The 140,012-nt window shown below is 52.0% G+C and overlaps 4 protein-coding genes, 1 long non-coding RNA gene and 1 pseudogene across 19 annotated transcripts in view; 5 read left to right on the top strand and 1 right to left on the bottom strand.

Annotated features, from left to right (window-relative positions):
* The first annotated feature begins 31,569 nt into the window (after window positions 1-31,569).
* TNRC6C (trinucleotide repeat containing adaptor 6C) lies at window positions 31,570-106,810 on the top strand. Its single transcript, XM_039859867.1, has 22 exons — window positions 31,570-31,646; window positions 32,414-32,435; window positions 48,172-48,498; window positions 65,874-68,465; window positions 77,328-77,540; window positions 79,260-79,426; window positions 82,367-82,447; window positions 83,811-83,868; window positions 85,452-85,594; window positions 87,009-87,158; window positions 88,584-88,721; window positions 90,878-90,997; window positions 93,118-93,201; window positions 93,445-93,893; window positions 94,815-94,821; window positions 96,710-96,977; window positions 97,441-97,584; window positions 100,977-101,120; window positions 102,880-103,074; window positions 103,875-103,945; window positions 104,509-104,648; window positions 105,823-106,810. Exons 1-22 carry the CDS (start codon window positions 31,584-31,586, stop codon window positions 106,181-106,183), a joined length of 5,937 nt encoding a protein of 1,978 aa, XP_039715801.1. The 5' UTR covers window positions 31,570-31,583; the 3' UTR covers window positions 106,184-106,810.
* On the top strand, window positions 42,189-43,910 carry LOC120600273 (uncharacterized). Of its 2 annotated transcripts, none has more exons than XR_005652157.1 (2): window positions 42,189-42,334; window positions 42,580-43,910. It is a non-coding gene; the product is annotated as an uncharacterized LOC120600273 (long non-coding RNA). The 2 variants fall into 2 exon arrangements; XR_005652156.1 differs by having other exon boundaries at window positions 42,334-42,445.
* On the top strand, window positions 96,305-96,423 carry LOC120600503 (uncharacterized; annotated as a pseudogene).
* A 5,769-nt stretch (window positions 106,811-112,579) lies between the features above and the next one.
* On the bottom strand, window positions 112,580-125,840 carry TMC6 (transmembrane channel like 6). Of its 5 annotated transcripts, XM_039859639.1 has the most exons (22): window positions 125,745-125,840; window positions 124,051-124,165; window positions 123,760-123,902; window positions 123,485-123,612; window positions 123,207-123,302; window positions 122,731-122,889; window positions 121,262-121,367; window positions 121,021-121,117; window positions 120,533-120,790; window positions 120,087-120,277; window positions 118,815-118,959; window positions 117,976-118,131; window positions 117,358-117,509; window positions 117,179-117,260; window positions 116,881-116,978; window positions 116,208-116,300; window positions 115,875-115,950; window positions 114,963-115,096; window positions 114,651-114,827; window positions 114,464-114,542; window positions 113,510-113,577; window positions 113,007-113,157 (listed from the first exon to the last, which is right to left on the bottom strand). In XM_039859639.1, the coding sequence occupies exons 3-22, from the start codon at window positions 123,813-123,815 to the stop codon at window positions 113,085-113,087; spliced, it is 2,424 nt and encodes an 807-aa protein (XP_039715573.1). In that variant the 5' UTR covers window positions 123,816-123,902; window positions 124,051-124,165; window positions 125,745-125,840; the 3' UTR covers window positions 113,007-113,084. The 5 variants fall into 5 exon arrangements, with proteins under 5 accessions (XP_039715575.1, XP_039715573.1, XP_039715572.1 ...); XM_039859641.1 differs by lacking the exons at window positions 113,007-113,157; window positions 124,051-124,165 and adding an exon at window positions 112,580-112,806; XM_039859638.1 differs by lacking the exon at window positions 124,051-124,165.
* TMC8 (transmembrane channel like 8) lies at window positions 124,445-136,970 on the top strand. Of its 10 annotated transcripts, none has more exons than XM_039859636.1 (17): window positions 125,228-125,302; window positions 127,953-128,018; window positions 128,563-128,779; window positions 128,932-129,080; window positions 129,482-129,631; window positions 129,897-129,979; window positions 130,482-130,618; window positions 130,954-131,101; window positions 131,481-131,651; window positions 131,901-132,040; window positions 133,128-133,251; window positions 133,588-133,685; window positions 133,866-134,049; window positions 134,207-134,337; window positions 134,427-134,585; window positions 135,019-135,097; window positions 135,599-136,970. In XM_039859636.1, the coding sequence occupies exons 3-17, from the start codon at window positions 128,622-128,624 to the stop codon at window positions 135,797-135,799; spliced, it is 2,112 nt and encodes a 703-aa protein (XP_039715570.1). In that variant the 5' UTR covers window positions 125,228-125,302; window positions 127,953-128,018; window positions 128,563-128,621; the 3' UTR covers window positions 135,800-136,970. The 10 variants fall into 10 exon arrangements, with proteins under 10 accessions (XP_039715571.1, XP_039715565.1, XP_039715566.1 ...); XM_039859634.1 differs by having other exon boundaries at window positions 125,246-125,302; window positions 128,472-128,779; window positions 135,581-136,970; XM_039859628.1 differs by lacking the exon at window positions 128,563-128,779 and having other exon boundaries at window positions 124,464-125,302; window positions 135,581-136,970.
* A 2,940-nt stretch (window positions 136,971-139,910) lies between these two features.
* The window catches only part of CUNH17orf99 (chromosome unknown C17orf99 homolog), a 10,008-nt gene continuing 9,906 nt past the window's right edge, over window positions 139,911-140,012 (top strand). Inside the window, 1 exon segment of the mRNA XM_039859866.1 lies at window positions 139,911-139,947. Coding sequence (XP_039715800.1) covers window positions 139,911-139,947 — 37 coding nt within the window.

Raw genomic sequence — 140,012 nt, 5'->3', positions numbered from 1 at the left:
AGACGAGATGCCGAGGAGCAGGGGAAGGAGGGTGCAGGCAGGGGATGGAGCAGGCTTTGTTCTTCGGGAGGCTGCTGTTGCAGCGAGGTTTTCCTGGGTGGGCAGGGGAGGGGGAGGGGAGAGGGTGGTTGGTGGCTGTGTGGAAGCACGAACGGGAGTCACTGAGGACACCTGACAGTGGCGTCGGGTGGGAGGAGGTAGAAAGCATCCGCCGGGTGGCCAGATCGCCACTTAAGAATAACCTCCAAATAGGTCCAACGAGAATGCGAGCATTTGCTGTGGGACAGTGTCCCAGGGACGTTGAGTGATGCCTTATTGAACCCTCGCGGCGCTGCGGAGATGCTTTCGTTAGGTCCCTTTCACAGGCGGGGAAGGGAAGGCCAGGCAGGAAGCGACTTCTCCCAGGCCGCGCGGCTTCTGGGCGGCGAAGCCGGAATCCGCGGTCGGACAGCCCGCTTCAGGGCCCTCGGAGTCCTAGCTCGGGTTACTGGAATAGCGTTTTGAGTTAGTCTCTGCTCCTCCGGTCCGCGTCCCACCGATCCACGTGCTGAAGTCAGCCAAATGCTTTGGGGACGCTCGTGTGCCTTCCCTGTTTCTCAACAGCTGCTCGGGAGGGAGGCGCCGTTGCGGGTCCTTCTCTAGGCGGGGAAGCCGAGGCGGAGGGCGGTTGAATAATTTGCCCAAAGCAGAACCACACCTCCTGTGTCTGGGTCCTCTGCTGCCGAGGCCACGCTCTGCCACCCCGTGTTGCCTCCCAAAACCCAAGCCCGGTCACTCATTCCTTCCTCTACCCCACAGACACGTGACGCCTTGTGTGGGTAGTAGCCACATCTCCCTGCCCTCTTGGAGGTGTCCTCCTAGTGAGGGACATGGGCACCAAACCAGGGAAAAAACAAAACGACGGCAGCAACAAAAATGAGAGCAGTTAGACAGTGCGAAACGTCCTAACGGAAATCCCCGGTGGCATGTAGCTGGGTGGCCACGTCTCGGCTCCTGAAGATGCCCGGAGGTGGTCAGCAAAAGAAATCCGTTTACGGCGATGAGCCCAGCCTTTCCCCAGCTTACGTGACCAGCAAACGTGACTTTCCCGTCACAGCACCTCCCAGTTCGGGGAAACAGACTTTGGGGACGTGGAGAGGGCGAACCGCCGTGGCTGCGAGGTCGGCGGGCTCGGCTGGCTGGAGGGAGATGCTCCGAGGAGATGGACGGGCACGCCGCGCTTGGCCAACGTTTTGGAAAGTGCCTGACACAGCCACTGGGACTCAGGAAGGGACGCTGAGGTCTGGTGTAAGTGGAGGTTTGGCGTCGGCACTCGGGTTTAGGGGGGCTGCGTGGCTACACGCTCCCCTCTCTGGCTGGTTAAGAACTAGAGATGGTCGTCGGTGGGCATGACGTGACCTCGGTGGTAGATTAGAAACTCTCGTGGAGCCAAGGTACAGCAGATGGTCGGAGGCGAAATCGGAAGCATGAAAACCATGGCTGTCGTCTGAGGTGACGCAGGCTTGGACAGGCGTGATGGTGGGGCCGAGCTGAAGGAAACGTGGAAGGAAGAGCCAGCAGACGAAACGAGGCGGGAAGAGCGGGCGGGCCGCCCGAAGGAATGAGTTCTAAGAGGTGGGGCGCAGAGCACTCTCCCCTCTCCCGGGATGTGCCAGAGAGGCTTCAGGTGAAGAAAAGACTCGACTGTTAAAACATTTGGTTCTGTACATACATTGAGTCCTCTTGTTTATTTATGTGAGCGTTTTCTGTTAATTTACGGAGATCTTCTGGATTCATTCTCTCCTCCCTCAACGCTGCTCCATTATTATTATTGTTTTATGCTTACGTTTTAAGCTCTGTCATGCTTTATTTAATGAGATATATACATTCCGAGGTTACCATACAAGAAAATACTTAAGAAAACGAAGCCAAACTTACATAGACGTTCAGATTGCATAGAGCATCAGACATTTGTCTAAAATGTTTTTACGAGCGTGTTCCAATGCCAGGTCCTTTCAGCAACTTCTGTTACCGCTGTTTACAAATAAAACACTTGTGCTACTTCTAGTATCTCACAGAGAGTCCTTTTAAAATGCTGATGGAGAAAGATGACACATAAGATAGCAGTTTTAGAAGAGCCTATTGTATGAGCTTCTGGGTAGAGAATTGATTCACAGCATAAATCAAAGTATGTAATGAGCCATGTAATAATAGGGTTCTGCTGTTAATTATGGTGAATACTCTCAACGAAATCAAATTTTCTTAGTACCATACCATAAAAAAATCTTAACTCAGACTTTATTTAACAGTCCCAAATATATTGTAAAATTTATGGATATTTCTGGACTATTGAAGAAAAGAGAGAAAACAAATCATCAGTATTTCCAAGAAGTTTAAGGTCAGATTATAACATAAATATATGCCAGCGTTAGTGGTAGCCGTGTTGAAGTTACTGGAACCTTTTAAAGGTTAGATAAATTTAATAGATTCCTTAAACTTAAGTGATAATAGATTCTTTTTTAACAAAGAAATTAAAACAACAAAATGGGCTTTTTTTTTTTTTTTTGACGTTCCTGTAAAGTGGGGCGGGGAAGCTTTCTCATTGTCAGGTGATGAATAAGAACCTTGATCACCATTGTACCTTTGTATATATTATGGTTTTGTATTTAATTGATGAGCATTATTTATTCTCCCATTTTGTTTTAGTCTCTGAACCCCCAGCATAGTCCCTTATGCCTTAGTGCTTTATAAAAAACCTACATTGTCGCGATCATTTCTCTCTTAGATTTCCAGTTACTTGATAATAACATGTCTATCTTTGTATGTGTGTAGTATTCTGTGGATACTAAGATAAAATTTTTCGGTTTTATTTTGGTCATCTTCAGAGATGTTGCTTCCTCCAGTGATAGTGGGGAAAGGGAAGAGGTTGATAAACGCTTTTCCTCTTTTTTTAAAGTCTTTTTGGGATAGTAACTGACCGTAATTTCAACTAGTCTGCGTAGCCTGCGGGGATGTGCCTGCAGATGTGAGGACAGTTGCACGGATGAGTCCATCTGAAGGGCCTCAGGGGGGCGCCTCGCACTGGGTTTTATGTGGGTACCACAAGGAATGGGCAGTTCCCTTTCCCGAGGCCCCTAGGTAAGTGCCACCAACCGAATTGTGAAAAAAAATAGGTGTGACATTTCTTACGGACATTTGAATTGTAGGTGTGATAGATAAAATTATACAGAATAATTCCCGGGTTGCCTTTCGCAGATCTGGTGACTGTCTTCAGATGCTAGCCCACTAGGAAACTGAGTTATAACTAATAGGATCATTCCAGCCGGTCCGGAACGCCTGGTTAGCGTACACTAAACTCACTGTTCAGTTCTCTGGGGGGCTATGGAAATCAGATCACATTTTAAAAGGGTGTCAGAGTTCTTTTTCTTGAAATTAGTTTATGATGACTTATAATTTAAGTACTCCTTTGCAAAATTATTAGATGTGGTTACTTAACAACATATATGCCTATTTAACCTTCGTTGGCCGAATTTTGATTACATAGATCCCATAGCCTAAGAAAATGGCTATTTCTCTTTAATTTGTGATTTTCCAACTAAATCTCAAATTAGTGGACATAGATTTCAGAATTCAACCTTTAGGATCACTCAGAAGATTTTCTAACTTTGTATTTGTATTTCCCATAGCCTCTCTCCCCCGCTTTTTTAAATTTGCTCATTTCATGTTATCTGGGTTTGGGGTTATTGTTTTGTTTTGTTTTGTTTTGTTTTGTTTTGTTTTGTTTTGTTTTGTTTTACCTTTTCTTTCCTGAAACTTTGAACTTCGGAGATGGGAGTGAAGGCTGGGTCGAGGCAGTAGGGTAAACAGTCTTCTTTCTTTTCATTTCGAGGCACGTTCCAAAGCCTGTTTGCTCTGAAGACACAAATTCACAGCTGGAGAAGGGATTCTGAACTTCATAATAGCTATAGTTTTTGAGTTCTTACGTGCCAGGTACAGAGCACTTAGTATGTGATCTCATTCATTCTCATCAATAGGTCAGGAAGCTGAGGCGCCCTGGATCTCTGTCATCACCCGCATTCAGACAGAGGGAGTGGTTTTCGTTATAATAAAGATCGAAGAGATCTTTGGGGCCCCAGATTTCATCTGTGGCATCTGACCTATTTTGATTTAAAGTAGTGATCGAATATTAAGTAATCGGTGTCTAATAGTATCAATTTGGGCTCCAAAAATATATTAAGAGAAAACTAACTTTGATGTGTTTGTAAGAGCTGTTATTTATATTTGAAAAACCTGATGATAAATTATCCTTTCTCTCTGTTTTCTAACTGGTGTCTAGACTGCAGCTTAGGCAGGAGCATGTCTGCGAGATAAACATAGGCTTCACAAGATGTCTTTCCCTGCCACAGCAGCAGGTTTTTCCTGAAGAATTATTCGAAAATTAACGTTAGTGAAAAATTTAAGCCTATTTAAAGGGATTCTAGTTTCGAGCCAAGTTATAAAAAGTGGGACGACATTTCTGTAAAAATCTGTGCCACCTTGAAACTAGAATGCTTTAGTTAATGGGTAACCTAGAAGTAAGCTGCCTTTGATACATAAGAGCAGCATATGAATGGGTGATAACTGTCTTCCGTCTAATTCAGCTACTTCCTATTCAGTCTCAAATCTCAGTTGGAAAGCAATTTCCCTTACTTGACCCATTTTCCTTCTGCATTGTATCATTCATCTGGCTCTTCCACGCAAAAGGGGTGCTCGTGAGCCTTTATAGACTTAGGAGGCGAGGGGATTCACACACCTCCTGGGGAATAAGCATGCTGTCTTTTGTTTCATTATTTGGCTGTCTGGTTGGAGGGTTAACAGTTTTGCCTCTTTACTTAGATATCACAGTTTCTAGAAGATGTATATGTTAAGTGACTGAGATCGGTAAGAGGCGTACGGATAGAGAGAAAAAATAGATGTGTGGTTAAGGATCTTGTTTAGTAACGTGGACAATTTAAGGATATTATAGTTTTAGTAAACATATCTGCAATAAGCCTAACATTAATATGTCCATATTTTTAAATGTCTTTTTCTCTGGACACCTACGTCTCTTGGTGTCATTGTCCGATTATCATTAACACCTCCATTAGTCTCAGCTATGACATTCTACCATGTGATAACATTTATTTCACATCCATGGCTTAACAAGCGCTCGAATTGGCTTCTGTCCTTGCCGGATCAGATTCTCAATGTCCTAACATACCTCACATAATGCCGGTCTGCTTCACGAAGCCCTCTCTGTCATCAGTCGTGTGTTTTCTCCATCGACACTCGTCTTTGGTGACCTTATTCAGTCCCATGGGTTTAAATGCCTCAGATACATCGAAGACTCCTAGGTTTTCCATCCCAGGCTCCGTATTTGCATATCCGCTTGCCTTCTCCAGATGAGGTTAAAGGGCATTTCTGCCTCACCGGCCAGGGCTACAGTCCTGCTCGCACCCACTGCTCTGCCTGCGCCCCTTAGGAGCACCGCCGTCCTCGCCGCTCCGGCCCAAACCTTGGGAGTCCCTCTTGACTCCTTTCTTTCTTTCCGACGTGTAATCGGTAAGAAAGTAAACAAGAGATTTCTAAATAACCCATGGAAAAAGGTCACAAGGGAAAGCTAGAAAATATTTTGACCTGAATAAAAAAAGAAAACACAGCATATCAAAATTCATGTGATGCAGCTAAACTATACCAAGAGGGAAATGTATAGCTTTATGTTTCGATATTAGAAAAGGAGAAAGATCTCAAATCAATAACTTAAGCTTCTACGTATGAATCCAGAAAGTAAAGAACAAATTAAATTCATGGTAGGCAAAAAGAAGAGACTACAGATGAGAGTGGAAATCGATGAAGCAGAAGCAGAAAGCCAGCAGAGAAGATCGATAAAACTGAAGCTGGTTAATTGAAAGGATCGACAAAACTGACAAACTTGTAGCTAGATTTACCAGGAGAAAAACAGAGAAGACAGAAAGTACCAAAATTAAGAATGAAAGAGGGGCATCAGTACTGATCTTAAAGAAATTAAGCCAGTACTATGAATAATAACTTATACCAACAAACTAGGCAGCTTAGATGAAATCGATGAAATCTAGAAATAGACAAATTACCAAAACTGACTCAAGAATTAAATATCTGAATGGTCCCATAACAGGTAAAGAAATTGAATTCGCTCCTAACAATTTTACCACAAAGAAAAGCTCAGCTCATGTTGGCTTTCCTGGTAAAGTCTGTCAAACATGAAGAACTACTACCAAGCCTTCACAAGCATTTCCAGAAAATCAAGGAGGGAACATTTCCCAGCTGGTTCTGTGAAGCCAGTAGTGCCCTGATACCAAAGCCAAATACAGCACAAGAAAATCAAACTACAGCCCAATATCTCTCATGAATATAAACACAGAAATCTTCAAATATTAGGACAGCAAGTCCAGCACCATATAAAAAGGTTGTAACCAAGTGAGATTTATCTCAGGATGTGATCATCTCATGCAGGAAAAGAATCTGACAAAATCTAACACCCAGTTATGATCAAAATTCTTAGGAGATTAGGGGTAGAAAGGGACCTCTTCAGCTTGATAAAGGGTGTATAGGAAAAGCATACAGAACACACGAAGTTAGCGTCATACTCAAGGATGAGTTACTAAATGCTTTCTGCCTAAAACTGGAAACAAAACAAGAATGTGCAAGTGCTTCTATTCAGCATTCTTCTGGAGATTCCAGCCTGTGCAACCAGGTAAAGAAGAAAAAGGCAGCTAGATTGGAAGGAAAGAGGTGAACTGTTCTCACCCACAGATGACGTGGTTCTGTATGTAGAAAACCCTAAGGAATCCACCAGAAACGCTACTAGAGCAAGTAAACAGGTTTGACAACGTTACAGCACACAAGATCCATATACAAAAATCATTTGTATTTCTGTATGCTAGGTGTAAACAATTTGAAAATGAAATAATGAGAACAATTTCATTCACTGTGGCATCAAAAAGAATTACTTGAGAATAAATTTAGGAAAAAAAGTAAAAGTTTTATTCTGAAAACTGCAAAACATTGCTGAGAAAAATTAAAGAAGATCTAAATAATTGGAGAGATGTCGTATGTTCATGGATGGGAAGACACGATATTGTTAATGTAGCAGATCTCTCTAAATTTATAGAGTCAACGCAGTCCCCATCAAAAATCCCAGAGGACGTGTGTGTGTGTGTAAATGAACAAGCTGATTGTAAAATTTGTATGGAAATGCCAAAGTAATTTTGACAAAAAGGTTAAAAGACTTAAAGTTCCCAATTAAAAATATACTGCGAAGCTAACGCAGTTAAGACCGTGTAGCGTGGCATGTGAAGACGTACAAAGCAGTGGAACAGAATCGAGCGTTCAGGAATCTATATTTGTGGTCGAATCGGAGTTTTGACAAAGGCGGCAAGGCAGTTCCATGGGGGAAGGCGTGTCTTCAATAAATGTGCCGACACAATCGAATATCCACATGCCTCCCCCCCAAAAAAGTGATTTAGATTCTTACCTCGCACCAAAATGGATCACAGACTTAAGTGTAAGAACCGAAACTGTACAACTGTTAGGGAAAAAAAGGAGAAAATCCTCGTGACCTTTGATTAGACAAAGAGTTTGTTACAGGTGCAACACCAAAAGAAAAAAACCCTGTAAAAGAAAAATGATAAATGACACCCCATCCAAATCAAAAACTTTATGCTTCCAAAAGAAACCACTAAAAAGCATTAGTAAGGAATCAACAGACTGGAAGAAGTATTTGCAAACCATGTAGCCGATAAAGGACTCGTGTTGGGAGTATGCGAAGAACTCAGAATGCGATAAGACAACAAAGTAGCTGATTAAAAAATGGACAGAGGATGTCAATAGTCATTTCACCAAAGAAGATTTACAAATGGCCAATAAGCACGTAAGATGCTCGGCATTATTAGACATTCAGGAAGTGAAAAGTGAAACCAGGCGATCCCAGTCTGTATCCAGGAGAACGTCTTCAGGTAGAAGGAGGCGGCGAGGAGGGTGGGTGTTGGGGTGTGGGCGCCCCCACGCTGCTGCGGGATTGCCTAGCACAGAGGCTTTGGAGGACAGTTTGGCGGTTTCTTCAAAAGTTAAACATAAGTTTACCGTGTGACTCATCTGTTCCTCATCTGTACCTGCCCAATACAGGTAACAGCGTATCCTCACACACACACGTAAACGTGAGTGTGATTTGTAATGGAAGAGGAAACTGTCCAGATTGGCACGTGGACGAACGAATGCGGAGCCCCCTGCAGTGGACTGTGATCCTGCAATAAAAAGTGACGTTCTGGGGCGCGCGGCAGTGCGACGAGCCGCGGAAACGCCCCTTCAAGCGAAAGTCGCCAGACTTCAGTCATGTGATCCTTCTAGAAAGGCAAATCCCTGCGATCCGAAAGCATGTTAGGGGTCGTGTGGGGCCGAGGGCGAGAATGGGGATTAGTTGCAGATTGGCCTGAGGGAATTTTAAGGGGGTGATGAAAATGTTCAAAATCTAGATTACGGTTATGACTGTACAACTGTAAATTTCCTACAAATCTCCTTTTTTAGAGACAAAAAAGCTATTATATCTTAAGGCTTTGTTGCATGTTAAAATGTATATACTTATTTTCAGACATTTCTATCTCTTATTACACATATGAGGATGGTTTTTTGCATGTTTTCGCTTGGTTTGATTTGGGGTTTATATTACCATTGCTATTTCAAGCTCTTGGTAGTCAGGATGATAATAGAGAAGTTTTCACCATAGAGGCGAAAACTGAGATCCAGAGAGGCCGTGGCCTGCCTGAGATCAGACAGCCGTGGGCTCGAACCCAGACCTTGTGGCATAGGTAAATGAGCAAAGGAAAAAGAAAATTGAATAAAACAGATTAGTAAGCAAACGTATTTTAAAATCGATCTTGCCAGTAATCACAAAAAGGCAAATTAAAGAAACCAGAATTTGGGGGGAACATACTCAGTTGGCAGAGTTTGACTATAATCCTAAGGAGGATGAGAAAAGAAAATCTTTCGCTCGTATGTTCCTAGCGAAGACGTGGCAGCGGAAATGGTAATAACTTATCCAGAGACTCAAATACCTTATTATCCAGGTATGGTTATTTTTTATCATTTTTATTAAGGTTTGCTTCTCTTGTACATATGATAAAGTGCACATATTTAAAGTGCACCATTCCGTAAATTTTGAAATGTGTATATAACTGTGAAATCATCACCACAATCAATATAACGAGCGTTTCCACTGAGGTTGAGCTTTCAGGTGCGTCGGGGTGGGTGGTGGGACAGTGCACTGGAGGAGGAAGAGACGCGGACGACAACCAGAAAGCCGTGCGCGCCCGCTGGAAAGGCGGCGCGGTGGGCCGTCCCGTTATAATTTCGCCTGTCGGGGTGGTACGGCCATTTTTAAAGTCTTCGTCATTCTTGTAGGAAGGGAGGGTAACTGTCCCTTAAATATTATTTAAGAAAGCCGTTCTTTTGGGAGTAAAATCTGTTTGTTTTTGAAAATATAGAAAAGCATTGTGATTAAGACTTTTGGACTAAATACACAAGCAAAGTTTCAACAACAAAAGTGGGAGCCAACATGTGGATGCCATCTTTTAGTCTTGCCACATGAGACATTTGAATACAAACCGCCACCGTCCACTGTCGTCATTACTCAGACATTCCCACGCAGAGAAGAAGAAAGGGCCCCATCGTAAAGGAGGCTGCACATGGAGGGAATGTGACATCAGGAGACTGTGGCATAACTGGTAGCCAGCATTCGAAAAACACTGTGTAAGTGTCCTTGGAATAAGTTGTCAATTCCTGGCAGGATTTCTAGGAATGCCACTCATTAGCTGGATGACTTTGGGTGTATTTTTAAATTTTCCTGCTCTTCTGGAAGAAATAGGTCATAATGCCTGCTGCGGGCCGTCGTAGGGATTCGGTGAGGTAGTGCGTGGATCTGACACAGTGTAGGTGCTCGTTACCTCCCCGCATGCGGCCCCGCAAAGGCTTTTCGTATCACGCATTTGCTCTGTCATTGTCTGTTTCTGTGTATATTACTGTAATTTCAGTGGCGCGATTCACGTCTCGAGAGCGGCCTCTTTTTAACCCTGTCATAGGCGTGACTACCGCGATCGCTTTGGTGTGATTCGGACGATGGGGGAGGGGAGGGCTGCTTCCCCCGGAAACATCCACAAATGCTGGCGTGAAACGTTATCCCCCAGCCACGTGGGATGGAGACTGAATTTGTGTTCTTCGGGACTGTTAGGACTTGTTCTTGCGATGATCATCCTGTCAGTTTAATTTACTGTATTTTACACAGAGAAGCCCCAGTCAGGGTTCCAGAAATGCTTATAAATCTGTCTCCTGTGGCATTTAATTACCATAATGTGGTAAAGTTCTATTCAGTAAAATCAGATACCTAAGAAATCCAGTCACTTAGTCATTTGATACTAAAGCTTGGTTTTTCCCTTCGTTTTAGAGGAAAGTGAAAAAGAGAAAAAATAGAATGTTTAACATGTTGTCGCTTGCGTGCAAATTGTGTGAATTATTATGACAGGTGTTTCCGGTTGGTATCTAGCTTGAGGCACTTAGACTTTCTCCCTTTTATAATGATTATATTTGTAAACATTTTTCTTCCATTAGATTATAAACTCCTTGAAGGCAGGATTCACGTTTAATTGTTTTCGTCTTTTTTAAAACTCAGGTTATTGACTTATCCATAGTAGACACTCGGTAAATAGTGATTGGTTGATCGAATAATGAAGTCTTCAGATGCGGTGGATTCCTGACTTCTGCTGATACCAGCCCACCCCTGTTTGGGGAGATTCCCGGTAACGAGGCAGCAGCGTGAGCAACAGTAGCCCTATTCACTCCTCTGCTCTCCTCCTTAGATCCACGGTCTCCAGCAATTTTAAAGCTTCGGGTGATGAAAAGCAGCTCCCTGACTCAGAAATAGTAGATATTTACGACGTACGCACCAAAAAGGAAACAGCATTTATCGGACTGTGGAGTCCTGCGAGGGCCAGATCTTTTTAAGTCGTCACAGAAACCTGTGACAAACCAGGAGACCTAAATAGGCCAAGGAAGAATTTTAATTATGAAAGAATTTATCTCCAAAAAGTTTTTCCTTTTTAGATAATGTTAATAAATACTAATTCTTTCACTTTTTAAATATTTACTGTGTAAATTGTCTCCGAACTTCAAAAAGAAGGCGAGCTGCTGAGTTTACTCTCCGAAGCTAACATAGTTACGATATCAAAAACATGAAAATGGTGGCAACAAAGCTAACGTTAGATTTCTGTCACATAAATATAATCTGAGAATTTGCCAGAAAGTATGCTCCATCAGTATGAGTATTCTTCCTTTAAAACTTCTTTCTAAAAAGAATATGAGACAAACGCAGCAGCACATTAAATTAGTAGAATAGTAAGACCAAGTAAGGTCTATTTTGGGAATGCAGGGAGCGCCGATAGACCTCTACAGTAGTAGATCAGGTGAGAAAGAAAATTTGTAAGATTATCTTAATTGCTACCTGGAAAGTCGTTTAATAAAATTCAGCATCCCTTGAGACTTCAGCTTCTGGCTGAGGCATACGACCTGTATCAATCAGACCAACCATGCTACCAGAAACTAAAAAAGCTAGGCAGAACAACTCTTTGAAGGCGCTAGAAGCTACGGAGACGTTGAGGACTGTGAGGGACGGTCCAAAGGGGCGCAGTAAACCCGTGATGCCACGTGACCCCTCAGACGCATTCGCTAACTCGAAAGCTATGACTGAGCCAAACAGAAAGCAGGTTGAGAAGCTAAGTAGAGTTCAGCAGATTTATGAGGATGGGGCACAAAAACCAGATTTCAGGGTGACAGAGGAGGAGGGACCCTGCTAAACATCCTCGGCTTTTGGTTGGATCCCCACCCCCAAAAGAGTTTACCCTAGGAGTAATGGCGAACTTAAGGGTGATCCTGAAATCCAGCCCTCGCAAAAAGTAAAACTTCATTTTGAATCAGATGGAATAGGTTAAAGCGATTCACCTCCACTCTTAAGTGCCTGTCAGAAGCAAAAGGAAGCCCTCTCTAGAACAGGATGATATCGTGCAGAGCCTCAGCTTGTACTTCACACACAGTGTCTAACGTTCGCTCAAAAACTAGGCCTACGAAAAGATGGAAAATCAAGAGAAAAGACGGGCCGCAACAACACGGATGGACCTAGGGGTTTTATGCTAAGTGAAATCAGAAAAAGAAAGACTGTATGATTTCACTCGAATGCGGAGTCTAAAGAACAAAATAAATGAGCAAAACAGCAGAAACAGACTGAGGCAGAGAACCGGCTGGCGATTGCCGGATGGGGGGTGTTCGCCCAGGTGAAAAAGGTGAAGGGATTAAGAAGTACAATTTGGTAGTTAAAGAACAGTCACAGGGATGTGCGGTACAGCATAGGGAGTATAGTCAGGTGACAGGTGGGTACTAGACTTACTGGGGGGAGGGGGTCACCTCACAAATTATATACATGTCTAATCACTATGCTCCACACCTGAGACTAATGTAATATTAAAGAAAGATAGGTTTACATTCCAAAAAACAGATTAGAAAAAGACAGTCTTCAAGATACAGTATTTTAAGTCCCTGGGGAGGTTTTCACCGTGCTTAGGAAAAGAGTACATTTTTCAAGTCATAAAGGTTTACGGTACTATTTAGTTTCTGTGCATGTATTTTAAACAAACTGTCCCTGTTGTGTTAGTCATATTTGGAATCAAGATTGTTATCTTATGGCTGGGCCACAAACTTAGACTAGAAGCTGAATGAGATTCAGAAGAAGTTATTTAATCTATGGACCAAAAACAGCAGCAGCACCCTTTCCACACTGAGCATTGAATTTCCTTCTCTTTTCTGCACTAGCAAAGAAGCAAATGGGTATTTTATTTGCTGGTATTAATGTATGATTCAAGAAATATTCAAACCTCTTTCTGTATTATCTCCACATGGTAATAAAAATCTTTAAAAAAGAGAGAGCAGGCAATAAAGACACCCATAGAAGATCCATATATTGGGGTTATCAGACTTGGACTTTAAGATAACCTTGAATAATATGCTCAGAAATTAGATGACAAATAGAGAATTTCAGCAGAAAAGTGGAAACTGGAAATTCTAGAATTGAAAAGTACAATAACAGACAGTGTATAGCAGATTAGTCACAGCTGCACAGAGCATTAGTGAACCGGAAGGTAGATCAGAAGAAAATACTCACACCGAAGCAGAAACAAAAAGACGAAAAGGAAAAAAAAAAAAAAAAAAAAAACAGACAAAAGGGACACTATTAAAAGTCCAACTCAGAGGAGAGGAGAAAGAACAGGTCAGAAAGAATGCTTACGGGAATGGCTGAGAAGCTTCCGAAAGCGATGAAAGCGATCAAGCCACAGATCGAAGAATCACTATGGACGTGTTACCTTCAGAGGATTAAGTAAGTGACAGTTGCCTTTGCAGAAGAAATGGAAATTGGAAGACAGTGAAAGGGTGTCCTCAAAGCATTGTAAGAAAATAACTAACTCCCAACCTAGAAGTTTATCTAAGCTCAGACGAGGGCAGAATGTAGACATTTTCAGGTAGACAGAAACCATTGAGCGTTCAGCAGCAGCAGCTGCTCACTTTTAAAGGAACTGTAAAGTTCTTCAGGCGGATGGGAAAGGCCTGCAGGTGGAAGCGTGCAGATGCAGGAAGGGATGGGGAGCAGTGGAAGAGGCAGACGGTGAATAAGTCTAAAGTAATATTAACCGTATAAAACAAATAATAAATGACAGCAGCACAGAAAGTAGAAAGAGGATAAATATGGTTCAAATATTCTAAGGTGCTTGTAATTTGTATTTAAAAAGACCGGGTGGCCCACAGAGTTCAAAATATTTACTGGCTGGCCCTTGATAGAGAAAGTCATCCAGCTCCTGTGCTAAAGCATCTTTTCTATACAATGAATTAACTTCTTTGCGCCTAGAATGGCACCACGTATGTGTCGTCCTTGGAAGAATCGAAAAAAGTCACTTGTTTTCTATAAGACATAGTTCTCTCGTGGACCTTGAGAAAAGCTGCTCTAAAGTAACCACTAAAAGGATAGAAAGAATTTATAGCTACTAAGCTAACACAGAGGGAGAGGGGAAATGAAATCATAAAAAACGCTTAACTGATCCAAAAGAAGAAAAGAAAGGAGAGAGAAAAAAAAAATGGAACTAAGTGGGACACAAGAGTAATAAGATGGTTAATTTAAGTAATATCAGACGCAATGGGTTTCAAGGCAAGACACAACCCTAGAAATGAAGAAAACTTTCATAATGAAAAGTAGGTCAATCCACCAGAAAATTTGTATGCACGTAATAACATAGCTTCAAAATACAAAAAGCAAAAATCGACAGAATCAGAAAGAATGTAAGATAAACTCATTATTGCTGTTTCCCCTGTTAGACACACATTAGGAAGAGCAGGGTACTTGCTTGATGTATAAATTCTCAGACCAACTTTCCACATCGCTAAGAGCAGGCTAAGAGCGGGCCGTCACTGTCACCATGCCTAATCGCGCACTCTGCGTGTCCACTCTCCGTGTCCACTCCCCGTCCTAGCAGCCCTGGGCTCTGCTGGGGCGCGGCGTCCTTACTCCCCAAGTGGGAACGCTTCCAGCAGAGGGTGCGGAACAGTCCTGCTTGAATCGCAAAGTGAGGCTGCCGCCCATTCGGGGCTCTTGTGCCGACGTGAGTGCTTGACCCTGATCCCTAAGGAGAAACGGGGTGACGCTACACAGCGGGGGCGAGCGAGATTATGTCCGTAACTGGGGATTCTCCAAAGTGTCTCCTAGTGAGTACTTCCTGTGCTCGATGTTAGAGACCGAAAATCTGCAGTACCCCCAACACTGGTATGTTGAGGGGTCAGACCCTGCAGGAAGCTTTGGGCGCCTGTCACGCGAAGAACCCTGACTCGTTGCGGTTCTGATTGAGGGCAAAGGAAATGTGGGATGGACGGTGGAAACAGAAAGTCACGGACACCATTCATGACCTCATCAGCACGTACGGAAATGGGAATGATAGAAATTCAGTATATTTTTTCTTTGCTTGCTATATCTGTATAACTTTTTTTCTTCTTCCTCTAATTTTATATACCAATTGTTGGGAGTTAATTTGACAATTTCGTCTTTAGGGAACAGTGTACTTAGTGGGACTATACTGAATTTAAGGAGTAATTATAATTAATACAGCCGGTGATGGGTACAATGGCCGTTGTGGCTCCACATTTGGGGGAGAAGGCGAGAGCACCTTCATTTTGGGGGAGAGAGCTACCTGCTGTCAGGTGGAAACAGTTGTTTTGATTTCTGTAGTTCACATGTGTGTAGAGGGTGTATATGGAGGCCGAGCAGCCAAAGGGATGGACTATGCTAATTACTAACTTCTCTCTCATCTCCCAATCTGTGTAAATTCAAATCCATCTATGCCTGGCCTTGCGATGCTGGAGCTGGGAGGCGTGTGTACACCAGGGGCCAGGATTGTGCCTACCACAATATGAAATAGAAATAAGAAATAAAAAGGGTAAAAAGATGGGTTTCGTTTATAGATTGTACATCCAGAAAACCCAAGATGATCAGCTAAAAAGTTATTTGATGCGATGTAGGTAAACCAGTCACCTGACTAAACGCCTGCGGTCACTGACCATTTAGGCAGTACATAGGGTATTTGATCCTATACATCACAACAGAAAAATAAAATTACCTGGAAATGAGCTTAGCAAAAGTAGGAAATAATTATGAAGAAAATGGCAATTTCACTGGAAGAGAAGGGAAATGAGAGATTTTCTCAAGTAGGAAAATTAAATCCTACAGAGCCTTCGGTTCAATTAATTTGTAGGTTTAATGCAGTTCTTTTTTTAAAAAACATTTTTCTTTTGAAACATGACAAAATGGTTGTAAATTTCATCTGGAAGAATAAAAACATAGTTAAATAATTTTTTAAAAAGAGTGATGTGGAAAACTAGTAGTAACAGATAACCAAAATTTTATAAAACTGGGATAATGAGAATAGTGTGGTTCTGGCTGCGGTGCACATTATAAATGGAGCGGAGTGGTCTTCGGGCCCATCTGTTATATGTGACTTTGATATATGAAGAGTCGGTGTCACAGATGAGTAGCGAAGGGAAGGCGCGTTTAGGCGGGGTCCTGTGACGCCCAGGCGTGCCGCGAGCGACTCGCGAGCGACTCGCGTGAAAAGTGAAGCACGCCGCGTGTCTGCAGGACCTGCACACGCTCCAGACAGAGCATCGTCTGTGCAAGAAAAGTAAGAAATCGAGGAAATAAAAATAGAAATTTGGGGGAACATCTCTGCACTAAAACTCAAATCTCATCAAAGTTTTTTGCGGGATTTTTTGGGAATTTAAAACTTCTGAATACCAAAAATGATTAAAAGGCAAACTAAAAATGGGAAAGACGTTAGCGCAACATGATAAAAGGGTAATACGTTTAACATATGTAAACTCTTATAAATTGATAAAGAAAAAAACCCACTAAGAACCCAAAAGGCCAGAAGAAATGAACAGTTCACAGAAGACAAAATTTATGTGGGTTAACAGAGGGACATATGTTCGTTACTAATCAAAGAATTGTTAAGACCAATGAGATATTTTTTCTATCTGATTACTCAGGATTAAAAATTGTAGTGCCCAGTGCTCGTGGGGGTGTTTTGAAATAAGCACTCTTGTACTCAGCTAATAAAAAATACAGATTATTATTAATGCTTTTGGATAACAGTTTGGTTTTAAGTATTGAAACCCTTAATTATAGCCCTTTGTTTTAGAAAGCCTGCTTCTGGAAATCTCAAGACAACAGTCGCAGATGCAGAACAAACGACAAGAAAGGATTAGCGATGGAAATAGTTTAAAATGGAAGCACCGAACCAGCAGGGGAATTGTTAATAAAATTGTGATCTGTCTACACGATGAAAATATGCTAACACTAAAAATTATATTTGTGAAGCTTTTTTAGTATGAGAATACCTTGTTAGTAAATTTAAAAAAATATATACAATTTTATGTAGAGAAAGTTAGTTCAACCACATACAGTTTTTTAAGTTTGGAAAATTCCCTGGACTGAACTGAGCGTTAGTGAGTGTAAACCAAGATGGTGGTCAACTGTACACCAGCAGCGCCGTGCTGATGAGCAGTATTTACTCGCTCTTGGTTCTTCATTGCCTCTTCCTCCCAACATCAGGATTTCTTCTCTGCCTCTGCCCATCTGTTCATTTATTCTCACAGGAGATCGCTCCTGTTCTTTAATGATTCCTGCTTCAAAACAGCTCCCCCTCTGCTCTCGTCCGAGCATATTTAGACTCCAAAAGCATTCGGTCATGATGCGCATCCTTTCCACTAGGTGCTGCCGTCTGTGTTTCAGACTGCGAAGGCTTCTTCAATGGGATATGAAACTAAACAGTTGCTTTTTCAGTGCTGGGTGTCATTCACTGGGTGCTGACTGTTTAAATCACTTTCATGGTACATGTGCCTGCAAATGAATAACAGTTAATGAGGGAAATAACAGTAATTTTCAAGGGAACTTTTGGTACTTTTACCTGAGAGAGACAAGGGTGTATAGATTGAAAATGGAAGAGCCACATTCTGGATCATCTTCATCTCAAATAGTTGTGTGTCTACTGCAGTTCTCTGATATGAAAGCTCCGGGAAGGCAGGGGCCAGAGCGTGGTCTGGCACATGGTGCACGCTCAGGAAGAGCCTGTAAGCGTGTAGCACAGGAAAGAGTGAGCCGCCACTCTGTGGACATGTCTACAACTAGAATTTGTGCACTGGATGTCCTTATACCTAAAACAGAGTCTGGCACACTGTGGCCGGGTATTCGTGAATGCCTGATGCATAATTAATGGGTGGATGTTTGAATGACCGTCTCATCCCTCTGAGCTTGACCTTTAAATGCTGATGTTCCTTAAGCCCCTGGCCCCGACCCTCTTTTCTACTTAATGTGCTAAACCCTCCCCTACTCGATGTCCCCTGTGACGTGGCTTTGATTTATATCTCTATATCGACGTGTCAGATTTTCTCCAGCCTGTGTTTCCTCGAAATCCAGAATATCTCTAGCTGCCAGCTCCTTTCCCAATTTAATGCTCACGTGTCTCAAGCTCAGCGTGTCCTCCAGAGTTTGTTTCCCTTGGTGAATGACACCATCTTACACTTAGTCACACTGGTGAGAAAGTCAGGATCGTTCTCGATGCCTCCGTCTCTCTGCCTTATGCTCACATCCAGTTAATCACCAAGTTCTGTTCATTTTATTTCTTAAATATTGTTTAAGCCCTGCTTTCTGTCCCCAAATCCTCTGCTGCTTCCCAAGTCTAAACATCCAAGTCTAAACTCTCTCGACAGCAAGAGCCTACTCGTCTCCTCCTGTCACCTGATACTTCAGTCTCCGCTTTGCGGCCAGAACCATCTCGTAAAAACGCGAATGTGAGTGTTACGCTCTTGCCTTTAGAATTCTTCAGTGGCTTCTCACTGCTCGGAGGTTAAAGACCAAAGCTTGAACGTTCGTCGGCCCCACCAGACTTGCCGCAGCCATTTCTTCATTGCTCCCATGCTTTAGGCCCACTTGTCACCTTGCCGTCCTCAAACGTGCCCCTTTCCTTCCAACCACAGAGCCGCCTTCCGTGTCGCTCCGCCTGCCGCTTCAGCTGGCCAGCCTTCAGAACTTAGCTCGCTTCCCCGGGAAACCTTCCATGCTCCTGACTGGGCCCTCCCCGTCCCGCGGGAAGGAGCCGTCTTGTCTTGTCTTTCCCATAGAATTGAGTTGGGTGTTTTTAATTCACGAAGTGTAGCTACGGCCTCGATATAGTCTTTACACGATCATCATAAAGAATGGCCTAATAGCAACTATAATTCGTCTTCTAAAATTTAATTGAGTTTTATCCAGTAATTTCATAGGGTAGATCAATTTGATTAGTTATTTCAGGAGCATACTGTATTTCATTTGTTCTAAGAAATGCCTTTTTCCCACTTTTAACATCTCTGAAATTGGTATGCATCTTACAGACCAGTGGCCTATTCATGGGGTTATTTGGCAGCATTTTTCTTCCTTAGTGGTACATAAAATAATGGGGTATCTTATATTCGAAGGCATCTCAGGTTAGATAAAATTTGCTATTTTGTAGCAAATTCATTCTGGACGGTTTGCTGAGAACCTGATGATGCTCATTCATTCTATGGAGGCGTCACTAAGACTTTTATCGCCATGTAAAGGTGGGCAGGCCACCCATCGGTTCCACAGGCCGTAATTATCCCTGAAAGCATTCTCCCCTTCTTCCTTTCGGACGAATTTTAGATGGGCACCTCTAGAGGCATTTTCTCCAGCCTTCTTTGTAGCTAGTTATGGGCATGTGATTAAGTTACGGTTAATTGGATGTGAACAGAAATAATATGTCCACTTCCAGGCCATGAACCGAAAAGGAAATTATTTGCTCACTAATTTTCCTTTTCCCTTCTCTAGTGAACGAAAAGAGCGTGGGTCCTTAGACGACCTTATGGAACAAAGATGCCTGGGCAGCCTCCGGGTCGTGGGGGAGAAACATCCTGAGGACATTGTATTTTGGGGTCTCTTTGTGATAGCAGCTTCGCCTGTACTGTGATGAATGTATCACTTAAGACAGCGGTTCCCAACCTTTTTAGCACCAGGGACCAGTGCTCCTGTGAAAATCTAATTCTTGATGATCTGAGGTGGAGCTGAGGCGGTGACGCTAGCTCTGGGGAGCAGCTGCAGATACAAACGAAGCTTCGCTCGCTTACCCGCCGCTCACCTGCTGGGCGGCTCAGTTCCTTACGGGCCATGGACCAGCACTGGTCCACGGCCCGGGGGTGGGGACCCCCGACCTAAGAGATTGTCTTGATTGGGCTCTTCAGTTTCCGAAACATGAGGTCAGCCTTACTATCTTCATTGTGGAGCAGATGGCTCTCAGTCTGGACCACAGTAAGGAGTATGTGCTTTTTAGGGATGCAGTGTGGTGTGATGGATGCGGCATGTACTTGAGATGCAGGCAGACCTCGGCTTGACGGACAGCTCTGCTGCTTACTATCTGTGTCACATTGGGCTGCTCAGTGGGATCTGCTGAGCTTCAGATGCCGCTCCTTTAAGATGCAGGTGATATCCATTGCAACAAGATTTGTTTTGAGGGGTGAATGAGATCATTTATTTAAAAGGCCTTTCGAGCCCAGTGCTTATTAAATGACAGCTCTGGCTATTATTAGTTTTTCCTAGGCCTACAGCCTCAGACTATCTGCTACCCTGGTATTTTTTCAGTTGGACTTGGTATCTGTGGAGGATTGTTTGATATTTTAAGTTTTATCTTTGGAGTAAGCAAAACCATCAGAATCTTTCATACTTGGACCTTAGTTGCCTTAGCTGCCCAGAATTGCTTAGTTTTTGAGAGTTCCTAGAGTTTTCCCATCATGCTCTTGCTATGAGGAGGTTACAGGAGGTGGTTTCATAAAGCCCAGCATTGCACATTCTCCTGGACGTGGGAGAAGCTGTCCGGCACTTGACTGTGTTGTATCTTCTGAAAAACGAATGTTTGGACCTGAATGCTGGGGAAACCTTTTCTTTACAGAACTGGTGTATGTTCTCATTATTAACGAGAAGAAGTGAAGGACGGAGAGAGGAATCGAATCATAAATAGTAACATAATTTGGTAAATTGCTAATTGCTTTCACTGTAGGGCAAATTGTAGGTTAGCTCTGAGTACCTTTATTAATCCATCGTTGGGTGCGATTCCATTAAAATTTTATCAGGAGGTAAACACTAGACTTTTAAAAAAAAAAATCAGAAAGCCAGAATAGTGGCCACCAGCAGTAAGTTGACTTTGTGAGACTAATAGGAAACGTTTGCTTTTTTTAACTGCTTTATGAATATGATATCGGACACACAGTTCATACAAGTTTGGATACTTTGAGTATCAGAGTTGATTTAAGACAGTAATTCACAGAAATAGCTTCAGGTGCAGAGACAACCATCTGTGGCTAGTAAATACTTACCAGTTACCAGGTATGAGACTGAGCAGGTCTAGGCCTCAGACTGGTTCAGTAAACACTGCACCGCTTTGCGTGTGTTGAATGAATAACTGCTGACTAAACCCGGTTGTATAACAGCAGTATAGAATACTTTTTTTCTTAGGTAGTTCCTCCAGGATCCCTGGCCAGGCTTTTTTTGGGGGGACGGGGATTGGGGGCGATATTAACCTGGCATGCGTTTAACAATAAAGTAGAAAACTAATATATTTTTTCTATAATTGATTTTGTAGGTAGATTTTCTTCATTACTGAAATACACGGTTTTACATTTTTAATGTGAAATATTAATAACCCTTTTAGTTCTCCTGGTATTTTTCTGCTCAGATCTAATTGGTCACAGAAGTTTTCCACCTTAGGTTTCATTATAGAAACTGGGAGGCATTTGAGACTTACCAGCTTAGGGCTCCAGCACATGCCCTCGAGACCTTCTTTCCTCCCCCCCTCACACACGCACCCTGGGCTTCACAGATGTTTCCAGATCCACGGGCTAGAGAGTGGTGGGATCGTATCTTTGTATATTTGCCTTCTCCCTGCACAGATCGTCCTGAAGCTATTTCTGCTCAGATCTCGTGCGCTTGCCTGCTCTCCCAAATTAGAATCCAGCTTTGGGCACAGGGTAGTTTAATGGCTCCTGAAACCGGATGCGCAGTTGACAGTCCTCCCAGTTCACAGAATTGCGGGATTTTTTAATAGGAACTTCCCCGGAGATCACCTGCAGTCCACATCTCATTGATAACTGCCCCAGGCGACTGTTTCATCTCTTCAGTGACTGGCCTGCGGTTATATGGTGCTGGGACTTTATCCTTTCTTTTTCATAATCACAAAGGAGAACAGGTTTAAAATTTGCCCGAATGTATCACATGAAAATATTATGGAGTCAAAAAATACTGGGCAAGTGATATTAGCCAAGTTCAGGCAAATAGAGTCCTTTTCTTCATCTATCAGTTTTGATGCTTCAGGTCTATGTGTAATTAAACGTAATTTGTAGTTTTTTGTACTTCGATTTCATTTAGGCACATCTGTGAAGTTTATTTATTTATCGGTGTGACAGTATTAAAAAGTCTCCGGTCTACGGACAGGATTGAAATAGGATTGCAATCGAAATTTGAGGATTCTTCTATCAGTCAGGAGAGAAGCCTGTGCAGTGGTGCGAGCAGGGAACGTTCACTGTAAAGCATCGCTAACTGTAATGGGATCGAAGTAAGCGGGGACCGGCCGCTCACAAGTAAAGAAACCTTTTCAAGAGTGTGGGAATAGCCAGCACAAGGAGTAAACACTGACCCCCAGGCTGAGGGCCAGACCTCACTGGAGAGGGCACAGCTGTGACTCACAAGATGGAAGAAAAGTCACTGAGCAGGGGGTGGCCGGGGGAGTTGCTGGATTGGGGGGGGCGGGGCAGGGCTACCGACTCCTGCCAGGAGCAAAACACTGCTGCCACTGTGTCTCTGTAGCGCCCTCTACTGAAAAAGCTTAACATCGTGCCAGCTGGCAAAGAAAAATGTGAAAGGTCCCAGGGTCCAGTTTCACAGAGTGGGCAAAAAGCTGAGTGTGGAGCCAAGAGGCAATAAATCAATACATTGCTGGCACAGCTCCCCACCCCAACATTCCTTAGTAGTTGGAAGTAGGCACTTTGGGGACGCATGCTTGCCATTGGTTACACAGTACATATTTTTAAATTTTTTAGCAGTGAAATTGTGATTGTTATTAATAACTGCTCCGTAGCTTGCACACCAGGAGCTGCCTGCTGCCTCTGGTTGGAGGTTTGCTTCTGTTATCCTCAGCGTATTTAAGTACACGCATTCAAGTGTCATTATATAAATTGACTCTGAAAATGGAGCGACATTAAAAATTATAGTGTCGTTTTCTGGCTTAATTTGAGGCTACTTTAAACTCGAAATAAAGAAAAGGTTTTCAAAAATGGTACTTACGACTCCTATACTTACAATTGACATGTTAATATAGTAATACTAAAACAATTTTTATGGCGGTTAAAACCATCTGCTGAACTTGATTAGTTTTGAGATAAATCATAATTAGTGCTAAAACCAGTCAGCACTTACTAAGCCTAAATTAAATAAACAGATTGTTGAGAAACTGTTTTTATCAGGATTATTTGGCTACAAACAACAAAAAGTGACTCTGTATAATTGGGTGGGGGGGCTTTTGGAATGGTAAGAGGTGGCTGCGTCCCCGAAGCCAGGCCCAGCAGCCGCAGAAGCCGGGTAGCAAGCGTGAATGGGTAGGTTTGTGGGGCGCAGTCAGCGAGAGAAGTCCATTCCAGCTGCCGAATGCAGGATTAACTGCCACTCAGCTCGGGGGTCTCATTCCGGCGAGTGTCTTGACCGGCCTGGTAGGACCAGGTAAGGGCAAGGCACTGAGGTGCCAGGCCGCAGAGTGACTTGTTCCTGGGCACGAAGGACGTGTGTCACGGAGCCTGAATTCTCACTCCATTTCGCAGCATCTCTGGCATCAGCTTCATTTTCAGGCCCTCTGTGGTTAGGGGGTGCCTCTCGCACCTTCCACTCCTCTGATCTTCTTTATGCAGAGAATTTGGGGGTCTCCTCCAGCTGGTTCCTCTCTGGGATTCCTGCCACTCCGCCCAGCTCCCAGGAGCCCCATTTCCTAGGCCTCTGTTCAGAAAGAAAGGGTTCTCGTGGTTTTAGCCGCGTGAGCCATCACTGCCACGGCACAGGTCTGGGACCGGGGAAAGGGGACACTCGCTCCCAGACAGGTCGCCTCCCCAGGCTTCCGTTGCTCTGCCCGTCCACCCGCTCTCGTTCGCTCTTCGTGGCGTCAGTGGCGGAGGGAGGCTGCGGCGGGCTGACTCCACCTCGGCCGCGCCCAGACGTCTTAAGTCACCGGTCGTATTAGCGTTCGGGGCTGCGTGACAAATAATCACCAACCTCCTGGCTTTCAGCCGTGCACAGGTATCATGCCCCGATTCCCGTGGGTCAGGAAGCCGGGCATGGCTTGGCTGGGTTCTCCTCTGGCGCTCGACCGGGGAAGGTGGGCTCCCGCGCTCGCTCAGGCTGTGGGCAGGAGACATTTCTTTGCAGCCGGAGGAGTCATGGCAGCTGTTTCTTCAAAGGCAGCACCTGAGAGGGAAGCTAAAACCAGTCTGCTAAAAAAGATGGTCTTTTCCAGCGCAGTTAAAGAGGCGGCGCTTCGCCACCTGTCCGGTGTCTGATGGTGAGAAGCAAGGCACCGCCCTCGCGGTCAAGGGAGGGCGTCCTGCACAGGCGGGAACACCAGGGGGCCTGGGTCTCTGTCCGCTGACACCCTCCCACCCTCCGCCTCTGTTCCTCAGAGCCGTGGTTCCCACCCCCAGCCCAGTGTCACGCTGAGCGACTTCGTGGTTCTCCCAGGCAGTCCATCCAAGACTCGGGCCCGCAGTTTCTTGGCCTCCTGCATATACTGGTGACCTTTACTTCAGAACCCTGTCCTGTGACGCGAAGTCCCACCCCCGCCCTCTCTGCTACATCCTTCTGCCAAGTGCTGAGGCTAATTTGAGCCTCGCCTTCGCTTTCCCAGTGGGCCCCCTGCGCCTCGAGGTCTGGGGCTGCCTCACGGTGCGTCTTTCTTGCATCGCCCGCAGAGCTCGAGCGTTTCCTGCACATGCAGGTTTCAGACACATGTTGAAAAACATTTCTGTGACAACCGGACAGGACACCACTTCCTTCCCCTTCCCTTTTTAATTTTGTCCGATAACGTTTTACCAGCCCTCCCTAACCTAAACACAGCCAGGAAATTCTAATTGCATGAGCCAGACTTTCTAAATAGTGGCGTAGAACACACACGTGCACGTGAGCGAGTGACTGTTTTAATGACGTGACCTTCGAGTCTAACCAGTATAATCGCAGAGTACAGGCTGTGGCAGGTCTTGCAGGTGAAGCTAAGTTAGGATGAAAATCATTTGCAATTTACGGTAACTAAACCTCAAAAAGAGGCCACTCTCTTTTACTGAATCCTGTTGTTTTGCAAATACTGGGAGCGATCGACTGAAAAAATGACGGGAAACTTGGAAGATTCTTTTGCCTGAGGTGACCCCATTCCCAGTCTACCTACATAGTTTCGTCATTTAAATCTCTGTTCCTCTCAGAGCACATGTAGTTCAGGAACACTGAGCTGTCACCTTTAGAGGCCCCCTCCACCGATCAGACACCACCTCCTCCCCAGCCCGTCCCCCTAGCTGCCTGCAGAATACGTGTTTCTTTTTCCATCCAGAGCCACCTAATCTGGTGATTGCTAAATTATTCGAGAATAAAAGAAATTTATGTGTCAAAACCCAGATTATGAAAAATATATTCTTTCTAATAAACTCCGCGTAATAGGGACTTATTACGGGATGCCTCGCCCTACGAAGCATAGGTAGTCTATGTCCAGTTTGGCCCTTTGGACTTGGCTGCTGTGGGTGCAGAAGTTGAGCTCCGTGTCGCATGTTCTTCTAACCTGGTTTCCACGACTACTGAAACATTCACCGAAGCCGTGCTGTTTTCCTTAGCAGGAGCTGGATGGGGAAGCTGGAGTTATTTGTAGTGATAATAAACTGGAAACGAAGTGACTGTGTATGAATAGAATGGTTGACTGTGATAACACACTGTGGCGTGTTATGTAGTCGTTAGAAATAATAGATTAGAGCTATCGTTTGGGGGAGCAGATGAGGAGAGAGCCCCACCCCGCCCCCCAACACATGCTGAGTGAGAAAAGCTAGATGCCAAAAAGTTATAACGTAACCCGAGTCTTATAAAACGGCGATCGAATCACATTGTTTGTAAAAACGTTGGTGTGCATGTTTTCCTACTCTGTGAGCGTGGAGGAGACGAGGACGTGAACTTGGTGGGCGGCGTGGGTCATCTAGAAGGCGGGACCTTTGGCGCAGATGTGAAGGGAGGAGACAGAATGGGGAAGGGACGAGAAGTAAACGAGAAACGAGGGAAGCAAAGGTCGTCCTGGAAAAAATACACGTGTATATAAAATAGATATTTCGATGTGATTTTTCTAAAAGTCGAAATTAAAAATTGAATTTAAATTAAAACATAAAATTCTTCCAACCCAGTCATTCCTTTTCTTTGTACTCCTTGCAGCTTGGCTTGTAAACCCACCTCCCAGCTTCCCCGCCTAGAAAAAAGAGTAACTTTCTTACTAGCCCCGAAAGGTAAACAGAAACTTATTAAATATGACTTGATCATTTCAGAAAACAAAGTTTCTCTTGGAAAGAAAGTATACGTACAGAGGATCTCCTCCGGTATAAACGTCAGCCGAGATTGTGGGCCAGAAATCGGTACCAGAAATACCTTGAATGATGACAGACAAGTTTTTCTCGGAGCCACAGAAGCAAAAGACAGGCCTGCCACCAAGGTGCTTACAGCCCAGAGGACAGAGGAAGCAGGCACACGGTGTTCATTAAACCAGGACACACAGTCCCCCTGACGGGAACAGCGGAGGGCAGCCCCTGAGACGGCCATCGTCCACGCTCGTGCGTTCCGTGCACGCTGCTCCTGTAATGGTGATCACTGAACTCATCATTTATACGAATATCCTTGAAAGTATAGGTACTCGGCCTCGTTCACCGCTGAAATCCCAGAGCACTCATAATGCCATTTCCCAGGAAATATTTGTCAAATGAATCAGTCCCTTTTTTGCCCCTGGCACCCACCACAATAAATAGTGCACCAGTTGTGTTGTCCTGAGGGATTGCATTGGTGGGCGTATGAGACGGTCTTAAGGTCTAGGCTTTCCAGGAAAGGACCTGCTGAAAATAGCTTCGAAGAACATGGAAGTCCGGAAATAGGAGGTTTCAGTGGAGGTAAAGACCGGTCCAGTGGAAATAGGAGTGAGGAGAGGAAGTTATGGTCAGAACGCAGGACAGCGACACCGAAAATTTAAGCAGCGGAGCACTTCCGGGTGGCTGTGGCCTAGTAGCTAATATAGATAAAGCATGCTGGCGATCTGGGCCGAAGCTACATGTTTTGGCATTTGAGGCCGCTCTAACAAGATAGCCAGCTCCCTCCCTGATCTCCCTAAGGCACGGGCCACCGTGAAGTCAGTCCAGCCCATGCACGCAAAGCCCATCGGTTTTTCGGTGCCTCACTTTTAAGCCTGAATGGACAGCCAGAGCGTACCAGCCAACTGAGAGAACGCTGTCACACCGAAGAGTCTCAGGGAAGAAGCGTCCAGAAAAGAGAGAGGACAGGAAATTTAGAGGAACTTCAGAAAACCCCTACTTTATAGCCCCAGCTGGAATAGAGATGATTTCACATCCATAAAATGAGAGCAAAGTGGTGTAGAAAAGCAACCGGAGAATAAAGTTATTAAAGATTTTTAAGTCTCATGGAATAAGAAACGCCATAGAAGGATTGGAAGACCAGGCGGAGCCCGGCGCCCAGAAAGCTGAGAACGGTGGTAACAAACACACAGCAGAAAATGTCAAAGATAAGTTATAGATGGTCAGCCCAAGGGGTTCAGTATGTTATTTAGAAAATGGAAAATGGTTTCGAGAAAACGGAGAAGGGGAAGAAACGCCCCTGTGTCGAAAGCATCAGCCAAATGCTAAGCACAGATAATGGGGGAGAAAGACGCCCAGGCACGTGGTCACGAAATTTCAGAATGCGAGGGGTGGAGAAGGGCTTTAGGAAAAGCTCGCCGGAGAGACAACAGCACAGTGACATCAGACTTCTCTTGAGCAGGCACTGGACACTAGAATACGGTGGTGCAGGACCAGCACGGTTGATTTTCAGCCCAGGATTCTGTATTCACCCAGGCCATCCGTGAAACAAAAAGGTGGCCTGAACCATTTTTAAACTTGCACGGTCTCCAGAAATTACCCTCACATACCCTTTCTTGAACAGATACTTGAGGAGGCTTTCCAGCAAATCGAGGGCATAATTCAAGGAAGAAGACAGAGGAGGTCACTGGATGACTGAGCCGATAAGTTCGGATTCGGCATTAATGGACAGGTGATATGTTTTGCGGAGGAGTCTGCACGTGCTCTTCGTTCAGCTGAGTCTGCGAGTTCCTCCTCTTCACGGCGTCAGAAATGGTACGATGACACAAGTTTTATATGAAGCATAACCTAAAGAGGAAGCCTCAAAGACACGGCTGACCGGCAAGCATACGAAAAGATGCTTAACGTCACTAGTCATTAGGGAAGTGCAAATCAAAACCACAGTACGTAATCAAATTATTGAAAACAGAAACTAGAAGGGGGTGGCCAGGGCCCGGGCAGAGGGAGCCGCGGGGGTGGTTTTGTGTAACGGGGACGGTTTCCGTTCTGCGAGGTGAGGGAGCGCTGGACTGTACAAGTAACGTTACTGAACTGTGCACGTAAAAATGATTACGATAATACATTTTATGTCTATTTTACCACACACAAACAATTTTTTAAATTAAGGAGAGGATATTGGAGAACTCTGACAGAGAGTGCTCCCAATACACCGCGAGCTGGACCGAAGGCTCTGGAGAGATTTGGGAAGGCGGTGGGGTGGGGAGCTCGTGTTTTAAACTGGGGGAAGGTGGGGAGTGAAAAAGCCATTTTTGTAAGGAAATTAGTACAGGAAGAAAAAAAATTAGGAACTCTAGAGAAAACAGCAGTACAAAAAGTAAAATGTAATCACAATGTTCACATATTCTTTATAAAGTAAATACCATCTATTGATTTAACTGAACGTGGTGGGGTGGAGGACGGGGCACTGTGAGGACCAAATCCATGTCCGTCATTCTAGGAGTTCAATTACTGACGTCTCAAATTGATAACTCAAGAAATAGCAATCCGGGCACAGCGCTCGGAGAGTGGGGGACTCTCATCCGCGTATACAGTGAGTGGAGTGTGCGATTAATGCAGAGGAGGGTGAACAGTACGCTCCCATTCGCTAGTTTTTAAAAATAGACAAGTGTGTGGTCACAGAGAGAATGTTATTAAAGATACCCGAGAAACTTGATGTGTGATCTCCACGTCGAGGGCCTGTGGGCTCTGGGAGGGGACAGTCTGTCTCGTTACAGATCTTTTATATCGTGTATGTTTTTTTCCATGAGCGTGTATCACTTTATAGAGTAAAAATGTGATTCAGTGTTGATTTTTTAAATTATTACTGAAAAGTGGCAGAAATCGTACACTGGGAGTTAGAAGTCGAAGTCCCTGCTAGTCGGGGGGAATTAGATGCAACTTTTATTAAAGAGCAGCCACTTGGGTTGTGCTCTGCCACGTAAACGTGAGCTCGGGCTGGAGAGTGTGACACCTGGTGGCCGGCTGAGCTCTTCGTTTACGTTTTATTTACTGTTGCAGTAAGACCTTAACTGTGCTGCTGGGGGAATGGCTGACTTTAATTAATTTAATTTTCAGAGTAATAGCGTTAAGCAGAAATCATTTTTATTTCATCTGCTGTTGATACGTTTTAATAACGCAGCTCTACGTGCCTGCTCTCATTCAGCTCAGGACAGGTAACGGGAGGCTTTCATCGTGCCGCCTGTGGATTAAGGGAGTGTGGCAGCGGCTGGGCCGCCGGCCACCTGGTTTTCAGTTCACTTTTCCCCGAGGCGCATGGCAGCAACGTGACAGTTGTCACACCAGCCCGTCATGGGGCTTGCCGGGACCTTCTGAGAACGGCTAAGTGCAGATCTTAGCGCCTCTGCACCTTCTCGCTTGAAAATATTCCTGGAAAGTATCGTCTAAGGTGATGAATGGAACTGTTTTCCAGACTTGACGAATGGGCGGGCCCGCTGTGACAGCGCCCTTTCTCTGCCTTGGCTGAGCCCGCAGTCTCTGGAAGCCTTAAGAGCTGCTGGGGCCTGAGCACCCCGCCCCGAGTTCCCGAGAGGGCTGTGGCCTTGGCGTTGGGCGTCTGTAACGCTTCCCAGGTCACCCTGGTGAGCAGCCAGGACGGAGAAGCACTGTTGGACAGGAAGAATTGTCTCTAAGCAGCGCCCTCGTGTTGATTTAAATCACTTTTATTATGATAGTCTTGAAACAGGTACAAACTGACACGAGGTGCAAATTCCTCATGCATGTAGTTACACACAGAACACATTTACAAATTAAAAACAAACTCCAAAATCAATAAATTCAGAAGCAGCAGTGACAGGTGGGCGGCGACGTTTTGCGGAGACGTGTTTACAGGTCGTCCTTCTCCTTAGTCTGTCAGATCCTCCTTCCCGCCCGCATCAGTCTGGGCCCCGTCGGGAGGTAGAAGCCACATGGTGACACAGAGGGGAAGGTTATTATGAAGAATAATTAAACTTTGGTAAAAGAGCAAGTGCAGAAAACTGTGGTACGGGTGGCCGAGGGTGAGGACCCGAGGGAGGACCGACTGGAAGAGCGCCGCCTCCCCAGGGCTGGGGTCCACACTCCCCAAGGAGGGTGTCGTTGCCACCCGCTGGAAGACAGCAGCCCCGGGTTTGCCCAGGCCAGAGCTGGTCTGCAGTCGCTGGACGCAGGAAACGCTCCCTGGGGTGCAGGCCCAGCCCAGGAAAGCCAGTGGCGTGGGCGCACGGGAGGAAGTGGGCGCCCTGGTGGCAAGCTGCACCTGCACGGCTGGGCCTTCGGGTGTGCAGAGGAAGCGGGGCACACCGTGTGGGACGCCATGTCCCTGGGAGGACCACGAGAGACAAGTGTCGGGGCAGGACAGGCAACAGGAGGCCTGGAGCACAGTGTCCGTGTTGAAAAGGTCACAGGAGGGTGACGCCGGACCACAGCAGAGCTGCAGGGCTACTGAGGGACTGTCCTTTCTCGGCCCTCGGCTAGGGTTACTCTTGGGTCCTCGCAGCCGCATGCTGACCCGCCCCCCGCCTCCCGCAGTGTCCCCCCAGTTCCCTCTACTGACAGAGCTCCCCGTGCCCACGGGAAGGGACCCGCTTACAGGAACTGTCTTGCCGCAGAACGTGTGCGGAGGGTGAGCTCGGAGCTGCAGGCGATGGGTGGATAACGGGCCCGGGGCCCGCCACCGCGCGCCGGCCGAACGCTTCCGTGGCATTCGAGGCCCGACCCGCAGGCTGCCTGGCCCCTGTCAGCTACGGCTCTGTGCCGTGCGCCCGCGTGTCCCTACGGTAGCTCGCCACGCTGTGCAGGAACCTTCGTTTAAAAACACTTGGTTCGTCAAACAGACGTGGAATTTAGCATGCACGGGAATCCCTCCGAAGATTCCGATTTGGTCAGGCTGTTGCGGAACCCAGAACCCTGTATTTTTAACAGGTTCCCCCCATGACTCTGAGGATGGTGGTCCCTGAGGGATACTGGCCCGGGGCTGGGCTGTGGCAGGTGTGTCCTTATCACCTGATGAAAGGTCGGTGTCCGGCCAATGCGGGCTGAATGAATGACCCGTGAGAGAAGTCGGGGGACCTTCCGTGCAGAGATGTACAGTCGTGGGGACCGTCCGTTTCTGACACCTCTTCTCAAAGTGCCCTTTATGCCATATGCGAAACAATGACTTAAATGTTTTCATTTTTCAACTTAAAATGGACATGCTAATACCGCTTTTCTTTGTATTTAATAGGGAGAAAGAACAAGAAACACAAAAAGAGGAACGTTTGATGGAAGAAAAGAAAAAGAAAAAGCAGGAAGAAAAGAAAAAGAAGGAAGGTGCCCAGAAAAAGGTCTGGCTGCCCCGCTGCCCTTGCGCCACGGGCGTGGCGGTGGCGTCACCGCAGCCTGGACGTCGCGGGCGTCGCGCTGCTGCTCTAAAAAGCCAGCGTGCTAAGCGTCATTACGAAATGTAGCCCCGTGCTAGGGAAATGGTGCAGGGTGACAGCCGCAGGGTGCCTGTCTCAGGGCCCCAGAAGTAGCCGAGCTGTGCTGCTAAGACGTTCGATGGCAGTTCTGGTGGGAAATGCTCACCCTGCTCTACCTAAAGCGAACCGTCCGCAGAAGTCCTGGCCAAGAAGTGAGGAAAGGGCCATTCGGCTGATTTCATTAGAAAAGCTAGAAACAACTTTGGCATCTTTGGCAGATGCTCTTTTACAAATCCTGTTAGTAGATGTTAAAAATTAAAAGTCCTAACTCTCATAGTCACGCTTGATTTCTGTGGCATTTAATATGCCAAGTTATGCCATTTGTTTTCGTTCTCGCTTATTAGTTTAATGTGTCTTGTAATTTAAGCTGTAAACCTTTTAGACTGTATTAAATACAGAGCTCCGATGAGCTTCCAGGTAGACTGCTTTGCCATTAGATCAATATTGGCCTATAATTGATTAAGTAACATGTAGACAGTTATACATTTTTCCCAGTAATAAATTTTAATAAATTAAATTGGGCAAAAACTTTTTTAAATTTCCAATGTTAAAGTTTGCTTGTAAACGTTCCTAGTTGTGGCCATCGCACACATTATTATTCCTAAAGAGGTTCTGATTTTTTTTTTTTTCAGGCTGCTGATCAAAAAACCAAAGGTAAGTTTATTTTCTTTGGGGGGGATACATTTTATGGCAGCACCAAACTTTCTGTGATGAAGATGACTTTTTCTTTAATCAGTGGTTAAACACAGACGGTAACCTGCCTTTGACCTACTTTTTACTCTTCTCTGTGCAATTCTTCATTTATCGCTGGTTTGACATCTGCATCTCATCGGCATTTGTTTGATGTCAACACCTAGAGAATATTAGCTCAGCTTTCTTGACAATGCTTTATGATTTTCCCTGGCTTTGACTTCCACCAAACAGGGATTAACCTGATAAATGAATTCAATTTAAATTAAGAACAACCAAAGGATACTGAATTTTTTTTAAAGCTTCCGATTTCTCTTTGCCAACTATTTGTAACGAAAAGAGATGCGATCTTCGTGTAATCCCCCTTCGTTTATTTACTACGTAAGATTTCTTTCTTATTGTCCAAGTCCAGAATTTGCTCATCACCGTCTTAACGGGTCTTGGTAGAAATCCGTAATTCTCGCAGCAACCTTGGCACCTCTGCGATTTGCCGGAGAGTGAGCAAAATGGAAGCGGCACTGCGAGCCTCTCCTTTGATATTTGACGTGGGTGGGGACCGTGCAGTGGGGAAGGGCACGCGCTCGGGCGGAGCATACGCCAGCTCTGGGTAATTGGGGGCCTCGGGTGTGTCATATCTCAGATGAGAAAGGCTTCACACAAACAGTTCCGCCCACAGCCGTGGCAAGGCTGCGTGAGATCCCGCAGGGCAAGGGCCAGTGCCGCGCGCACGCCTAGCTGCAGGTGGCCGTTGGCACTCGTGAGTTTGGGGTTCAGTTGCAGCATCACGCGAACTCAGTTGCGCACACGGACACAGGCACTTAGAGACTCGTGAGTGTCGTCTCCGGCGGTCCCACTGGAATGCCTTACCGTCGTGTGGCATCTCACCGTCTTCGGAGTAAAGTTCGTGTTATCTCATGTGAATTTCGTAACCGAGCAGGGCAGGTGGTGGTTCACGGGGAAGGAGCTGAGGCTGACGGCGTGAGTTAAGTGGCCAGCTCTAGTCCAGCAGTTACTTAAGGAGGGGACCCGAGGGAGCCAGCCCTCCGACCCCGCGCAGCAGGCCTCAGAGCTCCCGCCGCACGGCCACTCAGAGGGCTTTGGTACACTGTGGATGCTAAAGGGTAGCGTCATTTTCAAAAAGAATATGTTTTTCTTCTTCACTCTCAGAAGCACTGTGAATTTACGTAACGCTTTTTACAAGGGTCCAAAGACTTGCGGTGTCGTCGTATTTGAATTTATGATCACGATTAAGAAACAGTGATTTCTTTTAATTGTCGTTTAAAAGTAAAGACTTATTGCTCTGAATCATCCATTTCCTTTTTAAAAACGACGTCTTCCGGCCTGATTCAGTACCAGCTGTATGTCCGTAGTCATCGTGGTCGCCCTCTCTTCAGATAGTAACAAATTGCTTAGGCTGGTACATGTCCATGAATTACATTGTCCTATCACCTTATACAGAGTTATTATTTCTGCTACTATCCTGATGAGCGTTTTCAGTGCTCGCTTCAAACTACTGGTTTTTGCCTTCTTTTGTCTTCTCTAAAATACTGCTCCTCTGGGTGTAGTTTGTCAGCACTGTGCTAACTGTAAGTAGCCTTGGAACAGGTCATAATAATGATTATTAATGTCCTAAACAAAAAATGCTTTCTGAATTATAAACAATCTAACAGTGCTGCTAGGTAATTCATTAATTCACAGTTTTCACAGACTCTCTATTATTACCCGTTCAAATGAAAACGAACTGCCTTCAAGACGGTGGTCTTGCACTTCTAATGGGACTTGTGTGTTAAACAGCAAGGTCTGGGCCTGACTGAACATGAGCTGGGAACAGTACGAGTGCTCAGACAGAACACAGATTTACTCTCCTAGCCGCCTAGCGTTTAAATGTCTTTCCCCTGCTCTAGTCTGTACAGGAAGAAAGGCAGTGGCTACTTTGGCCTTGCTCACCCTTAATCTCCCGGCTCCTAGCACTGTGCATATCAGTAGGCCTGAGATCAGCACGCTTACTTATGGCTCCTTGTCATGCCAGACCCTAATATTTGACCGTGGCACTTATTTCTAATTGTTGATGGTGTTGCCTCCCATGTACATATTGTACATATGAGTGAACTAAAGCTATGAAAGTTTGCCCAACGCCCCCAAGGCTGCCTAGCGAGTAAAGAGCGGGACTGCTATGCCCAGAATCGTCCCGGAGTTAACCCTCCAGGAAGGGCAGACAGCAGACACTTACTAAGCATTTACCGTGCCTCGGTACTTACTGTGCTTCAAAACAGCCCTGCGTCGGAGATGCTCAGAGAGGTGTGGTAGCTTAGACAAGGTCACAGAGCTTGTGAGTTGCAGAACTTGGTTCAGTCCCGCCTCTGACTCCAGAGCCAGCTCATGCTTCCTGGCCAGATGTGACGACCCAATCCAGAGTCACCAGGAGCTGGAGAACCCCGCCTCTACCCCGCCCCTACCGAAAGCCGGCACTCAGAAGTCTCAGGGCCCTGAGTTGCTGGGATGTAGGAATTTGAAAGAGTCCAAGCAAGAGCTGAGTGCTCTTAACAGGAGAGGCTACGATACAGAGTCGGTCGTGTAATGTACTGAATCAGTTAACATAGTCAAAGAAGTTCGAACTGATTTTATTTTCATAGTCAGCTCAAACTAGACCAAATCAATTAGTGATTTCTTTGCAGTGTTACCGCTCAGTATTAGTGAAGCAGTATTATTTGGCATTCATTCGACTTAATTTTCTCAATAACTGAAAGTTAATCCCTTTACATTTGTATTTATTTTAAACATTTTCAGACAACTCTTTAGAATACATTATAGACAAATGTGATATATTTCTGCTTTCTCCTAGAGAATAACTAGCCCAGTCCATTCTTGATAGATCAGTCTTCGTTACAGTGTCAATTATGCTTTAAAAGCGTTTTATATCTACTATAACCATTGAACTTCAACGATGAATCTTTTAAAAGATGAAGACAAAACTAAATCTCACTAGAAATGTATCATGTTTGATTGGGTTAATCTGATAGATAGCATGCTTCCCTTCCCCACCCCCCAGTCTGAAAACTAGGTTTCTAGAAAGTCTGCTCTACAAAGTTACAAATAAAATAAAATTTTATCCCTGACTTTTTAAAAATCCCAACATGTGATCTCTTTGTTGAAGTCATTTTCTTCTCGTTTTAAGATTCAGGCCAACTGAGAAAGTCTGTTTGAAACACTGTGCTGCCAACATCCATGGCCAGCACCCCGCCTGATGTCGGGGGTGCCATGCCTTCATCACAGTGGAAGACACTCTGGTTCAGCTCGGGCTTTGCATCCAAATCATGGGTTCACTCCTGGCCCTCCCCGACCCTCTCCTGCTCTGTACCCCTGAGAATGCAGTCCTGTGGCGGGGCGATACCCTGCACCCCTGAGGAATCCGAGCGCGTCTGCGTGCCTGGACCCTCCTCTTCCCTCGCCTTCTCGTCTTGGGTGGTGATGGTCGCAGTCATTTTTTCCCTGTTTTACCTTCTGTGATGAATAATATGAGTAATGTCATCTCATCAGCGTGAATGACAAGTAGTGACAGTGGTTTTGAAGCATGCCCACTTTCACAATCGGAAATAGATAAAAATAAACAGAAATGAAAACCCACGTTTCTGCACTTCGGTTAGGTGGCACTTCTGTTGAGCTGAGGCAGGTGATCGCTATTTGCTCAGTCTTTCGGGGGTCTCAACACAATAATCAGCAGTTAGTATTTATAAATAGCATCGGACCTGTGTTTTCCTGCGTGACACTGTAATAAAATTGGCCAGATTCCTCGAATTTACATGTATTCGTGTCCATATCCACATAACCAAAGCAAATACTATTTCGAGTATGTGAGTTACTCTTAAAGGCAGGAGCTAAAAGTCTAGTCAGCATTCTCAGCACGATGTATTTTATAAAACATGACATTTTATTTGCCTGTCTACAAAATTAATAAAATCTTGGAGCTTGAAGGATCCTTAGAGATCATCTAATTCCTGCGTTGAGTGGGACATGAGATTCACAGAGGTTAAGTGACTTGTACAAGTTTTGACAGCTCAGTTGGCAGCACTGGAACTAGACCCTTTATCTCTGGGCTGCCAGTTACAGATTTGTTCAGCTATCATATGAAGAAGACATAGGTATTGCATATGCACCATCAGTACAACCATTTTAGGAAGTAATAAGGCCGAAAGAAATTCCAGGAGATTTCTTATATGAGAGATCTTTATGGGATGGTGTCCTATTAGGATTTTAAATATTAGATATGTCTGTCTTTAGCCACGTTGTTCCATGTTTAAAGTAATTACAGTCATGTGCTGCATAGCAATGTTTCAGGCAGTGACGGACCAAATACACATTGGTGGGCCCATAAATTAAAGTGGAGCTGAAAGATTCCTATCACCTGGTGACATCGTAGCTGTCCTAATGTCACAGAGCAGAGCAGTACTCACGTGTTTGCGGCGACACTGGTGTAAACAAACCTGGGCTGCCAGTCCTATAAAAGTACAACACATACGATTATGTACAGTATGTGATACTCGATAGTGATTATAACCAGGTAACCGTTACGTGTTTATGTAATTACTATGCTATTTGTCATTGTTTTAGAGTGTAATCTTTCTACTTAATAAAAAAAGTTTGCTATAAAACAGTAGCCATGTTATGCTGGCAGCAGCCTGTCGACCAAGTGTAAATGAAACAGGACGTGTCAATAGAATTAAACGACAAAGTTTTATTCAAGGGTCTTAAACTGATTACAATCCTGGAAACACTACCAGGCACTACCCACCGTTCCAAAGAAAAAAAGAAAAGGTTGGGAGTTTCTATGGTGAAAAGCACATTCTTGAGGAGAATCAGTCCTGCATTCTTAGCTTCTGGATTGGTCCAAGATGGTGATTTTCCAGATGGTGGTCTGGACACGTGAGCATTCTTTCCTGAGTTCTTCGGAGGGTTGTTTGTAGGGTTTCCAGTTGCACTGATACCCAACTGAGCAGTCCAAGTAAGTCCCAGACCAGTTCAACGAAGGTAAAAGGGCTCGCCCTCGTTTCTGCCCGCTGTGATTCAGGTAGCTTCATCGGCCTGTTCCGACCGCATCGGCCCGTCCCGCTCTCCTCAAGCCTCACGCGTCGCTACGAACCGCATCTCTCGGTTGCATCGTTTTCTCTGTGCTTGATTTAATCTCGTCTTATTTTGTTCCTCGTGGCCCCAACGCGTTTGCACAGGGTCGGAATCTCCTAATGACACTTCTCAGAACGTATCCCCATTGTTAAGCAATGTGTGACTGTGTTTAATTTTACTTTTGAATCCATGGCAGAAGGAAGATAGGATAAATGCATTTATATTTTTTTCCATGGGAACAAAAGAGTTTTAAGATGTGGTATTTTTCCCCTAGTATGTAGGCAATTTAAAAGGCTAAAAAGTTACTTCAGAAAAATTAAGCAGGTACATGCATATGTTTTTGATTAAATTTTGGAAGAAAAGAAGTAAACGTAGTGATAACAGGGGACAGCACGCTACTCTGTCACAGGCCCTTTTAACTGCCTCTTCTCCGAGACACCTCAAACAGGTCTGAGGTAAAGGGACGGTCCGTATCTCTATTTTGTATGCCTTTTCGTTAAACGTTAAACATTAAGGTAATCCCCAAGTTTAGAGAAACTTGGCTTTCTTTAGAACTATAAACTCTGAGAAACGCTTTCTGAGAAATAATTTTATCAGATTACCTTCTGTTTTTTACAATCGGGTTATAATTGACATACGGTAAACTGCACGTATTTGAAGAGAACAGTTTAACACGTTTCGGCACACGCACACCTGTGACCCGTCCCCGCCATCAAGACCGCACCCATCACCCCTGAAATCCCCCCGCCCCCTCCCTCCCCGTCAGTCTGTCGGCAGACACCCTTCCTGTTGCTACAGACGTGGTCTTTTCTAGATGCTGCATAAACGGGGTCGTGCGGCACGCACCCTCGGCTTTGGGACCCGTTGGTAATTACCCACTGCGCGTTGGTAATTCATTCCTGCTCTCTGAGCCGTAGGCCGTTGTTGGGCTAGATCGCCGTTGGTCGTTGCGTTCATCTGTTCGTGGACATTCGAGTCGTTCCCCGTTTTGAGCTATCCTGAGTAAAACTGCCGTGGACTTCCGTGTGCCGGTGTCCTCAGGATGGTAGCTTCCCTTTTCCTTCGGTAAATGTGTAGGAACAGAATGGTTGGATGTTGAAAGAGAGAGAAATATGTGCCAGAGCTGGTCACCCTTCCGGCGGCCCCCTGGGTGGGCTGCGGAAGCAAGGACAAGGAGGGATGCCTTACCCCAGTCACCCCTGACGCACCCTGGAGGCCTCTGGAATGGGGCACCCTTCAGAGGTGTCCTGCCAAAAAACGAGTCGAAACCAGAGAGGTGGGGGCAGGGAGGCAGCCCGTAGGTGGGGCCTGTGTGCCACCTCGAGGACATTAGACATGGTCTTTTAGACCAGAGGGGGCATTGAAGAGCTTTAAGCGGCAGAGTGACATTCATCAGGTTTATATTCGAGAAAGAACATGCCCGACTTAAGAAGAATTAAACCGTTGGAGAGAGGACCGGAGGCGGCAGGTGCAGTTAGGCCACTGCAGCGTCCAGACCCCAGGTGACCAAGCTGACAGGAGAGGGTCATGGCAGCAGACAGAATAGGCCGAGCTTGGAAACTAGCTGGGCTAATCATTTGATCCAGCAGTGTTTATCGAACACCTGCTCTTTGCCTGGCATTGTGCCGTTCACGATGGGGAGAGAAAGATTTGAGAACATAGACTTGCTTCCCACTCCGTGCAGCGTACAGACTTACGGGGAATGGACATAACCACCTGTCACGGTGCTAAGCGTGTCGTGGCTGACTGAGATGGCATCGTTTAGCGAGCGCCTAGCGCAGGAAGCGGGGCTGGGCTGGGGCGTGGGAGGGCGTCCGGAGTGCAGCGCCGTGCGGAGCCGAAGGAGGAAGGGGGTGCAGCTGCACCCGCGAGAGCAGAGAGGGCCCAGCCCTGGCTCAGGCCGCCTGGCTGGCAGGCTGGAGTGTGGCGTTTTGTCCGGGGCCTAGACTACAGCAACGAAAAGCTGGCACGGCAGGTGAATGGGCAGCAAGGGGGGGAGTGGCGTCTGGGAGGCTAGAGGTGGATGGGGACAGCCTGGGCAGGGCATGATGGAAGCGGGAGGTTCCTCTGCCTGGCCGTTTTTCCTCCCCTTCCCCAGCCTTCGACTGAACATCGGAGCCACTTAGCTCGGGCTCCCTCTTCTGGCAGGTTGTTAGATTCTGCACTTTTTGGGGAAAACATCCCAGGATTATTGCAATTTCATAATTAATTTATTAAAGAAAACATACGCAGTCCTACTGCAGAGGGCAATACACATGTCCCGACAGAACGCACGCGAGGCACAATTTCGCTTAAATTTTGTGTTTCACGAGATTTAGGATTTGCTGGTTTTTTGAGCGCTTGTTCAGTCCAGGATGATTCGGCGTGGAGAGGCGAGGTCAGGTTGGCGGCGAGGGAACGGAATCCCTACACCCAGGGACCTTTCTGTACCTCACGTCCGTCCAGTGCGTGGTCTCAGTTGGGAAATATTCCAGTTGACACTGCACATCGAAACCTTTAGAGAAAAGCCAGTGTACGCTAATGCCGTGCTGTTACCGAATTTTTCTGTTTTAATCTTCTAAATCAGCCAGCTGGTGTTTAAAAAAACTTAGGAATATTTGCCCGTATGATTAACAGTACGCTTTTTTAGGGTAGAGAGTCCAAAGACCAAGACAAAGTAACCTAATGAAATGATGCTTAGTGTGAGTAGTCGTCATGAAAATAATTTTACTTGAACATCTATATTACCCAGTCGGATATCTTTAGAGTAGCATTTAATTTAATACCTTGTACAGAGGTAGCTGCGTTAGAAGAGAAAGTACCTCTGAACAGCATTTCTCATTAGCAATAGGCACTGAGTTAATGCAGTTCGTGGTTAATGAGTTTGTGCTCGTTTTGAGTTGGGCTCCCAAAGTTGCCATGGTGACAGATCAGCCAGAAGCTGTCAACAGAACAAACAGAAGGCCACTGCTTGTACCCCACTGGGACGCCGATAAACACAGCAGAAGGACCCTCGTTGCTCGTCGCTGTCTTCTGCCTGCATCTCATCGTTCTAAGGGAACTTCTCGCTACCATGTTTGTTGCTGTATAGGTTGCAGAAGAAATTGTAATAATGAAAATGTTCCTTGGAATCACTGATTATTTTAGCACAGGATAGTTGTCTTTCATAGTTATGTTTTCAAATAGTCAATCATATATTTGGGTAAATTTAAATTTAAAATTTTAAGAATCTCTGAATCTTCATGTATATATTCTGAAATAGCTAGAATTAATCCATGATTTTTGAATATTTTTTCTTTTATTGTCATTGTGTGGTGTCTGTGCACAAGAGAAATTCTCTACTTTATATACAAAACTTAACTTCTGAGATGCCATAAATTACAGGAGATATCATTGATTTAATAATGTTTCATTGATAGAATTTGAGGGTGAACGAGGAAACTATATTAAATTTATGCACCAATGGTAAGATGCATCCACATTTCAGAAATAAGACGTTAACATGTGTGGGTTAAATGTCCCTCTGGGTTAACGTTTACTACAAAGTTACTTTTAAAATATACCTCTGTAATCCATTGCCCGTGTTAGGCTAATGGTGGTCGCCTTTGAGATTCTAGTTCAGGGTGTATGTAGGTAAGTCCAGTACAGTAAATGCCATCAGAAGGAACCCACTGTCGAATACCTAGCTCATGCCATTTACCACGATTTCCAGGTGGATGATTTAGCACTTGCTAAAAAAAAAATCTGCGCTCTTAACCAGAGTTCAGCCGAAGGATGCAGAAACCACTCTAGCTATTATAAGCAGAAATGAGCTGAAGTACAGGGAATGGGGTACTTATAAAATCATTGCCAGGTCGGGGGAGGGGACATGGCCTATGCTGGGCTTCCAGAAAGGACTCCCCAAAGTGTCCTCGGAAGAGCTGCTCCTGGGGGAGAATCAGGAGGCCCCAGTGGCACGGCCGACTTCAACCATACGGTGTCATCGCCGCAGCATTGCTCCAGAAGCTGCCACCAGCGCGGTCTGTCCCCTCCACCGAGGCCGTGATCGGGAACCGGGCCCTGTGCCGAAAATTCCTCGTCTGCAGGGCTGTGCTTCCCCTTGGAACTGCGCTCGCGTGGACAGAGGGGCCAGGTCGCCGCCGGCCCGGTCGCACGCACATGCCCGTGTCATGGGGACCTGCGGGATAGCTCAGGCCGCCTTGCAGCTGTGAACCAGACCCGTCAGTCCTGCTCTGGTGTGCGCATGGGGGGAGAGGGGACACTTTTGACAACTGCTGTGAAACGTTTTTTAAAATGATAGGTGGCCGTTCCTTAACGTTGTATAGTGCTTAACACTTCAGACGGTGGAAATGAGAATCCCAAGTTAAAGGGGGCGGTTTAGGGCCAGAGTAGAGCCCTACCCCTCCAGTCCTGAAAACACTGTCACTGCTCGTCTCCGTGGCAGCTTCGAGCCCTGCCCATCTCCTTCCCTCCTTTATTCTCGTTCATATCTACAGTCCGGTTAATGTGGCTGTTTTTGTTTTCTTAATCAGCCTAAACTACTCCCCATTGCTTCCAAGACGAGGATTATTGTAACGGACAGAGATCCTTTGCTTGACCAAACGTCAGGCTACTGAACCTCCTCGGACAGAGATCCTTTGCTTGACCAAACGTCAGGCTACTGAACCTCCTCGGCCCATCTGCCCATCCTCGTAAAATCCGGTTGTCACAGGAACCAGAACCCCCACCCTCAGCCTGCTCTGCATCCTCGTCCTCCACCGCCCCAGGTGATGTCTGCCCCACCCCTGACCTGCCTTCCGCACGGGTCCTGTTAGGGGGGTCACCCTGGCGCCTCCTCTGAGTGGCCGTCCCTCCCGCGGCCCGCCGGCTCCTTGGCGGTAAGTTCCTGCTCGCCCACGCTGCGTTCCACGTTGAGCCAACCCCGCCACCAGTGTAAGATCCCTTGGCAGCGTCCGCGCCCATCGCGACGAGCTTCCTGTCTTCAACAAGTGTCACTGAACTTTCCCTCTAGCATCCTGTTAATACTTACGGCGCACACGCCGAGTGCCAGACACTGTTCTGAGCGGTGCTCCACACACATTGTCATCCACGCCTCACAGGACCCTCTCAGTAAGGTAATGTTCCCCCACTTCATCCCCCACTTACCCACATGTTACAGATGGCACAGCTGAGGGCCAGAGAGGGTAAGCGATTGACCCAGAGTCACCAGCCTGCAAGTGGCAAAGGTGGGGTTTAACCCCGAGTCTACACGGCATCTCAAGAGAAGACGTGCGTGGTCATCTCCCCAGAGCGCGCATGGCGACCGTCTCTAGGGGGTGGAGCGAGGAGTGTACAATCTGGGCGGGAAGACGGGGGCCCTGGTGGAACAGGCGACACTCCTTCGGCTGGGCGTGGGGTATACGGAGCTCTGTCGATTACTTCGTCTCTGTGCTTCCTGTACATCTTAAGTACTTCCAAATAAACTCTTCAAACACTGCCTGGGCAGCACGACTTGGGGGGTTAAGATGGCAGCGCCTCAGCTCACAGCGGCCCCTGCTCCCCTGTTCTGCCAGGTCCCTGGTGAGGAACGTGAGGTGGAACGTAGTGGGGGCTTCACCTCACCAGCGAGTTCCCGTAGGACAGCAAGGACAGCACTGCCACTGCGGGCCACGGTTACCCGCCGTCTCCCTTAGCTGTGAGGTGCTGTGGGACAGGGCTGCACAGACAGGCTCCCGGTGAGTTTAAACAGCCAGCGATGGCCACAGCAGTTCCGCTCCCTGCCCCCGGAGAACTCGCCCCCGGCTGGAGGCTCCTGTGGCCCGGAAGGGACCCCCGAGGCGCACCCTTCACCAGGCTGCCCCCGACGGCCCTCCAGCTCCCGGCCAGCGATGGACTTCGGGATCCTCACCAAGCCTCTGCTGCCTCTCCAGCCTCGCGCTCAGCAGCTGTCCCCTCAGCCCCGGGCTCCAGCCACGCCAGCCTCATTCAGCCCTGGAACTCGGAGGCCGGGCCCAGCCAGCACCTCCGCGCATGCGCACGCGCCGCGCCCGTTCCCAGGCTCGGCTTGACCGGCACTTCCTCGGCGACCCTGACCTAGATTGGATTCTTCTGTTCCACTGTTAATTTTGTCGTGCATGTCATAACTTGTAAATTTGTAGATCGTTTCAAGATGACATCTAACTCTTAGTAGACTCTAAACTATAAGGACAGGAACCGTATCTCTGTTTTTCTCAGCGCACTCAGTGCCTGGCACGGAGTAGACACTCGTTAAATCTTTCCTAAATAAGGAGAGGATAAATGAGGATGCTGACATATTTTGTGGGGGTGAAAACTATGGCAGGCAGATTAAAACGAGAAACCTGAGTTTGGGCCCTTACTTATCCCGGCCGGCCCTCCTCGTCTGCCCGGCACTCACACCTGCTGGCTGCAGCTTGCTAGGTGCGCCTCGCGTTCCTGGTCCCTCCTCCTCGCCAAGATGTGAGCCTCACGGCGGGCGTCTGCCCGTTTGTTCACGGGTTCATCTCCAGGTTGGGGGAGTGGTGGGGCTGGCAACGGTGACCAGAAGTCTCGGATTGAGCGAGGGGGCTGGGCGCTGTGAGGGTTTCGAAGGGTGTGGGGACAGTTGTAAGCGGTTACGATAAGGGACCTGTGGCAGCGCTGGGGCTCACTGCGGGGGTGGCCGTACGCCTCGTCGCTCGGAGCCTGCGGCTGCAGGCAGCCTGGAAAGCGGGCTGAAGGCCACGATGGCACAGAGTGTGGACAGCACAGCGACGGGAGGGCCGGGAGCACCGGGCGTCCACACGCAGTGCTGAGGCTCCGCCGTGGAAGAGAGACCACGGGACTGCCCAGGGTGGGGGGCAAGTCAGGGAGGCCGGGCCGGCACGCCCAGCCCCGCCGCACTTGGTCTGGAGACGACGGGGTGTCGATCGAGTTCGGAGAAGCTGCTCCGTCCGAGCCCTCCCGGGCCCGGAGGGCGGTCCCGAGAGCGATAGAGGGGTGTATCAGCCACGTGGACCCTGTCGGGACAGTGCCCTCTGAAATTCCTAACTGAAAGCAGAAAGTTGTTTCTGAGAAATGAAATTGTTTGAAAAGGCTGGCTTTCTTGTATAATAATTTAGCCACCACCTTTCACCAGCAGATGTCGCCCTTACTTAAAAGAAAAAAGGGCGTAAAAGCTGATTAGGCAAAGGCGCATCACCCAGGCTTCCAGCTTGCGGGAAGGTTCTTTATTAGCTACATAGTTATTAATTGGTTGCTGTTGTAATTTTTTCTAAATAACACGTGATTCAGGGATGACTCATAAATAAAGTCACGCTCAAACTCCCATTGCCTTACCGTGTTCTGTGGGCACAGTGACGCGCGTGGCCGACCGGCCCGTGAGCCTGTCATTCAGATACGGCCTGAGTCGGGCATTTTGAGAAGAGAAACACTGGGTGTGCTTTGATGCCCTGCTCTCTGTCTTTGGGCAGCCGTGGATCGAGAAATTTGGATCTGAAGGGGGTGGCTAGTCAGAAACTGCCCATTCCATGCATCACTAAAAATAGATCCAAATTTTGAGACACTCCACTCTTCAGTTGAGATTATGTTAATTGGCTGCTAGTTTCAAAGATCTGAGCTATATTGGCTTAAACCAGAAAAGGCTGATCCGTATGTCATGTAAAAGGGACCAGGGACACAGCTGCACAGGGTCAGGCTTCTCAGTTCCCCAGGGAGGCTTCCCTTCCTGTCCCTTTCCCAAGGTCCAGGGTGCCTCCCAAGCGGCAGCCACAGCGCTAACGTCTCAGGCCGCTGCGAGTTTTACGGAAACCACGGGCAGCTGGTAACTGAGAGGACCGTGTTCGCCCCGTACCCCGCTCCGTCTCTCGTTAATGTAAGGAGCACCTCGTGACTCTTCTGTGTGCGTGAGAGAAGGAGCTGGAAGGGGCGATTTCTCACCCGAAGAAGCTCGATCGGCCACAACTGATGGTCCGTTCTGAAATTTTAATTATTTAAATTTAACAGTGTATCTGAGAAATCAGCTCAAACTTTACCTCTCTCCAGAAGGCAGATCAGTGCTAGTCAGAAGGAATATAATTGAAGCCACAAATGTGAGCCACGTAAGTAACCTTAAATATTCTAGTGGCAACAGTTTAAAAAGAAGCAGGTGAGATTACTTTTAATAATGTATTTTTAATTCGGTATGTCCAAAATGTCATTTTTTCAACTTGAAAGCAATATAAAAATTGTTAATAAGATACTTTGTGTTATTTCGAACTACCTCTGAAATCCAGCATGTGCTTACCTGCCTCACATCTCCGTTCAGACATTAAGCGCCCAGTAGACGCATGTGACAGTGGCTGTCACATCGGGCAGCGCAGGGTCATGTTTCCTTTTCAGGTGGCTGACTGTCCGTCGGTACCACGTGCTCTTGTGCCTTGTAATTTGCATTTCCGCAGCCAACTGCTGGTGAGAAACCACGTGCTTCGGTGCCTTCCACAGCAGTCAGCACCGTCCTGGGCTCACACCCGGGGAAGTCTTGCTCGGCCTTTGGATGCGTGCGGTTTGAAGGGTGACAGCTTTCAAACAGCACTGTCCAGTAGCTAACTTAAGAGCGAGGCTGGACTAGGGCCAGGGGCAACGTGGAGGACGATATTTGGGTGTCAGTGTCATAGAGACGATGATCGAAATCATGAAACTAAATGATCTCTCCAGAGTGTCCAGGGCAGACAAACGAGTCCAAAAACTTGAAGTCCATTTGTGGGTAGAGGGCCTGCGGAGCCGAGACGAGTCTGCGGGGCACAGGAGGGGACCGGGCAGTTCATCGTCATGTGTTGTCAGGTCTAACAGTGAATTTCGTTTTGCTCATAACTCAGTGCTATGACACGTTAAAAGCACCTGGGTTTGTAAGAGAATAATCTGGTCTCTTAAACTGATACGTTTCCTTTGTTTTCTTGAGGAATAGCGTCATATCACCCTTTCGTTTAGTACTCATACAGAAAATGATCCTCACAATTGGAGGGGAGACGTGGAACAAGTTAATTATAATTATTTTTGTTTAGTTTTGAAACGAAACAACACCTACGCAAGACTTTGAATGAGTCATTGACCGCAGTGGAACCAGACAGACCCAGGAAGTTGTAGGATGGCGGGACGCACAGAGTATTCTGAGGTTAGGGACCTCGAATTCCACCGGCACTCACCACCAAATGCACGGCTGCGAGTTCTCGAGAGCCTTAGCGGTCTGAGTTGGGATAAAGATGGTGGTGGACAGCGGCTTCGTCTAGGGTTGAGGGTTTGCCGGGCAAGAAAACAGAACAACTGGGCAGAGGCCTTGCAGATACTGACTGCAGACAGTGTAGGGTCACAGGGTTGGAACCCACGTCGGGGGACGAGAAACGCTGTAAAAGGCGAACACTAACAGCTCGAGTTCCATCGTCGACTGGAAATATTTTTATGATGTTACTTGTATGTTATGGGATATACACAGAACTAGGTGTGAATTCATTTTGCGTGCAGCTTTTATTCAACTATAAAACCAGAGGCATTTACAAACTAAGTAGAAAAAACCTTTTTCAAATAACAAGATAAATGTTATGCTTATTGGATGTTAATGTTTCAAGATCAAGGTGAGAACGACTGTAGGCTCAGATTCTTTTGCACTTGACGTGTCTGTGCTCCCTCCCACGTGCAGGGTCACTCCCTAAATCACCTTTTGCGTCTGGCATGCCTGTTAGTGTCACCCCACCAGGTTATCATGCAACGCTCTTCCTTTTTCCCGTTTTAAATCACTCTGAAACCTGTGTTTATACAACACATTCTGATAGCATTTTGGCTTTCACTTAATGGAAATGCATCATGTGCAAATTAACCCAGCTATATATACTCTTTTTCAATAAATCTAATGGGATGTAGTAGTTGTAGATACCATCACCACAAATGCTTAGTTATTCAGATGATCTTGAATGTGCCAACATGTATTTTTTAAACTGTCGTCAGAATTAAAATATATCAATCCATGGGCATCTAGATCCCTTAATTCTGAGAAATACCGACCAAGAGCAGTGGTTCTCAAAGTATGGTCCAGGGACCAACAGCATCTGCATCATCTGGATACTTGGCAGAATGTTTAGTGAGGATGGAAACTAGACTTTTGGTGATGAGCACACAATAGAGTATATAGATACCAAATTATAATGTTGTACACCTGAAATTTATATGTTATTAACCAATGTTGCCTCAATTTAAAAAACTAAAAAATTAAATTTAAAAAAAAAACATACAAATTCAGGCTCCCTTCTCCTCCTCCAACATCCTGAATTACGTTGGCGGGGCCCAGAAATCGGGGCTTTGCTCAGCCCTCGAGTTGAGTCTGACGTGTGAGCCGAGGTGTGAGAAATGCTTCTTCAACGCGCCCTGACCACCATTTGACAGGCGAGGAAACTGATTCGGGAGGCGCAGTCGAGACTCCAGTTAGTTTGTGGAACTGGGTCTCAAACCTGGAACCCTAGACTTTAGTCCAGTTCTGTCCCCAGAGCACTACATTGTCATTTCCTTCTCAATTTGTGGTTTTGTTTCCTTTAGTTTGGCTTGGGTTTCAAGGAGGCGCTACTAAAGTCTTGGGGTCTTTTCCTTTTGTTCCTTGTAGTGCCAGAACCTACTAAGACCTGTTCAAGCCAGCCCCAACCTGCCGGTACCGGTACCAGTCCTTCCGCCAGCACTCTATCCAACAGCAGCAATGGCAGACGCGCATCCGCCAGCGGCCAGCAGCCAGCTGCATCCCGTTACCTGCCTCGTGAGGTGCCTCCACGCTTCCGCCAGCAAGAACAGAAGCAGCTATTAAAGAGAGGTCAGCCCTTGCCTGCGGGGGCTCTGAGCAGTGCGAGCCCGACCCAGGGTGCTGGGCTCGCCGGGGTGAGCCCCCCTCCCCTCCCTGGAGCCGGAGCGCAGCAGCCGCCCAGCAAGCTCCAAGCAGGTAAGACCACGGAACGAGGCGTCCTTCTATCTGAGAACTGCTGAACTGCCTTCAGCTGTGTGCCCAGGACTGAAAGCAGACAGATTTTGGTCCCCAGTCGCTAAACACATGTAATAGAGCTGCCCGAATAGTTAGATGGTACATAGGTAGCTAGCCAGCTAGCTAAATACGTAAGTTCATTTCAGTTGGATTTTAACGCCTAATTCGGTTTTGCCCTACTTGTTTATGTGATTTCTCATAAGTTTTTAGATGGCATTGGCTACTTCGACTAAGTTTGTTGCTCACCAGAAACTAAGGGTCTGTATGTCAGTGCATAGGAATCTGTATGGGCAGGTGCTTTAGAAGCCCGCAGTGAAAACTTGTAAATAAAACGCTTTCCTCTCAGTCTGCTGGGGTAGCTCGTGAGCACACACGCACTTTGCAGGGAGCGGGTGTTTCTAGCTGTAACCTGAAGCACTTTGAGCCGAAACGGCCTGATGTCTCTCCGTGCCCGGCCCTCGTCGTGGCCGGGGCTCGGAGCACCTGCTCCTCGTTGGCGTCTTTGCCGGCAGTTAGACGCCAGCCTGCTCCTGGCTCCCAGGGACGTCAGCCCTTGCTCGCTCGCTTTCCAGCTTCCAGAATGTTGACATCTCACAGCTCCTCGCTCTCCTGTTTCTGTCTTCCTGACCTTAAGGGTTTATTCTTTCAAACGTTTTTTTACTGGAGTTTTAGGTAAGTTTTTGGAAGAGAGCAAAGCATGTGTATTCAGCTGCCATGTTTCTCTGTTATTTTCATAAATCTTTCTCTTCTAAGCACGGGAACCGTGTTCGTTGATGGTAGCGTAATTAGGGCAGGAAAGAGGCTTCTCGCATTAGATCGGAATTTAAAGGAAACGTCAGTCACATCAATATTTGTTTTCTTTCATGTGCCGCCTTTTAACATGGGGGAGATTCCAACATGATACAAAAGTATTTATAGCAATATTTTTCAAAACCATGACTTCGTGGTATATTCAGAATAAATATCTTTAGACAACTTTGCCATGTCTCTTCAAACAGTCTTGACCGTCATCTGCTAAATTCCTAGTAGACGGGATGTAGGGCATTGATTGTCAGCAAAAAGCAAGAAGGAGAAGAAATGAGCAAATATATTTATTGACTAGGAATATAGCCCCCCCTGCTTAGCTGCAAGCAGTTTATAATCAAACATACAGTTACTTCCTACACTGAAATGTGGTCCTCAGAAAAATCTTAACAGAGACAAAGATTGTATGTCACACCTAAGTAGTTCAGTGCATTCATTTAAGATGCTTACTTTGAAAAACTGGAAAAGAAATGTAACAGCCTGCTTTTTCCTGGGCTTATCTCGTTATTATATGATTAGTTGGCAGTACTGCATCTGTGTTCTCATCAAATGTTATTGGTGCAGGATGCTCCTGGTATCTGCCTTCTTAGATAAGTAGAAAATCAGGGAATTGATTCGCTAAAATTTTATATGGAAACAATATTTTTAACAAAATATTTGTCTCTATAAACATACCCTTCTAGAAAGTTATTTCTAGTTCATTGTACTTTAAAAACATATATGTCGACTAAGACTAAATCACCATGTATGTATTAAAAACTTCAGAAAACGGCATCGATCTGCAGAATAGTAACAAAATGAGAAATAATTATTTTTGGCTCCCAAAGTCTCCGTTTTACATCAATTTCACCTCTTTCTCGGCAGTCTCTGGTATCACAGCCAGACGAATCTTGCTCACTCGTCACCTCCCATTGATTCAGAGGTCCCCTCAGAAACCTGTCCTGGTTCCCGGGTTCCGGACACACAGCCTCGGTGTCTCCGCCCGGCCGTCAAGGCCGCCACGGCCCCGTCTGGCCAGCGTGTCTCATGTCCCCCAGGCCTGCTCGCCATTCTGGTTGGGACCGCCTGCTTGCTGTCTCACATGCGTGCCACACTCAGTGCATGCACACGCTTGCACGTCATTGTCACCGCCCCCGTGGCGCCCTTTAAGTGTTTCCATCCTCACTGCTGCTCTGTCTGCAGCATGCAGCTCGACCCTCGTTGTGTGCTGTGTAGCCACTATTGTGTGCCAGCTGAGTGTCCTATAAAGTGTCTGAACTTCCTGCCATGTGACACGAAGTCTGAGCTGTCGGGGAAGACCTGGCCGCTGGCACTGTCTACGCCACGGGCCGGTGCTTCCACGTCTCATCTGGAATGAGAGGTCCGAGCCTCTCGTGACCTGTCCCTTCCCTTTAATCTGCAACTCAAACACCGTTCCAAAGAGCGTGTTTGATGTCGTCACTGGAAGGCGTTGCCAGACGCCCTGCTCGTTCTGGAAGCCCGCAGGGGCATAGGTGAGCGTTGGCGTGCGTGGAGGCAGGATGCGGGGCGTGGTGTGCCTCGCGGCCACGAGACGGCCGGGGGGCTGCGGGCCTCATTCGGTTTCCTGACCCGCCGGCCCTGTGTGGCCTCGACCCAGTCACTTCACTCCGACTCCTCGTGTGTAAAGCGAGGACAGTCCTGCTTTACAGGACTTGAAGAGGAGGTGCTTATTTCACACTCAGCGCGGGGCCGCGTGTAGAAAGTACTCGGTCACGGGTGACGTGAGACTGGGGAGACTAGACACATACAGCAAATACGTGCCCGTCTTTAAAACGCCGTTACAGACCAGCAGTTAAAAAAACGCACAATCTTTAAACGGCTACATTCTGCAACAGCACAGTAAAGCTTTCTCGTCGCTCTGCGACCTGTGTATATTTTGAAATTCAGCTGCTCCTCCTGGAGTGGTCTACAGACTTTTCTCGTTTGCGATGCAGGCTACTTAATGCATTCATGCCAGGGAGACCGGTCCTGTATGCAACAAGTAACCGCATTTTCTGCTGCGCTGGGACGTTCCCAGATACCGCTCGACGTGAAAGCCCTTAGAGCTTCTCAAGTCATAAGCAGGTTTTCACTGTGTTTGTATCTGTGGACGCAGGCCTTCCCTCCCGTTGCCACTCCCGCATTAGAACGAAGAACGTAGATTCATTCATAATTCCATTCCTCTAAGTCTAAGGTTAAATTAAAAAGTCTGAAAACTGGGTCAGCAGAACTAAGTTTGAGTGACTAATCCTTAAGAATTTCAGAGTAAATCCTTTCCAGCGATAAGAAAAGTAAGACAGGAAGTCGGTTCAGCCCGGCACACTAATTTCTGTCAAGATGTGGACTCTTTCCCCCCGCAAGTTTTAGTGCACTTAGCAGGGATCAAAGAAGGAGTTGATGAAGTTTGCATCACCTTTGTCGCAGCTTTGAAGAATCGTGGGGCACAGACTGCTAAGATACGCACGTCCCGGTCCCCTCCCGCCCGGGCCTTTGGCCGTTCACTGCCTCTTCCCACGGAGGACGAGTGTCGCAGTCCTTACCGTGGCGATGGGAAGCTTGACGTGTCCGTTGCAGGAAACAGAAGAGACTTGCAGATAAAACGAAACAGTACAGGTGCGGAGACGGGAAAGTTTTAAAAGAACTAAAACGGAAATGGTCGTTTTCGTTAGCCGTGTAAGCATAGACGAGCGTGACATAGCGTTGTAGTACAGGGCGACTGGCGGGGTGCGGACAGACCCAGCCTGGCGGTTCTTTCCCTAATCGCCCTTTTCCTTCTGCCACGTGCCTCCTAAAGATTGTCAGGAGCTCGGTCTGGCTCTCACGCGGTTTCGCTGTGATTCACCTTGTGGTTTACGTTGCTCCGTCAAGGTTCTTCACCGGTCCGTCATTCCTTAGACAAACCGGTTCGCTAAGCTTCGTACTTTCGCACGGTCTCTGTCCTTATGTGACTCCGTGGGAACGACCAGGCAGCGGGGCCACGCCGACCTTGCACACGGCCGAGAAGGGGAGAGAAGATGCTGACCTTCAGAACTTTGGCTTCTTGGAGCGTGTCTTTATTAATTCGGTGAACAAGGTATTTATTAACGCAGACGAGATAACGCGCTCTGCGGTAGGGACACATGGCTCCCTACCTCTGGCTAAAGTGTGTTGGAACGACCAGGAACTAAGCACGCCATCTACAGGTGCTGTAACAGCGATAACTGTAGAGTGCTGTGCACACACACGGAAAGGGCAGCTAACCCAGACCAGGCGTGGGGGATGGCCCAGGACAGATGGCGGCGACGTGGGCGAGTCTTAGGGCAGCTGTGCAAAGCAGGCGGTGGACTACCTGCACGCACGAAGGCACGGGCCCTCGATCCTAGGGCTTCTGGGTAGCAGGTGCATCGGTGTGGCCAGGGGACACAGTGCAAGGGGCAGCAAGAGAAATCGGGCGAGGAAGGTCGGCCCTTAGTATTATTAAGTAATAGCAATAAACTAGCACAAAAAACCAACCATGGCAGTCGAGTCAGATTAAATTCCTATTCAGAGCTGTTGCGACAAATTGCTTTTGGAATTTGACAGGCCGATTCTAAAGTTCATCCAGAAGAACGAAGGCGCATAAACAGAATCGCCAAGCAAATTTTGAAAAAAGAATAACAGGCTATCAGATGGAGCTATGATCCTCTAGCGACGATGGCAGTGTTACTGGGGCCGGACTGAGCAATAGACGGACGAACTACCACAGAGCGGGGGGCTGGGACGCCCGTGTACGTGTCGGTTTGGGTTAGCACGAATGTGGCATCGCAAATCACTGAGAAAACGGAGGCTCAAGTCGACAGAGGGAGAGAGAGCTGCGTGCAGAGCGCACGTTAGAATGACGGCCGGCGGCACAGGGGCCGGTGTCCCCGTCTTGGGGTGAAGTTTCCTCTTAAGCAAAAAAAATCATGACAAGAAAGGCTGACAAATTTGAAAGTCTGAAAGTTAGAAACGTTTGCCCAAGCCCATAAACGAAACCTGAGAGGAAATACCAGGCATGCCGACAAATCAGCAAGGGAAAAACGGTCCAAAATAGAAAAATGGGCGAAGAATGTGAACGGGGACATGCGAAAGCTCTAGGACAAATGAGTCCTACACGTATTGAAGGTACTGTTTGTGGTCAGGAAAAAACATGAAAACAACAGTGATATATACCAGTTGTCGCTTATCAAATTGCCAGACGTTTAAAACCTCTCATAATCACGGCAGTGTCGTAGATTCGAGTGCTTACCATTCTCCAGACCCAAGTGTTGAGTCTTCACGAGACTCCGGAACCACCACCGCTGCCTGGCAAGAGCGGGAAAGGGCTGGAGGTAGAAACGGGACCAGGGGCGCCCCTAAGCCCCTAGGGAGAGCAGTGGGACAGCACCGATAGACCCGGGTCCTCCTGTCCCCCCACCACCTACCCCAGCCACAGCGGCGCCTCCTGCAGACGCCGGCCTGACGCTCAGCAGTCACTCCGCCCTGCGGCACGAGCTGACGACAGGGCAGTCGAGACTGTCAAGAGGCAGTAGGGACAAAAACGAGCTGACTGTGGCCTCTTTGGATCAGGTGCAGGTGCAGGTGACATCAGCCCTCCGGTGACTGGCGTCGCGCTTCGTCGCGTGGTGGGAAAGAGTCAGCTGCGTTTGAGGGCCAGCTGGGCTCCTGCTAGGCCTCGTCCCCAGAGAACAGCGATGGAAACTTCCTCCCGTTTCCTCCCACGTTTCGGGTTCCGCCGTCCCCTGTCCGTGTCGGCGCACTGCCGTCCCCACGCCGGCCTTGGCTGTTGTGGAGGGACGTCACTGGTTTTGTAACATTATTTAAGTCCACAGTGGTCGCGTTTGTTAAGATGACCGTCCTGGCATCCCACTCGGGCATGCAGAACAGAACACGCCCGGCTCCTCCTGAAGTCCAGTGAGCTGGTGTTGGAATGAAGCTCATTAAGTCTAAAGCAAAAGCAGATTCGGTACAGTGGGCTTCCACTGCCAGGGAAGGACGTCTTCCAGCATCGAGACGACTGTTCCCATGAGTAGTGGGCGCTGTGGCTCCACCTCGGACATCCGGTGGGTTATGCCCCTCATTGAAAACACGGGCTCTGGGGCAGGCGTGCCCTGGGCTGCCCGGGCGAAAAGCCTAGAACCGTTCTGTAAGGGCCGCAGAGGGGCTGGGGGGCCCCGTGGACAGCCGCGGGGGCTGGAGGGCCTGCGGGCATTCTACCCACGGAAGAGCTGGCCCCAGAGCCCAGAGCCACCGACTAGCCAGCTCTGAGGGCAGAGCTAGTGGGGCAAAAGGACCGAGCAGTGGGGCGGGGACAGCCCCGTGGGAGGGTCTCTGTCCCCTCCTCGTCGCTGGCAGCATCCAAAGAGATGAGTCACAGGGGCGAAAGGGCTCCTGTGCCACAGAGAGGCCGGGGTTCCTCCCAACCCTGACTCCACGTTCTCCTTTTAAATAACAACCGTTCGTCCTCAAATACGTTGGCCCTTTAATAAAATAATAACAGGGAAGCTGGGTTTGAACTTCACGTATCGAATCGGAGGGCAGCTCTTTCAGCCAATGGGTGAAAACTTCACCTGGTAAGATAAGTGTTAGCATGGAAATGTAGTGATTCAGGTTCCAGAAAGGTGTCATTTCATCACGTCATTTTCTATTCAGACTCGTATGTTTTTGCAAGTCTGGACCATAACTCTAGCTTGAAAAATCTGAGGGCTTTTATCTTTTAAAAAAAAAAAAAAACCTCTTTTTCGTTGCACTAAAAGCAGAACAATGTATTGTTTTGGTGGCTGCTTTGTGCATTTATAAACAGAGGCTTTGATTAATATGCGGCCGTGTTTGCTCCTTAGATCTTTTTGAGATAGAGGCAGGAAAGTAATTAAGAAGTTGGACACTTGCCAATTTACATATGGGGCTCATTTAGAATAGGAAAGCTCGCGTCGGTATGCCAAATGTTTAGGGGTGTTTAGGAGCAGGAGAAAGAAGAAGAAACGGAAAACAAAGGCAGTATGGAGCGCGGTTTATTTGCATGCCGCCGATAGGCAATATGCTGTTATTCTTTTGGCTGACTTTCAAAAAAAACAGAGGGAAACTGGCTGTGGTGCTCACTGGAACTGGGTCCTGAATAGAAATGTTTGCGACAATTGAAAGCATCGGAAGAGGGAGGAAGATCGGTTTAGTGTCAGCTGCAATTAGATAATCAAAGCTTTCAAATCCCCTCCGTGGGCGCCTCCCCCGGCCGAGGCGGGTGAATCGATGCCTCCTGGCGTGGAAAGGGCACTGCCAGCTCCCGGCCCGCCGGCCGCCTGCAGGTTGCCGGGGCACAGGCCTGCCCGAGACGTTCCTGGCAGCGCGACAGGATGAGGCCGTCGCTGTGCACGGCTGCCATGGTGGAGCTGAGCGCCCAGACGGCCCCAGATGCAGGCGCACAGGCAGCTGGCGCACAAGGTAGTGTCTCCTGCGGGGTGGGAGTCTCTCTGTGCAGCTCCTCCTGCCCCCGTCAGCCCTGGCACGGCAGGAGAAACGAAGCGCACACGGAGCGGGGTGGGTGCTCGTCCCGGGCCGGCGTGGGCCATGCCACCCGAGAGCAGCGGCGGGTCAGGCTGATAAAATGGCGTCTTGGAGGAGCTGCTGGCTCCGGCCCGGCCGCCAAGCAGGGGAGCAGGGCGGCGGGGCACCCCCACCAGCCTGCGTCCGCCTCCTGAGCGCCTGCGGGCCTGGCCTCCCCAAGGAGGAAGCGGCTCGTTTTGCGCCCCCACTTTTATTATTCTAATAGATGCTCCACCTGGAGGAAGCAATCTCCTTTTACTGCTCCTTCGAAGAAAAACCCAGGCCACAAGCTCATTCTCTTAGACACTTTCGTTGTTTGCGGCAACCCTTGTGCTCCGTGCTGCCTTTCACAAGTCCTCGGCGTAGAAGCCGACGGATGAAGAGTCTCGGAGTCTGTCCAGCGATGGGATTCTGAATTCAAAGCGCTTCCTCCCCGCGATTTTTACACACAGTAAATGCGGTCGAGGGGGAGGCGTTTGGGGTTCTCGGAGGCCGAAAGCAGTTGTTGACATTTGTCCTGCCTCTTGGCAACCAAGTGCCAGGAATCCGTGTACCAGCAAGCATTAGGAAACATGTTATTTCCCACTGCGGAAAGCCTTTGGAATTATTTTTTGTAATGCATGGTTTATCGTCGTGTAATTTCAGTTAAAAGGACTGTGGCGATGAAGAATGTGATCACGCCCTGTTTGTCGGACGGGGCTAATTAAGCATTCTGCACACTTCTCAGCAGATCTCGCCCGTTCTCCTGTCTGATTAATTTGACACCTAATTAAAATTGTGCTTACTGTAGCTTTTGGAAGCTCTTTGTCAAATACTTTTTCTTGAAAAATTTTTCTTTATATCTTTAACATTTTAGAATTTAAAAGCAGAAAAGAAAGCTTTTCTCTTTAAACCATGCTGTCATGTAATCCTTTTGATTTTAATCACTTAAGACAGCTATGTTACTTAGACTTTTATAGACACCTATTTTTAGACCGTGTAAACCAGTTAAATGGCAGAAGAAAAGACAATTTAACATTATACACAAACTTCCTTTTTTCTTTTGAACGCTTTTTTTAGGAGAAATTATTCTGATAGTAGGATGTAGTAGTAGAAAATGAGGGTTTTAGCTTAGTCCTTACTGGTTATTAGTTGTAGCACCTTTTCCAAGTTTGACCTCCCTGAGCTTCTACTTCCCCATCTGTGAAGTGGACGTAATTTGTGAGGTTCGGTGAATTCAGTGTGTGTGGGAATACCTGGAACCTCAAAATGCTACGCAGTGCGTGATGTCTCACGGGTATGAAGATGCTTTCCCACAAACGCGCTCAGACTTGCTGCACATCGGGCGCGTGGATTTTCGCCTCCTAAAGCTCCAGGGCCGCACGGAGGGTCCAGAACGCCTGCCGGAGAAGGCGGTCTCAGTTCATTTCGGGAGCTTTCAGTCATTTCAGAATGCCTGTTCCTAGAGCTCAGTCATTTCACAGTTTATTTTTTTCACAGAGTTCTGTCTTTTAGGACACTACCAAAAGATAGATTTGCGAAATGGTAACATAGTCAAGAGATGTTGGTTTATGAAAAGCCCGTTATTCGGATATTATCGAAGTCATAAAGTTCCCGTAAGAAGAATGATGTGCTTCAAACATGAAAGAATAGTTAGTCTTCTTACATTTTCACTTGTGGAATAAATTCCAGTGTCAGGATATGTCATGGTCGTGGTGCTGGGAGTGATAACGAAGATGGTGGTGATGATGGTGGTAGAGATGATGATGCTGGCGATGGAGATGATGGTGGTGATGGTGATGGAGATGGTGGTGGCGGTGATGGAGGGGAGGAGGAGAGACGTTGAGGGATTCCCCAGAAGGGCCGTTCAAGAACCTGTTCACACCGTGCCCCTCAGAGACCCCCAGGGGTCTTTGACGGAGTCTGAGTGGTGCGGGGATGAGTGGACAGAACCTAATTTTTCCAGAGTGGCTTGAAGATTGGCTCTTTCACGCGTTGGGATGCAGGTCCCGCCATTCGCTTTCTGTTGCTTTTTTGGTTTTTACTACACTGAGTGTCGAGTGGTGTCTTCAAATCAATTTGAGTCTATATTCAAAACCCATAAGTAGTGCATTAAAATCATAACTTCTGCTTTCTAGTTTTCAAGACCATTCCGGCTTTTAAATACATTTTATGTACAAACTTTTTTTGAACATTAAAGTACACAGGACACACTTAATTTCCGTTTTAAAACTTCTCGAGAAGGAAAAAAGTGATAAAACAAGACGAAAATGAAAGAAAGGAGCCCAAAGCCAGGTGGAGCCCCCGGAGCACGCTCGAGGCTCCGGAGGTGGCGGTCTGTGCAGCTGTGCGGGCTTGGCTGGTAAGTCCATCGGGGAGGACCGTCGGACGTGTGTGTCCAGCTGGGGTGTGGGTGTCTAAGGGGACTTCCAGTGGAAGACACTGACCGGTCACATGGGACAGGCACAGGATGAGGCCCTGAAGTGTAGGACCGGAGACGCTTGAAAAGACGTCTCCAGGCACCGGGAATGAGTCGGAGCTGGAAACGGAGTGAGGCCGAAAATCAGAATCGCAGGACCACGGCAGAGCGTGATTTTGACAAGTCATCCTTAACTTTTTGTGTTTTACATAATGTTCATTTAGATCCTAATAGAGCCTCCAAGAGTACTTTTCTTGGAAAAATGCTTATATTATTTTGGAGTTTTTAAAGCTTAATCGCAATGAAATGCACCATGATATTTGTCTCTCATTTTTTCTCCTTATCTACTGTTTTCGTTATAGCTAAAAACATGTAAATAGGGCAGTATTTCTAGTGGCTTCCGCAGTAAGTAATAGCGCATAGGCGCGTGTGCTAAATGTATGGCAGACTGACGCTTAGCCCCCTTTCAGTCGCCTCCCGTGAGTTCTGTGTCTGCGCATTGCCAGCCTGCAAGCTGGAGCTCTCAGTGCCCCTTGCGGGATGGACCCACGCGTTTCCGTCCCATCCCTGATGAGAGCTGAGCCTCTCGCGTTTCCTTCAGCAGCCTTAACGCCTCACGACTCACCCAGCAGGAAGGATCATCCCCGGGCCATGGTCACGGCCTCTCGCGCGCGCGTTTTGTGCCAGCGTCAGCTCGTGCGGGCTCAGTTCCGTTTGCCGCGTGGATGACACCGGGCCCTCCTTCTGCCGGTCATCCGGCCTCAGGCCTCGTTCCCCGCACATGCTCATTTACGTGTTTGTTTCTGCTGGAGCAGCGGTTGAAAGTAAATCGCAGCTATCACAGCCCTTAAATATCTCCTGTGTTCACAGGTGATCTCTTATATTGTTACCACAGCACAATAATAAAGTCAGGAAATTTAACATTGATCTAATACCATTTTCTAATATATCTAAATGTACTACCTTTCGGTTTCACCAGTTGTCCCAATAACGTCCTTTATAGCAATCAAATCGCCTCTATTTTTTAATGCCTACCTCCCACAAATAGAAAGTAAGATGATAAGACAGGCTACTTTAAAATTGTTTCAGATAGTAAAATAACAGCTCAGTACTTCCTGTCTTGTTTATTTGTTTTTTGTTCGTTTGTTTGTTTTGCATTCATAACTTTCGGGGAACTACCTAGAACCTGCTCTTAGAGAGTTTTAAATGGTAGCATAAACACAAAAATAATTTTCAGTTACTTCTTACGTACTTTTTGCCTCCATGTACCACCGCTGAAATTTCGGCAAAATTAGTTTTTGGAGACCTAGTTTATTTTGACGTCGAAGGACCGTGAAGTAAGGAACAAAGGAACAGCTAAAAGACGAGAAAGAAGGAAAAGGGAGAGCGGCAAGTCCGGGAACTGCCGGCCGCACATTAAATGTCAACAGCTGCAGCCCGAAACCAGCGGGGGGAGGGGCGCCGGGCGGGGGGAGGGGCGCCGGGCGTCGCTCCCGCCTGCTCCTCTCCTGCCGCAGGAGGTGTGCCTGAGGGACACGCTCACCTTGGGACCCTGAGGAGCCGGGCTGCCCAGGTGCAGGACAAGAGGCGGCACCGCTGTGCAGTGCTGTGCTTCGTTTTGGGTAAAAATCCTCTGGTCCGGTGCCTTCGCTTTGAAGGAAGCTGTGTTTTAGTCGTAGATTTGTAGTGTCAGTGGTCATTTTTTCTAAATTAAAAAGATTTTGAACTGTTACTTCTTTTTCTATGACTTTGTCTGAAAAGATAACCGAGTATTTTTGCAGATAATTTCAACAGTCCCAGCCATCATGGCAACTTAAGCTTAATCTTAACATCGCCTTCAGAATCGACTGAAGATGCAGGCGGCTTCACCTTCTGGTGCCGGCAGGCTGCCTTCAGGCGTTTGTAAGAATGAGTCGCTGATTCACTTGTTCATACAGCAGGTGTTTCTTCCCTGCCTCTTGCGCGGTAGACGCTCTGCCCAGCCTGGGGAAGAACAGGGCAGAGCCAGGCAGCCCTCGCCCTCGTGGCATTCGCGGCCCGGGGAGGGACAGACGGGCTCGCCGATGGCCCACGCTGGGACACGTGCTCCGCAGGGGAAGGAGCTTGTCCGCTGGGTCCCTCACCGTGTCCCACACAGCGTCATCGGAACCCGGGGTGGCAGCCGGGCCTGCAGGCCGGACCCACCCCGCACCTGCTTTGCTGGGACCCAGCCACGCTCATTCCTTCACGTGCTGTGTCTGGTGGCTCTTGCACCACAAGGACAGAACTGAGTAGCGTGACAGAGATCGTGTGTGGCCCACGGAGCCGGAAGTATTTACTCTCTGGCCCTTTACAGAAAACGTTTGCTCATTCCTAAGTGAATTCGAAGGAGAGGAAGACCGTTTGTTGGGACCGTCCGCAAGGGTGCTAGGCGGGGAAGGAAGCTCCCGGGTGACATGGCAGTGGGGCGGAGGAGAGGGGAGGGGGCGCCGAGTGCAGGCAGGGCCGCCGCCTCCGAGGCCCCGCTGCTGGGTCGGTGCGGCGGAGGCAGCCAGTGCGCGGAGGCGTCAGGGCAGGCCTGCTCCTCGGTGTCGCGGAAGGCTGCTGGAGATGGCCAGCGTGTCACCTCGTCCTGCCCCCGGGTCGTCGAAGTGCCTTTGCCTCCTGCGGCGCTGACCCGATCGGTCTGCTGCCCTGCGCCCAGGAGGGCTGAGCGGCGGGCGGCCGTCCCTGTGGCCACTCCCTCAGAAAGCGACGTGCCAGGCTGCACAGGCGCCTCTTGTACTTCACCGTGACGACTGTTTTTGCCCTAATGACCAGCATTTTTCTCGAACCTTGGGATCTTCCTTCCCGCAGGATTCCCTCCTCGGTTCCCGTGTCGGCCTCCGATCCCTGGCTCTGTTGCTCTTGTCAAGGTCTTGGGACAAAGGACAGTCCGTGCAAGGACAGAATCCCTCAGCGTTGCCGATTTGGCGTTTTCCGCCTCATTTTTCTTCTTTCCCATCTGCCCCTTTCAGGTTTAGTTGCTCTGTTAAATCCCCTACTTACCTCAGCCTCTTACTACCTCGTAGGAAAGAGTATAAATTACTTTCCTTGTAGAACCTTGTGGGGTAGAGCTCAGAATGTAAAGACCTGGATGCGTTTGCTTTTCTCATAAGCGACGACATTGCCCTCACATTTTATCAGCTCATAATATCAAAAACCAGTGCTTTAGCTCCTTTTTGTATTCCTACTTATTATTTACAGTTTTCTGTTTCGAGTATAACTATTTGTAGAAAATTCCAAAACAAAAATCATCTGAGTAGGAGGATGACATATGTTGGAATTGTTTTACGACATTTATAGAACACTCACTGGGTTTTATGGATTTTTTTAACCGGCGGTCCCTAACCTATTGGCACCGGGGGCCCGTGCTCCTCTGAGGACCTGACGCCCGATGACCCGAGGTGGAGCTGAGGCGGTGATGCCGGCGCCGGGGAACGAGACTGCTCACTCGCCCGCCGCTCACCTCCTGCTGTGTGGCCCGGTTCCTAACAGGCCACAGACGAGACCCAGGGGACGGGAATTCCTGCTCCAGACAGTGTAGTTTTTTGTCTGTGACTTGGTTCATTTTAAACCGAATCAGTGAGTTAGGTTATAAAAATATCTTTGCTTTCCATGTGAAAAGAAGCTCAACATTACTAATCATCAAGGGAGATACAAATCAAAGCCACAGTGAGACACCACTTCACACTGTCAGGATGGCGACTGTTCTTAAAAACAAAATACCAGGTGCTGGCAAAGATGCGGAGAAATCGGAGCCGTCGCGCGTCGCTGTAGCGACGTCTATCACCGTGCGGGCACTGCTGACCACGGTACACAAGTGCCTCAGAAACAGAAACGCAGATGTGCGCTGTGACCCAGCAGTGCCGCTTCTGGGTATCCACGCGAGATCTGAGAGCCGGGACCGTAACAGGTGTTCATGCACTCATGTTTATAGCAGCATTGTTCACAATAGCCACAAGGTGGGAACAACCCGAATTGTCCATGGATGGATGAATGAATAAGCAAAATGTGGTCTATCCAGACAAGGAAATATTATTCAGCCTTCGAAAAGGAAGGAATTCTGGAATCTGCTGTAACGGGGATCAGCCTCGAGGACATTATGCCAAGTGAAATAAGCCAGTCACAGAAGGACAGGTATTGTGTGATTCCATCTGTAGGAGGCACCTGGAATCGTCAAAGCCATGGCAAAAGCAAATGGAAGAGTGATTACCAGATCTGGGGGCGGGGGAGTGGAGAGTTGTCGTTTAATTGATACAGAGTTTCAGTTTGGGATGATGGATAGTTTGATGGTTACACAATATGAATGCACTTAAAGTCAGTCACAGAATTATAGAGTCAAAAATGGTTAAAGTGGAAAGTTCCTATTTTACCACAATAGAAAAAAATCTTTGCCTTAATAATGCAGTCGAGATTGACTGCTTGGTATTTTTGTGTGTGTGATTCTCGTGGTAATATGTAAGCTCTAGGAATCAAATTTTAGAGCTGAGAACCTTAGGGATTGTAAAGTTAGTTCTTCATCATTTTTTAGAGTTGAGAAATGACTTCAGATCGTTCAGCTAATTGGTGGCTTTAGCTAGAACTCAGATTTGGCTCCATACGTTTATTGTTTGCCAGGAAATATTTATTGGTTGCCTAATATGTGACAAGCATTATGGGTATAAAACTAAGAAGATACCACCCAATGCCTTAAGGCACTCACCTTCAGGAATTAGACTAAATTCCTGATTAGATTTTTTTAAATTACACTGACCTCTTTGTTCTTGTAAAGTCACGTTTTCCCTACGGTAAAGATTTGCTCTGTGATAGCATCCCCAGTACCTACGGCCTGTTGGAATTCCATCTGTCACCTCATTCGATATACTTCAGCATTTTTTAACTTTTTAAAATATTTTTAAATAGAAAAAACAGAAAATAATAAAACTATATTCACAATACAGATTAGACATAATATTTTGCCATATTTCCTTCAGATCTCAATTTAGAAATGTTATAGATGTTGCCCCAATCCCATTTTTGTCTCCCCCAAAAGGAACCACAGTACTCAAGTTTTAGTGTGAAAATGACTTTCCAAAGTGGGAAATGATGTCTCATTGTTCTGAAGCGCATTTCTTGATGAGGGTGATTTTTGTTTCCGATGTTGGTGGCTGTTTGGGTTTCCTCTTTTCTAAATTGTCTGTATCTGTCTTTTTCCATTTTTGTTGGGTTTTTGGTCTTTTTCTTATTGATTTGTAGTTCTTTATTCTGATCATCATTCTTTATCTGTTCTTCTTTCTGTCTGTGGCTTGCTTTTTAATTTCCTTTATGTGATGTCTTTTGTCATACGCACGTTTTTAATATTATAATCAAATCTATCAACTTTTTTTATGTCTCTATAAGAAAAGACAGTATCCAAGGTCATAGAGATAGTCTCCTATATTTCCTCATTAGGCTTTATGAAGTTTTGCTTTTTATATTTATGGCCTTTAAATCTATGTAGAATTTATTTTCGTGTACACTCTGAGGTAGGGATCCACTTCTATTTTTTCCATATGGCTAGCCAGTTATCCAACAGTATCTATTAGCTAGTCTTTCCTTTCTCCACTAGTTTATAATGTATCCTTATCCATCCAGGATAGAGACACATTTTTTAAGCCTGACATAGAACTGAGTGTGAGTCCATCAAATCGGGGGCTGAGCAGTGGTCAAAAGCATTTCACACAAGCCCTCAAAGTAGACCATTGGCAAAGAGCCGACCCTCTGCAGTGTGGGCCTCATGGAGCGGAAGAGGTAATATTATGTACTCCTCAGGCCCTCCGCCTCCACGCCTGGGAAGGAATGCAGCGGTGAGCCAGGCGGGTAACTGCTGGCAGGGTGTGGGTTGCAGTTCTGATGAGGGGGTGGGCGGGGGGCATGGCCTGCCTCAGGAAAACCCTGTCCCTTGGGGAGACAGACAGATGGGCGAGTGTGATCCATTCGCTGGAAACGGGATAATCTGTTTTTCAGTCTGGTCTTATTTTCTGTGTTAAATGATGAGTGGCTCATGTATCTCTTTAATTTAGTTATTATATAAGCTAGTTTTCGTAGTATATGCAAAACCAAGAAGGGAAATTGCCAGAAACCAGGGGTGCAGAGCCAACCCTAATATTTGGCAATAAAAAACTTAGTTGTTTTCTAGTCACTGAGATAATTGGAGTTGTCTGTTGCCTGTCTTCACGGCCCTTCGCAGTGTTTACCTGGAATTACTACCTGCCTTAGAACCGCCCAGAGCATAATTCTGAATTTATCGCATCCCTTTTAAACCAAGCAACAAAAATTGTTTGTGTTTAAGGTTGAAGTTAGCTTTAGTATGTTCTTTCTAGTGATAGTGATAATTCTTCGCATACCTCCTCTTTTTTTTTCCTTTTAGCTCCATCAAACTTTAAAAAGAATTAATTTCCTTTGAGAAACCTAGTTTTACTGTCCATTGAGTAAGATTTTTCTTGTTAAAATAAATTTGAAGAGAAAATGATGAAAAGGTTCTAAAAGAAAACAAATATTTTGTTGCAATTCTGTATATCGTGCTATTTTAAGAAACTCTGTCAAGGATTTCTAAGTTGCGTGTTGTATATACAAGTTCAATTTATTTTTCGATATTTTCTCCATTTTTGAGGACATGTACTGCAAATAAAGTCTAAAAACTTATTGAAATATAATTGATTGCAATGTTAGAAATACTCAAATAATCAGGAAATCATAGGAGATAAAATGCAGATACCAAATACTGGATCCTTTAAAAGGATAATAAGAACGAAACGATATAAATACTATAGGAAGATATATAAAGCTATTCCGGGAATCTCCAAAGAGACTATAATTTAAGGAAATAGAAAGCAATCTATTAGAAAGAATCCTTAGAAATCAAAGAAGATACCAGATGTGGGGCTGAGAATATTTTTGTTAATGTACCAAAAACAATGATAAGCCACAGTTGCTGGTAATGACAGATGAAGTAGCGTAATTGTAACCAAACATTCCGTTAATGCCCTCGATGACATAAGATAGCGTTACCTAGTACCTTTCTCTCTCTGTCCCCTACCCCCAAAACATTGGTTCTGTTACATGATTCTGCAGCGCGTTTGTAATTCCTTTTTACTAAACGAGCCGCGTAGCCTCCGTATGATCCTGTGACTCTTGAAGAACTACGGATTTTTTTAGAGTCCGTGTGAACTTCTAGTCACCTGCGTTTCCGAAGAATCTGGCTATTCATAGGTGCTGCACAGTTGCACGAATTCCCCAACCGCTACGTTGCAGTCAGCAGCCTTCATTCCTACCGGCGCGTTCGGCGACTCACGTGCCAATGCGCACTGTGAATCTCCTCGAGGAAAGTAGTATGGTGTCGTGGTAAGAATTGATGTCATTTTAGAAACATTAACTCTTTTTTAAGTGGGAGCTATTAGGAAGACAGATCACTTTTTTTCGTTAAGTCATTTTTTTTGGCATTTGTTATTCAGAATTGAAAGCGAAATAATGAGCTTCCCCCAAAGGCTAGCTGACAGTCGATTCGTTGACAAATGGGAGGAAAAATCTAATTCTGAATCTGCGTCATCTTTTTCAGATCTCAGTCACAGCGGATTGGCAGATCATTATGAAAGTTCCCACTGGGGACAGCAGCCCACGTACCGCAGCGAAGCCCACCGCAGCTGGGATAAAGTGATCATCGATAGGACTGACAAGGAGGCGTGGCCTTCCATCACGGGGGCGGAGCCCGAGTCTGCCTCAGAATGCACGACAGACACTGACTCCGCGTCCACCTGCGGCTCCGAGAACAGTAGCATGGCTACAGGCAGCGCCCCGGGCAGCTTCACTGGGCACGCCAAGAAGACGAACGGCAATAATGGCGCCAGCGGCGCACTCGTCCAGAGCCCCTCCCATCGGAGTGCCCTCGGGGCGGGGGGAGCAGACGGGAGCGGGAGCGCAGCCAGAGTGTGGGGCGTAGCCACGGGCTCCAGCGCCGGCCTCGCTCACTGCTCGCTCAGCGGTGGGGATGGGAAGATGGACGGCATGATGGGAGACGGGAGAAGTCAGAACTGCTGGGGCGCTTCCAGCTCCAGTGCCGGCATTAATCTTAACCTTAACCCCAACGCCAACCCAGCTGCCTGGCCTGTGCTTGGACATGAAGGACCCGTGGCGACAGGCAACCCTTCCAGTATTTGCAGTCCGGTCAGTGCCATAGGGCAAAACGTGGGCAACCAGAACGGGAACCCAGCAGGCGCCCTCGGCGCCTGGGGAAGCCTGCTGCCGCAGGAGAGCGCAGAGCCACAAACGTCCACTTCTCAGAATGTGTCTTTCAGCGTACAACCTCAGAACCTTAACACTGATGGACCAAATAACACTAACCCCGTGAACTCTTCAAACCCTATCAATGCAATGCAGACAAACGGACTGCCAAACTGGAGCATGGCTGTCGGCATGGGGGCCATCATCCCGCCCCACCTGCAAGGCCTTCCTGGTGCTAACGGATCGTCGGTTTCTCAAGTCAGCGGGGGCGGTGGCGAAGGAATCAGCAGTTCCGTGTGGGGACTGTCCCCAGGTAACCCTGCCACAGGAAACAGCAGTTCTGGGTTCAATCAGGGGAATGGAGACACTGTGAACTCAGCATTAAGTGCTAAACAGAATGGATCCAGCAGCGCTGCGCAGAAGGAAGGAGCCGGCGCGAACGCCTGGGACTCCGGGCCCCCCGCCGGCCCCGGGGTCCTCGCTTGGGGGCGGGGCGGCGGCAGCAACGGCGTTGGTAATGTCCATTCGGGAGCGTGGGGCCACCCCGGCCGAAGCACCTCGAACGGGGTGAACGGGGACTGGGGAAAGCCCCCGAACCAGCATTCCAATAGCGACATCAGTGGCAAAGGATCGACAGGGTGGGACGGTCCCGGCGGGAGCAGCCAGAGCCCCGCCGTGCAGCCCGGCGGTGAACACGCGAACTCCTGGGCCAAAGCTGCACCTTCCGGAGCCGCGGCGAGCGAGGGGAGCAGCGACGGGTCCGGCAGTCACAACGAAGGCGGCGCGGGGAGGGACGGCGCCGACGGCCGCAGGCGCGACCGAGGCGTCCCAGACCAAGGGCACGTCCAGTTGCCAAGGAACGACCTCGACCCAAGGGTTCTGTCTAATACCGGTTGGGGACAGACTCCAGTAAAGCAAAACACTGCCTGGGAATTTGAGGAATCCCCGAGGTCGGAGAGAAAGAACGACAATGGGACCGAGGCCTGGGGTTGCGCAGCTGCTCAGCCTTCAAACTCAGGGGGGAAGAACGATGGGTCCATCATGAACAGTACAAATACCTCTTCAGTATCGGGGTGGGTCAGCTCCCCGCCTGCTGCTGGGCCAGCAAACACAGGTTGGGGAGACAGCAGCAACAAAGCGCCAAATGGCCCAGGGGTTTGGGGGGACTCGATAAGCTCTACTGCTGTTACTAATGCTGCTGCTGCCAAGAGCGGCCACGCTTGGAGTGGGACCGTAAGTCAGGAGGACAAGTCGCCCACCTGGGGTGAGCCTCAAAAGCCCAAATCTCAAAACTGGGGAGATGGACAGAAATCAAATCCAGCCTGGAGTGCCGGAGGGGGCGATTGGGCAGATTCATCTTCTGTCCTCGGACACTTGGGCGATGGGAAAAAAAATGGCTCTGGATGGGATGCCGACGGTAATCGATCAGGGTCTGGTTGGAATGATGCTACAAGGTCTGGGACCAGTGGCTGGGGCAATGGCACAAACGCAAAGGTGAATCCAGGGACAAACTGGGGCGAGTCTTTGAAACCTGGCCCCCAGCAGAACTGGGCGAGCAAACCCCAAGACAACACCATGAGTAACTGGGGAGGAGCCGCTTCCGTTAAACAGACAGGAACGGGGTGGATCGGGGGGCCGGTCCCCGTCAAGCAGAAGGACAGCAGCGAGGCCACGGGCTGGGAAGAGCCTTCTCCACCATCCATCCGACGCAAAATGGAAATCGATGATGGTACCTCAGCTTGGGGCGACCCGAGCACCTACAACAACAGAACTGTAAACATGTGGGACAGGAACAACCCGGGCATCCAGAGCAGCGCCACGGCCAGCTCCACCGCCACCGCCACCACGAGCAGCAGCACGAACGTGGGCGAGACGCCGCCACCGCACCCGGCCAGCACCCAGCTGAGTCGGTCGCCGCTGCTCGGTCCAGGTATGGAAGGTGCTTTGTGTTATCTAAAAGTAAAAAATCACTTTTTCTCATTAGATGCGCACGCGTAGTCGGGCTCGTGTTTCTGTAGCAGACGACATTAAGTGCCCTTCACCTTGAAGTGTTGTGCTTAAGGATTGTCCAAAGACAATACATAAGGCAGGATTCCTTGATAGCTTTCCATCCCAGAAAAAAGAATAAAGCACTTGCAGTGGAAAAGAAAGAAATACATCCTCCTCAGGAAAGATTGGGGGCCGTTACGTTAGTCCGCGTTTATTTTCAACGCCTTCGTTTCTTCATGAGATAAACCGGTGGTTCTCAACCCGGGCTCCTGTTAGAATTACCTGGGAGCAGGGCGGGCTGGAGGATACCGGCCTCAGAGGTGCCTAGTGTCACCGGTCTGGAGGGGAGCCCGTGCGCTGGTGCTTTTAACCCATTTCCCATTTAGAAGAAAAAGTGCAGCTCGCTGCCAGCGTTAATTTAATTTTGCACAAACACGCTCTTAGAAGCCGAAACAGATCTGGTTTTCAATGTGAAAATTAAAATGTAAAAACTGTTCTTGAAGTTATTTCTAAACAGAACTCGTCTCTGATCCTAATGTAACAGAAACGTATACATCAGTCGGATTCATCAGACGAATCTTCGGCTAACGACTGATCGAGAACGATGTTGACGTCACGCGTAGGAACGCTACGTTTTCTAGGATTTGACATTTTCAGTGACCGAGAATTATTATATTTTGTAAACAGAAATGCCACCACTAAAAACCAGATGCTATAAATAGGATGATGTCATTTGTTTCCGAAAACTCTCAATATACTAGAGCGATGTGAAAATAATAATAAAAAAAGAGATTTCGAGGCAGACTTCGGGGGTGAGCTTAGGACTGGGATCCGCGAGCCATCTCGGGGTAAACGCTGCAGCTGCGGGCGCTGCCAGTGAGTATTCTCGGAACAAACAGGAAATGGGTTAAAGCTCCACGGGTGCTTCTGAGGCATAGTTAACAAATAAAACCGTCTTTGTAAAATGTGAATGGCATTGCACAGCACAAGTCATATTTTGATTTCAGTTGAAAGAAGAATCTTAAAGTTAGACTGACGCTTGTGTTTGGAGCTCCTGCCTTGTGCAAGGTGCTCTAGTAGATACTGTGGTGGGAAAGAGGTGATGCCACGCCCCAGACCAGAGCCTGCCCCCAGGGAGCACGGATCATGGCAGAGACAAGTAAACACTCGGCAGGGACCGTGAAGCATCGGGCTTCGTAACTGGAGAGTCGCTGGTAGCCCCACATCGCTAACTAGAATGCTGGTCTGTGCTGGACAGTACCTCTGAGCTCCAGCCGACATTGACTCACAGAGCTCCCGGGCGTGGAAGGGACCAGAAAGACAATACCGTCCGGATCGGGGCATTGTGTTCAAGTCCTTCCCGATCCTGCTCTCCCCCAGCGATCGGAGGCCTCTGCACGCGGGCGCCCGGGCGGTGCCGGAGGCCCCGCCGCCTCCAGCGTGCTTCCTCCTCGGCCACTGTGGCTGTCCCGTCCTTAGACGGAGCCTCACTCAGCCTCCCTGCGGGGTCTAATTGCTCGCGTCGTTCGGGGCGATGCGAAAGCGCGGCCCCGTTTCCCATACTGCAGAATTCCAGACAGTTGCAGGCAGTTCTGTCCCATCAACCCGTGCCCCAGGGACTAGTCCCAGCTCCCGCAGCTAGGCCTCACGGTCACGGCCGTGAATCTTTCTGTCGTCATCAGAAAAGCTACAGCTTGTGAGTGTCCTTGTGCCCAGAACTGAAGTCATTACTATAAGTATGGTTTAACCAGTGCAGACTTAGTTGAGACTGTGACCTCCTTCACTCCTAAAATCATACTCCTAGTAATGCATTCTAAGTTTTATTTGGCCCTTTTGAGCCACGTCACACTATTCTTCTTAAGTTGAGCTGGAAACCTGAAGTCCTTTTCTTTTGCGAAGGCCACCGTGAAGCCCCTTCTGGCTCGGGACTGTTCCTGTCCATTTGGCCGTTTGGTCCCCAGTGTAGAACTTGGTTTCCGGTAAACTTTTGGACTCCGGTCCCCCGGCCTCTTGAGATCTTTTTGAACCCTGATTCTGTAGTCAGCATATTCGTTACTCCTGCCAGTCTCATGCCATAAAGACAAGACTACGGGTGACCTTGCTTTTCTCCGTGGTCACTCACTCAGTCATCTTATATACGGAACTGAATTTGCATCCAAAACCAACCTACAAGGGAGTCTGAAAAGGATAGTTTTGCTTTTTCCTTCAACTTCGAGCCACTGCGATAGAAAGCTTCATAGAAGGCAGTAAAATGCTGAGCGCCTGCTGACTGATGCAGAGACTGGGGTTCAAAAAATTATTCTGCCTGCTGCTTGGTCCAGGTATGTTACTTCGAAGTGGAAAGTTATTTGTTCTCAGTAGACGTGCATGCATCCTCTGGCTAGCGTCTGTACAGCAGGTGACAGGGAGCGGAAGCGGAGAAGCAGTTGTGAATTTGGTTTTACCACTTAACAGTCCGGTGGAAGAGACCAGTAATAAAATTTAGTCGTTTGGTTAGCATTAAAGACACGTGGAAAGTACTCTGAGGAGAGTTGATAGTTAAAAAATAGCTACCGTGTCCTGCCCTCCCAGGACTTCTTCCGGAAGTCCTTGTTCCCGTAGCTGTCCCTCCCGCCGTGGTTTGAGTCCCCTCATGCTTCTGCTCATGGGCTTCTGGTAAAGCTCCAGCTGCAGCGTGCCCTCGTGCCTGGCACTGGCGTCCTGGCGCGCACAGTGCTTGGTGACCACATGTGGCTTGTCCTCATACATCCATTCACGTCATCTTTATTTTACAGATGAGGATGTAAAGTCGTCCGCTGAGGGCACAGGTGGTGAGATAGATCACCTCGCCTGCTACCATTTCTACCCTGTCACGTCCATAACAGCCCACAGAGATGGGGCCACGTGCCACATCTGCGATTGTGCTCCTCTCGAGATGCTACCCTTGGAGTCCATTCTTCGTGGGTTTTAGTAGACAAAATACGAGGCTTCCCCTGCATAAAGGCATTCCTGTTTGCTTAGAGGGACAAAGTCATTCTCTTTTACGTGAAAATACTTATAGATCGGTTTTTTCCAACAATTGCACGTATCACCGAATGCGGTCACCGTTTTCCTTTGCTTCCCGCCAGCCCTGGGCCTCCTGCAGGTGGCCGGTCTTCGCAGTCAGCAATAGCGCAGAAGCAGTTGTGCATTTTGTTTTCACTTAACAGAGACAAAGCGTTAAACACGCGTTGTTTTCCACGTTAGAAGCCCATCCACAGAAACTCTGTCAAGTTTAGCGTATTGCAGTGTGACGGGTCACTCAGTGATGTTTTCATGTATGATAGGAGTCTCTCTCCACCGTGACACAGAGTAGCTGCATTGAGCCATTACCCTGCCCGGCCTTGCCCTGGGTACTCAGGTCTCGGTGCTGAGCTGAGCGTTCCTTTGCAAGGGAACAGAGTTGGTCACCCTCAGGAATCACAGGTGGTCTGCGCCTCTCCATCCTCCCGCCTCTTAGAGCAAACTGTCCTTCGTGCCGTGGACGGGACAGTCACGCTCTCTCACCAGCTCCTTTCACAGCGACGACAGTGTGCCGCTTCCCCTTCGTCCTCGCCGCTGGTCATGACGAATGTCAGCCCTTGGCCCCCCTCGCAGGACATCGTGACCCCCGGGCAGCCCGGGTCGGTGGTGGGCGGCAAACAGCTCAGTGAGGCCGCGGGGTGGCCGGTGGCTTGAACACGCGCCCAGACTGGTTTTCAGAATCGACTGGGACTCTGCACTCCTCACAGAGCCGTACACCTGACGACCATCTGATGAAGTTCTGCTTTTTATAAAGTTGGTCTTTTATAGATATTCTGCCATTTTGCAGTTTGCCTCTACCAATTTTACAAAATTTTTGCTTATCTCAGAGTTTGAATTTCAAATCGTTTTTGAATTGTTGATCATTACCCCTTAAGCGTATTGATCTCTGTCTTACAAAATACGGTTTCTCAATTACATGTTTTCTATGTGCCCAGTTTTATAGAAGTAAACACTACAGGACGGTCATTTTTGTCCCAGTCTTGTTATACTGATCTTAGTTTTCTTATGAGCCTGAGGAAATCTGCTATTAATTTAGGAAGAGCAGGGTACTTCATAAACAGATTATCTGGGCCTTGTTCAAACCCATTCCGGAGCTGGAACACGGTAATAATCTAGAGAAATGCACCTGTGCCTGTCGCACCAGAGACCGTCAGCCACCTGAGAAGGATGCGTGAGGCGACTCACGTAGGCCATCGGGTCATGCAGGCTGGCCTGGCGCAGTCCCTCCCCTGGTCACTGGCCCAGTGACAGTGTGTCTGGGGGCCAGACGCACAGGACCGCGCACTTGTGCCCTGCTGCGGCAGCGAGCTCCTGAGTCCTCGGGGACCAGCCTGCTTTGACAACTGGTGGCGCTGTGGCCGGAAGTGAGGAAGCACAAGCCTAGCGGATCCTTGTGCCTCTAAGGGGGTGAAAGCAGACCCCAGAAGCACCATGCAGCCTGGTCACCTGGCACACTAAGAGCTGAATATTCCAGGGTGCTGGCAAGTGAGTTAGCAGACGTGGGAGACACTGAATATTCATTAATAAAGCTTTTGGTAAATAACAGATCCTCAGTCAGTTCTCAGTCTACCGGTGAAATCTAGGGAGACTACCCGGCGAGGGACCCACTCACTCCTAACCCCATCAAGTCGCACTGGAACGTTTAGGTGATCTGAGGGATTCGGGGGTGGCGTGGTAGAGAGGCGTCTGTACAGTTAATTTGGAATCAGACATGAAGACCATTATGGCTTGAGCCTACTTAAACCAGCGACGCAGTGGCGTGGGGCCATGAACTCTGCCTGAGGTGGCATCTTCCATCCGTGGTTGGAAGTGAAATGTGGTACCACCTTGCCAGTCAGAAAAGCAGAAGTATTCTGCTGATGTTCATCTTACTCCAGAATATTCATTTATCCACTTACTACCTGTTGTCCTCAGCTCCTCAGAAATGTCTCGTTAGTCACTGCCAGGCGTCCGAGCCGGCATGGATGGCACTGTGGTTGTCCCGTGCGTGTTGAAGGCTTCGGCCGCAGGGAAACCGCCTTCACGTTGGAGCGCTTACTCTAACGACATCTCTTTTGCTTTATCGCTTAGTTTCCTGGCACAAATACTATAACCAGCGGCAGAGATCGTGTGAATTAATCACGGGAGAGGCAGATCACCCATTTGCTAAGTTAAAACTTGGAATAAACTGACTTTAGGAATTCTCTACCTGGGCAGGTAAAATGCACGTCATTTCTCTAAGTCTTATTGAGAGCAGAAGCTGGAAAGCGTTGGCCTTCCCGCAGATCGCCTGTCCTGCGCTCTCACCTGCCCTTTGTTCATCCTCTGGTGTAGACGTGATGCCAGAACAGGACCCCAGACGGAGCGAATCAGCACGCTGCTGGGACAGGCCCCCCAGACGGAGCGAATCCGCACGCTGCTGTTGGAGCTCAACCGCTTACGCTGTAACGTCAGAAGTAGATGCTGACCTCTCCCGCCAGAGGGCCTCTATTTTAAGCACCATGCAGCAGTGACTAAGAGAGGAGCAATCATAACGATCTGTTTTGTGTGCCCACGGGGCTTTTCTCGGGTTTGGTTTGGGTAGTATTTTGGGGGGACTTGGTAAGCGGGGCTGGAGTTGCAGGAGGTGGGGCCGGAGCAGGGGACGGAAAATCCGCCTAAACGAGCAGGAGTTGCTGCTGCTCGGGCCCAGCTCTGGGTACCCACTCGCTTCCAAACGAGAAGTTAAGGAGCCGGTCGGCCACCCACATCGCAATAAGACAGATTTAGCACACTCAAAATCTGTATTAATGAGCTAAGATAAAAACCGAGATTTTTTTTTCTCCTGTTTCTAATGCCTACCCTCTGTGCGGATCCAGGAAGGCAGGCAAAAGCAGCTCTCGTAACACGTTGCTGTGCCGCTCAAGGCCACGTGGCCAGCTTTTGGAAAAGACCCTTGTCTGCAAATAGAGTCCCCTGAATTTGGAACAGAAGCGTCAAATAGTATGAAACAAGGCATTTGAAAAGTATACTTTGCCATCTCACGGAGCAGACTCTTCTGCAGAAAGCTTCGCTTTATACTTCTCTCCATTTCAAATATAAAAAAATTAATTGTGCCGTAGCTACTGACTCTACTCTGCCCTCAATAAGCCAGTAGCCAACCAAGCATTCGAATAAATTTACATTACACGGAAAGAGCAGAACCCCATCTCATTCACAGTTAAGTCACTACCTAAAATGCCCGGCACATAGCAGGCACTTGGATGCTTAATCAGCTGAATCTTTAGTCCTTTGTCTTTTTCTTTTCTTCACTTAATTGTAATTGGCCACTTTTTAACTGAACCTTTCTTCCCAAAAAGGGCTGCCTGCCACACTTGTAAAATTATTTAAGTAGCATCCATGGAACAAGCTTGAATTCATTTCTTATTTCACTGAAGAAAGAATGCCAGCTACAAACTTACCTGTCTGTAGTACTTAAGATAAGTCAGGTACAGACTCTTTCCCTTGGTTCTGTTTCCTGGCCTCATTTGCTTTGGTCATTTTTATATCAGTCCGCTGGGTGTATACTCCTTAGCACTTAACTTCCGCCATGGAAAGGTGGAGAATGTATATTTAAAACCGAATGAAACAACGCGTCCTGGCAACATTTCATCCTTATTGTTATTTGATTCTGTATTTGTTCAGTTGAGGAAGGGAGATAATGGTTTCTGAACCCCCCAGTGCAGAAGTATTTTGCCAAAAAACATAATATTTGAAGGAACGTTTTAAAATTTTTAACATCCATGTTTTAAGTGTAAGATAGAAATTCGTTCTGTCTCATTAAGCCCAAATTTTAAAAAATCTCTGTGAAATTAACAAAAAGCACACTGAAGTCACTTCAGCAATACACACTGAACAATGGAGATTGTTTATTTTAGCGGTATGTATTGAAGGTTATTTTCTATCTGCCGAAAAGATCTAGCGTGCCTGTTTTTAACATCTCTTCTAGAACCTTTCGAGTGTCTGGTGGTATGCACATTCTCACATATATGTTAGTTCGGCATCGTAGGTAAATTATATTCTTGCCAGAGATCAATTTAAAATGGAAATACTGGCTTTTTTTTTTTTACTTTGAGCAAGTCATTATTCTTCCATTTGTTTTTAAGATTTTGAAACATGCTGCTTGCAAATCATTTGCCTTGTATATAAAAATGTCCTGTAGAAATCTGTTGCTTTAATAGAATTAAAAACTCTCTGTAACTATCAATTAACTATAATTACCATAGTCTTGATATTTATTCTTACTTTGGGTTTAGTTAAACAATTCGTAGTATTGCCTTTCAAAGAGAATGGCAAACAAATTTTAGGTGAATTCATTATTTAATTACCTATAATAAATCAATATTTTTACGGCCAATTGACCTTTAGGAACACCTAAATTATTTTATCTTTATCCCAAAACATCCATAATTTTTACCAGCTATGTTAATGTTCCTGATTTAATTTTCCCCTTTCAATTTGTAAAATTACTTCTCCCAAAATACATTATTGTTTTCTTTGTAATTATAGGTAATAGTATAGTTAGCAATTGTCAACAATAACTGATTTGGGCTAACTTCCCCATTACTGGTAGTAATTTATGTACTGTATTGCTCAGCATAGAGCTTGTAATTTAAAATGATTTGTAGGTTTCATGTCCTTTTGTCATTAATCAACATTATTGCATTTTATTAGAATAAAGAGCATCAAGGGAACTGATATAATTAATGTTATATAATCGAGATGATAATATCCATGTTGTGACTGTAGAATTTTAAATCTGGCTGCTTGCATTTTATGCCTTCTGTTCTTCAGCTAGTATTTAAAACATTCACATTCTATCTTCGAGAAGCTATATGAAAATTACAAGTGATAGGGAGCTATCAATATGATTATCAATAGTGTCAAGTGAGCTTATGGGCAGAAGCAAAATGATCAGAATTTGCATTGTTTTGGCAAAATCAAGTTTACATATGTAACATAAAATGTAAACAGGGGGAGACCTTACTGCTTGCCTGGTCCCATGATCTCTCCTGTGCTACAGGAGGTAATGCCATAAGCCCTCTGGATCCGCGAGGTACCCTTATCGGGTACCAGACCCTGATCAGGATGCTGTGGCGACTGGACTGGCCAAAGGAACGCAGGAGGAATTCCTAGAAAACCCTGATCCACAGTTCCTCCGCTTAAAATATGTTCCCATATTTTAAGACGAATAGCTCAGGTCTTCCTCGGCCCCTCCCCCACCCCACCCCGCAGTGGTACCCGAGAACTGTCTGCATTCTCTGCTGCTACTATGTCTGTATGTGTTTAATCTGCCATCTCCTCATTTCCCTGGATCTGTGTCTTTGATGGTTGGTCAGAAGATAAGCAAGAAGAATTTTTCAGTATATATTCACAACTTGTAAATTTTTTCTTATCAGAAAATAATGTAACACAAAATTTCTTTTAGGCCATTACATATAATACCAGAAAGTTTTTCAAAAGTGCTTCTTAACCATTAGTTTTAAACTAGTCTTTTAAACCCTATTACGTTGCAAATCTGTGCATCAAATCGTCTTTGACGCTTAAGGGACCTGCAGTTTTAAGTGGATGGGAGTCAGGAGTGAGAAATTCGTAAATGTAAGAAGCTAAACAAATCTGATCAACGTCTCCTTTTCACTTTCTACTAAAAGCCATCCTAAAGGTCCGAGATTATCTCGGAACTATTCAGATTCGAAATGACCGTTTTTACTTTCTGTGTCTCACTTTTACTATTATCTTCTCTTTTCCTTGGTGCCCTTTTCAGTTTCTTCAGGCTGGGGAGAAATGCCTAATGTTCATTCAAAGGCCGAAAATTCTTGGGGAGAACCATCCTCCCCTTCTACCCTGGTGGATAACGGCACAGCAGCATGGGGCAAGCCGCCCAGCAGCGGCAGCGGGTGGGACCAGCCCGCCGAACCCGCCGTGCCGTTTGGGAGAGCCGGCGCGCCCACTTCCGCCCCAGCCCTGTGCAAACCAGGTGAGCCCAGCGTTCTGCCGGCCCGATTCGGCAGTTTCGAAATGGGTCAGAGTATTTTATTTAGAGGAATGCTCTTTATTGAATTTTAAGAATTAATTTTGAGAACACTTTCTTCATTTTATTTACACTCGAACATTAAACTAACGGTGAAGAAATATTTGCCACGTCTGATACGTGAGCACAGGGGAGCTTTAACAGAAGCCCCGCTTGCCTTATGAATGAATGAATGAATCAATCGATCGATCGATCGATCAATCAATACTATAGCATATCTGCTTGATACAGTTCGTAGCATTCACATTTCTTCAGTATTCTCTTTGCTGCCACTCGAAACAGTTTAAACTTGCTATTCTCTGAGCGAGGTGGGTAAGGCAGGCCGTTTGTCCTTTTTGAGATCAGGTTTTGAAGCACATACTGCTGCACGGCAGTCTGACATTTCTTGCCCTGCTTCTGTCTTGGAAACAAAATTACGCTTTGGGTACTCCAGGTTCACGCATTTTCCTCCCATTATCCGAAAGTGTAATGAGCAAACATGTAATACGCATTCTTACAAACGTCCAGATCGCACTCGCCTAGGCGAACTGTCACGTGTGCGTGTTCTGCAATGTGACACTGTCGACATTGGCATGAGTATAAATAAGATTGCTTCTTTAAGTCTGATGTTAAAATTAATTGTTCACGTGGCTGCAGAAGCTTCACATTTTCTTTGAACGTCATCAAGTGTCTTAGATCTTAAAATGAAACTTGATTAGTTTTGTGTTTTGTTCCTTTGCTGACACTGGACGGTAGTATGCTTCATATATCCGCCATCCTGCTGGATTGTTTATTCCATTCGTATTCCTTCTTGTGGAGATCTACAGGATAAGGCAGCTTCTGGGGAGCTAGACTGACATGCCATTTTGAAGCAGTGTGTTTGTTTTTATCATTTGTTTTTGGAGACCCGATTATACACCTGTCTGCCTTGTAAGCATCATATCGTCATTGTCTCACAGTCTCTGGCTAACTGGGCTGTCACCTAATCCTTGGTCTTCTTCATTTGCTCCCAGGAAGTAAAAATTTTAGATAAACTTTGCAACAGAAATCGTTTCGTATTTTAAGAAAGGAGAAAAAATAATATCCTGGAATCAAACCCCAGTGCTCAGCTTGTAGCTCCATCTGCCTGAGGCCTCAGCTGTCTCCCCCCAGCTATTCTGGGAGCTTGTCAGAAACAGACTGGCGGGGCCAGCGCAGACCGGGCGCCTTCCCCGTGATCCCCAGGTGACCCGCGTGGTCGCGCTGGAGGGGTGCTGCCCCACGCAGCCTACTGCCGCAGGTCGAGATCAAGCGATGGTTAAAAACCTCAGGGAGGACGGTGACATTTTCGGGACGCCACATCTTCCCGGCCGTTCGATACCACGTAGAGATTGCCACCTTCTCCGGTAGCGCCCAGGATTTATTTTTAGAACGTTCATGCTTCGAAGTGATCTGTAGTCGGTTAAGGGAATTTGGAACAGCACAAACTCCAAATAGCTGGCATTTGAAGAAAAAAATATATGCATGTACATTATGTATCTAGTAGAGAAATTCAGTCCTTAAGTCCGGGGGAGAGGAGGTAGTGAAAAAGATGGGTGACAGTACACCCCTTTGTCCTGCCCTCCACCCCCCACCACCACGATGTTGCGCATGACGTGGGCTTCAGGAATGGAGAAGTTGAAACGTTCATGTTCACTCTCTTTCCAGCTTCAAAATCTATGCAAGAAGGCTGGGGCAGTGGTGGGGACGACATGAGCCTCGGCCCCAGTCAGTGGGAAGACGAAGAAGGGGGCATGTGGAACAATGCTGCTTCCCAAGAGAGCACCTCCTCCTGCAGCTCCTGGGGGAACGCCCCCAAGAAGGGACTCCAAAAGGTGCGTGACACTAAGACCCCGAATCGGTGCTCCGCGAACACGCGTTCCGTTTAACGGGGCGTCTCCGCTTAGTGACACAGAGAGGGCGCACGTCCCCGAGGCCTGGCGGGGCATCTCTCAGCGTAGGGTGGCGTTTTCAGGCGCTACTCGGAATTGCTGTCACAGCAGAGCAAATGCAGAGACAGTCGTGTGAACGCGGCTGCTGTAGGAAGCCGGTTCCGCCAGGTCGGTGGGCTGCGCAGCGGGCCAGTGCTCCCCCTCACGCCCCCTATGAATTTCCGTTTTAGAAAATATAATGATTTTCCATTACAGATGCTACTTATAGGAACATAATGGGTTTGTTATCGTTGTTTCTTATTTATTTATTTATTTTATTTTTTAGGCGAGGCAGCCCTTGGTTGACCTCACAGATCGTAAGGACCTTGTCACCTTACGATCTCTTATTTTTTATTTTTTATTATCATCATTTTATTTATCTATTTTAACGCCTACAGCACCCGGTCTTCCTAGGTGGTCTCTCACCCGAGTACTAACCAGGCCCGACCTTTGTTATCGTTATTTTTTAAATTAATAAATATTTTCTAAATTTTCTCAGTTTTAATTTCTAATAGAGTAAGTATCGGTAGACACAACCCACGTAGACATAAGTTCTTTAGGGTCCTTAACCTTTGAGAGGGTAGTGGGGTCCCGAGACCCGGAAGTCCGAGGGCTTCAGAGGCGGACGTCACGTTGTCCTGAAACAACGGGCAGCCGTCTGGGGACCTAAGGGAGGTCCTCAACTCCTCTGCGCACCGGGGGCAAGTCCAAGTAGAGCACAAATTTAAATATGAAAAACAAAAATATAGCAATACGAATGATTTTTTAAAAATCTTGGCATGGGAGAGTCCTTCCTTACTATGCTGCAAGTCGAAAGGCCATAAAGTGAAAGACTTAGAAACCGTAGTAGATAAACATAAAAACTGTGCATGACAGAAAATATCCAAGTCGAAAGCCGAATAGGCAGCTGGGAAAAAAGCATTTGTAACTCATACCATGGAGAGAGTTGTCTCCCATATATGTATAAAAAAGGTCCTGGGAACGGATTTGTTTTTAAATCAACCAGTAATCCAGTAGAACAATGAGCAAAGAGTGTGAATAGATGATCCATAGAAAAGGAACACGAATAGCTCTGACGCTTACGGAAGGATGTCAGCCCGACTCGTGAGCAGTTCGGTTTAAAACAACCCTGAGAGATAGATGCGTTCTTAATCTCAGACCAGCACCAATGCGGACGCTTAATTTACATGCCCTGTTTGCAGAGCCGTGAGACAGCCAGCGCTCCCCCGCCTCGCTGGTAAGAAGGGAAATTGGGGTAACCCAACGAAGGACAGTTGGACTGTGTCAGGACCACAAACACACCCACACTCTGGCACAGGGGCGCGTCCGCTGGGCGTGGGTACAGCAGATGGCATTTGTATGCAGTTTACTATTGTAGCTTTCTTGTCGTAAAAAAATGAAAATAAGTGCACATTGATGGAGTAACTAGTTACATCATGCCACAGTCATATTATGGAAAGCCAAACAGGTTTTTTGAAAGGAATTGTATAAACACACGCTGATACGAAAGGTCACCAAAGGGTACTGTTAAATGAAAAGGCGAGGTAAGAAACATGTGCGTAGCACGTCACACGTGCACGTGAGTGCAGCACACACGCTAACGACGGCTGCTACTGCATGGAAAACTCTGGAACGATAAGCTGCTCGAGTGGTTTTCTCTTGCAGAGAACGAGGCCTAAGCAGTGGCGGGAGGGGTGGGGGACGATCATTTTCTGTATACTTTTGTCTGCCTCCAAGTCGTATGAACGTAGTAACTGTTCAAAAACATTAATTTTAAAAAAAGCGTTCAATGAGCGGTAAGCAGAGCCCAGAAACTAAAATCAGGCTCTCTGTGCATAAGGTGCAGATGCATCCGCAGACATCCGAGAGGAGGCTTTTTACATCAGGCCGCAAATAATCCAGTGAATGATAGATAGGGCCAGAGATACCAAATTGGCAAATTAAAATATCGTGTGATCCTGGTGAATCTGGCCGTGGCGGCATGGTAATGATTAAAATAGCCCCCAGATAAGCGGCTCGCAGGAGGAAGAGAACCTGTTGGTTTAATACCCCCTCGTGGGCCCCATTCTGCAGTTAAGGCGGCTCAGATTTGAAAAGCACTGAGAAGAACATTTCTAGAGGAGGACTTTTCATGTTGTATTAATGCATCATGAGCGTCTTTGTAGTTCTAGAGTCAGAGGGAGGTGAGGGAGGAAAGGCTTCCCGTCGCGCTCGCGGGGCCCTGCGGCGCCGTTCGCTCCCCCGTCCCCCGGCCCGCCGCACGTCCTTGCCGTAGCTGGCCCCTCTCTCCTGTCCTCTTCATCCTCTCCCTCGCGGACACGTGCCACTTTGCTTTCTTCTCTACACAGATGAGCAGTTGAATAGTTATTAAAATTAACAGGCTTTTTCGTCCCTCCTTGTTGCCTATGTATCTGTTGGAAAGAACCCTCCGCATTGTGTCGCCTCTTAGAATAAAGCTTAGAAAGGGCAAAACCATGTAATCTTTAGTGCACGTCACATCGTATCAGCCTCGGGCCATGTTCAAGGGGGCAGTGATGACGATTAGTTGGTAATGGAGGTGGCACGTATCTGCGATGCACCCAGTTCGGTCTCTGGAGAAGAGACGTAACTATCTGGGCTTTTTAAGCCCGTGAGTCACACGCGCACGCCGACCTGCATGTGCACCCTGCAGCCTTCCGCAGCGCCAGCCACGAGCCACGGGCAGGGGCTTGGCGGAGTTCAGCACTATCAGCGTTAACACGAAAAGGTCCTGTGACTGTAAAACCCCCGCGAATCGTAGGCAGCCCCCGTTTCTAGAAAGAACGCGTGACTCATGGACTCTCCCTTGCTCGCACTTTGTTCCAGGGCATGAAGACGGCCGGCAAGCAGGACGAGGCCTGGGTCGTGAACCGGCTCGTCAAACAACTCACAGACATGGGCTTCCCGGTGACTGCATTCTCTTGTCTTACTGCTCCCCCGGGCGTCCCTCCGCGTGCGGCCCTGTTGTGCCCCGTCCCCACTTGTGATGTGTGGCAGGGCTGAGGTTGGGGTCATAAGCCAGCTCATAAATTTCCCTTCACCTGGGCACCCGTGTGCAGGGGTCATTGCTCTGAACTAGAGCGCAGAGCCCCGTCGCCTCCAGCAAGAAAAGCGTGAGAGCCTTCTAGAATGAAAGATGCGCTGTGGTTTTTAATTTTCATTGGTTTATACAGTTTTCTCTTTTTTCGTTTACACTTAAAAGTGAGTTTGTATTAGTTTGTGCAGCAGATTGACAAAGGTCACGAGAGAAAACGGTGTACAGTAAAAGCTTCGTGTCCGGGGAGAGAGCTCACCAACTCTATTTGGCCCCTGAGTGTCCGGTCACGTGCAGGGACAGTTCAGAATCGCAGGGTGCTCCTCTGGAAATGTGTCACAGTCTGTTCAGTCCCAAAGGCCAGATGTCAAGGATTCCGGCAGCGGGGAGCCGCCCGCCCCTGCTGTCTGGGCCCTCCGCGTGGCTTCGTTCCAGATCTTTACCCACACCAGTATTTACCTCCTCATTATCACGATGTCGCTGAGGAGCGAGTCCAGCTCGGCCCCAGTCTAGAGGAGGACAGTACCTCCTCCTCGTGGCCTCTGATGCGAGGCGGGGCAGGTGGCCGGGTGGCCCAGCCCAGTCCCGTATGAAATGCTGGGAGGAAGAGTGATGGCTGCTCAGGAGGCCACATTCACCCTGTGGCTCCTGTACCAAGTCTGTTCTAGTCACGGGGTCGTTGTCAGAACGAATCTACCTGTTCTGTTTTTACATTTCTCGGTGAAAAGTCGTTGACAGCAGAGCCCGGAGTTCGTGGATTAGAGAATGAACCTCTGCGCTCTGACTCTCACAGTGACTGTCCCACAGCTGCTGGCATGAGAGGGACACGGAGAGGGGTGGCTCGTGAGCAAGGGGGCCCGTCCTGCCATGGCGTCTGCACGCGTGCACGTCAGTGGCTCCACTGTCCTGGCTGGGATTTCAGCCTTGGGGACCGATGCTGTTCAGTTTCGTTCAGACATGATCACAGGATTCTGCTGGCTTGTGTGTCTTGTCTAAAGTGTTAAAAACAAGTTTTTTACTCCAACACTCAATTCGGTACGTTTTATTACAAGTATTTTTTATTTGGAAGATGCGAATCTCTAGGCTCAACAACAAAGAAAAGTATTTCCAGCTCCAAAACCTGATAATATTAGGTTAATAACACAGTATCACTTCCCTAAGTCGATAGCGATAAACTTTGTACGAGCGTTCCCTTTTTAACATGCAGTTCTAACGAAAACTCCGTTTCCCGTGCAGAGAGAGCCAGCTGAAGAGGCCTTGAAGAGTAATAATATGAATCTTGATCAGGCCATGAGTAAGTAATGTGACACACTTTTTTAAAGGTAAAGTTCGTGGAGTTCGGGTTTCCAGAAGCGTTTCGTTGTAGTCACAGATTAGCAGTTGAATACGTGCTGGGTGGACAGGACCAGGCCGCAGCGAAGGAGTGACCACGTGGTGTACACGAACCGCGTAGCGAGTCTCCTGGGACTGGTGGGCTCTGGGGACGAATGGCCAAATGCCACATTGAGGCATGTTTGCTTTCTAAGTTTTTTTCCAGAGCTTCGACAAATAGATAAATTCGTTTCCCTCTGTTTCGAGGGGAGATGATAATGACCCTCGTGGGAAAGGCACCAGGCCCTTATGCTCCTGCTACAGACACTCCTCACTCCCGGCCCAAGACGGGCTGGCTCAGGCCAGCGGGGGCGCTGCCATGCTGGCCAGGGGCTTCCCTCGTAGAGACTGCCCGCGAGCAGGCACCCCGGTCCTGGAACCACCTTAAAAACAGCGATATTATGTTAAACATTTGCATGTGAAATAGAGCCGGTCCCCATTACTCATGGAGCCTGTGTTCCGTGAGGTCACTGCAGATGCCCGAGTGGCGGGCAGCTGAGCCGCCACTCCCGGGGCGCGGGCTGGGCGCCTGCCGGTCTCTGGCCGCGCGCGGTTGTCAGCCCGTCCGCACGTTACCTCGTCGTGTGTGTTTCTGTTTACACACTTCGTTCAACACGTGTTTCTCTCGAGTAATCACGTGCCGTCTTTCTTTACAATATGACGCGAGCTGAGAAGGGCTTCACATTTTTCTGGGCCTCGGTCACGGGGCCACAGATTTCTTTGGCTTCTAAACTCACGCCAGTGCCGCTGGCTTTGCTCTTTGTTTTAATCATTCATTTCGCGAATCCACGAGTTAGCCACTTCTCCCTCTTTCCCATAGCTTTGTCACACACTGTGGAGGCCACTTTGGCACTTTCTGCACGGCCTTACACACACGCACACACACGGGTGACTTTTCTCTTTTCCTGGATGTGCCGTGTCATCGACTCACTAACACTGAAGCGTCACAGCACTGTCGCTCACGCCTGAGCCACGGTCCCCTAACACTTGTCTCCACGGGGCATCACGGCTTCTGCCTCCAGGAACACAGCACTGCGCTTGGGGCCTTTTTAAATGGCCAAATCGCCAACCAAAAGCTCAAAATGTGAAAAATGTGACACTAAATAGACCACAGAGAAGACACTGGTTTGCCCCCTGAGAGCCAGAGTAAGAAGCAGAGCATCATCCTGTTTGACTCAAGCTAGGCGTGCGTGTCGAGCCAGATCGCCGTCGCCTGTAGATGACCACACATGGAAATGGTTAGCTGGAGCTGGGACACAGGAGCAGTTTAGACTGGATAACCGGGAAAGGCCCCTCAGAGGAAGTGACGGCTGACGCCAGCGTGAAGGACGGGCACGCGTCCCAGGGAGAGGCCAGCGGCACCCCTGAGTGGCAGTGTGGCCGGGTGGAGCGAGGGCCGCCCGTTGCCCCGGGGGCGAGGGTCTTAGGTCGTCTTTCTCTCGGCGTCACAAGCCGTGGTCCTCAGGCGCTTTATCTCAGGGGCTGCTTCTGTTCTGTGTGCTCCAGGCGCTCTGCTGGAAAAGAAGGTGGACATGGACAAGCGTGGACTGGGGGTGACCGACTACAATGGAATGGTCACCAAAGCCCTTGGCTGCCGCCCACCGACCTCCAAAGAGTCTTCCGTGGACCGCCCCACCTTTCTCGACAAGGTATGGATTGAGGGCGTTCTGCCTGCCTGGTATTGTACCTGTGTCCTTAATGGAAGCCAGACTAGACACTCGCTGGGCTGCAATATTTAAGTGACTTTTACCCCCATTTTTTCCAGTATGTGTAAACGTTTAACTCCAGAGAGGTAGTGTTCTATTTCCTACATAACAAGGAATAAAAAATACTGAAATTGAACATTGATTTTCATTTTATTGGGTGAACTCGCCTGAGTTATCTGCTCCAATTTGTGCACTAGACAAGGGGCACCAAATTTCCATGTCACTGTCATATTTTATATGCACAGTTCTTCCAACCAGAAATGATGTGTCGTATGTTGAATCTCAGAAAAAGGGCCTAGAGGTGGCTGGGCACGGGCGCCACGTCTGGCGGGCCCTGGCTTCGACGGGCCACTTCCTAGAGCCCTCTGGTGTCTGTGGGGATCGTCCCCTCGGATGTTTAACAAGTCCAGTCACCAGTTCGGTCCTTTTAGTATCGTCCTGTAGTAATGTCCCCTCTCCAGATGCGCGTGACTTCAAACTGGGGAGACGACATCACATTAAATTCCAACTGTTCAACCTTGGAGATACAGTTGAAGCGGGAAAGGATAAGTTTTTTAAAAAAAGAAAAAAGAAAGGCCCAAGGAGAAGAGATGGGGCTCCATCTCTGTTCCCAGAGACGCTGGGTCCGTCGCCCCACGCTCCACTGCCGGAAGCTGGAGCGAGGCCCACGCCCCGGCCCCGCCTGCACCAAGGCGGCCGGGTTCAGATCCCAGGCGCCCAGTGACGTTGGAATTTAAGTGTGGGAGCCTGACTGTTTCTTCATCTTTAAAATGTGGCATGACACCACGGGCTCGTCACGAAGTTAGACGAAGTAAATTTGCAAAGGGCCTGGCACATCGCATGACCTCAATAGATGCAAAAAAAAGTAATAGGATTCTGTTTCATCACTTACTGATTATTAGGTTAAACCGTCTGAAGTTGCTGGTTCATGGGCCAAAAACAGTTGAACGTCAGCAGCATCCCGCCTCACATATACTTAGAGCCTTGCTGACAGCTCCTCCCGAGGAACCCGTTGATTTGAAAACGGGTGTGAAGTGTTTTCCAGGCAGACTTGCCGAGTCCCTGTCTCTGTCTCCTGACGCCTACCCCGAGGGAGGGTCGGTAGTGGATGAGGATGTTGTTAGGTGACAGATGTGTTTGTAAAGTGATCATTCAGATGAAAACAGCGTCTTAACCCTGTCTCTCTCTTCCTTTCTCCCCTCTTCCTTTCGCTCATGTTCTCCATCCGTTATTATCTACTTTTTTGCCCTTTTAATTCTTTCTCCATCCATATCCCTCCCACGTCCTTGGGAAACTGCTCTGTGCTCTGTCTGCGGATGGACACTGCACACAGCTCACCCTTTCTTTCTCCAATCAGGACGGCGGCCTCGTGGAAGAGCCCACGACTTCACCATTTTTGCCTTCACCAAGCCTGAAGCCCCCCCTTTCAAACAGCGCACTCCCTAGCCAGGCCCTAGGCGGGATGGCCTCAGGGCTGGGCATGCAAAACTTGAATTCTTCTAGACAGGTAAGGCTGTTGGGAGAGGGCCACTGTGGTCTCCGTGTCACCTGCCCTTTCTTTGAAAAGTGTCTGAGACGTGCCCTTGCTCATTTTAATCAGTACTATTCTAAAACGTGACCGAATGTGCAAAGGTAGTCGAAATACGCTTGGGATGTCTTTTCAAAGGATTCGCTGGTGTCAAGAGTTGGTCCAGTTCTTGAGATTTAACCATGATATAGGAAACGCTTCAAAATTACATTCATTTTTTTATGGAACTAAAACATGATTTGAGTTCCTCAGCCTTGGTACCAGCTCACCGCTCGTTTAAATATGTATAGCACAGTGGCCTTCAGTTGCCAAAATCTTAATACACCGGCCGGCAAGAAAATAGCACGTCACGTCTTCTTCCCCGAAATAGAGGCGACATCTCTTTTCAGGTTCTCGGTGACTTTCAGAGAGTCGCACGAGCATTTTTGCCCTGCCTTTGGCACGTTTGGGGAAGTCAGAGTCATCGTCAGACGTCCCTGGAGGGAGCACCTGAGGGTTTTGAATGATTCATTCTCTGAGTCCCTCCCCTCCCCCCAGATCCTCTAGAAAGAAATGATACGCGAGCAAGTCATGCTTTTCCTGTCAGCAGACTCCCTTCTCGCTGATTTTCTCGTGGACGAGGCTGGTGTGCGTGTGCGCACGGGCGCACACTCACACACACACACACACACTCACTCACACACACACACACACCCTCCGAGACTTCTCTTTACACAGATGTGTTGAGGGGGCGAGCAGTCCCGTGTGTGCCTGTTGTCAGCCGCTTCCACTGTCAGCAGCGCCCCAGTCTTTAGGGTCCCGCAGTCTGACGTCGCTAATCCTGGAGGTGGCGTAGTGGGACGTGGGCACGTCACGTGCTCTGCCATCCGGAAGTCCCCCGCCCGCGCAGAGCGAGCCCCAGGAAGTGCAGTATTCCCGTGCAGGCAGTTAACTACCTGAGCCTGGCGGTTCATTCGGCTTCACGTTCTGTCGTTGAAATAGTAGTTACGTTTCGTGTTTGAAAACGTGGCTGTGCTCTCGGGTTAGGAATCCCCACACGTTATTACGCTTTAAGTCGTGACAAATACCCTTTTGGGAACGTGTCTTGTCCAAACAGCTGTGCGTGTTGCTCTCGTTGGTGGCACTGTATTATTACAGATTCTTTTGATGCGAGAGCCTCGTTTTGGGACACTTTAAACCCAGTGCTGAGGTCTGTGATTTCAAAACACAGGCAGCTTCACAGGCTGAGTCTCCATCGTCCGTGACCAGTTGAAACACATAAAAATTCGCTTCGCTACGAGTTGGCGGTGGTAGGAGGTAGAGGCCGCGTTGCGTTTCCGCTTAGGAAAGCAAATCATTTCACCCCGCTCCAGTGTCCTGTCACCCCGACTCTGACGACGCTGTCCCCGTCCCCTCTCCCTGCAGATACCGAGTGGCAATCTGGGTGTGTTTGGCAGTAGCGGAGCAGCACAAGCCAGGACCATGCCGCAGCCGCCCGTGCAGCCTCTGAACTCCTCCCAGCCCAGTCTCCGTGCTCAAGTGCCTCAGTTTCTATCCCCTCAGGTCAGACGCGCGTCAGGGCGTCACCGAGTGAGGCCACACGCACGCGGGCCTCTGTGGTGGCTTGTGCCGCAGTGACGTCACTTTTAAAGTGAGAGCAAATGAACCTGCACCTCAGAGCAGGCCTCGGGGGTTGTTGATCCGGCATCCGATTGTCCCGGGCCCGGGCCGGAGGGACAATTGTTCTCGGAATTGTTCCCAGGAGTGCCCCAGCCCTGCAGCCAGGGCCAGCCCTGACCACTGACACGGGCCCAGCGAGGTGTCCTGGGGCGGTGGCCGAGGAATGCAGCAAGCAGGACCGTTGCGTAGGGCGGGGGAGAAACTGCTCAGAGCACTCGGGGGCGGACCGTGCTCTAGCGAGAAAATGTGTTAACGTAGAACAGTTTGCGTGTTACAGGCTTTCGAGTACGTTTATTCGCGCTAGGTCAATTTTGCCCATAAGTTCTTTTCGAAAAGATCAAAGAGAATTAAAGAAAAGGATATTGTTGTTCATAGCTCTAAAGCGTAACGTCAGTTTTTCATATTAATACTGTTTATTTTTAGAACATTCCATAATCGTAGACTTCAGACTGAGTTTTCAGTTACACTTGACTCTTGAACAACGTGGGTTTGAACCACGCAAGTTCACTCGTACACGGGTCCCATGCAGTTCAAAGCCATGTCGAACGGTGTTTTTGATCCGTGATTGGGACACGAGTACGCAGAGGGCCAGCTTAAGTTACGTGCAAATTTTGGACTGCAGGGTGCTGGGGCCGTCCCTGCCGTGCTGTTCTAGGTCAGCTGTCTGGCGTTAGTCCTTACTCTTTATAAGGAATACGCGGTGACCTAGTCTAATGATATGTTATAAAATTAGCTGGCAGTGATCATTACTGTATAATTGTTTGAACCCAGATTTCTGCACTGAGTTGAGATGGCCGAAACCTGGGTAAAATAATAGTTAAAGTCACTAGTTAGGATGCAGAGTGAACAGCTGCACCAAAGAGACCCCCAGATCCAGGAGCGTAGACGGGACACCGCGTCCTCGCTGGGCCTGGGCGCGGCCCTGCCACTGCCCGCCCAGCAGCAGGGGCAGCGAGAGTCCGGGCGGCTGCCCACCGCTTCCACTCAGACCCAACCCTGGCGGCACGGCCACTCCAGCGTGAGGGGCGGAGGGGACAGATAGGTCCTACGGGATGGTCGGCGTCTTCTCCAAGCTCGGCCAACCAGCGCGTACATCCCAAACGTCAGTCATCTGTGTGCCACCCACGTGACCGCGCTGTTACAAAACGCGCCTTAATTTAGCTCAATTTATTCTTCAAGAAAACGCAACACATCTACCACTAATGGAAAAACCAACATTTTTCTCATACACATCAGACAACTATTAAAGTGAAAACGCTCGCCCATGTTCTACCCAGAGTCATCCTGCATAAAGGCCGTGACAAAGGGACGTCGTACATGGCGGGAACGTTGAAATGGCCAGTGCCGGGCGCCTGACTGGTTCAGAGCGATGACGTCCAGGTGGAGAGGCACCCAGAATGGGGCCGCGGATTGACGGTCAAGGTCAGGGCTGGCAGAGCCACACGAGGGCATTGCCACGGGCGAGGCTGGGAGCGGCCGTGCCCACCGAGAAGAGTGTCGGCTCCCTTGAGCAGGGGGACCGCTGCCCACTCTGGGACGAGCCCCTCTGGGGTGACGTGGTGCCGTCTACAGAAAAGCACCTGCCTCCTCTGATGAGGCAGGAGCCGAGCGAGAGTAACTGCCTCCCGGGGCCCTCCCCTGCACGTCACCCGGCCTTCAGGGGTGCCATTTACTGTCTCTCTGACAGAAGAGGAAGTCGGCTGCTGGTAAGAGTGACCCAGAGTCACTCCCAGAAAAGAAATTAGGAAGTTCAGTCACATCTAAGTGAATTCATAACTAGAAATGTAATTCATCAGTAAAACATCTGGAGAAAGAGATCTCTCTCCTTCCATCCCCCGCCCGCCCGCTTTCCTTCCCCGGTCTTCATTAAAGCATGTTCACTGATGTTAAAGGGCCTGCAGATTTCATGGCTTTTGAAGTTCAGTCACGAGACGAATACAGCGGTCAGTAATTGGTCAGTTCCGAATCTGGAAACTGCACGGACAGGTGGGTACCCGACTAGCGATTCAGCGCCTAACGGTACATTTTGTGTTCAACAGGTTCAAGCACAGCTTTTGCAGTTCGCAGCAAAAAACATTGGTCTCAACCCTGCACTATTAACCTCGCCGATGAACCCTCAGCACATGACGATGTTGAACCAGCTCTATCAGCTGCAGCTGGTGAGTGGACAGACCCGCGTGAGCTCCGCAGCAGGGAGCGCTCTGCTGACGGCGACACGGGCGACGCGCGCGGGGGAGGCCGGCAGCTCACCCGCTGGCCGAGCGACGTGACCAGTAGAGCACTTCTCCTCGTTGGGGAACGACACTGAGACTTTCGTGACCTTTTTAAACTGTTAAAAGAACTAGGAAGTTTCCCGTTTAGGGCGTTTTCACTAAGCTCTGTAAATCCTGTGGCTCCGTCGTGTTCACAGAGTCGCCCAGATGTGCCGATGAGACACGTCTCAGCTGGAGCTCTCAGCCAGCCTCTCCCATCCAGTCCCTCGTCTCAGCCACAGAACACAAAACTCATTTCAGTGACGTTTTCTGAATTCTGCCGGGGATGGCATACAGATGTCAGCCTACAAGCATAAGACAGAAGTTACTTCATGGCACTCGCAGGTGCCTCAGAAACTAGGACTTAATTCTCTCTCAGAATCCCTGTTGAGAAAGGCTGTGTAACCTAAAGATCCTTGAAAGTTTTAGAATTTAACATATCTTGAACTTCGAATGTTCAACAGTCTTACTGCTTTTACCATAACGCCACGTCATCGTGCCCCCAGATGCACGCTGACTAAACAGGCACCAAAGGACCCAGGGTGTCATTTCTCTTTGATACGTTGACACCTGATTTATTTAGATGTCCAACAACTTCTCTCCTAGAAAATACCAGGAATCATGAAGGAAAAAAAACATCTTCACTAGATAAAACCATTGTCACTAGAGCCCTGGGTGCCCGCGGTCCTGACCCCTTCCTGTTAGACACACATCTAACCAGTTTGGGTGTCCGGTTTCCCAGTAAGTAGGATGGAGGAGGAAAGGGTCCCGGAGACAAGTCATAGCGTTGACGAGGTACACGAAGCTCCGGACGCGGGGGCAGGGCCGAGACTGGACTCTGGGGGCCGTTTCTTCATCCGTGAGAGGGTGACGGGCACTGTGCCATGTGGCGTGAGGCTTCCCCAGGCCTGAGAGCCATCACAGGCGGTTCAGGGGACAGTACTGTTGCTTTTACAGCCGACAGCAGCCGGAAAAGACTTTGACCTCAGGCAGAGAAGGAGCCACCTCAGAGCATGTTATTTACAACTCTGGTCATAGAGGGAAATAGCTTTCTGCTCCTCCATGACGCGGAGAACACCGCTGTTTTCTGACTTGACATGGCCGTTGTCATACTGATGGTCTAGAATCTTCATGCAGTAGTTTTACTGACTCCCTATAGTGTGAAGGACACCACGAAAATAATGAATTATGTTCCATACATTCAGATTTTTAAAACAGTGTATATGGGTTTTATATTTTTTTCCAGAAAAAAATCGGTAAAGTTTCAGTATATTCTAAGGTTATGTTTTAGGGCCTATAACGATTCACTTAAGTGAAATATTTTATTTCTCCACAATTTCCAGATTAATGAGGCATTTCCAATGTTATAATCGCTACCTGTATTTGGATTCTGTTTCAATATATCCCCTTGCCAGAAATGTCCCAGAAAATCTATGTTGGATGAAAAAAATTTATGGTATTCAGTCAACATTTTGAAACAGTCAGATGATCAGACGCTCTGCACCTGTGCACAGAAGAGTCTCACGATCATTTTAGCCAGTTTCGTAGATGGGGTCTGTGTGACAGACGTGTCACAGGTCTGTATATCAGGTGCCGTGTGGGCTGAGATCATCACGTGGCCCCTGAGGTAGCAGTCACCGCTGTTCTGCCACCTTTTCTGAGCCATTCTGGACAAATTTAGTTTGTGTCACTTTAAGAATAAATATTTCTTCATTTTACTCTCATTTCTTTTTTATTTGTTTGTATGAGTCAAGCAGGAGGATTTTGACCTCTTCATTAACTGAAAAACATTTATTGGCAGATCTGATCACCAGCACTCAACAGGGGTACTGGCCGGGTTATTTTGTAAAAAGCAGTCCACTACAGATGTTTTGGAAACATTTTTTCCTTTTAAAAACATTTCTTACATTACTATGGTAAAGGGACCAAGAATTTTGTCCATTTTCTCTATTTTTTTAACAATGCACTGAAATGGAACCGTTGATCGATGGCTTTCTCATAATATTTTGATGCTTTCCTGCCAACAGGCGTACCAACGTTTACAAATCCAGCAGCAGATGTTACAGGCCCAGCGTAATGTTTCCGGACCCATGAGACAACAGGAGCAGCAAGTAGGTGTCGTCCAGACGGAATCTCAGCTCTAGGCCTCGCCGATCTCAGAGGCACTGATCGATGAGCTGTTTTATTGTCGTTGATTGTCCTCTCGCCAAGCTTCTCCTTCTAAAAGTCGCGGGGTCTCCTGGGCTGGGGAGGGGGTTGGCCCAGCCAGTGGCGTCCCAGGCGTAGTAACAGCGGAGCCCGACAAGGGACCGGTGGCGTGTCCACCGTGCTGACGGGCGCGTCTCTGCCGCCAGGTTGCGCGCACAATCACTAACCTGCAGCAGCAGATTCAGCAGCACCAGCGCCAGCTGGCCCAGGCCCTGCTCGTGAAGCCGCCGCCGCCCCCGCCGCACCTGTCTCTGCACCCCTCTGCAGGCAAATCGGCCATGGAGAGCTTCCCCCCTCACCCCCAGGCCCCCGGCCTGCCCGACCTGCAGACCAAAGAGCAGCCGTCTTCACCCAGCACCTTCGCTCCTTACCCTCTCGGTGAGTCTCCGGGTCCGAGCCGCCGCCCCGGCTGTGTGTGTGACAAGCGGGCCTGCGTTCATGGGCCGAACGACTGGCCGGGGCGACACCATCAGAGAGCGGCCGTCTCGAGGCTGCTTAGTGAGCGCGTGACACCAGCTGTCTCTGCTGGGCAGGGCCGGTGCTGTGAACGCTGCAGGGTAAGAACCTTCGGAAGCGGCACGGGCAAAAGCCGCCCGTGACCTCATGTCCTGTGCTGAACCTGCAGCCCGCTCCGTTCCCGGTTCGCTCCCGACTTCCCCCGGCAGCCACTGTCCTCCAGCCCGAGCGGCAGGGGGAGTTTGGAGCGGTTTTGCCAGTAGAGGCGTCCAGACCTCTATGAGTCAGGCCTTAACAAGCAGCCACATCAGCCTGCACGCATTGTCCCTCACTGTAGGGCGCATGCTCAGCACTTGCCACCCCCTGGGCAATGGGACACACAGCACCGCCCTCGAGGGCATACAGTCTGGCCAGGAGAGGGCGCTGGGGCCCTGCAGGCTTGTCTGTCTGTTGGCTGTTAGAGCCTGGAGCCCCGGAGGGAGTCAGGAACCTGGGAAATGCAACCCCCCAGGGGCGAAGGCCAGTGCGTGGGAGCGAATTTGCTGCCCGCCGATAGTGTCCTTTCTCTGCACCCACCAAATCGCCCTGACGGGAGTGGTGTACTCCCGTCACGTGAGCACGCTCCCCGTGGCATGGAACCAGCGTGGGACGTTTCTCCCGTGACACTGGGGATAGGTGCCGACCTGTGATGACTTGTCCTCGTGTTGCTGTCCCCACCCCCACCCCGGCCTTTGTGTTCAGAGCGTCTGGTAGTTAGGACATTACTGAGGGATAGCACTGCCACGCCGAGTCCCCGCGCGCCACCAACCGGCGCTCCACGTACTTGTGCAACTCGTCTCATTGCCCTTGCCTCAGTTTCCCCATCTGTAAAGTGGGAATACTTACCTCAGAAGGTTTTTTAAAGATGTAACAAATTAATACGTAAAGGTCTCAGGATGGTGCCTAGCACTTAGCAAGCACTTTGTGTAATGCTAGCTGTTCACGTAAACACTTCTCTTATTAGGAATAGTTGTCTTAGAAACAGATTCACTTCTATTACCCTAAACTGCTTTACCTTCAGCTTCCTGGTATCCACCTGTCTTCTTAACCTGCATTTGGAGACTAAAGTGCAGTAATCTTTATTCTTAAAGATTCTTTTTCTGAGTACAAATGAAAGAATTAGTGCAGTGAATCTTCAAAATTAGATGTAAAATAATTTTGATAACATTTTATAATAGTCGCATTAAAGTTATAAAATAAACGTATTAACAATAAACAGCTAATGCAGTGTAAGAAGCCGAGCCGGTAAAATTGCCTACCTGGCTGGTTCTCAGCACCTTTGTTCAACGGCCGTAAGTCTCGTCCACCTTTCCTCCCCCATCAGCCTCTCCTAGTCACGCCGTCACCTGACTTCCGGCGTTTACCATCCACGCAGGGAGATCAGGCACATAAAAACGAAAAATAACCTTCAGGCCCACGCGGTGGGGAAGGGAGCGTCCGTGTCCACCGTGAGCGGCGAAAGGAAAGTCGGCAGGGTCTGAGCTCGGGCCTCGCCCCTCACCTGCCACGCCTCTGTCAGCGGAAGTGAAGGGGGTCGTTAACGCAGGGACCACAGATACGCAGCCCCTTGGTGGCCCCGGCTTGCAAAGGTGTTTTGTTAGGTCTGCAAAGTGTGTGTGTTGCCGACAACAACATTTAAAAATTGGAAAGTTTCAGATCAAAGTGGCCTCTGGCTTCTCCTGAAAATGGCTGATGGGCTCTGCGTCCCACGTGGCACCATGGCACCTGCCCAGTTAGACCGTGGGCGCCATCGGCCTGCCGCAGCCCCACCAGGCCCGCTTCCCCTTCGTTTGCCTGGCCCACTTGGTCCATTTTCAGCCCCTGACTTCAAGTTAAGAACAAAAATGTGGTGCCCCTTGCTCAGGAGTAGAGATTCATCACCTTTACTTATGTTCCGGACCCAGGGTGGGGGCTGCTGCTGGTTGGAGCAATTTATCAATACTGGCTTCCTTCCTGTTGGGTGTTCCGTCCAGCCAAGCAACCTTCTCAGCTCGTACCTGGCTCCCCATCAGGAAGTCTACTTCAGCCTCTTTATTGTCGTCCTCCTCATCTCCCTTCGTTAACCTCGCCGCCTGATGGCACTTGTCAGAAACCCCGGCACCTGCTCTTAGCTGAAATAAACCCGGGATCAGCATGCACCGTGCCGGCCGGGGACAGCTGGCTGCACCCACACTCTCAGATAGTTCATTCAGTGCCTCACAAGTCGTTCGATGTTGAATTCATCAGCTCCTTCCGAGCAGACTTTGTCAAGTCAGTTCCCTGGAGGCGGGACCACATCGTCCTGGCCAGCTTGTTGTGGGCGGGGCCTTAGAACTCCGAGAGCGGCCAGAAAAGCTTTTCCTAATTGTTCAGTTTTCTGTGGACGAGAAGCCTCAAGACTATGCTTAGCCCTGAAACAAGTAAGACGAGGAGAGTCGTTGGTCTTACTAATTCAGGACTATTTATTACCATTTCCACTTCAATCCAGGGATGATATTCCTAGAAATATGTGTTGTTAAAAAGACAAAAAGCGCCTATGGCCGCGCCACCCTGAACACGCCCGATCCCGTCTGATCTCGGAAGCTAAGCAGGATCAGGCCTGGTTAGTACTTGGATGGGAGACCATCTAGGAAGACCAGGTGCTGTAGGCGTAAAATAAATTAAAAAATAAGGGATTGTAAGCTGACAAGGTCCTTGCAATCTGTGAGGTCAACCAAGAGTTGCCTTGCCTTAAAAAAAAAAAAGAAAAAGTTTTTTTTTCCACGAGCATTAAAGGCTGTAGTTAATGTACTTGGCTGTGAATTAAGATGAGATTGATTCTCTAGGAGAGCTTTAGAAAGTGGTCATTTAGAGCAGGGGATCCCCAGACCCAGTTAGNGGGAGGTTGGCATTTCATCGAGATTTCCAATGTGACACACGAAAACGGCCTCTGACAAGGGCCAGGCCTGGCACTCGGCAGCGAGGGCCCCGGGCCCCTGTTCACCCGGCTCTTCGTTCCTTACCGTCCGCGCAGGTGCTATCCCTGGAGGTCTGAGCATCGGGCCTCCAGCCAAGTCCTCCATCGACGACTCCTATGGCCGGTACGATTTAATCCAGAACAGTGAGTCACCAGCCAGCCCTCCGGTAGCTGTTCCCCATAGCTGGTCACGTGCCAAATCTGACAGTGATAAAATCTCAAATGGCTCCAGCATCAACTGGCCCCCAGGTAAGAGCAGGCGACACTTCTGTGCAGCAGCAGATCAGAATGTGTGCCGGGCGGGAGCAGAGCAGTTCGGCCCAAGGGGAACCAGGCAGCACTGGCCCACGGCTCTGGCTGTTTCTCGGGAAGCGCGTTTGTCAGGCCGGCTTTGGGTGTGGGTGGCATTGCACGCTTCCCCCTCCGTTCAGTAAAAGGAGCAGAGCGGGAACGGCGAGGACGAGGGGAAGGGGCCGTGTGTTCCGTTCGGTCAGGTTTCAGGCTCTGTCACCCGTGTGAACCCTGTCCTAATGTGGCGGCTGCAGCGCCTGGTTCTAGTTTTTCCAAAGGATTGGTGATTCCCTGAAAGAGTCTAGAGCGTGCCTGCTGGTTTACTTGGCAAATTATAAAAATCTCCGTAAATTATCACGAAGCGATGTGAAGGTACTCTAATATTCATGTCTTGATGTTCATTTTGTTTGGAATTTCCCAGAATTCCATCCTGGAGTCCCCTGGAAAGGACTTCAGAATATAGATCCTGAGAATGACCCCGATGTCACTCCTGGAAGTGTCCCCACCGGGCCCACCATCAACACCACCATACAGGATGTGAACCGCTACCTCCTCAAGAGCGGAGGTGAGGCGGGCCCCGCGCCTCAGGGGTGGCAGTCTGGGCTCTGAGGCAGGTGTGGCGGACACGTTGGGTGGGCGGCTTCTCTAGCCATCTGAGGCAGCACGAGAAAAGGTCAGGTGGTGCTCATGGTGAAAATGGAGATCGATTCGGGCTAAGTGTTTCTGTCAGATTTATTAACATCATGTTTTATAAGCACCGTGTTGTCAAATCACAATATTAACTCTTAAGCTTTTTAATGAAAAGTTTCCACTGGAACTCTCTGTAAACTAAAAATGAGCTAGCAACCCTTTACTCATCCATCTCAGTCTGTGTTTCCTGAACACCAAAAAAACCTGGTAAAGATAAAAAAGAAATCCTTCCCCAGGACTCCTTTCCCGGTACAAACTCATGGTACTAAGTTTTGGCACTCCTTTCCCGGTACAAACTCATGGTACTAAGTTTTGGCACGCCCGGTGGGAGGCTTCAGGACCCGGTAGAAGGGAGCGATCAGCTGAGCTGTGAAGGCCACAGAACGTAAATACCAATTTCAAATGCAATATTGAGAAGGGCCTGAGTCGCCTTCCCTTAAGGCATGCAAATGAAGATGTTTTATAAGTGCCATTGCTGATAAAGTTTTATCGCCAGCATCGTAATAATGTGAAGGATAGCCAGGTGACCACATACGCTTATCACTAGTGAGAGTGCTCCTCGTTTGGTTCCCAAAACGTTAATTTACGTTTCCTCCTTCAGATATGGCCTGGGGGCGCTGCGTTTTTTTTCGATGGTTCTTTGAAGTGCTAGGTTCTGAGTGTGTCTGGGCTTTGGGTAGGAAGCTGACACAAACCCAGATCCTCCTTCCTTTTTAGGGTCGTGTCTTCCTCACGTTTCCATGCAGCTGCTTCTTAGAGCAGGGGTGTTGCGGGCATCCCTGCGGTCAGGGACAGATGAGTGATACAAGGGACACGAAACGGTGGGAAGCAGAGCCCGTATGAGCAGGCAGGGGAGTGGGGTGAGGCACAAGCCATCCGAAGTAAGACTCAGCCCCACTGACAGACACCTCGCGTGTGGCAGCGGGGCTGCGCCCCGTGTGTGTGGAGCACCGTGGAGGGGTGTGAGCAGCCTTGCTGATCCGGGCAGTATACGGCGTGGGCGAGGCTTCGAGGTTGCTTGCTGTAGCTTCCCGGGGGGTCCAGCGACTCCTTGGTCTCCGGGGTTGGGGGGAGGAGGGCCTCCGCCTTAGCACCAGGGTGCCAGGACATGATAGGCGGCCAGGAGAAGCAGGTGAATTCTGGAGGCAGCGCTAAGCAGCTGTGCTCCGTCCCACAGAGCACCCGAGAGAGGGGACTGAGTTAAGGCAGGAGGCGTCAGAGAAGGGGACAGACCGGGGCTGCCGCTCCACGGTAAAGAGAGCCATCCCACCCCAGTGGCTCGGAGCATCGCGTGGCTCTTACGTGGCGTCACGACGTCCGGGGCTTGATGGTTTAGGGGCAGCTCGTTTCTGGGCTCCAGCGCCTGGCTTGTTACTGGGAGAAGGGGAGCATAATGAGTATAGCTAGACGTACCAAAAACGCCACCGCCACAGAGCAGGAGGAAACGGCAAAGGACAGACCTCGCAGACCGCCCTCTCCCCACACGCTAGGAGCTTCCCGGCACCCCTCTGGCCGACCGAGCTCGGGGACCATGCCACAAAAGGCCGTCGTATTTGTGCGTGACCAGCCTGATCTAAAGCACAGAGAAAATAAAAATAAAAATACGTGCCCTAAAAGAAAAACAGTGAGAAATCGCCACCAAGTTTTTGATACTGCTTTATTTTACGTATTTTCATAATGGAATTTTTTGAGTTTTTTTGACTATGCCAAGTGTGGTTTTTTTAATTTATGGTTTTTGTTTATTGCCACTGGCAGTAAGTTCTGATTTGGTATTAAAAATTAATATTAGCCCAATATTATACCTGTTTCGATGTGATGTGTAGTTTTAACCCTTAGGAAGTGACCGTTCACCAGAATCGTGAAATGCCGTCATGCCATTTCATGACACGTTGGTACTGACACTTCATCTAGAAAGGAAAAGTGCCCAAAATTTTATGAGACAAACTCCATTATTAAAACTGAAAATTTCAGGACGTGGTTCCATAGTGCAGCGGTCAGCACATCTGCCTTACACGCAGAGGGTCCTGGGTTCGCGCCCCAGTGGAGCCACGGTCCATGGTCTACGGCCAGGCCACCCTGAACGAGCCCGATGTCTGATCTCGGAAGCTAAGCAGGCTCAGGCCTGGTTAGTACTTGGATGGGAGACCACCGAGGAAGACCAGGTGCTGGAGGTGTGCATAAATAAATAAATAAATCTGAAAGTTTCAGAACTAGAACACTTAAAATCTACCCTATTATTAATTAGAAAAAAAATAATCAAGCAGGGTTAAATAGTGTGTAATCTTGAGATCTTGGGTTGATCGCACATTGTTGGTAATTGAAAAAGGAGGGTTTAGGAAGCAAGCTCAGGGTGTCGTAGAGCTGACGTCTGTTAAAGGTGAAGACCTGCCGGTCGCCGATCGGTTTGACCACTCGTCAGCTCCAGCGCCCTCGTCCTGAGGAGGCCGATTACGGCAGGGCGGCCGCTCACGCTGGCGGGGCGACTCTCCCAGTCAGAGAGCTCCGGTTCCATGCTGCTTTCACCCAGACCGGCACCGCGGCTTCGCCCGCTGTGCCCCAGCCCCCAGCTCCCCTCAGAGGATGGCACGTGGACACACCAGACTCAGGGGGCTCAGCTTTCTGGAGGAGCGGGGCGTCTCGAGGGGCCTGCACACCTTCAGCCTCCCTCCCACGTGCAGGAACAAGGCCGTGCAAAGCAGGAAGCCGCCTCAGGTTCACAGTCGCTGGCACAGGCTTCTCTCGTCAGGTGGGAGCGAATGGGTTGCCTGTCTTTTTTGGCAAAACGTACAACAGAAAGCACGGAGTGTTGTTTTCCTTTGTTTTTTTAATTTCGTGGATGTTGTTTGAGGGGCGGAAACATGGCAACCACCCTGTATTTGTGTTTCCGTCTTATCTGGAAGGGCAGAGCAGTGCAACCCTTTAGAACTCTGACGGCCTTTCGGACATCGCGGTGACGGTTCTCCTCTGTCGTGCCTTCAAACCCTGTCTCAGAGACGCTGGTGCTGTCTCCTGGTCTTTGCCTCCGCAGCTGTCAGGAAGGTCCCAGGCCTGCGAGTGGCTTGGGGACCCAGAGTGGGAGGCGTGCCCGTGTCTTCCTTCCCTCACCGTGACCTTGACCGTGTCATGCTCTCACTTTGAGCCGTCTGCCAAAAGTCAGCAGCTTCGGAGGAGGCTGGCTCAGTTGTTAGAACCCTGGCGCCCAGTCAGAGGGGCCCGCCCCACGCGCCTGCGCCACCCCCTTTCTTAGTGCCGCGTTTGGTTCTGCAGGGTCCTCCCCACCGTCATCTCAGAGTGCCGCGCTGCCTTCCTCGAGTGCCTGGCCGCTCAGTGCCTCCGGCTATAGTCGCTCATTCAGCAGCATTGCGCCCGCACCCAGTGCTGCAGGTGCGCGCCTGGCCCCGCGGCTTGCAGGTAGCCTTTTCTTTCTTTCCCCAAACAAATCTGACAGGCCTGGCCTTTGCCGGTGGCCTGTTTACGCCGTCCCTGAGCCGGAAGGCCGTGTGCCCTGATCGACAGTGGGCCTGGGCCTTGCCGGAGCAGCTGAGGGGCCCGGGCACGGCTGCTTCCTCTGCGTGGAGTGGGGATGTGACATCTCGCGGGGTCGGCAGAAGGATCACGTGGTCACAGAAAGGGCCACTGCCCAGATGCATCTACGTTCCTCCCTCTGCCCCGCGGCTGCGGGACGGGCGTACGGGGTTTGAAGTCACAGAGGCAGCAGCCGCTTGGGACTTGCTTTCGCTCCCGTTTGCCGTCAGAGATGAAGGCGACGTGGCGAGCCCCATAGTTACCCCCGGCACCCGTGCGACCGCCTCCCGTTGCACGGGTGAACGCAGTGCCAGGTCGTTTCTCTGTGACGTGACGAGTCTTTCACATAAGAATTGAAAATTGTCGCGGAAACGTCAGAGGAAGTCGAGTCTGAAAATGATAAGACCGGATGCGCAGGAACACAGACGCAAAGAACGTGCGGCTGGTTTGTAACTAGGTAACTAGGAAGGTTTACTGTTTACAGATTTCTTCAAATATGCGTCTGTATTCCGTCAACTCTCATCCAGACGTCTCTGAAACCAGGGTTAAGAATGCTGGAGGAATTCACGCAACTGCCCGGGCCTGGGGAGAAGGCAGTTTTGATGTAGCCGAGCGTCTTACTTTAGAGCGAGCGAGCGAGCGAGCACGCTTCTGCGTTACTTTGTCCTGCTGATGTCGATTCTTCCTGGCGTTCCCCGTGGGATGCGCGTGAGCCTCTAACACCGCCGAGGTCGTTTCGCCGAAGAGCAGGCGGCACACGAGGCCTTCCCTGTGCCTGAAGCAGGTTTTCGTGGCATTTTTGTTTTTCTGATCAGTGACACATTTGCTAAGAGTAGCATTTGTTTTGAGGTCACGGTCGACTCCAGTGGCCAGAGTTGGAGAACTGCACTTGGGTTTGTGTTGGCCTGGCCACTGCGGTGCTGTCCAGGGAGTGCGGTGACAGCGACCACTCTGCCACCAGCACCCCCTGCGCTCACTGCGCTGGGCTGGGGAGGCGGGCGTGGCGGGCCTCCAGGTGTCTGCACAGCCAGCCCAGCCCCGGGCGCAGCAGGGGCCGGGCTGATGGTCACTACCGGTTTCCTTTTCTTCTCCCAAAGATCCTGAAGACACGCTTCCCCGCGCAGGTCCCGCGCTGCATGTGCTCAGCCCTCAGTGCGGCACAGAGGGCGCGTCTCAGAGCCGCACAAGGTGGCAGGGCGGCGGGCATGTCGGGGGGCGCGGCTCTGAACAGGGGCTGACCCCCAGATGGCATAAAGGACACGCGTGCACACACACGCACGCACACACGTGCGCGCACATGCGCGAGGCTCTGACCTTGATGAACGTGTCACATTATAAACTGCGTCCTAGCAGAATACGTCGATAGGTTAGTTTTAACACCGAACTACGAAAATGCTGTTTTCTAGGTGGCAAACTGTGTCTGGCACACTTAGCGCAGTAAGCGTCAGAAACAGCAGCCAGGCGGACACTGAATCCGGGCAGACTGCCTCGGGGTGGCGCGGGTCCGCCGGCACTTTGCTGGCTGTTCCGTTTCGCCACGCCGTCGGCTGGCGCCGGGGACCACTTGGTGTGGTTCCCCAAACGCCGGAGTGCCCTTTCTTCCCTGTCTCAGGAATGCCTGTGCCCCGTGTCTCTGCCTTTCCAGGTAAACTGTCAGACATGAAATCGACGTGGTCCTCGGGCCCCGCCTCCCACACGCAAGCCTCTCTGTCTCATGAGCTGTGGAAGGTGCCCAGAAACACTACTGCACCCACGAGGCCACCTCCAGGGCTAACCAATCCCAAGCCTTCCTCCACCTGGGGGGCCAGCCCCCTCGGCTGGACCAGCTCTTACTCCTCCGGTGAGTTCTGTGGGGAAGAGGGGGCGCCCCATGCCGGCTCTGCTCACCCTCTTGGAAGTGCGCCTGTCATTTTGTCCCACAGCCCCATTGTGAGGACCCCTGCCCCCCACACACACCTGGACCCCGGGAGGGCTTAGACGGGGGCCAGGGCACCCTGGACTCTCAGGGCCTCTAGGCCCAGCACCAGCCCCGGGTGGTCAAGCTCACAACAGCTTGCTCTGAGCCAGGAGGTCCCAGCGTCGCCCAGCACGAGGGGCCACGCTGGGTCCTGGCAGAAGTCCCATTCAGCCAGTGTAAGGGTCTCGATTCCACCTGGGCATGTGCTTCCCCACAATGCGTCACAGAGTAGGGGGCGTCCCGGCCCAGAACCAGACAGCCCCCAGTGTGAGACCACCCCCCCTAAAGGTGCGGCTCAGTGGCATCCAGCCAGGGCCCTCTGCCCACTGGCAGGGACGAAAGACAGGCCCCGGGAATTCAAGAAACTGAAGTTGAAACCAGCCGCAGAGAGCGGGGAATAGCCCGCTCAGGCTTCTAAGGCAGCCGGCGCCTCTGTCCGCCTCTGTCTTGTTAACAAGACAAGACGTTTCGAGCTGAGTGGGGGCAGGTGGACGAGGAGGCCCGTCACCATCCCCAGGTGTCTGCGGGAGGGCCGTGTGGTCTTGGTTTAGCAAACAAGGTTAATAAACACTTGGGGCCGAGGTGGTCCAGGCCCCATCCCTGTCGGCAAGCTGGAGACTGTTGGCCAGAGCGGCTCCTGCGGCTCGTGGCACGCTGACCGGACCCCTCTCGGGCCCTTGCAGGTTCTGCTTGGAGCACCGACACCTCAGGAAGGACAAGCAGCTGGCTCGTTCTCCGCAACCTCACGCCCCAGGTACCTTCTCGGGAATGTCACCGAGCCCCAGGGCTTGCTCGTGACCCTGGAGGAGCCCCGCCCAGCCCCAGTGCACACCAGTCCCTGTGCTGGGTGCCCTCGTTCAGGGCCCAGGGGTACGGGGCGGCGGGGAGCGGCCACACCCGGGGGTCTTTTAACCATGTTCCAGTGAATCGTTTACTTTTTACTCTTTTGAGGCTTGAAAACGATGCCTTTATAAACAGAACTGTCCCCCGTTAACCGTACCCACTCACAGCAGTTTGGCCTGTGCTCCACCTTCCTGGGGTCATGGGCCGGGGTGCCAGGAGCCACAGGGGCTGCATCGTGTGCTCTGGTGAGGGGATCAGAAGCTAAATGGGGTTTCCTCCTCCCAGTCAGCAGACTCACCAGATATAGCAGATTTAAAAGGTTCACGTCGTGAAGTCACGTGTATTAAGCCCCTTTAAGGACAGACGTTTTGCCCGTGTTCGGTGCCCCTGGATTTCACGCCCGTTTTCTGTGGAGACTGTAGCGGCAGAAGCCACAGGACGCTCGTGACCGCCCCCCTCTGCTTCCTCCGCCAGATCGACGGTTCCACGCTGCGGACGCTGTGCCTGCAGCACGGGCCTCTCGTTACCTTCCACCTGAACCTGACCCAAGGCAACGCCGTGGTCCGCTACAGCTCCAAGGACGAAGCCGCCAAGGCCCAGAAGTCCCTGCACATGTGCGTCTCCTGTCCACCCCCGCAGCCGCGGTGCCAGCAAGCCGGGTTGGGGGTGTTTGTCGCGGGAGTGCCACAGGGCCCCGGGACCAAGCGCCTCAGGCACAGACGTAGATTGTCTCGTGGCTCTCGGGTTCCTCCCAAAGCCTTTCCCCTTGGCTCATGGACGGCCACCCTCCGCGTGTCCCCACCTGGTTGTCTCTCCATCTGAGTACGTCTTTGTCCCAGCTTCTTACAGGGATATACCAGTCATGGAGTAGGGTCCACCCTGGTGACCTCGTTCTACCTTAACCACCTCTTTAAAGACCCCCTCTCTAAATATACGCACATCCAGAGGTATTGGAGGCTAGGGCTTCAGCGCGTGAATCTGAAGAGACACAGTGCAGCCCATAACAGGGGTCTTGTGAGGTGTCCGTGTCTTCTGCTGAGTTGCCGTGGCCACGCCCTCCCTAGGGAAAGCCACCCCCCCCCAGCCCCCCGAATGCTGTTGTGTCAGATGCTGTTTCGGCATCTGATAAGACGATCGTAGGACTCGTGTCCTCCGTTCTGTTAACGTGGCGTATCACCTCTATTTGCGTGCGGTGAACCGCCCTTGCATCCCAGGGGAAAACCCCCTGGGACGTGGCACACGCTCGTACGAGCCTTTTAACGTGCTCCTGCATTTGGCATGGTGATATTTTGCTGAGAATTTTTGCGCCAGTTTTTGCAGTATCGGTCTGTAGTTTTCTCCCAGTGTCCTCATCTGTCTCCGGTACCAGGGCGATGCTGGCCTCGTAGAACGAGTTTGGCGGTGGCCCCTCCTTTTTTTTTTTCGAAGAGAATGAGAAGGGTTAGTGTTAATGCTCTGTATGTTTGGTAGACCTCGCCGGGGGGACCACGTGGCCCTGGGCTCGTCTGTGTCGGGAGGGTTTCGATCACCCATCCGATCTGCTCACTCATTATCGGTCTGTTTAGATTTGCTGTTTCTTCACGATTCCGTCTCGGTGTGTTTCTACGGACTAGTCCGTCCTTCTAGGTTACCCAGTGTGTCGGCAGGTAATTGTTCGCTGGTCTCTTAGGATCCTCTGTACGGCAGCTGTAGCGTCCTCTCTCTGTTTTTCGGTCTAGCTGAGAGCTGGTCGATTTTGTTCCCCTTCTTCCAAAGCCGGCTTCAGTCTGTCGCTGTTCTCTCCTCTAGGTGCGTTTTGGGAAACACCACCATCTTGGCCGAGTTCGCTGGCGAAGAAGAAGTGAACCGTTTCCTAGCGCAAGGCCAAGCGCTCCCGCCCACCTCCAGCTGGCAGTCCAGCTCCGGGGCCGGCCAGACGAGGCTGGGCGCCTCGGGCAGCTCCCACGGCCTGGCGCGGAGCGACACCGGCCACTGGAACGCCCCGTGCCTGGCAGGCAAAGGCAGCAGCGACCTGCTGTGGGGCGGGGTCCCCCAGTACTCAAGCAGCCTGTGGGGCCCGCCCAGCAGCGATGACGGCAGGGTGATCGGGAGCCCCACCCCGCTGAACACTCTGCTTCCCGGCGACCTTCTCAGTGGGGAGTCCATCTAGGACCGAGAGGACCCCGTGGGTGCCACAGCCGTCAGCACCAGGAAGAGGAAGCTGACCCTTTCCAGTCCGGGCGTCGCTGAGGCCCCGCTTGCCCCGAGCAGCCCGGCAGCCCTTTAAAGTACCTCTGTCCAGTACTGAAGCCGAACCTTCGCCGCGGCCCTTGCGAACTGTTCACGAGACAGTGCGGGCTGCGCTTGGTCAGTGTCACATGCTAATGACAGGATGTTTCTCATAGCTTTTTATTTTGTGTTGTCTTATGTTTGTATGGTGTGTTGTCATTTTGATTTTTTAAGTATAAAAGCTGCTTAGTATAGTTCTATCATGAAGGGCACTTTTCAGATTGTGGGCTGGAAAGGGTTATTTTATCAAGGGGGTGGGGGGGAGGACGGGAAAGCCTATTTAAAACGAGCCTGTGACGATTATGCACATTACCAGAGGCGGCCGAAGCGGAAGCGGGAGCCGGCAGCACCACCAGGGCGCGGGCTGGGCCCCGCTGGCCGGCGGGCGGAGGGGAGGGACGGCCTGCGGTCCGTTCTCGGCTCCCACGGATCCGCCTATGCACATTACCCTTGTCTCATTACTTTTTCATGTCATTTTTTTTTATCCCAAAAAATATTTTTTAAAAGTTAAAAAAAAAGACATATCAAACATGCAAATACTTGAATCCAGCAGGCCAATAATGAAATGTGAACACTTTCTAAGTCTAATTCTACACTTCCAGGTTGTCATCAGTACGCAGAAACAGGCTCTAGGAAAAATTTCTAAGTTCACAGCCTATGTGTGTGTGTGTGTGTGTGTGTGCGATGCGAGTAAGTGCATGCGTGTGCTGAAACAAAACGGTGTGTGCTGGCGTGGGTCATGTGCCGCTTCCGTGTTAGTGTATTAAGTGTGAGGGGATTTAACTGGGTTTTCCCTTTTATTTATACTTTTTTTTTTTTTTGGCGATTGGTCAAACGTTTGTTATTATTAGCTTCTAACTTTGCACTGAGTGTCCCTGCCCTTCCTTTAGCTAATCCTATACATTAAAGAGAATTCATAGGACAGGGCCGGCGACAATTCATGTGTAAATGTTTACTCAAGGACTCTGTTATTGCGTTTAAAAATTACAGTGTATATCTCTGGAGAAATAATATGTATACCTACCTTTAGCGGCTTTTTATTGTGGACTAATGCAAGAAAATTATTACCAGAGTATTGCACCATTTTTCCATTTGGAATATAAAGTTAAAGAGAAAAAAACTGTTGTTGAACTGTGGCCATAGATACTTGTAGAGTGGATGGTTCCGCGGGAGGAACGGAGACAAGCACTTGGACGTGGGTTGTGACTGCTTTCGGCGGAGCCCGTGGTGAGGGCTCCCGCTTGTTTACAGACCTTTTTTTCTCCTTCAGACTTTAAAATAAAAAAGTTTTAAAAAAGGAATTTAAAAAAAAAAAAAAAACTTCCGTCGTAAAGAAACCTATTTTCAGAATGCAGATACGCTACTTCAGAGCTCTGGGATCGAACAGTGTCGTTTCCCCCTCCGGCCATCGTCGTGGACTCTGTCGGTTGTCCCCCTTCGTCGAGGTGACGAGACGTTGTGGTTACTGTCTTGCACATGGATGCGCTCTCAGGAAAGCCAGGGTTCCGAGGGGCAGCTCCACACCATTTCACGTATTTTGTAACCCGACTCCTAGCACTGAAGATGTTATTAAAAAACAAACGAAAAAAAATAAAGAAAAAAAAGAAAAAAGAGGAAAAAAAAACACAAAGAAGAAAAATACCTAATCTCTAATGTGTAGCAGTTACATATTTACCAAATAATGGACTCAAAAGAAATAGATGTTTGAAGAGTGCTTTATATATTAAAAATTGCTTTATGTTTTAAAAATGATCAATGTTTTGATTGTTTTGCAAGAAAGAAAGACAATGGAGTAACATACCCTCAAGTATGTTTTAAAAAATATATGAACATTGTGCTCCCTGCCTGCTTGATCAGGAAACCTGTGCATTACGTTTTTTTTTTTTAATTAGCTTTTTAATGGTTTTATCAAAACAAAACAAAAAAAAAACACAAAAAACCTAAAAAAAAAAACAAAAAACAAAAAGAAGGTCCTGCAAAATTGCAGATCAACAAAAGCTGGTTTTATAGAGGATCATGAACTATGCACAAACTGGGTTCAAGACTTTTTTTCTCAAGTTTCCTAGTGTATTTAGCTAAACAAACCTCCCTCAGAGTGACCGCATCTCCTTGCCATTGCGTGCACTCTCTGCGTTTGACGTGTGACCTGCACGTGCGTATCAAGCGTGCGTGCGTCACGCGCGTGCACCAGGCGTCCAGCTTCCCAGGCTGCCACCGAGCATTGAGTGGTAGAGAAACTCCTGACATTTTTTAATTGGGGATGGAAGTAAACAATCTGTTTGTTTTTGTTTTTTGTTGGGGTGGCTTTTTTTTTGACCTTTTCTTTTGAATTAAAGATGTCTGTAACTCTGCGATTAAGAAACAAGTTTGTGGCTTTTAAATGTTTTTCCTCATAGAATGTGATTGTTGAAGAACATGGCACCGGAAGTTGCTTTCAAAAGTACGACGCTTTGTTGAATCTTAATAAATTGCAATTTTTTTCTTGGCTGTTCAAATAAATGTGTTTTTTTGCTTTTAGAAGACAGATAATCGACTTTCACTCCATGTATCGGGAGAGGGACTTGTCCTGTTGTATTGTAACAGAGTCCTGTCTCTTATGAGTTCGTGTAACTAGATAAACTCCGGGTGTCGGTCGCTTGACTTGTAACTACCGTTTGCTTTGCGGCTCTTCGGTTAACGTCGAGATCCCTTTTGTCATCATCCAGAGGTGCACCAGGGCCTGTGGGCGCTCCTCCAGCCGCTGCCCGCCCGACTTGGCCCCATGCGACAGCCGCTACCGTCTCGGATGGCGGTGGGACACAGTCCTGCCCGGGGACCACCGACGCCTGCCTGGGACCGCATCCGGGCGTCGGGAGCACGCGCAGGGAAGAGAGGGATGGAGGTGTTTCGTGTTTCCTAGACGTTTCGGCCCTTCATTTTCGTCGCATCGCCTCGGCTAACTTTCGCAGAGCACTGCGCGCGAGCAGAGGACTCCGGTGCCGGTAACACAGCTGTGTGGTCACCAGTGTTTCGGGTGGCAGTTAGAAATCAGAACTCGTCAGTGGTTTTCTCGCGTCCACCCCAGGACGCTTCATGACCCTGCATAATAAGCTCAGTGTTGGTGCTTCTGTGTCATCCGGATTATAAAGATAGACCCTTGAAGACAAACCAGAATGTCCTCTGTGGCCCCGAGCTCAGAGACGAGCAGAGCGAGCCTTTTTTTTTTTTTTTGTCTCCACTCCTATGAGTCAGTCCCAAGTTTTATCAAGAATTTGGGACGCGGTCGCCCCTCGGGCAAAGCCGTGAACTCCCGGCTCTGACCGAAGCCCACGAAAGGGAGCGCGGAAGGGGCCGTGGTCCTGAGAAGAGCGGGTAGACCAGAGGAGGCGTGGGCCTCAGGCCCCGGACCGGACCCGCAGCAAGTGTCCCTCAGTGCCTGTGTGTCCAGTCACTCCTGGGAGCAGACTGCCAGCCCTGCCCCCGGAGGACCAGACTCTGCCTCAGGAGTGTCCGGTGGAGGAGGCAGCATCTGCCCTGAGCCCGGGAAGCCGGATTGGACCCGACGGCCTGGGGAAGGCGGGGGACGGGTGGGGGCACACAGGGTAAGCTGAGGCCTGAAGTGACTGCCTCACGTGAGGGGGCGTCCGGGAGGGGTCTCATGACCACGAGTAAAAGGGAAACTTGGCGTCTGGAGTCAAGAAAACGACAGGTCAGAGCCATACTTTTTAATTGTTCCTGCAGAGGCGGAGGCAGGGCGCTCAGTGGGTAGCAGCGTGACGCACAGAGAAAGGGCCGCGGCACAGAGGCGAGGCCGGCGGGCACCGCATCTGCTGACAGCTGAGCACGCGTTCGCTGAAAAGGGGACAGAGAGAGCAGGGCGTCTCAGGAAGCATCTCACAGGAGTCGTGCACTTGGGATGGAGAAAAACCTGCGGAGCTGTCACGATGCAGACGTGCGAATGACTGATGAGCCCACCCCTGGGGTTTGCTGGTGTGGGACCGTCGCCTGAACGGCACGTGGAGCCAGCCGGGCCGCCGAGTCTGGCTCTCCAGTCGTGAAGACCAGAAGCACTCCCACGCGCCCCTAAGTGGGCCACGCTGCCTCGGGCTTAAGTGACGCTTCAGATGCTAGCTGCGGCACAGAGCAGTGGTTCCCAGCCCCAGGTGCGTGTGACAATTTCCTGGAGATTTGTTAGGCTCCCAGTGCCCGGGCACATCCCAAACCAGTTCAGCAGAATCTTGGGGTGGACCTCAGCCGCGAGTTTTTAAATCTCCCCAGTCAGTTATATTGAGCAGCCAAGGTCAAGCAGTGGCATAGAGGGGCCTTGTCACTGGCCTGAAATAGCACTGTCAACTTGGCGTCTATTGGAATTACAATACCCAAGAGTTCGTTTGGCCATTATGACTAGTTTTTGGTTTTTGTTTTGTTTTTAGCGAAACTGTGTGCCAGGCATGGTGCCGAGCACTGCATAGTTGTGTCATTTGCTCCAACAGCCCCTTGAGGTTACAGAAGATGCTCGAGGCCACCAGCTCACAAGGGTCAGAACCCAGGCCCACGTGAGTCCACAGCTGAGGCTCAGCCTCCCAGGGCCTCCATCATGGAAGGAACGGGGCGAGATGTTCCAGCCGGAGGATCCCGAGGCCACGCATGCATCAGAAGCAGCGCCGACGGGGGCACAGGTGTGTGCTGGGCACAGGACCGACTGGACGGCAGTGGGGCTGGGAGTCCTGTCCGCAGACCGGGCCCGCAGGCTGCAGCCTCAGGCAAGAGGAGGTGCTGCGGTCTGGAGGCAGAATATCTCCTCCAGAAAACCCAGTTTCCATCTTTCGTATGATCGGATGAGGCCGCCCCACATCGTGAGAGATGATCCCCTACAGTCATGAGAGATGACTGTAGGTGTTAAATGCACCTACAGAGTGTCTTCACAGCCATGCCCAGATCAGTGCCCGAGGCAGTGACTGACCGTCGCACGAGAAATCTGCAGCGCGTCCCAGGCAGGCCTGTCACTGCTTGTCATAGTGGCTCTTCCTGCCCTCACAGTTATTGTGAGGCAGGTGAAGTGGGCTGATGGTGAGGCCACATCAAAAGGGAAGAGGTCAGTTAGTGTCCATCCATCCAAAAGCACATCTGTGACCGTTTTGAGGAACGCATCTAGATGGGTCTGGCCCAGAGACCCCCAGGTCAGTTGCGCACTTCCTGGGCTGTCCACTCAACTTCACCCTGCGGCCCTTATGCCCAGAGGCACAGCCCAGAGTGGCCGCCCAGGATCAGTGCCAGCTACTTGCAGAGGTTCCTAAGCACCAGCTGGCTGGGGTCGGCCACAAGCCCAGGGATCCTGATCTGTCGGGCACCAAGTGCCGTCCTCCCTCCTGCAGAAGTCGAGTGGATGCAGATGGGCCTCCAGGGCCATGTTAGTGGACGGCATCTGCCCCTGGACGTCTGCCAGACACAAAGCACCCCCCCGAGCGCTGTCCTCGAAAAGGGGCGGTTTGGGGTGAGCACGGGCCCAGCCTGGGCACTGCCGATGGCAGCGATGTCTCCACTGCAGGTCCGACCTGGCCCTCCGGAGCTTTGCTCTTCCCAGCTCCCCTCTGAGATGAGGGCGGAGCCACCACCACTGTGACCCTCCTTCCCCGACAGAGCCATCAAACACCATCAAACACCGGGGCTTCGACAGCCTCACCCCTCCTCCCTGCACCCTTGGGCAACTCAAACCCGGCCTGTAGGGACCAGGGGTCACTCCCCACTCCCCGGCAGCCACAGGAAGCCGAGCCCGCTCCTGTCCCCACATGGGTGCCAGCTGCCCCTCTGCCTGGCAGGCTCTTCTCCCCGTGGCCCCTTTGCAACTGAAACGCCACTCCCCCCTGCCCCTCTCCCTAATTTTGCCCTCTCCCCTCCACCCTGCCCCAGTGACCACTAAAGCATCACTGCTGCTGACTTTGTCATCCTGGACATGCCCCTAAGTTGTTCCTGCCTGCCTGGGTGGTCCCCAGGGCTCCTGCTAGTCAGGGGCTGTGTTCAGGCTGGGACATGTTTATCCTGCCATCTAGGGCTTGACCAGCAGAGGGCGCCCTGCACTCAACATGGGAGCCCCAGATTGTCAGCACCAAAACAGCTGGGGCACCCAGGGACGCCCACAGAGCATCTCCGGGGTGCTTGGTGAAGATGTGGGGCCCTTCGAGTGGCAAGGAGAGGGCCTTGAAGAGCCAGAAGGAGCTGAAGCAGCTGCACATGCAAGAGGCGGAGGCTCCCACGACCTCGGCCCAGAGGTGGCCCACAGGGCTGCAGGAGGCGGGCCCACTTTGCAAAACATTTAATCAGAATAAATAGAGTCACAGGCAGGCCAGTGTGATCCCAGGTCGGCGTCTGTGCCTGCAGGGCCGTGGGAACCAAGGGTGACACAGGACGAGCTGGTGAGCAGAGGCAGGGCCGCCAGGCCTGTCAGCCCCATCGCTGTCCTACCAGGCGTCTTGATCACCTGTGAGCAGATTCAGGGGCATCGCAGCCTCCTGGGTTCGACCAGCCCTGCCAGAAAGGGAAGTCAGCGAGAGCAGCACGTCGCCCACACGGGAGGCTGAGGACCCCAACGGTCGTCCCTCGATCCGGGCCGAGGCCAGACGCCCAGCAGCCTTCCTCAGGAGCCACAGTCAGGCTTCCAGGAGTCCAGAGAGAAGGCTGGACGGAGGCCGGGAGGAGCCCCGGGCCTCGGGGGGTGTGTTTTTGCCTGTCTGTCTGTCTGTCCAGGGAGCAGAAAGATGTCCGCACTTGCCTTCCTCACCCTGGGCTTAACCGCAGCGACCGAGTTAAGGGGTGAGAAGCGATTCCCCGTGGGCCTGGGGCGGCCACGGCCGAGTGGTATTGTGGAGCTGTTCACCCCTTGGGAAGAAGGGGGAGCATGGAGGTGAGAAGGACCAGCCGGGCTGGTCCCCGACTTATACAGAAAGAAGGGCAGAGAGGCGAGGAGGGAAGGCCATGAGCGGCCATGAGACCCGGCCGGGCCGAAGCCTTTCCATGACTGTTGTGTCCTTCCCCCCCGAATTAGCCATTGTCCTCCTTCAAAGGCCCCACACACCTGAGGGGGGAAGGTGGGAAAGCGGGGCAGGGGCATTCTGAGAGGCTGAGGGCCACCCACCCCCAACTCCACACAAAACCGGGGGGAGGAACCCCAGTGTCCAGCCCCTGTCCTCCTCCATCCACACCTGTCCACGGAGTGACCACGACCCCTCACCTGCCCCTGTCCTTCCTCTCGTAGACAGAGTGAAGCTGGTTGATTAAGAAGATTTTGTCTTCCCCTTCCTAGAAACACCAGAACACACAGGATATGAGCATAGACATTGTCCATCTGTCTGTCCATCCAGAACCGCCCTGTTCCGGAATGCAGTTGGGGGAGCTCACACGTATTCAACATCACGAGCGCAAAAAGTTTAAAGAAGGGGCGAAGAGGTACGGAAGCAAGGACAAGGAAAACCCAGGCGGCGCAGTGGGCATATGTACGCATCTGTGCTCCCCAGTGGCCACGGGGAAAAGGGAAATGCGCCCGCCGGCACGGCCAGGGCCCCAGAGCCAGGCTCGCTCATTTGAACACGGGCCCTGCTGCTTGCTAACTCTGCCTTGGACAAATCACCTGCTCTCTAACCTCAGACTCATCGTGGATAAAAGGAGGATAAAAATCTATCACAGGGCTGGCCAGGCAGCCTCTCGGGGTGGGGCCTCCAGAACCAGCTTCGGACCAGCAGAGATCCGGGGCTCCGGGCCCACCGGCCCCCCTGCCCCTCCCTCATTCACGACAAACTGCAGCACACCTCGGAAAAACGTGTCCAGTCCCCTCCCGCTTTAACCTTCCTCTACCTGTTTGCAAAGTGAGGGCACTGAACGGGGTTCATGTTCTGACCTGGGTGCCCCAGGCAGCCCAAAAGCCGCTTCGTAGCTCAAAAATCCTCACGAGACCTTCCGCACTCACACGGGGCCATGCACCCCAAAATGCCACGTTTCCCCACTGGGGCCCCATCCTACCGGCTTACCACTAACCACGAGAACGAGACATGGTAACTGATGTGACTCGCTCAGCAAACAAACCCTTTCGACAGCCCAGGCGCAAGGGGCGGGAGGAGGTGCGGCGGGCGCTTCGGGGTGAGCCAGCAGGCAGCCCCCGGAGGGCGGAGGCTGCGAGAGGGGCACTCACGTTGCTGATCTGCTCCTTGAGGAGGCAGATGACCTTCCGCTGGCCCTTGACCACCTGGATGTTGAGGTAGATGACTGCCCTGTGGGAGACAGGCGGTCACGGCTGGGCCCTGCAGGAGCGGGGGGAGGGGACGGCGGGCCGGGGGCCGTGCGGGCTGGTCCTCCAGAGCCCCGCCGGATCCACTCACAGCAGCAGGGCCGACACCAGGTAGATGGGGAAAGTATTCTCCACCAGGTATCGGTGGATCCAGGGCAGCCAGGAGACTCTGGGGCCTGCCTTCTCCAGGCGTCGCACCCACACCTTGCCGGCCTCATACATGGTGTCCAGGGTCCGGAAGGGGCCGCAGAGGCTCGAGGGCTTCACCCTGCGGGAAGAGGCAGCCTCCACATTACCCCACACCTCGGCCGCCAGCCTCAGCCCTACCCAGACCCCTCCGGGCAGCCCCTCCCCGAATCCTGGGGCGAATCCCCCCTGCCCCCAGAAGCCAGCGCCCACTCACTGCCAGACGGCGTAGCAGAGGAAGATGGCAGCGCCCAGGAAGGAGGGGAAGCAGAGCAGCGAGATGAAGACGGTGCTCATGTGGCAGGCCAGCCAGGGCCTGCGGGGCGCCTGGCAGTTGGCCATCAGGCTCATCTGGGGACAAAGGCTCTGCTCTGCCACTGCCCTGCCACACCCCACTTCCCAGTCTTGGTGTGGCCCCCATGAGGGAGGAGAGGGGAGGCTGGGCGGGGCCTGAGTGGAGACCCCAGGACAGGATGGGGCTCCCCCACCACAGGACGGGGGCAGACGGGAAGAGGCAGGCAGGCGCTCTTAGTACCTGAGCTCAAAGGTTGGACAGACAGCTAGGCCGAGGCCTGGTTTACAGAGGGGAAACGGAGGCACACGGGGAAGGGTCACTCAGAGGGGTTGGTACTGACAGGGTCTGGGGTCACTCAGAGGGGTTGGTACTAACAGCCACCTCCACTGACAGAGGTCTTTGCTAGGCCAGGCACTGTGCTCAGCGCTTTACAAATGCCATCTCTGGCCATTTCCTCTGGGGCACTGTCCCCATTGTAGAAACGAGGGAATGGAGGGCCAGGGAGATAAGCCTGGTTCTCACCACCGAGCACCCCGACTGAGGACAGAAGACCAAGGGCACTTCCCACGGCCGGAGGGCCTGAGGCCCAGAGTGTCTCCCAGGTCCCCAGCCCCAAGCCCAGCACACGGGCAACCAGGAACGACAACTGACCCAGCGGGATGATCTGGGGTCAGGGGACTGACCCCAGAGGGAGGCCCTGGGCTGCCAGCCTCATGCCACTCGGGCCACGTCCCTGGGCTCCAGGTCTGCCAGCTGAGTGGCCCACCCGGGCTGCCCACGCCCCCCAGGCGCCCAAGGCCCCGCTGCCCTCACGGGGCCCAGCGGGCACTTTACCTTCTTGACGTAGAAAAGCAGCAGCAGCTTGATGATCTGCATGGCGGGGAGCAGGGGCGAGAAGAGAACCCCCAGCCTGGGGGACGGTGGAGAGGGGGGTGCTGCAGTCCAGAGGTGGGGCCATGACCCCCGTGCGGCTCTGCGCCCCGCGGAGGGAGCTGCCCCGCGCCCGCCGCTCTGCACCCAAGGGCCAGGCTGGGTTCGGGTACGGCAAGTGTGGCCGTGGGCTGGGTGCCCCGGGAGAGGAGGGGTCAGGGCCCAGCCGCCCCAGGACCCCAGGGCTGGGCTTCGCTAGGGTCCCACGGCGGGGTGGGGGCAGTGGAAGATGCTCACCAGGTTAGGGTCTGCCCGTAAATCAGTTCCAGAACATTCCGGGCGATGTCAAACTCAGGCTTCCCCCTCTTGAGTTGCTTCTCAGAGATGAGCCTGGGGCAGAGGAGCCTGAGTCACTCAGGAGGGCTGGTCCCGGAGAGCCACCCCGTCCCTAACCCCAGAAGGCAGGCACCCTCCGAGGGCGGCCCGCATGCCAGGCTCACGTCCCTGCCCACCCCACATCGCGCGCCCAGCCGATGTTAAGGGCGGGGGGCCCGTTCTCTAAGCACGCACAGATACACCCAGGTGTAAACACGCTCTGCACTTTAAAAACCTACGTTATTAAATCCACGTCCTCAAAGGAAACAAAAATGAAATAAAAAGCGCCTGCACCGCTGGCACCCAGAGGGGCTGCATGCACCTGTTCCTTTCTCCCGCCCTCCTACCTGCCTTCCCTCCCGCCTAAAAATAGGTTACATCCTGTCCCGTGTTTTCCTCGTGACCTTTTTTGATCTTTTGAACGTAATGATCTTTTGCAAACGCTGGTGTGGGTGGAGATTTACAGCTGAAAAACCTCCCAGGTGGCCTCCCCTGCCACGCGAGTGAGGATGCTCTGAGCCCTTCTGAGGGAGGCGGGGCCCAGGTGCCCCGGAGGTGAGGGCAGGGCAGGGCACGCGCTCCCAGAGGGCCTCACCTCCACACCAGCTCGCCGAAGAGCGTGTCCAGCAGCGTGAAGAGGAAGTCCATCACCATGAGCCGGTACAGCTCCTGGCCCACGAAGTTCTCCCAACACTGACGCAGACCAGGCTTCAGCCCCTGCCCCCCACGCCCCCACCCACCCTGCTCGCCCGGCCCACCCGGGGGCCTCCAATCGGCCTGCAGGCCAGATGAAGTCAGGCGAGGCTGGCATGGGAGACTGCTGTGAGGGTCACCCCACACCCACAGCCCGGGACCAGGACGGCCTCCCCCAGCACCATCCAGGCCTCCCTCACCTGGTCCTTCAGGGTGCCCACCCGGCGGCCCAGCCAGTGGTAGCAAAGAATCCCCAAGATGACCATTTTGAGGATGAGGTTCCTGTGGAAGGCGGGGGCATGGAGGCTGAGAAAGGGGTGCCTTGGGGACAGAGGATGCACTCCAGGAAGCCCCCAGCCAGCCCCGCCCAGCCACACACCTGCAGATGGCCACATACACCTCCAGCACTGGGGACTCATGCCGCTCCAGGGCGGCCAGGCAGCGGTACAGGTAGGGAGCCCCCAGGTTGAGGAGGCAGACCACCAGGGGCAGAGCCAGCTGCGCCCCCTCACGCTCGGCAGACACCGGGCTCTAATGGGGTGGGGGAGGGGCAGCGGTCACCACACACCCCCACGCACAGGGCCAGGGCCAGAGCCACCGCTGGGGCCTGGGGGTGGGAGGGGGCCGTGGGGAGGAGTCCCAGAGCGGAAGGAGGGGGCGGAACTGGCAGGCAGCACCTCCCTCCCCCAAGATACATCCACCCCAGGCTTCAAGTTCAAACCACACAGGAAGGGGGCGGGGTGGGCCACAGGTGTCACAAAACGAAGAGGGAAACAGAGAAAAAAAGAACAGGGGAGAGTGTGAGACAGACGGAGGGGGGACAAAGAACTGGGCTCCCGAGGGGCACTGGGACCCTGGCTCCCAGGCCCGTGCAGTGGGCAGGGCAGCAGCCCACTTCCCCAGGCGGTGCCCGGTCACGGGGTCACTGGGGTCACTGGGGGCCCATTCTAACCAAGCGGGAGTCCGAACCCCCAGGCTGCCCGCCTCAGCCCCTCACCTCGATCGTGAGCTCAGAGAAGGCGTAGACAGCCACCGTGCAGCCGAACGTGATGCCCAGGCACAGCAGCCACACGGCCACCAGCACGGCCACCTGCCGCAGCCGCCCGCACACGCTCCGAGAGCCTTGCCGCAGCTGCCACTCGGCCAGCAGCTCCTGTGGGGACGGTGACCGTCACTGTGCAGCCCGGCCCCACGCAGACGTGCAAACTCACGGACACAGAGCAGACACACAGGGAAGCTTGGCGGGACCGAGGAGTGGCCTCCCACCCGCCCCAGTGCCACTGCCTGTCCCTGTGCCAGCTCTGGAGCCCTGTCTCCAGGCACAGAGCGAGCACAGGACCGGGACCCAAGGCCACGTCCTGCCCTCCATCCCCACCAGCCCGCGGCTGTGTCTACAGCCTGAGTCCAACGCCAGCCTCCCCTACCCGCCCCCTCCCAGCCCAGCCTCCTGACCAGGACCCCCAAGGCTCCCTGGGATCTCCCTGAGGCAGCCTCCCCCGCCACACGAGTCGAACCCGGGGAAGGCAGGGGACTTTGCAGGAGGCCTGGCTCAGCCGCCCGGCCGTCCCGCGGCCTCGGGCGAGCGACCGGGTGTCTGAGCCTCGGCCCTGTCGCTTGCAGCGGGAGTTTAACAGCCACTACCAGGGCAGCCGTGGCCAGCGGGAGGGGGCGCCAGCTGGAGCCCCTGGGGCCTGATACCGCTGGGGACCAGAGGGCACGGGAACTCCCGAACCCAATCCTCTCTGGCTGTTCGGTTCTCGGTGGACCCGGGGCCAGGACGGTGGGGGCCGAGCGGGCCCAGCTGGTGTGCCGGCGACTCAGGCCGGGCCGGCTCACCTTCAGGTGGGTTCTGATGTTGTCGTGCTGTAGGCGGGAGGCCCACTTCTGGGTCACCTTGTGGTCCCAGCAGCAGAAAACGGTGATGGCGTGGGCCCCCAAGGTGCTGCCCACCCGGTAGCTCTCCCCAAAAGAGCGGGACATGCTGTGAGGAACGGAGCCGGGGGGAGTGATGACGTCGGGGGTGAGGCGCAGAGGCCGGGGAGAAGACTCGGGGACACTCTGCAGCCGAAACCCCGTGCCTCCCAGGAGACGCCCTGGCGCTGCTCAGCCCACTACCGTGCCCCATGCCTCTCCTCCGGCCCAGCTCTCGGCCTCCTGGTGTGGACCACTGGCCACTCTAGATCAGCCCTGTCCAATATGGTGCCCGCCAGCCACAAGTGGCTATAAGACTGGCCACCGACATGGCCAGCGGCCTCCCACCCAGACATGGCTGCAGAAGATGCTGGCTCAGCTCAAGGCCTTTGCACTGCCTCTCCTGATAACCAGAGAACCTTCCTCTCCTTCTCTGCCCATCCTCATTTAAGCTCCCACTCTGGGCACGGGCCACCTCTCCTGAAAGGCAGCCTGACTCCACCCCCGTGCTCCGTAATACCTGGGCAACCACCCAGGGCTGCTGGGTCTCCCCAGCCTCCTCACTGTCTGTCTGCTCCCCTAGACAGCCAGCTCCTCAAGGACAGGCATGATGCTCATCTACCTTCCTGCCCTGAGCTGAGCACAGCAAATGTCTGTGGGTGGATGGGAGGACAGAAGGAAGGAAGGAGGAAGGAGGGAAGGAAGGAAGGAAGGAAGGAAGGAAGGAAGGAAGGGAAGGAAGAGGGAGGGAGGGGAGGAGGGAGGGGAGGGAGGGAGGGAGGGAGGAGGGAGGGAGGGAATGAAGCATGTAATGAAGAACATGGCTGAAGAAGGAAGGAAGGAAGGAAGGAAGGAAGGAAGAAGGATCTATGCATGGATGGTTGAATAAATGGTGACAGATGAATGAATAGCCAGCTGATGGATGGATCATAGATGGCAGAGGATATGGATGATGGGATGATGGAGTGATGGATGAATGAATGGATGGATAGATGGATGGATGATGGATCCATGGATGATTTGATTTATGGATGATGGATGGATGGATGGATGGATCCAGTAGGTAGAGTGATGGATGAATGGATGGATGGATGGGTGGGTGGATGGGAGGATGGATGGCGTGATGGGTGGAGTGATGGACAGGCGGATGGATCAGTGGTGCTCAGCGTCAGGGTCACATGGGGGAATGGCCCTTACCTGTACACCAGGGTGATGCAGGTGATAAAGAAAGCTACGCCCACAGTGAAGAGGTAGGCCAGGGGCATGTTATAGGGCAGACCACCCTCCTCGGGGGCGCACTGGCCACCGTCGGGCGGAGGGGCGCACAGCTGGTTCAGCGTGGCGTTGCTATAGTAGCCGTAGTACATGACGGTGTCGGTGAAGCGGCCCTGCGAGGGGAGGCCCAGCCTGGTCAGGGACCCTCCCTCCCACCCCTGAGCCCCCGTCAGGCTGCGGGGGAGGGCCAGGGCGGGGGCAGTGAGGATGACACAGGTAGACAAAGGGCCTTGGCCCTCCCGGGGTCCCACGGACATCAGGAGAGCTGACTGTAGCACAGCACGGGGCACGGACACGGTCTCCCTGGGGAGGCTGGGACAAGAGGGTGCCCGCCCCGCGCGATGCCCCCGCCCCCGGCCGGGCCGCACCCCGCCTGTGAGCAGCTCCAGGCCGGTGAAGGCGCGGACAGAGCCGGGGTGCGCCGGCGGGAAGGCGGCCTGCACGCCCACGATGAAGGCCAGCAGCGGCAGCAGCAGGAGCGCGTTGAAGGCCAGCAGCGTCTTGAGGAAGAGGAAGTAGGACAGCACGCTGGAGCCGAACTGGCCGCCGATGCGCTTCAGGGCGTAGCGCCACGGCGCCAGGGCCTGCAGCCCCGCCAGCAGCCCCAGCCCCAGGTCGCGCCCGGCCTGTGGGGGCAGGGACAGGAAGGTCGTGCGGGTGAGGCCCATGGGGGGTGCCCCGAGCAGACACCCCCGAGCCTAGCATGCAGGTGCAGGGCGCAGTGGCGGGGGCGCGGCTAGGCGAAGGGGGCATTCGCGGCCCCAGATCTAGGCCAAAGGCTAGGGGACCCCACGAGCAGGACAGTAGAGGAAAGAAGGGGGCCACCCCCCACCTCAGCCCAAAGTGGGGCGCCTACCAGGACACAGGCATATCGGAGCCGGCTATAGCAGGAAAGGCGCCCGCGACGGCCGTGCTGGCCCCTCCACTTCCCCCTCAGGGTCAAGGTCTCCTCCCTGCGGGGCGGGGGCAGCGTCAGGGCTGGACCAGGGGGGTGCCCAGCCCCGTGAGACCACCCCACAAGCTCAGGGCCGTTCTCGCCCACCGCCCAGCCCAGGAGGGGATGGGTCTCAGGGCCACCAAGGCTGGCAGGCACTGACCGCAGGCAGCGCTTCTCGGCCAGGTTCAGGGGCATCCCCCGGAGCATGTGGTCCCGCTGGGCCCCCGTCAGGCCCTGCAGCTCCTTCACCAGGAGGACCCGCTTCTCTGCAGAAGGACAAGGCAGCCGTCGGGTCCTTGCAGCCTCCCTCCGCTGCGGTCAGACCCTGGACCCCACTGTGACCCGGCACGGGCCGGCCACTGCCCCACCCCAGCACCGGCCTCCGCCTGCCCTGCCAGGCCCAGGCGGCTCCACTGTGCCCGGGCCACCAAGGCCAGATGCCCTGCCTCACAACCCGGCCAGCTGTCCTCCCGCACCTCCAGCCCCGAACCAGCGCCACTGACGTCCCAACACCCTCCCGACACCCCGCTCCTACACCCACTCTGCTCCTGGGCCCCCCCCACAAGCACCTTGCTCCGACCCCCCTGACCTGAGCCCCGCCCACCCTTGCTCAGCAGAGATGGGGCCTCAGCCTCACCCCGTCCCCACCCCGCTTCCCACCATCCAGCCCTTGTGGGGTGAGTGTGGAAGGGCAGGACATGGGGGAGCTGGGTGAAAACCGAGGTGCTCACTCGCACCTCTTTTCATCTTTATGGCCACCCTGAGGGGGGCGAGCTGCTTCAACCCCAGTTTCGCAGATAAGAAATGACACCCAGAAAGTTGACACCCGGCCCAGCTTATAGAGTAACTCTAGGACATTCACCCTGATCCCAGAGGCCATGCTACCCTGCACTGCTCCGTCCCCCAGCAGCTGAGGGCCTTGGGCAAACTGGGGGTGGGGTAACAGAGGCAGGACCCCAAGAAAGTACACAGACTGGGGAGGCCAGAGTCCAAAGGGCATAGCCAGGAGGGGCGTGTCAGAGACTGCCTAAGCCAACCTATGAGACCAGGCCCTTCTCTCTCCCTCAACCTCTCTCCCTGCTCCCCGGCCCCCCAACACTGGCCTCCGTGTGGCCCAGAAAACCCAGGCATGCTCCCACCTCAGGACCTTTGCCCATACTCCATCGGCTCTAGTGGCACTTCCTCCAGGAAGCCTCCCTGGCTCTCTCTAGGCTAGAGAGTCCCGTGATGCTCTTCCTTAGTCGCCTTAATTTGGTCATTAATCATCCCCTTCTCTGTCTCTTTGGTTCCTGGCTATTTCACTGGGCAGACAATACGCTGCATAAGCGCCCAAATGGGCCTGCCTACCACCACCACGTCCCAAGGCCGAGACCGTGGCATCGTGCAGTGCGTGAACACACACTAATGACCACCTGCGTGCCAGAGCCAAACCCTTTACGGCCCCAAAGGCCCCAGTGGCAGGGACACAAAGCCAGCCCTCCCCCTCGCCGCCCCCCACCAAGGGACCTCCCCGCTGGGGGCCTCAGGCACCGGCTGGGGGCGGGTTCCGTGGGTCTGCTGCACCCCGGCCCCTCGTCCCGGCCAGCCCGACTGCCCCACAGACACTCCGGCGCCCGCCTGCTCACTCACCCTCCTCCTGCAGGGCTGTGGAGTCCAGCTCCAGGTCGTACAGCCGGAGGCTGGGCCGGGCCGAGCGCCCCAGGTCGGCCAGCTGAGGCCGGCTGGCCCCGTGCCGCAGCCTCAGCGTGCGGTTGTAGTACTGGGAGATGATGGCGCCTCGGCTGCGGCCTGCGGAGCGGGAGCCGCCGGTCAGGGTGGCCCAGCCCCGCCTTCCCTGTCACCGGGAGGCAGCGGCTGCACCCCCTTCAGGACCCAGGGATGGTCCTTTCTAAGAGGCCGCAGACAGCACTGGGTCCCAAGAGGCCTATTTTTATCCCTGTGACCTGATGACCCTGGCGTTGTTTTTAGAACCCAGTGAGGCTGCACGGGCCGCACCGGGCCTCCCCTGGCTCAGAGGGACACAGACCACCCCCCCACACCGAAACCCTGGCCCAGCCCACAGCCTGGGGCTGACACCAGGGCCAAGGGCAGAGGGTCCCACTCACCGATGGTGCGACTGGGCATGCTGGCCAAGATGCGGAGCGTGGCCGTGCTGTGCACCACGGCACCCTCGGGCCCCAGCAGGGCCTGGTGGTCACTGCCTGCACAGCACAAAGACTTGTCCAGAGGTCCCAGGGACACGGCTGGCCAGCCATCTCCCCCACCCTGCCCCCATCCCTATCCCAGGCCTGCAGACTGCCGGGAAGGGCCTCCTGAGAGGCCGAGAAGGCTCGGTGCCCTGCCCACAGCAGCCCAGCACCCAGCCTGGGACAGGCAGGCTCACCTGAGGCCGCCAGGGCACCAGCCCCCGGCCCCCTGGGCTGCAGCTCCAGCCCCTCCTCCGCCACGCACTGGCTCTGCTCCTGGATGAGCTCGCGGAAGGAGTGGTGCATTTCACCCTCGTCCCAGGGGCTGGGAGGAACAGGGGCGGGAGTTCGGGCAGCAGCTGATCCAGTCCAGCCCAGCAGCCTGCCCTTCCACGAGGCCATGGCCCCACCATCCTCTCCCGGGGGTGCAAAACATCCCAGTCCTGCAACCCCCCAGCCCCAGAGCACTTACTCTGGGTCCTCCGGGGTCTCAGGGACATTGAGGACAAAGGCCGGTGGCTGGGCCATGTCCACTGCCCACACCCAGCCAGTCTGCAGACCTGGAGCAGCTCAGAGCCGGGGCACAGGCAGCCTCCGAAGCCTCCCGATGCCCATCTGACGAGACAGGGAGCGCTGCACCCCATTAAACCGCCCTCTCCCTGGGGACCGTGGGAGGCGCCACTCACAGCCCAGGCTGCCTGAGCCCCACCCTGCCCCCCATCCATAGCCAAACACGCAGGCAGGTGAATGGCCCCAAATAAACCTCACGCCAGAACGGAGGGACTGGCAGCCCAGTGCCCAGGAAAGGATGATGGAGGGAGAGAAGTTAGGGAGTGGGGTCTGGGCAGTTCCCAAGGTCTGCTCGGTGGCGCCAGTCCCTGGGAAATTGGGAAGGGGTGGGGTACTGTGGACACGGCCCTCCGTCCCCAGGGTTCTGCCCCAGGGACTCCACCCTCTTGGCAAGAAAGGTCAAGGCAGCTCTGAGACCTTCCCTGTGTCCACTCTGTAACCTCAAGGCGGTGCTTCCTCTCACAGGAAATCCTCACCCCCCCAACCAGGCCGGCAGAACGGGACGGCCGCCTCTCGCTGTGTCCCCACCCGGCATCCCAACACGCACACACAAAGCGGTGGCTGCCGCCCGGTGCTGCAAGGTCCGGTTCTCAGCAGACTGAATCCTCTACATTCCACCGAGGCCGGGCAGGGCAGCTGGCTGGGGGGAGGGGCTGGGCACTGAACAGGCTGCCTTTGTCCAGCTTTGTCTGAGCAGAAGGCTCTGCCATTGTCACCCAGAACAACTGGAACGAGGGTGGCCTTGTCTGGTCTCTTCACCCCGTGAGAGTGGGGTGGGGCGGGGGTGCGGGTGACACTCCCCGAGCCACCAGCTGACCCTGCAGAGCCCTGTCCCAGTGCGGCTGGGGCCCAGCCCTTGGTCAGCCCTGTCCCGTCCTCTCTCCCCTCCCCCCAGGGAAGTCAGCACTCAGGAGACTTGGCTCAGCTCAAGGGGGCTTTCTTGGGTGAGGGTGGGGTGCCCAGACAGCAGGTCCTGCTGAGACTATGCCCAGACAGCGTCCTCGCTATGGAGGGTCTGGCTGTCCAGTCTCTGAGCCCAGTCAGCACGCGCTCCAAGACCCTTCCCCTCTCGAGCAGGAGGGCCGCGTGGGAACCGCGGAGAGATGGGGCCGCGGTGCATTCTGCCCTCTGCCTGATCTGGGAAAGTGGCCGGAGGTGGGGCCGATGGCGCGTTCCCCAATCCTGTCCCTAGAGCTGCAGTCCCTTGGGACACTCCCTCCCAAACCTGGAACCACCCCTCTCCAAACGAGGAGGCGGGCAGGAGTGCGGATGGGAGGAGGAGGGCCCAGGAGCTCAGTGGTTACGGCCTGGGCTGCGGGCTGCCTTCCCCGGGGATGGGGGCTCGCCTGGGCCCACCTGGGCGCTGGCACCTGGGCACTGCCCAGGCCTTACTTCCAGCTGCTACCTGGCGCCCTGGCACCCTACTCCAGGCCGGGGCAGGTCGGGTGAGTTTCCTGAGCCCAAAGCCAGGTGGGAAGGGGCAGGGTGGGGCCCTTCCCGGGAACCCCGCCTCGGCCAGTAGCCAGTCTCCTAGGATCGGCTGCTGCCCAGGACAAGCCACGGCCCAGCCTCGTAGCCTAGGGGCTGCGGCAACTCTGGGAGCCCCTGGACCCCTGCCGGCCAGTCTCCCACCACCCCAGTTGCTGTTAGTGGGACCGGCCTGGGAGACCCAGCCTCCCCGCCCCCACCCCTCCCGAGAGGCTCAAACCCCAGGACGTCCTGGAGAACCCAGGGAGGGTACTCACTGCCCAGTGGCACCAGGGGCCCAAAGGAATTCAGAGTGGGTGGAGCTGCCGGGCTGCAGGGAAAGGCTGGGGAGGACATGGCACCGCCCCCGGCCCCAGGCCCCTGCCCCGCCTGGAACAGCACCTAGATCCGGCTGCTTACCTGGGAGGCACTGGGTAGGAGGGGCCCTGCACGCCCTGGAGCAGCTCACTGGTCCCCGGAAAAGGCCATCGGGAACTGTGGTCTGGGCTCCACCACCTGGGGGAGGGACCTCGGGGTCAGGGAGAGGGAGTGACCAAGGGCCCAGGAGGTGACCTGTGAACTTGGCGGGCCAGGCGGGGCCAGAGGGAGGAGCTGCACTGCCCAGCCCGGCCCACACGGTGACGGGCCTCAAGCATCACATGATCTGGCTTGGCCCATGGGCGCACCCCATCCCTGCTCCCAAGCCCTCGGGTGACTGCGCCCTCTCCCTGCCAACTTTGACGCCCTCTCACACCCAAAAGGCCCGAGTGTCTAGGTCTCTTCCAATCCTCCGGTGAGACCCCCAATTTCTATGGGACTCAGTTTCCCCAAGTTTCAAATGGGACAATAATTACAGACCCGTCCGTTTCCCAGGGTGATTATGATAACGGGGTGCTGCCAAAGCCCACTGAAACGGCGCCTTGCAACACCAGATTAGGTAATCCGTTCCTCCAGCTCAGCTGCCCACTGACAAACACGCCCCCAGGCCGGCTGTGCTCCCCCTCCCGATCTGGGCGTGGCTTCTGCGGCCAGCAGGCGGAGCTCTGGCACTTCCTGCGTGCTAGGTGGGGAGGGGAGGGCAAAATGGAAGAGAGTGCCACTTTGTGCCTGTCCCCACTGCAGTTTCCTGCTGTTCCCCACAAGCCAGGGAGGTGGGCACGGAGGTCTCTAGTTCACGGGTGGGAGGAGGCCGTGAGGTCAAGGGGCCTCCAGCTGTCATCTGCCAGGGCGTGAGTCTTGTCTTGTCCACCTGGTGACTGCTGAGAAGCCTGACTTCGAGAAAGCCTGGCAGAAGGCCAGAGGAGAGGCCCCCGTGGATCCTAGAAAGTGGGTCGGGAGAGCTTTCCTGGTTGGGAGGAGCCGTGCGAGGCGGGCAGGCTGAAAGCGAACGGGAAGGCAGGCCAGGAGAGGCCCGCAGGTGGGGAAACGGGTGGGCAAAGCCAGGAGGCCCCAGTGAAGACCCGTGATGCATGTCGCGGGGGGAAAGGGGTCCTGGGACTACGGCTGGACGGAGAGGGAGGGGCCGGAGTGGAGGCTGTTTTGCAGCTGTCAGTGTGGCCCTCAGGTGAGTGGTCTCAGGCTGGCTCATGGCACCAGGCACCTCGGCATGGACATGGAGGCCCAGGCCCTGCCTCTCCTCCCACCGTTCATGGCCTCCAGGCATACCCATGCTCCAGCCTCCTCAGACTTGCATGACCCCAGGCCCAAATTGAAGGTCACCTCTTCCGGGGAGCCTTCCTGGATTGAGCCCCGTTGGAGCACTTACCATGTACACTTGCCCGCCTGTCCCCACTCCCCCAACTCTGAGCCCACGGAGTGCTCAGCAGCAGCCCCCAGCTCGGGGCCTGGCATAGAGGGCCCTGGAAACCAGACGCCAGGCCAGGAAGGGAGGGAGGAAAGCCACTGGAGCTCAGCCATTAGGTGACGCTGACCTGAGGAGAAAGGCAGGCCCTGGCGGCCTCCCGGGGGGGTCCCAGGAGAAATGGCGGAGATGACTGACTCCTAAACGTCTTAACTGGGCCGGCGTGGATGGAGTCCACCCCTCAGCGCTCACCATGGCCCAGGCGCTATGCCTGGGCCTTTGTCACCGGCCAAGGCGGGAAGTTAAGAAATAACTCAGCCCGATGGGATGGCACCCACCCATTAAGTTACTATCGCGCCCTCCCAGCAGAGCCAGGGCCACCGGCAACCGGCAGATAAAGGGCCAGGGCCAGGGCCCCGCGGCCCCGCGGCCCCGCGGGGTCAGGCTCCCCCCTGGGGAAGGGGGCGGGCCCAGGCGAGCGCGCGCTCGCAGCCCCGACTCGGGGCACCGAACTGCCACCGCGCGGCCCCTGGGGGCTGCAAAGCAGCAGCAGGAGCCGGCCCGAGCCCCGCGCGGCCCACCGGGGTCCCACACGGGGAGGGGAAGGGCCGACCCCCGCCCGGCGCGCAGCGGGGAGGCTGAGCTGCGCGCACCTCACCTGCCCGCCTTCGCCCCACGCTCCACGCTCGCAGGAAGTGCGGGCTCGGTGGAGGGAGAGCGGAGGAAGCTGCCAGAGGTGGGGGCAGAGGAGTGGAACCGGAGGAGACCGCGGGGCGGGGGAAGCTGGGGTTCCTGTCATGTGACCCCTCCTCTCTGCTCCCTCACAGCCCTGCCTGGAGTAAGGGAGCGGATTGCAGAGGGTCTCCTCCCGGCGCTTGTTCCCTTGTCCCCAGGTGAGCGGGGTGCAGAGTCGGGGGAAGAGGCAGAGCGTGAGGGGATAGGAGACAGACTTGAGGCCGAGGGGTCCCTTTGTCCACTTCCCAGGGCCTGGGCTGTAGCCGCGCCTCTTGGTCTGGGGTCCCCTGGCCGGGCGCCGCGAACCCAATGCTGAGGGCCAGACCACAAGATAGGAAACAGAAGGGGGTCCCAGCACGCCCAGACGCGGGGCGCTGCGGGAGGCCAGAGCCTAGGAACTGTGGGTTCCGGACAGGGAGCCCTCCGAAGGGAGAATCGGCCGCAGAAAAGAGCGAGAACTGTCTGTGGCGGAAGGGTGACTGGAAGGCCTGGGCCACAGGTGGCAGGTGGGGGTGGGACGAAGCAAGCCTTGGGCCCTGGGTGCCTCGGCTTTGGCTGTGAGGGAGGGACCCATCTTTCCGCGACCTCTGGACTCCACCCCCATTTTACAGATGGGGAGGCTGAGGCCCCTGGCCACGTGTTACTTTGGGAGATAGATGCGGACTGAGGTCAGATCTTTCTCTTCGCTTCCGGGCGTGCCAGGGCCAAGACCTTGAGGCTCGAGCAGCAGGCGCCCCGCAGCCCCCCGCCCCCCAGCAGAGATGCTGCGGCAGTGGTCCGTGCAGTCCGGGCAGGCCCCGGGGGAGCCGGGGGAGCCGGCGGGCGAGGAGCTGTGGGAGTCGGAGATGGAGCGGCTGTGCTCCTCCCAGGCGCCGGTGCGCACGCTGCCCTACGCCATGGTGGACAGGCGCTTCCTCCGGTGGGTGCCCGGGCGCCGGCCCCGGCCCAGGCCGCGGTGGGGATGGGGGAGCGCTGCAAGGGTGCGCCAGTTGGATGGGGGGCGGAAGACCCTGCCTGGCGGGTGGGCATGGTGGGTGACTCAGGGGCGCCCCCATCGCCACCCCATACCAGGCAGCTGCGGGAGCCCGAGGGGGTGAAGACCCCATACTGGCGGCGGTGGCGGCGCAGGGGGCGGACTGCAAAACGGAGCCTGGAGGAGACGGCGCAGCAGCTAGCCCAGGGCTTTGGGCTCTGGGAGGGGGCGCTCTACGAGATCGGGGGTAGGACCTGCACCCCAGCTCCCACCTCCCCTCTCTGGGCTCTCAATGTCCTGTTTAGAATAAAGAGGAGGGCATCATCCCGCTTGCCATTGCCCCGCTGCATTCCCGCCAGCCCCCACCCCCCTTCCCCGCACACAGCCCTCCTTCCTCCCCATAGTCCCGGCACAAACTGTGGTGGGTGACAGCACCCTCTGGTGGCTGTCAAAGGTACTGTTAGGCCTCTAGGACACGACCCTGAAACCAGTCCCATGAGCCTGGTCACACACACCCCATTGGGTTGGTCAGTCGACCCTGAAACCCGTCCCATGGGACTGGTCGCCCACAGGCCACTGGGCGGGTCAGCCCTGAGTCTCCGCAGGGTGGCTCATAGCTGCCCTAACCCGCCCGCGGTTGCCCCGCAGGCCTCTTCGGCACTGGGATCCAGTCCTACTTCACCTTCCTTCGCTTCCTGTTACTGCTCAACCTGCTGACCCTGCTTCTGACCTCCGGCTCCGTCCTGCTGCCCTTGGTCTGGCTCCGGCCCCCTGACCCAGGCCCTGCCCTTAACTTCAGTGAGTGCCTGGCCTGCCCGCACCCTGCCCCGATCCAGAGCTCGGAGTGCAGTCACAGCCCTGAGCCTCTGTGTCCTGCCTGGGCCTCCTGCCTGGGTCCGGCCGGGGACTCAACCCGCCCAAGCCCTTTGCACGGTACGCCCGGTGGCCCAGCCCCAGGGCCGTGCTCGGGCCTCTGTGGGGTCGAGGGCCAGCAGTGGGTAGGGGCAGAGCCTCACCCAGGCCTGGGGGTCTTTCCTTACTGGCCCTCTCTCCCTCCCAATAGCCCTCTGGTGCCCTGGTGGCACCCAGCCCCAGACTGGTGTTCCCAGTTTCCACAACCAACTTTGGAATGTCTTAACTGGCAGGGTGAGTGGGCTCTGTCCCAGCTGTGGGCCAGGAGGGCTGGGGACCCAGTCTAAGAGGACCCCACCTCTCCAAGAACATTTCGGCTTCTAGGGAGACAGTCTTACACAGATAAGCTGGCCAGGCCAGTGATGGGGTCAGAAAGAAGGTGAGGCCACTGCACAGCCCAGGCCCATGGACAGGTGCCCACAACCTTCAGGGCCCAGTGGGGTGGGGATACCACGGACAAGAGGGCACAAGGGTCCAGGCCTCCAGGATATCACCTCACCCTCATCCTGGGAAGCAACTTAGCGGTTACCGTGCAGACTCCGTGTTCCAGTCCTGTCTCCCTCAAAACTGTGGCCTTGGGCAAGTCGCCAAAACCCTTGGTGCCTCTGTGAAATAGGGGTACTCGTACCCCTTCCCGATGGTGTTATTGTGGGAGTTCATGCGTTGATACGTGGAGAGCTCTCGGCACACAGCCTGGCAGGGACTCGCACTCAGTTGTCACCATCCACGTCCCCAGGCCTTCAGCAACACCTACCTCTTTTACGGAGCGTACCGGGCCGGGCCGGAGGACGGCTCGGCATACAGCATCCGCCTGGCCTACCTCCTGAGCCCGCTGGCCTGCCTGCTCCTCTGCTTCTGTGGGACTCTGCAGCGGTGAGAGCGCGGCCCATGTTTCCACATGCGTCCGGGGGGTCTTCCCTCTCACCCCTCCGTTGGCATGGTACCTCCATACGGTGGCAAGAGGGCCCTGGCCCCTACTCGTTAAGGCTCATGGGTGCTTCCAGGGTCCAAATTTTGTGTCACCAACTGCAGACCTCAGGGACAAGGGCCACTGCCCCTGTTTCCCCACCCCCCACTGAGGCCGTGGCCAAAGCCTGCCCCTGGGACTGCCAGGGGCTTCCCGCCCCAGACCCAGGGCCCAGCCACGGCTGAGGCTGGCAAGCGGGAGGTGCCCCGCCCCCACAGGCCCTGGCCTCCCACCCCTCCAGGATGGTGAAGGGGCTGCCCCAGAAGCTGTTCCTGGGCCAGCACTACAGGACGCCTCTCAGTGCCAAGGTCTTCTCCTCCTGGGACTTCTGTATCCAGGGGAAAGAAGCGAGCAGCATCAAAAAGCACGAGATCAGCAATGAGTTCAAGGTGCGTGCGAGGGCCTACGTGAGTATGTGTGCGTAAATGTGCCGAGTGTAACCGTATATGAGGGTATACGGTGTGTGTGCACGTGCATGTGAGTGTGAGTGTGTGCACACATGCATGCACACCAGGTACTACAGCTGGAGGCAGCGGCTGTAGATGTGAGCGCTCACCTGCACAGTGCGAGGAGAGCGTGGTCTGTAGGACACCACCGGCCACTCCCGGGCCTGTCCCTGCCCCGTGTCATCCAAACCCTGTCTAAGTGCTGGCAGCCTGTCTCCCGCACCCACTGACCAGGGTCTCGACCTGTTGGACAGCACCCCCTTCCGTGCACCACCCAGCCTGGCCCAGCCCTAACCCGCCTCTGCCTCCACTCCCACGACAGGTGGAGCTGGAGGAGGGGCGTCGCTTCCTGCGGGTGCAGCAGCAGACCCGGGCCCAGAGAGCGTGCCACCTGCTCACCTACCTGCGGGTCAACTTCCTCATTGGGGTCCTGGTGGTTGGGGCCATCAGCGCCATCTTCTGGGCCACCAAGTACTCACAGGACAACAAGGAGGTGCCAGGCAACTGACACTCATTCATTTAATTCCAGCCTGAGGTTTAGAGAGGTTAAAGCAATTTGCCCACGGTCACAGCCAGATCGAGCTGGCCTTACCTGTGGACATTGCCCACTGCAATGCTGCCATAGTCCATGGCCTTCCAGATGCAGGGCCCACCTAGAGTTGGATTTTAGGGGGTGCACAGGATTTTAGGGGGTGCTTCTGAGGGCCTTCCAGCCCACGGACACCCCTGCTCATCCCTGCAGGAGGCCCTGTTCGTGCTGCTCCAGTACCTCCCCCCCGGAGTCATCTCTCTGGTCAACTTTCTGGGTCCTCTGCTGTTCACGTTCCTGGTCCAGCTGGAGAACTACTCTCCCAACACTGAAGTCAACCTCACCCTTATGTGGTGAGCGCCACCTCCTGGGTGACAGGCGGGAGGGAGGGGAAGGCAGGGAGGACTCAGAGGCACGTGAGGAGCTGTCCGGCTGCCCGTCTTGGTTGTCTCCTGGCACCAGGGGTGCCAAGCAAGGGAGGGCAGGTTGGCCCTGTTGGGGGCACTCCAGGCCCCTCCGGCCAAAGAAAGTTAGCAGTCTGGACCAAGTGCTGGCCACTGAGGGGGGCCAGTGACGGTTTTGCCAGAGGGTGTGGGGAACCAGCTTCACACCCTCAGGGGAACCAGGAGCGTGGGATGCACACAGTTCCCACATGCCTGAGGGCTTACACTCGTTACCCTGACAACCCTCACATGACCTGTGAAGCGGGACCATCCTCACTTCCCCATTGGACATATGAGGAAACTGAGGTTCTCAGGGACCAATCCCTCAGCCAAGGTCAAGCTCGCCACACCTGCTGCATGGAGGCTCACACGCAAGCCCTCCTCTGCCCCGCGCTCTGCTCCGTGTCCCCTCTCCAAGCCAGGGTCCTGTCTCGGACCCACAGACCCTCTGCGCCCCCTGAGCTCCAGCCCAGCTTTGCTCTCCATCTGCTGCCCCCTGCACCCCTGCCTCCCAGCCTCCTTCGACTGACAGCCCCTGTCAACAGCCTGCTAGGCGTCAGCATTGAAAAGCATGCACTTAGATGCCACGTGTGTGCCATGGTGTCGGGTTGGCCGCCTGCTCGTGTGATGCGGGCGTGCGCGTGCACGCGTCGGTGGTTTCCGAGGCAGCGCAAGTACCAGGCGGTAGGAGACAGGAAGAGCTCACCCGCCAGAGGACATTAAAGGTCCATCGGGTATACGGGGAGGACACCTGGACTGTGCAGTGTTTCGCAGACTGATTTAAAAACAGAACCCTTCTCCCATGAGTCATCTGGAGACCAAGATTCTGGGGAACATTGTCGTGGATGGAACAGGTTGGAAGGAGCTGGGCTGTGGATTCAGAGGGGCTGGGCCTGGGCAAGACACGATCTTGCTCAGGTATCAGCCACACCTGTATCCCGGGTAGAGCAAGCCCACGTGCCTGGGGCCTCGGCCCTGACACAGCCTCTGCCCCCAGGTGCGTGGTGCTGAAGCTGGCCAGCCTGGGGATGTTCTCCTTCTCGCTGGGCCAGACCATACTGTGCATCGGCAGAAACACCACCAGCTGTGAGTCCTACGGCTACAACGCCTGTGACTACCAGGTGGCTCATGGCTCCATCAGAGTCTGTCCCTTCTGTGCCCCTCCCTGCCCCTTTGAACCCCTTGTCCCTCCCCAGGTCTCACCGCAGGGAGAGGCCATGGGCAGAGCTGCCACACCGCAGCCCACCACCAGGGGCGCCATCCACACCACACTGCGCCCTGGAGGGTGGTGCTCCCAGCTGTGGGGTTTTCCTGCTCAGATCTTACCCTCGAAACCTGGGTTTTAGCTTAGCAATCATCCCAAACTCCGGGCAAGGCTCCTGTGCCACAGAGACCCCCCCAGCGGGTGGGCGAGGGGCGGCTGGGACTGTGGACAGTGACAGGCCCCTCTGCACCAGTGCTGGGAGAACGCAGTCGGGGAGGAGCTGTACCGGCTGAGCATCTTCAACTTCCTGCTCACCGTGGCCTTCGCCTTCTTCGTCAGCCTGCCTAGGAAGTGAGCCACGTGGGGACACCATGGGGGGAGCCTGGGCATGTCTGGGGATGGCCAGTGGCCACAGCCGAGGGTGAGCAGTTCCCATGCGGGTCCGTGTGAGAGTGGGAGGGCCTATGACCGTGATGGGTGTGGTCCACACGTCCTCCCGGATGGTGGTCCCTGGACACTTCTTGCCCCTAGGCTGCTGGTGGAGCGATTCTCAGGCCGGTTCTGGGCCTGGTTGGACCGGGAGGAGTTCCTGGTGCCCAAGAACGTGCTGGACATAGTGGCGGGGCAGACCATCACCTGGATGGGTCTCTTCTACTGCCCCCTGCTGCCCCTGCTCAACAGCATCTTCATCTTCCTCACCTTCTACATCAAGAAGGTGCAGGCTCCCGGGCTGGGGTGGGGAGCAGGGCTGTACCTGGGTGGGGCTCACGTCCTGCCCCTGCCGCCTCCCCTGCTCAGCGCCACCTCCCTGGGCCTCGGACTCCTTGGCATCTGCATGCGGGGCTGACACCCCCACTGTTGTTGCTCCCCAGTACACTCTCCTCAAGAACTCCAAGGTGTCCCCCAGACGATTCCGTGCCTCCAGCTCCACCTTCTTCTTCCAGCTGGTGCTCATCCTGGGCCTGCTTCTGGCCACCGTGCCTCTGGGCTACGTGGTCAGCAGGTGAGGGCAGTGGAGGGGCTGGAGGCTGGCGGGCGGGCAGCTCCTCACTGGGTCCCTGATGCCAGCACACGCCGGCCCTTTCTCCACAGCATCCACTCCTCCTGGGACTGTGGCCTCTTCGCCAACTACTCGGCCCCCTGGCAGGTGGTCCCAGAGCTGGTGGCCCTCCGGCTGCCACCCTCTGGCCAGCGCGCCCTCCACTACCTGGGCTCCCGTGCCTTCAGCTTTCCCCTCCTCATCCTGCTCAGGTTCTTCTAGGACAGCAGGGGCCAAGGGAGGGGCAGCTTGGGGGGAGGGGTCCTTCCTTCCATGGGCACCCCACCTCATGGGATCTGGGAGCCAGACAAGGGGAGCCCAGGGAGGCAGGGGCGCCAAGGCAGGTGGCCTGGGGGTTCCCCCCGTGGCCCTGGGCAGCCCCCTCAGGGCCTCACCCGCAAAGCCGGCCCCTGACCTGACCGCTGGGGAAGCACAGTGCCTGGTGCAGATGCTCTGCGAACCTGCAGCGTTATCTTTGTTGCCATTGAGAGGAGGGGAGGCTGAGCGTCCACGGGAAGAAGGACGGAGAGAAAGCAGTGTCTGCGAACGCAGGCAGAGAGAGACCCCAGGAGGCGTTTTTAAAAGACTTGGTGGGGAGGGAGGAAGTAGTGGGGTGACTGACCTTGGGTTCCCATCTGTCCAAAGCCTCGTCCTGACCGTGTGCGTCTCGCAGTCCCAGGCCAACGCGAGGGCCATCCAGGGACTCCGGAAGCAGCTGGTGTGGGTGAGTGTCATCTGAGCTGGAAGGAGTCGCCCACTGCGGGCGAGACGCTGTCCGGGAGTGTGGTCTCGGCCGGGGGTAAAAGCGGGGATGGTGGAGACACAGGATGGGCTCTAGGCGTGGCCTCGGGCCGGGAACCATACGCAGGAATAGCGCCTTAGACTTGGCGACAAGGGTTTCGCAGGAGTATGGCCTTGGTCTGAGGGCGTGGACGGGACCTTGCTGGATCCTCCTGGGGGTGGACTGGCCCTTGCGGGGCGTGGCCTCCCTGAGGGCCTCGGACCTGGCGCGGGACCTGGAGGGGGCATGGCCTCTGGTTTAGCGGGAGAACCCGGTGGGCGTGGCCTCTGGCGGGGGCGGGGCCTTGCGTGGGGGCGGGGCCTGGGGCAGGGGGCGAGCCGCGGGCCGCGGGCCGCTGAGCTGCAGCTGGGGAGCTGACCGCTTCACCGCGGCCGGCTCGTGGGAGGAGGCGCCTCTGTTAACCAGCCGCTCGCTCTGCTGCAGCAAGTCCAGGAGAAGTGGCACCTGGTGGAACACCTGTCGCGGCTGCTACCAGAGTCGCCTCACGCTCTTTCTCCGCGCCCGCGATCCTTCTGCCCGGGATCCCCATGCCCGGGCTCCCCGGCCTCCCGGCCCCCCAGGCCGGGGCGCCCCCTCGCGGATCCCGCCTGTAGATTCCGCTTCCCCAGCGGTGCGGATCAGTAGCACCGACTCCGCCTCTGCCCAGGGCAGCCCCCACGCTCCTGCGCCCTGGTGACCCCCGCTACTCTCAGTGGGCGCCCCAAAGCGGGGTTCACACACCCAAGGGCAGCAGGAAGAAAAGGTGGGAACTTGTGTTTACACTTTTATCTCATTCCTTGAAAATTTGTTTCTGTTGAATGTTTTATAATGTATATAATTTATTAGTATAGTAACCCCTGAATACAATTTATAAATATATATCCATTGGGAGTGCTCAGAAATCATTTACTGTGAGTGGTGCCATCATAAGATCTGGAGGCCGCCCCACCTGGCCACAGAGCAAACCTGCACTGGGGGCTTGCTGTGTGCTACCTGTGCCGTGCCCCACAAACCTCCTGGTATGTCTTCCAAACACGTGAGACAGCGGAGACCCACAGAGGGGCAGTCTTCAAGCGGCAGAGCCCGCATCTGAACCCCAGGCCCTTGGTTCCAGAGCCACACTGCTCAGCAGCGATCCCCCAGCTTGACTTCAGGGGCTTATGGGGCTCACCTGAATCTGGGTAAGGGCGGATCCAGCTGGCCTCTCAGCAAGATTCCTCACAGCCTTGCGCTCTAAGCCAGCAACCCCGCATCAAAAAGGGACTGGTCTCGGGAGAGCAGAAAGAGGCCCCTCACCATGCCTTCCGCAGGAACGGTCCTTCCACCCTCTCTGTACCCCTCGCCGAGCCAGCCTTGAGGAAGAGTGGGGGTGAAGATGTTCCACCAGGAGGTGGGCGAGGCTGGGGTGCCATCTAAGACTGGGTCCAAGGTTCCTAAGCCTGTGGAAGCTTCCTTTTTGAAGCCTCTGGCCCAAAGCTGCAGTGATTAAATCCATGGAACTCAGCATTGGAGAACACCCGAGAAGCTGTCAGAAGCTGGCCCCGGGCCAGTGACTCTGATAGACTGACCTAGGCGCAGTCAGCAGCCAAGCATCGGGGCTTTCTGCAGCCCCAGGTGACTTACCTGCAGCCGGGATTGAGAACTGGTCTAAAGAATTATCAGGAGGGAGGGTCAGGAGGAGCCTCCGGACGTCTCTACCAGGGGCCCAGCGCCTGGCTGGGTTTCAGGCCCAGACGCAGTGTCTGGGCAGCTCTGGCCCACCGCCCTCGGGCCGGAGGCTTCCTATGGTCATTAAAGGCTTGGTTCTCTCGCTCGCCCAGCGCCCAGCATCACAAGACCCATCAGGCTGTCAACACGTGGGGGCCCTATTCTGGGGCTGGCATTGAGCCTACAAGGGGAAGAGAGCTCGGTGCTCCGTCTGGGCAGGGCAGCCAGCCTGGCCGACAGGAAGGGGATGCGTGGTGATAATTAGCAACTTAGGGCCAAAGTGTGGTCCCCGACCAGCAGCGTCAGCATCACCTGGGAGCTTGTTAGAGATGCAGATTCTCAGGCCCCAGCCTGGACTGGATCAGAAACTCTAAGGGGAGGGCCAGCAGCTGAGCCCCTGGGGGGATGCTGAAGGGCGCCGCCGTGGGAGAACCACTGCCCAGCACCATCTAGGTCCTCTTCCGACCGCCTCGTGTCCTTCTGGGGGATGTTTACTGAGAACCAGCCAGGTGCGAGGCCAGGCGCCCTCCCGGGGAGCTGTGAGGGAGCAAACAAGCTTGGAGGCTGTGGGGAAGGCGGCGAACTCGCATTCTGGGCACAGCCTTGGCGTGGGGCTGGCACCACCCTCCTGAGTGGCTGTGAAGACTAAGTCAGCCATTATTTAAAGTGTCCCAGTGGGCGTCCTTACTTGCATTGTGGGCATGGCCCACTGCAATCTGGTCGTCGGTCTAAGAGAGCCAGGTGGGAGAGACCTGAGGCCCCCATGATCACGACTGCCCGGCAAGACGACCTGGGGGCAGGAGGCTCAGAGGCTGGACCACCCCTTCCAGCAGGAGGTGTCATGGAGCACGTGACTAGCAGGGAAGAAGGGAGGATTCGGACGGGAGGAGGAGGCAGAAGGAACAGCCTGAGCAAAGGTGTGGGGATGGGCCGAGCGGGGCTGGGCTGGGAGACTGGGGCCTGCGGCCCCTGGCCTGGGCTGTGGGTGCGTGGGGACAGTCAGAGCGAGGGTGGACCAGCTCACCTATGGGGTGTGCCATGGGCTTGGATGACCTTTTGTAGGCGATGGGGACCCGGGGCACATGACATGATGTACCTACTCTGCCAGTAGCAAAGAATGCACATGGGGGCAGGGAGAGACCTGTGGGGGGGCTGCAGTAGGTGGGGGTCTCCCAGGTGCAAGAGCAGGTGGAGGAGAGCAGCGGACCCAGTGCCCCCACCTTGAGGGGGCCTGGATTCGCCCCACCCAGCCTGAGAGGGCTCCCAGCTACGTGACCTGCAGCTAGGTCTGCTGAGGCAGCCCGGGAAAGACTGCCACCCGACGGGACCCTCCCAGAGCGCGACAGAGGGAAATCAGATGCTGGCAAGGCCACTCATCACAGAGGAGTCGGGCCCTAGGAGGGCAAAACTCACAAACCGTCAGTCTGCGGTGGGTGACTGGAGAGCTTTGGGGACACCCCAAAGGCCACTCAGTCAAGGTGGCCTGTTTTCCCTGCAGCCTGTGGAGAGAAGAGACCGGACAGCCCAGAGAACCAGCCCCCTGGGGCTGACAAGCTCACAGCCCACCGCTGTCGGATCCCCCGAGCACACGCGGCAGAAACACGCAAGCTTCGGGGCCTCAGCAACAGACTGCCAGCGGCGAGAGGACCCCTCTGGCCCCTCTCAGCTCTCGACTTCTTGATTTCTTTCCCCCAACCCCCTTCAGCAGAAGCCAGACGGGAGAAACTAAAGGTGGAAAGGGAGGTGGCACGTCCCCACAGGCGTGAATCAGGACTGTGGGGCGCAAGTGACAGAAGCTGGGGAGAGAGGGGACCACCAAGGTGGCTGAGCAAGCTAGTCCCCACGTGAGCCCTGGGACTCCCAGGCAGGAAGCGCCACCCTGTCAGACCAGCTTCCCCACACACCCCCTGAGATGAGGGGACCTGGGGCAGAGCTGTAAGTGGCCTTCCTTGGGTCAGGTGTTCACTCCTGGACCGGCCAGCTGTGCTAGGGCGTGGGAGTGGGCTGACCTGGGGGCTCTGTGGGAGAGAACAGACGTGGCATTTCCCTGGGCACGGGACACCTTCCCCGAGGAAGGCGTCCAAGTGGGGTTCCCCGCACAGCCCCAGGCCTGGCCGGGGAGGAGCCCCGTAGCCGGGAACAGACGGGGGTGCCTGTGGCCCCTGTGGGGTTGGCTGGGTCCCAGCCCCCACCTCACGCGCCCCCACCTCTGTTCTCTCGGCCCCAGGCTGCCCCGAGCCCTGAGCCCTGAGGGGTCCAGCCCTGCCCTGGCCTCCCCAAGGTGTCCTGGCTCCGGGAGGCTCTGCTCGCTCCCACCCCTCCCTCCAGATCCGTGAGCTCTGCTGCTGGCCACTGACAGAGACATGCCCCCGTCTCTCAAGCATGAGGACGGGCCCTGCCCCCTCGGAGCTCAAGGGCAGTGCATGAGCATGGCACCCGCTAGACCACACTCCTGGGCTGACCGGGGCCTCACCCGGTTGGAGATTTAATTTGGGGGCTGCTGAGCCTGGCACTGGCCACCTAGCAGGCACCCAAAAGGTGGTCACGAATGAAGCAGCACGAGATGGGTGACAGTTGCTCTCCTACCTGCTTCTCTAACAGGTTCAGCCCACCGGTTCTCTGCCCGTGTGTCAGACCACCACCCCCTACGGAGCTTCAGAAGGACCCTGTGCTTACACCAGGCCCATCCCAATAATCTAGGATGATGTCCCCACCTCAAACTCTGCAGGTCAGCAAACTCAATCCCCCTTGCAGCTATCAGACGCAGGCCAGAAGTCAGGATGTGGACATGTTCTGTCCAGCAAGGCCAGGGGCCAGCAGCTCAGCAGTGGCGGCTCCAAGGCCCAGACTTGCTCCAGCTCCCTCTGGGCTGTGGGGGCATCCTCTGCTCTGGGTCCAGCCCTGGTCGTTGAGGCCACGGGCACAGGGGCCATGTTATCCCCCAGCTGCAGGCACCTCCCCGGAGCATCCCAGGGGGCCCCAGAGGGGAGGTAATCCTCTCTGAGGGAGCTTCTTGAGTCTGGGCAGAGGGCCCCACGCCGGCAGAAGCATGGGGCTCCTGCTGCTGTCCTGTTTGGCCACACTGGGTGAGCCCACCGGGGACACAGGAGAGGCAGGACCTGAGAGCACAGACACCTCTGGAAGCACAGGA

The sequence above is a fragment of the Pteropus medius genome, unplaced genomic scaffold (genome assembly GCF_902729225.1).
Source record: "Pteropus medius unplaced genomic scaffold, Ma_sr-lr_union100, whole genome shotgun sequence".
In the NCBI taxonomy this organism is placed as follows: Eukaryota; Metazoa; Chordata; class Mammalia; order Chiroptera; family Pteropodidae; genus Pteropus; species Pteropus medius.
This window is presented reverse-complemented; position numbering and strand designations above follow the sequence as displayed.

Excerpts from the sequence above, each read along its gene's own strand:
- TNRC6C (XM_039859867.1), top strand. The coding sequence starts at position 31,584 with ATGGAAGAAAAGAAAAAGAAAAAGCAGGAAGAAAAGAAAAAGAAGGAA. Across the intron at positions 83,869-85,451 it reads GAATCTTGATCAGGCCATGA|GCGCTCTGCTGGAAAAGAAG; the intron begins GTAAGTAATGTG and ends TGTGTGCTCCAG. Across the intron at positions 93,202-93,444 it reads TGAGACAACAGGAGCAGCAA|GTTGCGCGCACAATCACTAA; the intron begins GTAGGTGTCGTC and ends CTCTGCCGCCAG.
- TMC8 (XM_039859628.1), top strand. The coding sequence starts at position 124,842 with ATGCCCAGACAGCGTCCTCGCTATGGAGGGTCTGGCTGTCCAGTCTCT. Across the intron at positions 131,102-131,480 it reads AGATCAGCAATGAGTTCAAG|GTGGAGCTGGAGGAGGGGCG; the intron begins GTGCGTGCGAGG and ends CTCCCACGACAG. Across the intron at positions 134,050-134,206 it reads TCACCTTCTACATCAAGAAG|TACACTCTCCTCAAGAACTC; the intron begins GTGCAGGCTCCC and ends GTTGCTCCCCAG.
- TMC6 (XM_039859639.1), bottom strand. The coding sequence starts at position 123,815 with ATGGCCCAGCCACCGGCCTTTGTCCTCAATGTCCCTGAGACCCCGGAG. Across the intron at positions 121,118-121,261 it reads GCCGAGAAGCGCTGCCTGCG|GGAGGAGACCTTGACCCTGA; the intron begins GTCAGTGCCTGC and ends CCCGCCCCGCAG. Across the intron at positions 116,301-116,880 it reads TTCGGCGAGCTGGTGTGGAG|GCTCATCTCTGAGAAGCAAC; the intron begins GTGAGGCCCTCT and ends CCTCTGCCCCAG.